Source organism: Sturnira hondurensis, unplaced genomic scaffold, assembly GCF_014824575.4.
Source record: "Sturnira hondurensis isolate 20B ecotype Veracruz unplaced genomic scaffold, ASM1482457v3 Scaffold0013299, whole genome shotgun sequence".
In the NCBI taxonomy this organism is placed as follows: domain Eukaryota; kingdom Metazoa; phylum Chordata; class Mammalia; order Chiroptera; family Phyllostomidae; genus Sturnira; species Sturnira hondurensis.
The window spans coordinates 8796100-8939173 of record NW_028085930.1 but is presented as its reverse complement, the minus strand read 5'-3'; the positions used below and the strand labels follow the sequence as shown (position 1 = coordinate 8939173).

Sequence of the window (143074 nt, the reverse complement as noted above, 5' to 3'; positions counted from 1 at the left end):
AGGACCAGTGTCCTTATGAGGAGAAGAGACACTGGAGGTGTGCATGCTGAGAAAAGGCCGTGTGAGGACACAGTGGGAAGGTGGCTGGCTGCAAGCCAGGAAGAGAGGTCTCGGGAGACACCACACTGCTGGCACCTTGATCTTGGACTTCAAGCCTCCAGACTGGGAGAAAATAAATGTCTGTTGTTTAAGCCTCCCAACCTGCGGTGCTTTGTTATGGCAGCCTGAGCAGATGAACGCACCTCCTCACCTGGGAGGGGAGGGGAACTCTGGCTTGTAGGCCGCCTATTTCTGCTTTAACAGAAGACTCAGGCCCCTCCCAGCTGGCGCTCAGTACCTTTCCACTGTTCCCGCTAGGTCTGGGGAAGAGAACCTCCTCTGGCCTGGGCATTTTTATGGGAAGACTGGAGACAAAGGGCTGAGCCAGATGGAATCCGAGATACCTCAGGGCTGCTGATTGTGACTGGGTGAGACGTATTGGAGTTCCAAGACTGACTTTCAGGTGCCGGGTTATTGCCTCACCACTTCCTTTTGGCAGCCGTACCTGGACATTGTCTGGCTACTGGGCCTCGTTCCTGCCTTTCCCCATCTCCTCTGTATCTCAGGGGCTGCAGCTTGGAAACTGCATTTCCCAAACTTCCTTGCCAGCTGGGTTCCTTGCTGGTGAGGTTCTGGTAGTGCAAAACACTCGTGTGAGGTTGGTGGGGAGGCGGAAGGAAGGAGAAGCCTAGTTTTTTGTGTGCTGGTTTGTTTTGTTTTTTCCTGTTTGCCACACCCACAGCAGCTGGGGTAAGCGATGGGCTCTGTCCTGGTGGGGTACCGGGGCAGGGGCTGCAGTGTGGCTGGGGTAGCTAAGGGCTGCAGCAGCTTGGATGGCAGGTGGAATGGCTGAAACAGGTAGGTTTTGGCTTTGACTTCAATGAGAGGCTGTGAATTTAATGGTGGCAGCAGCAGCCGCAACACCCGCCCCGCCCCCGCCCCCAGTGCATCAGTGGTGAGTGCATGCATGCTTATGGGCTCTGGGTGAAACTCCTCCCCCACTTCTGTCACCCTGTCCTTCCTTTTTAAGGCCAAATAATATTCCACTGTATGTACAGACCACATTTCGCTCATCCATCCATCTCTTGATGGAAACGTGGGTTGCTCCCATATTTTAGCGATTGTGCATAGTGCTGCTGTGAACATAGGTGTGCAAATACCTTTTTTAGACTCTGCTTTCAACTTGGGAGATGTACACCCAGAAGTGGAATTGCTGGATCATGTGGTAATTCTATTTTCAATGTTTCGAGGAATCCCAGGGGCTGTACCAACAGCATGAAAGTAAATACCAGATGCAAAACCAACACAAGCGTTCCAATCGTTGGTTCCTTAATAGCACAGCTTTGCCCTTGGGATCATGGGAAAAAGCTGTGCACACACAAAAGTGGTCTGAATGTATAGCAGGCCTGGGAGCCAAATGAACACTGCCTTGTTTACATTCGTGACCACTCCTGACTTGTTGAGTGGTAGGACTATGTTAAGGATATAGACAATACATCTTCCCTCCTGACTGGGTTCCTGGGTGCCCCCAGTTCTAATTCTAACCTTTCCACTACTCCTGGTCAAGTCACATTCTTCTCTGGGCCTCAGTTTCCCCACCTGCAAAATGAAGTCATTGAAGTACATAGTTGTTAAGCATAACGCAGTTCTGAAACTGTTTCTGAGACTGCCTCTTCAGTGACGTGTCATCACGGCGACAACTCAAAAGCCAGAGAAATGACTGAAGTAATTGGGGGCGGGGGGGTGGGTGGGTTGTCAGGGTTGGAAGCCCAAGGATCGGTCTCAGCCCACAGATAATTGGTTGGTTGGCTTAATATTTGTAAAAACTTTGGATTTGAATTGTTATAGGTACAAGAGAGTTTACTAATATGAGAGTACCTAATGTCACTCTATGGCAGTATATTGGAAAACCTAGAAAAACAGATTTCTTCAAAATGAAAAATATCAAAACTGACATAGGGAAAAATGAAATATTCAGATAAAGCAATGACTATAGAAGACATTATTAGAAAGATAATGAGCCCTGGTTGGTGTGGCTCAAGGGATTGAGGGCTGGCCTGTGAACCAAAGGATCACTGGTTTGATTCCCCGTCGGGGCGCATGGTAGGGGGTGCATGACAGGCAACCACACACTGACGTTTCTCTTCCTGTCTCCTTCCCCTCCCCTCTGCCTAAAAATAAATAAATAAAATCCTTAAAACAAGATAATGAGATTTGGTGTTGAGAAGGCACCGAGGTAAAAGGACTGCATGGCTGAACTTCTCTAACGTTTTAGATACAGGTAAGTACAACTTTATTCACATCCTTGCTACTCCAAGTGTGGCCATGGACCGGCAGCAGCAGCAGCAGCAGTAGCAGCAGCACTGGGCGCTTGTTGGAACTGCAGAACCTCAGGACCCCGCCCAGACCTACCAAATTAGACCTGAATTTTCACACGCTCCCTAAGCGGTTTGTATGCACCTGAACATTTAAGAAGCACTAGGCTGGGGCAGTGGCTCTCAGCCTTGGCTACACACTGGAATTATTCATGGTGTCTAAAAAATACCAGTATGTGAGTCCCGCCCAGAGCTCCTGGTGGTTGATCGGGTACAGAGCCTGAGCCTCTTCTTTGGGAAATACTCTCCAAATGGTTGAGAATCAAAAATTTAAAGTAGGCCATCAAAAAATACAAAAACCTTTGAGAAATGAAGCTGCCAAAGAATGTACCCTTCAAAAGAATAATGAAAACATGCTGCAGGGAGATCTTATTTATGATTAAAAATAAAATGTAGCCCTGGCTGGTATGGCTCAGTTGGTTGGAGTGTCATCCCATAGACTGAAAGGTCGTGAGTTTGATTCCTGGTCAGGGCTCAGATGGGGCTGTGGGTTTCATCCCCCGGCGGGGCATATATGAGAGGTAACCAACCAATTGATGTTTCTCTCTCTCACTCTGTCCTTTCCTCTCTCTCTAAAAGCAATGGAGAGAAATGCAAATCTAGTAATGCTAAAAAACAATACAGTAAGACCAAGCACAGTTAATTTCAGGAATACAAGCAGTAGTATGCTGCTGGCTTAACAAAAAAAGGTCTAATTTGCCTCGTTTGTCATTTCCTGTGGTGTAAATATTCCCACCACGACTAATTGTAAGCAGAGTTCATTTGCAGCAAATTAACTACCTGCTAAAGGTAGTTAACGACAAATTAACTTCTACCAAAGAATGGTGCTAGAAGCTACCAACACGACCTTAACCAGCTAGAAAATTCCTGAAAACTAAGCAGTTGGCTCCTACAAGCTGGGAAGAGCCGGCTGCCTCACCCTGTTAGATAGAGGTTGCTTCAAATTTAGGCTAGGCACCGATGAGTCCATTTCCTCCACACATTAAAGCAGAGAACCCACATGATCGTATCACAAATACCTTCAGGATGGACACCTTGTGATTTCTGCTCAGGCACAGGGAGCTTCCCCACAGCCTGTCCTGCCCCAGACGGCTTCCCACGTTCCCCGGGCCTGCTGGTCCCTGAAGGCGTCTGGGACACCTGCTCTGCTGGAGGCCCTGGCCCTGTGCAGACTTTCTGGGCCCACTTTGCCCTTTGGTGTTGGCCTAGGCGGGCGACGCCGATGTTACCGGCACCTCTTCGTTTTTCAACAAGTGGAACCGGCAGGGAAAGGGTGCTGCTTCCTTAATCCCTGGACATCCTGCTTCAGACAAGTTTGCTCTTTCTCAGCCCTCAAAGGAACGGAAGAGAGAAGGCAGGGGTCCACCTAACCTGCCTCGAAAACAGGATGGGTTTCCTGCCCCTGTGACGTTCTTGGCTTGCCTTCGGGTCCCCATCGTTCACCTTCTCTGCCCTGCATTTCCTTACTTCCTTGCCTTAATCATGCCAGTCCCCCTTCTTGGAACTGTGAGCTCTGGTAGCTTCCCAGTCGATTCCCATTTTGCTTAAATACTCACTGCCACAGCGCCATTCTGACCACCACCCGGCTCTTAACCAAGAGGGCTGATTACTATGGGGATGCAGATTGGTGTTTGTGTTAGCCGTGATGACAGAACATCGGATGAATTCATTTTCTGGGCCTTGTGCTAGGATTCTGGGGTAGTGACTTCATCTGCAGCTTCCAGGTTTGCCAGCTCTTCGGGGTTACCAGGTGGCTTCAGGGATCCCCAAAGAGCTGCTGAGCATAATTGTGTGTGTGAGTCATCACCTCTCCAAGGTCATGTTCCTGGGAGAGCTGTTGGCAGTCTGTATGCTCCCTCCTCCCGACACTGCTCTCTCCACTCACAGGAACAATGCCACCCCCATCTTCTAGCAAAGAATGCTGGGGAGTTGACAGAGATTCTGCTACATGAGCTTGTTTATTCTCAGTGGGACAGATTTTATTCACTTACTCACCTAACAACTAGGCATTGAACACCTTGTATGGCCACTTCATGCTGGGGGATAAAGCAGTGAATCAGATGGATATAAACCCCTGAGTCCTATAGCCCAACAGGGGAAGGAAAAATGGACAAAAGAGCCCTAAAACATGAACAAATACAGTGATTTTAGTTAGTCCTAAGTGACATGGAGAAAGCAAGAGTGGAGAGAAACAGAGAGGAAGAGAGAGAGCTCCTGCAGCTCCGAAAGTCAGGGAAGGACAATCCGGGGCGTGAAAGGATCTGAGAACTCAGTGAGGAGGAAGAGCCAGCCTTGTGAAGGGGGGTTGGGGTGGGGAGGTTTCCAGACAGACGGAGTGCTGAGTGCAAAGCCGTGTGTGTGGTGGGGGCAGAGGGAATGGCCCTGGGGTTCCTGGGGAGCCACAGGAGAGGGCTGGGCCTCCGGAGCACAGTGGGCACAGGTGATGGAGAGGCAGACAAGGGCTGGATCACGCAGCAGCTGGCACTGAGGCATTGCATTTTTATTCCAGTGGAGGTAGAAATGGGAAGGGTTAAGTAGGAAGGGTCATAAGACCTGACTCATGGTTTGGAAAAGTCACTGTGGCGGTGGTGTGGGGAAGGGACTGTGATGGAGCAACCAGGGACGCCCGAGACAGGCTGGGAGGCTGCCTCTGAGGCCAGAGAGAGGGATGGAGACCATCTGGTGATGCAAAGCCGAGCTTAGTCATCTGAAGTCATTCCTCTAAGACAGCTCCACAGTCACAACCTATTGCAGCAACCCAGAAACAAGGCAATTACTCTCCAGAATAGAAAACATGTATTTATGCTGAAACAACAATAATTACAGGGCAACTCCTCTCCACGCCTTCCCTGTTATCTCCTGGTTGCCCTAACAACTCTAGCAAGTGAGTGACTTGCTCCACCCACCTGCCCTCCTATCACGGGGTGCTTGAAGTTCTCAAGGCCTCAGCCGCCCTCTGTGCTCCCACCAAGCCGAGCGTGGTGGACTCCCATCACCCCCTTTTCACTGGACAGGGTCGGAGGTGTAGGGGTCAGTGATTTTCACAGCTGTTTCACATAGTACAAATGATCTGAGTACTTTGAAATAACTTATTCGTCTCAAACCCTTTATCATTCTGGAGGAAGGCATTCACTCGTTCCTTTGTCCTCTTATTCATGCGTCCAGTCACCGGCCATGTGTGGAATCCTTACCATGTGCCATGGCCCAAGCTGGGTAGGAGCTGGAGATACTGAGGCAAAAGGCACAGATCCTATTTTGGGGAGGGGCAGGGAGGGGCCACCTGCAGATTTCACTGTGACTGGCTTTTCGTTGATACACCAAGACCAACCTCGGTTTCCAGGCTCTCGTGGAGGAAGGAAGGAAACAAAAATCCACAGATATTGAGCATTCACCCTGTGCCCGATACTATGTAAGATCCTTCCCCGTACCCGACCCGTTTAGTTCTCACAAAATCCTGGGAAATGGGTAGGTTTGTTCGCATCTTTCCTGATGGGCATGTGGAGGCTGGGAGAGGTCACACCCTTTGCAACACGACTGGACAACCACTTAGTGGTCGAGGAGTGAGCTCGCCCTGACTCGGAGACCCACACTCTTGCCACCCCACCACAGTTGAACTTTGAAGAAGTAGATCAAACTCAAGTAGATGGGAGGGCTGGGGCACGTGCTGAGACCCCCTCGGCCAAAGGAGGGAAAGCGTGCCCTGTCAGGACGAGAAGGAAGCCACCTGTTGGGGTGAAAAGTGCCAGCCACAGCGAACGCACCCTGGAAACCATAACAAACACAAAAGGACATCGTGGAAAAACCCAACAAGCTGCTTCGCTTCGTAGAATGAATCATCCCCACAAAACCTCGGAGAAAGATTAGAAAATGGATAGGCTGTGAAATAATAACTTGTCTAAATGGTTTGCTGGGAGGCAGAGTCCTGCCTGATAGGGTGTATTTAGCATCCAGCTGCCCAGGGGGAGGGGGCAGGAGGGCCCTCCTGGGACTCGGAGTTCAAGGCAACCAGACGGTACCTTCAGCTTGGGGTCAGGAAGAGCGGCGGACCAGGCCCCGGTGTCTCCACCTGGGCGCCTGCGTCCACGTGAGTGTTGGCAGGCCAAAGGGCCCCCAAGTCACAGGCAAAAGAGGACAGATTCTTCTTTCTAGGACTGTCCGTTTTACTTCTAAAATGTGAGCAAAACTGAGAAATGACTTGGATAACAAATGTTAAGATATTATGGAAGAGATGGCCAGTTTCACATGAAATGTTAAGATAGTACAAGTCTTCGAGGAAGTCTCAGGGCTTTGGTGGGCTGCTTCCGGCTTTGCTCATAGACCCCCCAGGGATCTGTGACCTTTGGTGGGAAGTAGTTGAGCCAATGCAGGCAGGTTACCTCAGACTTGTGTCAGATGGACTAACCACCTCCCGTGCTCACATCCATTTTAACCATCAGTAACGGAACTCTCATCCCGGGCTGGGTATTCCGTGGAGTCCTGCTTAAGACTGATAAGGTATTGTTCGAGCAGTGGACCCTAACACGTGTCCATAAGGACTATAACCTAAGGTATTAACTATGGTACACAGAAGCATATGGAAAGAGGTCCTTGGAGAAGGAATGAGACTTGGGGAAGGAGTTTCAGCTGAGAAGGAAGGCCTCTGTCACAGGTGCTCGCTTACTCCAGGCAGAGGAAGCTGGGAGCGCTGGACAGGTGCGGCCCAGGCAGGGCAGCAGGAAGGCCGGGCATTTACTGTGGCTGGAGTGTGGAGGATGTGGGAGGCACTGGTCACTGGTTAGTATGGTAATTTATTGGGTTCAGGTCACACGGTGTCATCCTGGGCATCCTAGACTTGATTCTGGGGACACTGGAGGGCAGGCACTGGAAGGTGTAGAATTGGCGAGAAATGCAATCAAACCTGTGTTTTAGAAAGTTAATGAAGGAAAAGGGTGCCTTGGAGGGAAGAGGTCTTGTAGTTCAGTTTTTCTGAAGCAGCCAGCCATTGACGCCTATCCCGAAACCACCCAACCGTCTGGGCAGCTCGACCCGGTCCGGGCACCGTGTGACTGAGAGAGATTTGACGTGTGTATGAAGCCCATTCCAGTGGTAGTCGCCCCATCAGGTGAGAGTATATATTGCTGTAGCATGGTTTTTGATAATGTTTTTTAGAATACATTTCCATGTAATTGTTTTCCTATGTGTGGGTTTTTTTTTTTTTTAATGCACTTAAAAACATCATTTGGGGAAAGACTCCACGGATGTTGCCAGACCCCACGGAGGTTCACAGCTCAAAGTCTTGGAACATTTGAAGACATTTTGCAGATCATATTCTTTGCTCCTCTGCACGTGGTAACTGTGAAATCAAGCAAGGGTTGATCCAACACGAGTCACATGCTCAGGGCTGTGTCAGGGGCTCTGCTCAGAGAACCTGGACTGGCTGCCCGGGCTGGATTCCCGCCTCGGCCTTTTCTGGCTCGGGGGCCTCACGCCAATCACTTTAACCTCCCAGTATCCTCCTCTGTAAAATGAAGACAATAGTAGTGTTCACTTCGTGGGGTTCTTGTCAAGATGAAATCAGTGAAGGTGTGTAAAGTTTTTTGCACTGAGTCCAGGCCCTCTCCCCCAGCCCAGTACCCACGGTTCCCGTCACAGTGCATTGATACCGTAATCAGTGAGCCATGACAATTTCCGGGGGCGCCACCCCGAACAGATCCAGATTTGGTGTTTACAACTCTCATCATTTTGTTTTGTTTTTTTTCCCCTCTAGGTCTTTTTAAGAATGATCCAGAAATTTCTGCTACAAAGTAGTAATAAAATTTCTTTAAAGTCCATACTTATCTAAAAGCTTGGTAGATGTCTTCTTTGGGGCAAGTCATATATATTTGGGAAGTGACCCCCGGAAGCAAAGTGGGGAAGTGAGATGGGGAAGAGAGAAAAGCCAAAAAGGGTAAGTGATGAGCAGGTCCCCTCTGAAGGCAACTGGGCCTCAGTCCCACTGGGGACCCTCTGAGAGGCCGTGGAGAACACACCTCCAACTGTCCCACCAGGGGCCTTGGGGGCGGTGGACACGTCTGCTAGCCCCTCACCCTCATCTCTTGAGGGCTGTCCTGGGGGCCATCTTGTCTGTGCACACAGCTTGCCGCTGTGATGGAAAAAACCCTTGGGCATTGAGACAAATGTGCACAGAAGTGTCTTCTGAAGCCACAGGTGGGGCACTTACAATGTCGGCTTCGGTGAGGTGGGCAATTTAATACCTCTGTCTGTAAGAAGCAAAAGAGGCATGGAACAACCCTGGCTGCTGTGGCTCAGTGGATTGAGCGTGGGGGTGGATTGACCAAGGGGTCGCTAGTTCGATTCCCAGTCAGGACACACACACCTGGGTTGCAGGCCAGGTCCCTGGTACAGGGCACACGAGAGGCAACCACACATTGATGATCCTCTCCCTCTCCCTCTCCTCCTCTTCGCCTCTCTCTAAAAATGAATAAATAGAAAATCTTTTAAAAAAGAGAGAAATGGAACAGATTAGTTTTGACTTTATTTGATTAAAAATGTGACTGAAAGAGGTTTGAACATCCTGACTCTTTCAGCTTCTCCCCCCACATCCTAACCTGTCACAGTCTGTGGTTTTCGCAGGTGGTTCCTTTAGCAGCTTGGACATTACTTAGTCTTTAAGAGGGTGTTTACCAGAAATTCTAACCACCCACTCTTCAAAGGCCCCCTATTATTATGGGTAGACTTCTCAGTGATTTGGGGAGGAGTGTGTCAGAAGATATCTGTGATTTTGGTAACCGCTTATTAGAGAAAAAATTGAGTTCGCAGAGTACTTCTCAGTTGCTCTCGCCTGTTAATCAAACAAACACCGTAACTTACAATGCCAAGTCCTATGACCATGGGGTGTTAGACCCATCTGGTCGGATTTCAATATAAACAGAGCCCTAAGTGCTTGCACTTGGTTGAATAAACTGAATGGCTGTCACAGTGTTACATTCCATCAAAAGCAGTTGTATGTGTTTAATTTCCAGGTGAGAGGTTGTGGATGCTGGAGAGAAAACTCATCATCATTATTTTTAAAAGTACTCAAGCCCTGGCTGGTGTAGCTCAGTGGATTGAGCGCGGGCCTGCGAACCAGAGGATCGCGGTTCGATTCCCAGTCAGGGCACATGCCTGGGTTGTAGTCCAGTTCCCTGCAGGCCAACTCCCAGCAGGGGGCGCACAAAAAGGCAACCATACATTGATGTTTCTCTCCCTCTCTCCTTCCCCTCTAAAGATAAATAAATAAATAAAATCTTTAAAAAAAAAAAAGTACTCAATAGTAAAGGAAAGGAAATACAGGATAGCACATTTTAATCTGCACCGTGAGGACAGTAGTGTATAAAGTCTATGAGTTTAGCCCTGATGGGAGTGGCTCAGTTAGTTGGGCATCGTCCCTCAAAGCAAAAGTTCGCCCATTTGATTCCCAGCCAGGGCACCTGCCTGGCTTAACGGTATGGTCCCTGGTCGGGGTGTATGCGAGAGGCAACCAGATATTTCTCTCTCACATCATGTTTCTATTCTTCCCTTTCTTGCTTCCTTCCCCTCTCTCTAAAAATAAATAAATAAAAATAATCATAAAGTATGTAAGTTTGTAGAGAAGAACATGAAGGTAAATGGGGAAATGAATACTGTTTTATTCAATTTATTTTCCTTTTACAACAAAAGGAAAGACAGATTAGCAGTCTTCTGTAATCAAATCTTTTCAGTGTGCTTTTAGTTACTTACCATTGGCCCCCTTTCTAAGCTCAGACCAAGTTACTGAGGAATCTCCCCAAATTTCCTACCTCCCGTTTTTGTTTCCTGTAAGAGCAGGCTGAAAAACTGGGACGGGTTGGCTAAGCGCGATGATTGTGGATGGACCTTGGAAACAGTGCGCCTCGTGGAAGAAGCCGGCACAAAGTCCATGCATTGTGTGGTCCCAATTATAAGAAATTTCTTTTAAAAAAAAAGGCAAAACGACCCTGGCCAGGTGGATCAGTTGGTTGGAGTATCATCCTGTACACCAAAAGGCTGCGGGTTCGATCCCTGGTCAGTGCACATACCTAGGTTGCCAGTTTGATCTCTGGTCGGGGCACATGCAGGGAGGCAACCAATTAATGTTTCTCTCTCACATCAATATTTCTCTCTCTCTCTCTACCTCTCTGTCTCTCTAAAATCAATACATATCCTCAGGTGAGGGTAAAAAGAAAAAAAACAGCCCTCCCCAAAACTAAGAGGCAAAACTATAGATCTAGAAAGCATACCGAAGGTGTCCTAGTGGTTGCTGGGAACAGAGATGGAGTCTAAACAAGCATAAGGAAAATTCCTGGGTTGACGAAATTGTCCTAAAATTGGATTATAGTGGTAATTGCACAATTATGTAAATGTGGTAAAACCCACCAAACTATGAGTCTTTTTAAAAAATATATGTATTTTTAGACAGAGGGGAAGAGAAGGAGAGAGGGGGAGAAATATCAATGTGTGGTTGCCTCTCATGCATCCCCTGCTGGGACCTGGCCTGCAACCCAGGCATGTGCCCTGACTGGGAATCGAACCGTGATCCTTTGGTTCACAGTCCCACGCTCAATCCACTGAGCTACACCAACCAGGGCAAACTATGAGTCTTATAATAGGTAAATTATACAATAAGGCTATTTCACATAGAGACAGAGAAACCCTGGAAGTTGTACACTCCCCACCACTTCTGAAACGCAAGGAAATGTCAGAAGACCACTTCCAGTGGCCCTGGGATACAACAGCTCCCTGAGGCCGGGAGAGTTACAACTCCTCCCTCACAAGGTACCCCAGCAAACCCCGCAAATAAAGCTCCCCAAACACATGCTCTAGGGGAAAAACACATGCTCTTTACATGCTTTGTAAAGAAACCATGTGACAGGCCTCCTGAGCTCCTTCCTACCAGATCGCCCCCCAAACCCCTGCTGTGGATGACCAGCCACTGCACAGCACCGTCCAGTGGAAATACAGTGGGAGCCACACCTCCGTGCTTCTAGATTTTCTAGTAGATATATTAGAAACATAAAAAGAAACGGGTGAGAAAAAGTTTAGTAATGTGTTTTCTTTAACCCACTGTGTCCAAAGTATTCTCATTCCAGTATGCAACCAATGGAAAAAATTACCGATGAGCTGTTTTACATTTTTTTCATACTAAATGCTCAAAATCTCATTCATGTCTTATACTTATGGCACATTTCAATTCAGACTACCTGCATTTTCAAGTGCTCAGTAGCCACAGGCGGCTACTGTGTTGAATAGTAAAGGCCTGGAGCAGGGGTCCCCAACCTCTGGGCCTTGGACTGGGCTGCAGGCCAGCACTGGTCCAGGCCTGTTAGGAACGGGGCCACGTGGCAGGAGGTGAGCTTGAATCATCCCCAAACCATCCCACCACCCCAGTTCGTGAAAAAATTGTCTTCCACGAAACCGGTGCCTGGTGCCAAAAAGGCTGGGGACCCCTCACCTAGAGGTTTCCTGCTTGGTGGTGACAATCCAGGGAGAATGGTTTTCATGCAAATGTCTACTGCTAATTGAAACAAACAAGCCTATAAAGGTGTAAGTCAAGTTGTGTCCTATAAAAAACACTCATCTCTGTGATCCTTACTTTTTATAAACAAATAATTCTTCATGTGGTACTGGGGATTTTTAATGCACTCAGTGAGTTCCATTTTGGGGTCTTGGCAGTCTCGTCCCTATGGTCAGCACATCCAACAGCGTTTGGAATTAACATTGCAAAGGAGCCGCTGTGAGACTAGGAATTATGAAGCAAAGCTTTTAGTCAAGTGTTCGGGACCGTTCTGCCTGGTTTCAGGAATTGTAACTACCTCCCATGGCTAAGGATGAGCGAGTGACCTCCAGAATGTGAGCCACAGGAGACAGAGCTTGTCTCTGGTAGCAAATGCTGCCTCAGTTTCCTCTCCCTGCCCCCAAAGCTTGGTCTATGTTGTTGATGGGTAAGTCCCCTCATAGTGAGGGGCAACCTAAGCCAGACATGATCACTTGGGAGGCCATCATGGAAGGACCCGGGGTGGGGGGGCTGCAACAAAGAGCGAGCAATGGACTCTTGCCCCCTCCTCCCCCTGGCTATGTGACATAGCCCGAGTCCCCATGTTCTCTGAGAGAAGCGCTTCCTGGCTCTAATCCACTTAAGCCTGAATACCTGATGGGGAGGGGTGCAATTCCTTGCCTTGCCAGAGCAGATGCTGGGGGTGGGGGGCCAGTGTGAGGAGGGAAATCTGGCATCACAAAGACTTCCTGAAAAACCTGTGAAACCTGCTCTGCTAAGAGTGCTTTCATTCATATGTTAAGGGTTTGAGCAGGAAACCCTAAAACTCTGTTCCTGACAGACTCTGACTCACAGTAAGCCCTCAGATTTCTTTGAAATGTTATCTACTGCTTGATCCTTGCCGCCTGGTATTCCTGTGTATTACAACCCAATAAAAGCCCTTGGAGGAAGGGGCTCCAGGCCTTTTCCCCCTGAGAAACTGCCCACTGCTCACAGCCCTTCCCTTTCCAGGTATTGGCCACCTCTCCTCCCCAAGCAGATCATGTCTTATTTACTTTCATCCATGGCGGATGGGGGGACTTGCGGGAAAAGTCACCCCCACAGTCAAGATGAAAGGGTACGTCCTTTATCAGGAAACTGCATCCTGTCTTGGCAAAGGAACAGCTGTGATGATTGGCAGTAAGAGGTCTGATGATAATGACTATTGAACTAACGCTACCAGCAGCCTTCTAGAAATTACAGTGTTACAGGTGAAGACCTACAGTTTGGGAGGGTCTCAGCTGGACTTTTTGGTTTGGTTTCACTGGGGGTAGGAAGAGAGGAGGTCCAGTTTTGGACAGTACATCCATCTGAAGTACCATCAAGATTCTTTCTGTACAGATGCATTCGCAGGTTCTAATCTGCTCTCTCCGTTGCAGGAGAATCTGCTTTATTCTACAGTATTTGTTGTCCAACTTTAGTGATTGTAGCTGATCATCCAGGTTCCTTGCAGAACTATAATTGTTCTGCAGATTCAGCACCTGAAAAAATATTTTGTTCCCCAGATATACTATAACTGCATCTTCTCTGTCAAGCTACACATCCAAATAAGAATAATGTAGCCTCATAAAACTAGCAGGAAGGAAGGCAAGTGATTGTTTGATTTCTAGGTGACTGCTGATTGTTGGAAATCCCACTTTGCTAATGGCCTTTTGTTTCGCTCTTCCTTTCTGTGGGGGTAAAACTGCCCCTGGGGGACGGGCGCCCTTTTGGGGCCCAACTGCTTTGTATTCCTGCCTCTTTCTCTACATTGCCCTTTCTTTTCCTCCCATTCAAATCGACCCATGGCCAGGGAAGGTGTCATTAGGTCTACTGGGATTGTTGGGGGCATTGTTCTGTGGCAGGAGGCAGGCTCCTCACACAAACATTGTGGGGAAGGGATGGAAGCTTTGGCCTTGGCCTTCACTCTTGGTCCCTGCAGTTAATCTAGGCTGCCTCCGCTTCACAAGTCTGCCTTACCCACATCGTTCTTGGACTCTGTAAGCTCAGCTTAGCCTTCCCAGGCCTCTGTGATTTGTTTTGAGTCTTTGCCTCTGTCTCAACCACATCCTTTTTCCATTCACACATGTTGCCTCCAGCTCACAGCACGAGGTCTGGGAAGAAGAAATACTTCCACAGCCAGAGTCACTCACTGGGGCTATTCCAACCCCAGCCATCAACACACAGGTCCCGGTCTTCTCAACAGTCAGCCTGAGGGTTTGACTTTGTTTCCAGTGACCAGAACTGGGCTCCTCCTTCTTCAGCTATAGTGGCAGGTTCCCTTTTTGTCCTTGTTCACAAAGAAGCAACTTGATTTCTGAACGTGTAAAAAAAAAAAAAAAAGGAAAAGACCCCTCTCATCATGCTTGTCGATGTGTGTTCCAGTTTAGGCTTTCCCCAAAACAAAACCTCAGGTAGAGACTTGGATCTTAGGTACAGGTAGCCTTTTGGGGAGGGGAACCTGGAATGCAGGAAAGGGGTGAGGAAGGGGAGAAAAAAATCCAGTGAAAGATGTATTAATTCACTGATTCTTGTTTGGGCATGTGGGCTCACTCTGGCTGGGGACCCTCTGGGGAGTGGTGTCGAATGTCCCCCCTGAATTGGACCCCTGAAGAACCAGAGGCTGGAAGCCTACTCCACTGCTTTTCCGTCCCTCTAGTGGTTGAGGGCTGTCCCCGGAGAGTCAGCCTCCCCTCCCCCACCCGGTTCAGGCTGCATGCGGGAGGGCCTAACTCAGCAGTTTCCAACCGGGGTGCCGCTGGGGTTTTTAAAACCTGCAATACCTGACTGTTCAGTCAGGGGCACTGACTTCTTTCCCCTTAGACTGTCAAAAAGAAAAATAGAAACACACACACACACACACACAAAAGCCAACACAATCCTATCCTGTGTGAATGAATCAAAAGTATACCTATTTTTTGTCACATCAGCAAAACATATATTTTTGGGTGAGCCAAAGAATTTTAGTATTTAGTTCATGGGTGCCATGAGGTGGAACTGTTGGAAAACTTGAGGGTCTGCACAGGTGCTTGAGGCAGGTGGGGTCAGTGTGCGTGGGGGCAGCCCTTCCCGGCCACAGCTAAAACCCCAGACAAGCGGACGAGGTGTGGCAGAGAGCACAGAAAGCAACGGCTGCTCTCCACCAATGGTAATTAAAAGCTCTCCTCTTTACCCTCCTCGAAAAACAAAAACAAAGTATGTTTAAAAGAAAATATCCCCAAGGCCTGCTGGAACTCCTGCAGCTGTCTTTTCACGTCAAGAAGATGGAACACGCGAAGACAGCTGGCCTCAGCGCCGGTGGGTCAGGGCCTGTGCCAAGAAGCCTTCCCCGGAGCGCCCTGTCACCTCGGTCCTCTGTGTTCCTATTTGAGATATGCTTCCCTCGCTAACATCAGGCCAGGGAGATGGCCATCCCCGCGCTGTTCTCAGTCTTCATCCGAGTCCTTAAGGAAGCTGATCCAGATGCACGTGGGGCTTGGGGCTAGAACTTCTCCCCTCTGGTGTTCAGCTGAGGCTTCGGGAACATTCAAAGCCAAGGCGCAAAGTGGCCCAGACCAGACTGCAGTTACTTCCACAGCAGAGAAGTTCCCACGGTGATGTGAAAACTAGAGGCAAGGATAGACGTTCTTCCTCGTTGGCAAAACCAGAGAAGTCTCGATGATGGCTGAGACCTTTGAGACAGGGAGAGGAAATGTTGGGGGGCTTAGCAAGGAGCCCTTGGGGTGCCACTTATGGGAGATACTTCATGTCAACAGATGTCCTTCTAAATCCTGTGACTCTTGAAGCTATTTGCTTAAAATTACTGCCCACTATAGGATTCCCAAAGCACTGAGCTAGTTCTTAAAATAGACAGACAGACAGACAATCTGGACTACAGGATAGGGTAACTCAGGAGATCTTGGACCCTCCTTCACAGTTTGTGACACAGCGTGGCCTTTATAGTAAGGAGAGGGTCGACTCGAAGATATTGTCCTTCATGATAGTCACCACTTATTGTACTCAGAACACATACACAGACATTTACCTCCCTGAGCTTCTTTAATGCATAACTACAAATCAGATATGGTCTCAGTAGTCACCACATGAAGCAACCGTGGCTCACGGAGGCTGAGGACTTGCTCAGAGCCACATAGCTTTGTAAGGATGCAGACCTGGAGTTCCCAGCTGGCTCCCGGGCAAAGCCAGGAAGTGGCTTCGGTACAGTCACAGACACAGCATTTCATAGATCCAGGAAGATTGGCAACCTCACCGGTCAGCCTGCCCTCTCCGAAATAGCATGGTAAATGGTTCAGAGCTCAGACTTTGGAGTCAGATCATCTTTTTTGAAGAACCATAGAGAACGGAATTAGATTTAAAAAATGATCTCTGTGTCTTCCTTATGGTCTGGGATTCAATTTTAAAAGATAACTATAAGCAATCTGTGCATGAGTGTGAGTGTTTTGTCCCGGATATTTGTCAAGAGAAACTTAATCTTTTCTAGAAAAGAAAAACCCACAAAGATTTGAAAAAATATGTTACATTGTGGCCTTCTACAAGATGCATTTGTGTCCTGATTACAGAAATATGCTTATTCTTTGGGTTGCACATTTATATTTGACAGCAAATTCCAGAAGCTTGCATGGACAAGCTTTCTTGGGAAAGTGTAGAAGGAAGAGCTTGTGTGCACACACAGCAGAAACGAAACTGCTGGCTTGGTGGGTTTGCAGGTCTTCCTATTACACGGAGGAAACCCGTTTGGGCATCTACACTGGCCTCTTTGTGGCTGCAATCTTTCTTTCTCATTGCGTTTTTTTCTTGCAGTTGTTGGTATGGATTTCCATTGTGCTCCAACCAACTTCCCAATGAACCGTCAGGGAGAAATTTCTTATTGGCATTGCAGACAGGTAATGAGCTGAGACATCGCAGTGCTTCATGGAGTCCAAGTTTCTCAGGATTGAAAGAGATTTTATAGGCATGACCCTGCCATGGACTTTTTTGGTTTTCACCTGCCTATTTTGCAGCAAAACTACTCACAAGAGGTCTTTATAGATTTCCTCCCTCCATGTGCTCACATCCAGTGTTTTCCAGCCTACAGTCAGTCCTCGCTACTCACTGAAATTGCCCTGGTCACGATTTCAGAGAAATTTTGTATCACTGAATTTGGTGGTTACTTACCTGAATAGCGTTAAGCACAGTGGACCACTCCTTCCAGCTTGAAATATTCTTCTCAGGTTCTCCTGAAACCAGTTTCCCAGCTGCCGTCTCTCTGACCAGCCGCCCCTTCTGCAGCGTCTTTTACTGACTTCCCTGCCTCCGTGGCCTCCGGTTTTTGCCTAGCCTAGGGCCCTCTCCTCACCATCTCCCTGGAGATATTTCTTCCAGGCCTCTGACTTCAACACTGTTTATTTACTGAAGTTGAAGAAAAATGGCACAATAATCAATCTTATGGAAAGCAACCTCACAGGGTGATCGGATCACTCATTTCTAACTGGGCAGGTCATGGTGGGGAGTCACGCCCCAGATCCGCAACTTCCCTGGTGAAAGGTTATCTCTGCTGTAAGCAAGCCTTGTCCATTGTTTTGGTGCATCCAGGTTAACCCACTTTGGAAATGTCTCTTTTTCAGACCCCTTGGAAGCACATGATGTTAACTATCCTGTAACCTAATCCCTGCCTTGCCTTCTCCCACATTCGTGTAGTCTTCCATCCTTTCCTTCTCAATGCCAAGTGCATAAAAGAAACTGCAAACTCTCTGGGAAGCATTTTTCTCAGCCTGTTGAGATCTTGCCCCCAGGTGTATCATCTGTTTGGCTTAAATAAACTCTAATAAACTCTCATAAAATTTTTCTGTACCTTTGGACTTTCTTCCATCAACACTGATCATTCCCAGACTTATATACCCTGAGCTCCATCCAGTCTCAAGTCCCTCACTGCCGACTCGACTTTGATTCTTGGACGCCTGACAAACATCACAAACTTAGTCTGTGCAAGGCGGAACTCTTGCTGCTCTTTTCTCCTAACCTGCTGTTCCCTGGCTCTTTCTCTTTTCACTAACCATTAACCTAGTTGCTCAGGCCAAAATCTGAGACCTCATGCTGATTCCTCTTTTTCTCATCTCCATAACCAAGGCCTCAGCAAGTCCTGTGGGCTTCCTCTCCTCAGTACACGTGCCAAATGTCTCTACTTCTCCTAGTTGTCTTCTCTACCATCTCCTCTCTGGACGATTGCTGTAGCCTGCTACTGGTCCCCTGGCTTTGCTCTCGCTCTCCTGTAATCCATTCTTAGAGCAGATCATTTAAAAATGGAGGCTCATGGGTTTAAGACCCTTCCACAGCTTCCCAACACTTAGAATAAAATTGAAATCCCCCAACAAGACTTATCAAGCACCCCACGACTTAGCCCAAGGGTCAGCAAACTGTTCTGTAAAGGACCAGAAAGTAAGTACTTGACACTTTGTGAATCCAGGCGAGATGTTATGAGAAAACAAAAGCCACCCAGAGAGCCACGTGGAAGAGGAGAAGTTCTGGGTCAAGGTCTCAGAGCAGCCCCAGCCTGCAGCACTGGCTGCCAGGTATGTGAAGTGAGCCACGCTGGACGTTCCAGACTGCGGTCAGCTGGAACCACGTGGAACAGAGAACTGCCTGAGTCCAGTCTTTTCAGGAACCGGGAGAGATAAGGTGGTCATTATGTTCTGTTGCTGTGTTTACGGCAATAGACACTTGAACCACTGGAATTCTTTCTGTTTCTCAAGCCCCCTGAGCTCCTTCCTCTCTCAGCCCCAGCTGGTCTCTGCCTGGGCCACACCTCCCCCAGGTCTTCCCTTGGCTGGTTCTTTTTATCCTTCAGGTTGGCCTGGAGCCCCTCAGTTTTTTGTTTGTTTGTTTGGTTGGTTTTCTGCTTGTTTTGGGGGGAGTAGGGAGAAAGCCACCCTTTCTTCACTTCAACTCGTGTAGCTAAACCCCCACTCTTCACATCCCAACCTTATCTGGATTTCAGGACCAACTTATAACACAGGCCAAGCCAGTCAGTAATTCTACCCCCCCGCCCCCACCCCTCAGCCTCAGTTATTCTCAGTTCATCTCAGCCTTGGAGATGGACACCGACTCGTTCAATGAGTCAGTCCCAGGAACTACTGCTGAGGGGAGGCTCTTGGTTGGGGTTGTTAAGTTGGTTCACCCTGAGCCTGGAGCTGCTGGTGCCCAACTGTCTGCAACAAGGGGCAGCCCATCTGGAAATAGAGACACCACAGAGGGGAGTAGGGAGGAGGAATGGAGAGGGTGGGGCAGACTCCTGGGTATAGCCGTACTTGAAGCTAGGATTCTCTCGTACTTCTAAATTATATGAGCCAATACACCTCCCACTGCACTGCCGTTTCTCTCTTTCTTTGCTCACCCCTCTACCATTTCCACCAAATGTTAGGTTGAGCCACATGAAATTGCATACTTACAGCTCAGATATTACTAAACAGCAGTAATTTTGTGTGGCTAACTTATTCAAATGCTTCTAGAGACAGGGAACTTACTACCTATTGCAGCAGCCCAGTTAAAATTAGGACAGATTTAACCAACAGAAAGTTAGTTTTCTAAGTTGAAAATCTCCATCCCTGTTCCTTCTCAGTCCTGGATGCTGCCCTCTGAACACAGTTCATGTCCAGGGCAGCACCTCATGCCATACTGAGGAGGGGGGCCCTTAGGTGGAGAGAGGGAGATGATCACCTCTTGGTTCCAGGCACAGTTGTTTTTGTAATGCAGTTGGACATTTAATCGTTCTTAAAAATGTGACATTTTAAACTGTGCCTTCTGCATCTCATTCTAGTTTATTTCAAACTAGCAGGACATTATGTTTAACCTCCATGATTTTTACTATGTTCTATATGGCCCACTGACCTTCCCTCTAAAACCCAAGCTTCTTCCTTACCCATTGGGTCAAAATCTTTGTCAATTACTTTCTCTGTTGGTGTCACGATACAACAAGATAATGAAAATCCAATGCCAAGATCTTTCTGTATCCAGGGTACCCTTTCCAGCATCTTCTGCAAGTTCGAGAAACATGCTTTCTCTGTATTTCCCTGAGTCACTGTTACGAATGTTGAAAAGGGCAGAGCTGAGAATCAGGCCCAAAGAATGTGTGTGACTGGACAGTGATGCCTTGGCTTTTAGGTTTGCTCGTGCAGTCAGCCACCTCTTCTCTGTCTGGGGCTTGCAACCTCCCGTGCCTCTCAACTTGTGTATAGGAAGTCACAGGATACCGACTAAGCGTCTTGCTGAAATATGTCAGGGGCTCCTCACTACTGTACTCACTGCCCTGTTCCCGAAGTTAAGTACAGCAGTGCGTTAGTTAGGATGGACTAAGCCACAGTCACAAATAGACCCAAACGATTAATGGCTAATCACAGTGGAATTTTATTTGTAGCTTGGGCAACAATTCAGGGGACTCAGGTTAGCGGGTGCTCTTCTCCATGCAGCCACTCGGGGACCCAGGTTCCCTCTGCCTTGTGGATCTGCTTTGTTCGAGGGCCTCACTGTCATCTGTGTCCAGCCACAGAGGTAGAAAGAGCACAAAAGAGCACCTTGTGGGACGTATTTGTGGGACAGGCCTGAAAATGCTGTATCGCTGCCCACTTGGTGAGAGAACCACACCGAGCCAAATGGTAGGTAGCGAAATGCTGTTTAGCTAGGTGTTTAAAAAAGGGGAGAATGATTCAGCAAACAGCTAGTGGTCTGTCTCCACTACAGGCAAATAACATAATGATAACACAAAACTAAAATCACTAATAAACTGACCATACACACCTTTTTTTTTAAGATCAAATTTGTGTCCCTGGCTATTGAGTCAGAGACTTTGTTCATTATTTTCTCTAGAGTTGTCAGACTGCCACAACGTCATGCAAATACCGCACAAATAACAAAAATTGATGGCAAAGTGAAACCGTCACTCTTGCAAAATAGGCATGATTTCAAGGTTAGGAAAGCAGTTTGGAGGAACTGCCCTTGACACTGGCAAGGCCATTGACAAATGAGGAAATGGCAGCGTTAGACCAGAGAAAATCTATGAAGATAAGGACTGAAAAGACACTGCATATGGGGATGATGTTACCCTCAGAGGGGTAAGACGGACACCTGAAAAAATGAACAAATGTCTTAACTTTTTTTTGCCAAAGTTATACTGTTTATGATTATGCTATGAAAGTCAAATTATAATTGAGTAATTTCATATTATATGATCTCATAATTTTATCAGAAAAATACGCCAACAAAACCCCCAATGTGACAATGAATTGATCATTTTTGTTCCTATTTTATTTTTTAAAGATTTTATTTATTTATTTATTTATTTATTTATTTATAGAGAGGGGGAAGGGAGGGAGAAAGAGAAAGAGAAAAATCGATGTGAGAAAGAAATGTGGATCAGTTGCCTCTGGTACACACTCTGGCCCGGGACCAAAACGGTAATTGCCTAGCACATGCCCTGACCAGGAATTGAACTGGTAACCTTTTTCTTTGTGGGACACTGCTCAGCCAACTGAGCCACACCAGTCACAGCTCAAGCGCCATATTTGATGCCTCTGACCCCACCCACTCCCCACTTAGTGGAATAGCAAGTTTCACTGGGTGGATCTTCAAAACACACCCTGAATCGACTCCACTCCATCTCCCTCCTACCACTTAGGCCAAGTGCCCACCTCACGTGCTGGGGCCCCCTCACTGGTGTTCCTGCTCCCACTCTGCCCTCATGGCCGTCCCATTTCTACAGCGCGCCCACGGTCATCTCTCCAACGTGTCGATCTGGCTGTGTTACTCCTCAGCTTAAAGCCTTTCCATGACTCCTCGTCACATTTGTGAAAGTCCAACGGTCCCTTAGCACCACAGAATTTGATTTGCTCCCATCTCATTTCCACACCCAGTCTGTCCCCTTGCTCACTCTCTGGCTGTCACGTATGCTGTCCTGCTGGCTCCGCCTTCAGGGTCTCTGCTGTGCTGACCACACTCTCCTCCAGAGCTCGGCCGCCTGATTCCTTCTCACCATCAAATCTCAGCTTCTTCATAGAGGCCTCCTCCCTCTCTCAGCTAAAGCAGCAACCACCACCCACCCCCACCCCTGCACCCGCCAGCCTTTTAAAACATGATTATCCAACTTTTTTTCTTCAAAGCAATGATCAATATCACTAGCTACAATTATTTTGATTATTCACGTATTTAATTTTTTTTCTTGTGTTCCCTTTTACAGTCCCTTGACTGTAAACCCCAACGAGGGTGGGGATTTTGACTGATATGTCCCCACTGTAACTTCCTTGCCAGAGGCTTTTGCATAATAGATGCTCAGTAAATATTTACCAACTAAATAGTTTTTAAAGTACAATAAAAGTCATTTATTTTCCTAGTCTTCAGTTTGATTATTCGGGGTGAAGTCTAGTAAAAACTCCCCCCCCACTATTTTATATAAAATTTTGGGGTTTTTTTGTAAGTGGGCTTATTTATGTGGTCTTTCCTGCACCAGTGATCTCTGAACCGTGAAGACCTCCCGTTTCGGGTATTTCCTTCCCTGGCTAGACTAACACAGCCGTGGAATAAGGAAGTGAGGGCAAGGCAGAGAAGATTTGTGCTTGGTTAACCCAAGCACGGTCACGATGATCAGTCATTCTACTTTCTGCAGCAGGAAGGCCCTTTCTCCTTTAAAATCCACTCTAGAACCGTGCCTGCAATCTGTTCCGCTCACTGGAGTGTGGTGTATGGGATCCTCTCTATTCTTTTTCACGGAACACATTCCTTCCTGTCTCTAAGACTCTGGCACCATTTTCAATTCTGCGGGTCCTCCAAGACCACAGATCTCTTCTTTCCTGGGTTCTCTAAGTACTCGGACCTGTAATTCATCTGGGGCAAGAGAGTTAAGTTTAATTCAATTTAGGAGACAAATAAAGGTTCTCATTGGAGAGGAACAGCCAGAGCACAAGACAATTTGGCTACACACTGATGTCACTGAATCACAGAAGTAAACAGATGCCTCCTTAGGCGGAGGCCCTGATTGCTTTCAAGGAACTGGCTCCTGTAGCTCCTTGCATTCTGAGATCCAGCCACCTGGGGACAAAAGGTATCCTTGAAGGGTTTGAGGTCTACTTTAAAATTCTCTTCCATCTGGTTGCATGCCATGCTCCTTTGAAGTCGGTGGGAAGAGGAGGGAGGGTGAGAGGAAGGCAGAGGGAACCAGCTTGCCAGGTCTCCTCACCACGGGGTGCCGGGGTGCCGAGGGGAAGCTACTGTGCCTGGCCTGCTGATGTAAGTGCTTCTGTCCACAGGGCTCTGAGGTTACCTCAAAAGTGCACGTGCTTTCTAAAGGGTCAGCCACCCCTCTCAACTCCTCTGGACTTTTGCCAGGCAGAGAAGTCTGAATTTTCATGTCGTAATGCCTGAGTTTTAACTGCTGGCTCAAATTTCTGAAACCCCGGGTCACCCAGGCAGCACACGCCTTCATTGCTGATCCAGCCAGTAGTTCTTAGTCTGCAACTCCGGCCTGAGGCGCCATGTAAAGATTGCAGGTAGGCTGAGAGACCATGCTGATGGTTGGTTTCTTCAGCTACTGCTACCAGAATGTGGTGTGAAGGCAGATTCATTTCCTTCTTGGTCCGAGAAAGCAGTTTCTCTTTTCTAGGGGTCAACAAGCAGGTGCAAAGTTTTTTAAATTGGTGTTGCAGGAAATCTTCGTTTAAATGACCTTAAAGCTTGGCAGAAAGAGCCTTAACTTCACAATGAGGAACGCGTGTGGTTGTGGGCCTGAGGCACCATTTTTGTGGGGGCACACCTCCCCACGTAGGAAGGCACTATGGCTTTGTCATCTACATGTTTTGGGATCTCACGTTGGTACCTGGAATAGTGCCTGCATTCCAGGTGCCCCCAAAGGTATTAAATTAACATTGCTAGCCACTTTCAGCTTGCAAATTTCCCTTAAAAAACACCCCCAAACTCTTGTGTGAAATACCTGATTCCCTTAGGTTTAAGACATGGGGCAGAGGAAGACAAAGACAACAGAACCACCATGAACTAAGCTTTTGTTGTGTGTCAGTCATTCTACAAATATCACTTTATTTAACCTTCATGATGTCTCTGACTGGGAGCTGCTGGGGTTTCAATCCTTATTTTACGGGTGAGGGCACCGAGGTTCAGAGAGAATAAACAGCTGGTCCAAAGGCAGCTCACAGATAGTATAGCAGGGATTTAAACCCAGTGCAAATGTAATTCCTGTCACTGTATCCTTCTGGGAGCCCCACCAAAAGAAGACTTTCCCACTGTGTCTCAGTTCCCTAGAGGCCACCGAATGTCAGAAATAAAAATTACGTGACCCCCAAAGATCAGATGAATTGTCCCACACTTGCTAAGGCCTATCTTGTGGCAGCGAGAAAGGCCTTCCAAAGGGTTTTATTCAACCCTTGGGTTACCTGGATCACCATTTTCAAACACAGCAGGCAGTTGAGGTTTCAGGGTTTTCCACTTAACATCAATATATTCTAAAAAGGAATTTGTTATCTTCCCGACCAAAACCTCTATAGAGTAGACACTAATTCCTGGTATCATCCAGGCACTCACACTGGAAACTCTGGGCTCATCTTTGACCCTCCTCCTCCCTCCCTCCAGATCTTATTAGTCACCGCTTCCTCGAAGTCTCAAATTCATTCCCCTTGCTCTCCTCCTTGATTCAGGGATTCATTCTCGATTCCTGGAACTATTCTAACAACCCATCCGTCACCCCCTCATGCCTGCACTTCCCATTGGAACCACTTTAGATCCGATGGGCCATCTTGAAAATCATGAAAAGTAGAGAGTGGTCACCCTCTACTCTCCCACCCCCCTCCCTCATCGTTGTGAGACCTTGGCATAATCCCAGCCCGGGTTAAATCTCACCACCTGTACCCAGAAGCTGAGCATGGGTAGGAAAAACCACTGACACTTGCTCTCTGGTCTCACCTAGGAACTCAAACCCCAGGTGGGCCCTCCCAGGCTGTACAAGCACAGGCTGTAACTGCAGCCTGGCAATTACAGTATACCCCTCTGCTCAAGTCCCTTTCCGACTCCTCTGGACAGCTATGGGCACCGTCTCTCTCCTCTAACCTCCAGCGTTGCTCCAGTGCTCCTGGGGCCCCGCGACTCCCAGCTGATGGCCTTGCTCCTGATTTCACTACAAGAGAAGCAGCCAGAAGAGGTGTTCCCCATACCCCCAGCACTAGATTGCCAGCCGGACTGATCTCCTTGCGTCTCCCCTGCCCCCAGCTCCTCAGTGCCTTTTTGGTCAGGTTCCCACACTCTGGCCAGAGCGACTACATGATCACTCACTCAGATAAAACCCGAACTTCTCAGCGTGGTCTGCCCACCCTCAGGTCTCTGATTTCATCTCCCTTGCTCTCTCCCTTGCCCTTGCCGTCTGGGCCCTCCCCACTCTGATCTCGCTCTCTCTCCAACACTTGGAGCACATTCCCAGCTCAGAACCCTCAGACACTGCTTCTGTGGCTGGAAAAGGGCCTGTGGTTTGCTCTCATTCCTTTCAGGTCTTGGCTGAAAGTGCCCTTCCCGCGAGGCCTTCACCGTAGCCAGGAGAGCGCCTCAATGCCTGGTTGCTCTGTTCTTTCCCTGCTTGGTGTTCGCCCTCAGCACGGGTCGCCCTGACGTAATATACGTTTATTTCTTTATTGTCTCCTCCTGCTGGAATGGACGCTCCCTGAGAGCAGGGTGTCTGTGTCTCTTGTTCAGAGCGGCACCCCTGGCATCTGGTACAGTGTCTAAAACATGTTCAGTGCGCAGTAAATATTTGTCAGATGAGCCATGAGCAGACGAATGAGTGGCATCTCACTTTCTAGAGTCTGTGGTCCGGAGTTTTCAGCCTGGCATTCGAGGCCCTTGAGGAGCGGCTCCAAACCTCACGCTTTGCCTCTGCTCCCTGCGTGGGCCCCAAGTCCACATGATCGCCCTCCTTGTTCCCCACCCAGCCATCCCCTCTGTAACTTCCTCATGTTATTTCCCATCTGGGAAGCCCTTTCTTTGGCAAAAGCTTCCTTCCTTGCTTGAGAAAATTCTGTTGGTTAGTCAAGGCCCAGTATCAAGTCCTCTGTAAATGCATCCTGGCCCTTGAAGGCAGAAAGGGGGATGAATGACTTCCTGGCCCTTCTCAGCTGCCGGGACAGAGACTCCCGGTCCCTTCACCCACACGAATGGCCAGCACTGCCCCTCCTTCCGCCCTGAATTCAACCCAAGTGCCCTGAGGTCAGCAGATGGGCTCGCTTCCTCTCGTTTCACTCCTGGGATGTCACCCCTCTGGTTTTTCCTTTTNCAAGTCCTCTGTAAATGCATCCTGGCCCTTGAAGGCAGAAAGGGGGATGAATGACTTCCTGGACCTTCTCAGCTGCTGGGACAGAGACTCCCGGTCCCTTCACCCACACGAATGGCCAGCACTGCCCCTCCTTCCGCCCTGAATTCAACCCAAGTGCCCTGAGGTCAGCAGATGGGCTCGCTTCCTCTCGTTTCACTCCTGGGATGTCACCCCTCTGGTTTTTCCTTTTACAAAAAGACTGAGGGACTGGATTTTAGATCCCGTTGGAGAACCCTCTGTTCACCTGCCAACTTGAGCATGGCAGGGTTTTCTGGGAGTGTTTATTAAACAAATCCAAGTTTCTCTGAACACCTACCACTACCGAAATAGAAACACTCCCACGTGCTGGCCACTGCAACCTATAAGGACCCTATAAGGAGGGGGTGTCCCTTTGCTGGTGACCTGATCGCTTTTATAATTCAGGGAGGAGGAGGCTTGGGTAGTAGCGGTGAGACATCCGTGAGGAGGTGGGGGTTACAAAAAGAGAGTTCGATTTTAATCCCACGAAAGAAAACAGAGTAAGGCAAATAAGGGCCCATTTATAGAGAAATATGTAAACCTAGGCTCATTCTGCCATGTACCTTTCCCCTCCTGCTTTCCAAATTTCAGCCCCCCATTTTACACGGCGGCTGGGAAGCTGAGAGCCTGTGATTGTACCTCAGAAGACTCACTTACAACCTGAGGAAGTGGTGGGCAGGGAACAAACACGGTGTATTTCCCTCCAGCGTCAGGACTTACACAAACTGCAAAGAGGCAGTGAAAATAAATGAAACAGGAAGTGTGGTTTTCAAGCAAAGCAGTCCTCAAGGTTTTCGTGAAGATGTCAGCCACCCCCCACCTGCCCACACCGGACACCCTGTGATCAGCCCCCACCCACCCCCCAAGAAGTTGCAGCTTTGATACAGGTGTGTCCTGAACCGCTGGGACCCACCCAGAGCCTGGTCAGGCCGGGACGGCTGCTTGGAAACCACATCACAGACAAAGCGTTAGAAAGCTAACCATTTTCTCCAGAGTGACTTTGTCATTGGGTGGTGAATTCTTCATAGGAATTGACAAAACAAGGAGTCTAAGAGACGACTGAAGAGGTGCCATATGAGCAGCTCCTTATCTAAGCATCTCCTCAATCATTTAAATTCGTTAAATTACATTTAAAGTCTTTTAACATGGCCAAAAATGCATGGTGTCTGTAACACCCCACCAGTGGCCAACAGGGGTCTCAGATGGGTGTATGCATGTTTTGACAAGGGGGAAGTGGAATTTTAAATACAAATAAAAAAGGATAACAAACCTAAAGTACACATTTCCTCTCAATCAGTGGTTCTCAAACTTTTTTGTGCCTGTACACCTTTATATATTTTTTAAATGATTGGCAGTCTCAAAGAGCTGTTGTTTATGTGATTTTATGTCCTGGAGGTCACTATATAGAACTTAAAGCTGAAGTTTAAAAAAACATTTGTTATTAATTTATCTGAAATGAACAGCAATACATTTATTTATTGCTTGATGTTTATTGTTTGAGGTTAACATAAATATTATACTTTTATGCAAAAAGTGTCCAAAATGAAAATTAAAAGGTTTCAAGATAAAATGAATGAGAAGAGTGGCATTATTTTATATTTTTGCAAAACTCTTTGATGTGTGCCTTAAGAGACAGTGGCTGGATTCTTGTATATTCTGCATTCAATCTGTTGTGCTATCTTGAGCCTGCTTCTGGGAAACTCTAACCTATCTTCATGGGAGAATGAGAGCGAACAACGCAAAGATTCTGTAGCATCAGTATGGAAGTCGCTGTGATCTCATGGGCATCCTGAAAGGTCTCGGAGACCCCCGGGAGACGCCAGCCCATACCTTCAGAGCCACTGCTCTGGACCAGCAGTGGTCCGGAGCATCTGCTTGGCTTCTAAGCCACTGAGGCGGCTCTCCTTCTTCGCATGTGCGGCAGGCGGAACCACAGGACTGACCCGTTTCCTGCTCCCTGGTGTGCGCACTCCTGTGTAATTATGGGAACTTGTAATTATGATGGGATAGTTACTTCTGTGATTAGGTGATATATACAGTACGGTTGACTTTAAAAATGGGAGACTCTTCTGGTGGTACCTGACCAAATCATGCGAGCCCTTAAAAGGGACTGGGCTCTTCCTGGAGAATAGACTGAAGTGTGCAATTTCATTCTGTTGAACACAAGTGAGATTCTCTTGTTGTTGGCTTTGAAGGTGGGGGGAGCCGTATGGCAAGCAATGCAGGCAGCCCCCACAGCTGAGATGGACCCTTGGCTGAAGGTCAGCAAGGAAATGGGGACCTCAGTCCTACAACCACAGGGAACTGAATTAGGCCAACAACCTGAGTGACCTTCAAAGGGTTTTTTCCCTCAGAACCTGCAGAAAGGAATGCAACCTAGACCACGCCCTGATTCAGCCTGGGCTACCTGAAATGGAGAACCTAGTCACACTGTGCCTGAGCTTCAGACGTATAAAATTTTGTGATAGTGAGTATTGTTTTAAGCTGCTAAGTTTGTGGTAATGTTACACAGTGATGGAAAACTAATAACACATGTATTACTTTAAATTGCACCAGTATTTATAAATACATCTTCCTTGCAAAAGATGAAGATATTATTGAAAGATTAAAAGTTCCCTTTAAGCCTTGCTTGGCGTGTCTCAGTTGGTTGGAGCGCCATCCCGTACACCAAGGGGCTGCAGGTTCCATTCTCCATCAGGACACATACCTGGGCTGCAGGTTTCGACCCCTGTCCAGGTACATTTGGGAGGCAACCCACTGATGCTCCTCTCACATCAATGTTACTTTATCTGTATCTCCCTTTTCTCTCTCTGGAATCAATGGCTATTTTTTAAAAAGTCTGAAGGTGAGAATAAAAAAAGTTCCCTTTGACATACCACCCCCATCCTAGCCAATCTTGAGTTCCCTGACACCCTCTTTCCTAGGGGTGTGGTCTGGATACCCCCTTTCTTGGGTATGAATCCTTCCTTCCAGAACTTTCTCTATGCATTTATGTGCATATGTTTGTACCAACAGAAAATATATAGTACTGCTGTGGTTTGTTTACGTTTCTTACTTGAACTTCAGAACACTATTGCGGTTAGTGCTACAGCTGGCCCGAGTCTTCTAAACGTAAGACAAGAAGAGTCTGAGTTGATGTTACCTACGTCCCAGGCAGGTTTGAGTTACTCTATTGTGCTTAGATCTAAGTTTAGATAGAAATGCACTTTGGAGGTGGTTGTTTAGAATGGTGAGGATGGGGTTCCACCAGCTGAGAAGCATTTAGAGTCAGGGCTGACCTCACATTTCTGGTTTTCTACCTCTGTCTCTCAGATTATTCACAGCCAGGGGAAACCTGCTCAGTTATAGGCTTAATTCCAAGCCACCAGAGAATCAATGGTGGCCCTTGTATCCCAAAAAATCCCTTGATGGCCACCTGGTCCCTGCCTTCATCCAGCACTGGAAGATCAGGGAACTTCAGAATATCCTTCAAAGAATTGCTAACTCTGCATTGATTTAAAGAACAGTGAATAGGTGTGGCCTTTTCAGAAACAAACCTAGGGCACACACCTGTATCACCTCGGGGAGATAGCCTGAATCTTCCCTGACAGTGGACCACAGTGCCAGCCTGTGGAGGGCGGTATCTTGCCCAAGGAGTAACCTCCCAACTTAGCTTCTGATAAAACCATCAGAAGCAGGTTTTCCAAGGTGACTATAATGATAGTTTCTCAGAAAGAAGCTCCTTTCTCAAGCAAGTTTGTCCTCCAAACTCAGAGCCTATGGGCCACAAGCCTCTGTGTGAAAAGTATGCATGTTCTGCATTTTTGTAGCAAAGGACTCATTAGTAGTGGCCAGGGGCAATGTCCTTCTTGCTTTGGTAAGGTCATCTCATCTTGTCCTCCCCTGACATCACAGTGGTCCTGACATTTTATAACAGCACAGACATGCCTCTTCCATCTTTGGCCTTTTGTGATGTTGAGTTTGCCAGGGAAGCTCTGGCTGCCTGTTTGTTCTGGGTGGGCAGGAAGCCTTACCAGTTTGTATATCCTTGGACAGAGTGTGCCCTTTACCAGGGGTTACACTTACCTGGTCCTTGCAAAAGCTGTACCCACCCACACCCCTGACCCATGACTTTCCATGCTTCCTGGCTATCCAGGTAGGGCCACCCCACCACTATGAAAGCACAGTGTTTGGGGATGGAACTCTGCCCAGTGCAGGGCCACAGTCTTTGGACAAGGCATGGTGCATGGCGTAGCAGCTGACTCCTTTGTATTTATGTGCCTTTGTGAACATGTTTCTGTTCCCCTTTCTGGTAAAATCTTTGAGTAGATACAATTCCCAAGATTCACCCAAGGAGAGAAACGTTCTTTGGGCATATATAGACAGGGGTTTGAGTGAGTCTTGAAACTGATCCAGGGCCACTGGGGACAGGCTTCTAAAGGTGACTTCAGAGAGTGGAAATACCCCAAACTTTCCTTTCACACAATCAATTTGCCTTAGGCGAGGAGAAAGCAGCCCTGAAAGTAGGCGCTGAAAGTCCAGCGTTGGGTAGTTTGGGATACATTCGGGCTGCTAAGTCCAACGAGGGTGAGAGCTCCTCTGTTTCACCATGCTAGAGGTTTTCGGAGAGCTGGGGTTTTCGAGACGGTGACCTGGGTAAGCGGGACTGGAGAACAGAGTCAGAGCCTCGCAGAGGGCGGCCCGGCGGGCGAGGGCGGAGCGGGCGCTGCTGCGCTGACGGCCACGGCAGACAGGGGGCGGCCGCGCCCACTTCCTCCGCTCCGCCCGGGCCGGAGAGATCCGCATCGGCGAGCGGCGCCTCTCCAGTGTAGGCTGCGGCGGCTCCCGGACCGTGCTGGGCTGTGTGGAGACGGCTCCGGGCGAGCCTTCGGCGGTGGCAGCCGACGCCCCGAAGCTCGCAGCGCGGTCCGCGTTCCGGTTGCCTGCATGGACACCGCGTTGAAGCGGAGCCTCTCCGAGGAGCCGACTGAGCCCCTGCCGTCGGCCCGGGACTTGGAGGAGGAGGAGGAGGAGCAAGAGGGGATGGAGCAAGAGCTGGAGGAGGAAGAAGAGGTGGACCCTCGGATCCAGGTAGGGCGCACGGGGGGCGACCCGGATCCCAGCTCCGTGAGGGCCGCCGCGGAGGGCGGCATCTACACTTCCAACAGCCTCTCGGCCCCCAGTGCCTGCGGTCTGGGGGCAGCAAGAGAGGGTCTGAGTCCTCGGTTTCACCTGGTTCATGGGGAGACTGCAGTGCCCGCGTGGATGCGGCCTGACTGTATTGCGGGGGTGCCCCCGCAGACTTCGGGCAGGATCCCGGGGTCGCCGCAGCGTGCCCAGCGGTTCAGTGGATGTGCAACAAAGGGAAAAAGGGGGCGGGGGCGCCATGCGGGTATCGGGGGTACCCCGGCTATGCTCCCGGGGCCGCGGGCTTTGCACAGTCTCCAGGCCCTGGGAGGAGGGGTCTGCCGCGGGGTGGGCGTTGTCCGCCCTGCAGCGCGGGCTGGCACCGGTGCTCTGGGTTCCGAGTATTCACCTGGCGCAGGTGCCCGGCCTGAGCCATCTTCCTCCTCTGATTCATTGTTACCAAACTGAAGGGTTTATTGTCACCACTGGCTCAACCCTGCGCTTGGCCTCAAATGGTTTAAAACTCAGTGTTTCCTTGTTATGAGGTTGGGTATGAACAGAAATCGGGAGTAACTGATGCCCAAAGCTAACGCGGGGAGAAGGCGAGGGGATTGGCCTGGCTCTCCTTGCCTCCATTTCTAAGGGAGATGATTAAAAAACAATTTCCAAGCTGAGATCTAGTGGTGACAGCTTAACCTCTTCACCCTCCAAGCAAAAAGCACAGCAAATCCCTTTTCTAAGACCCATTTCCCTACCCTTTCCATAAATCGTTTAATATATATATATGATACATATAATACATGTAATATATATTATATATAATATATTGCTTTTAAGTATGTTTTGCCATTCCTGGAGTTCAAATTGGTTTTTCAGTGAGCAGATCAATTAAAAGCTCATTTAACTTAGTTGTTTCAATTTAAATGAATTGTTTTGGCAGATTAGCAAGATAAAGATCCGGTGGAAAATGTTTGCATTTGAAATTTTATTAAAATCATCAGTTTCAATGATTTACAGGAATTCTGTTAACAAGATCCTTTGTTTGCAGAGTGAAATGAGTTAACTTCATGTTGGGTACTTTTCACAGGATTTCATTTTGTAAATGTTTATTTAAAGGTGGGTTTTCCAAAAAGCTGTTTTAAAAATATCTACGGAGAATGAATAATTGGCAGTTTGAAAAGAAAAGATTTTCATCTTTACAGAAAAATACTCAACTACCAGTGAGTTAATACCAGAATTCTGCCCTTGAATTAAAACATTTCATTGGGTTTGTGCTTTTGGCTTGGGCTTGTTTATTTTCTTTTATTGTCTTTTCTGCAAAGTTCTTGCTATAAGGCAGAAGCTGTTGTTTTGATTCAACCCCTAAACCATTTATAACAGGTGGTTTTACCTGAAGGCACAAACCTGGAATAACTATTTGACCTTCTCAGAAAAGACAAATTCCTAGGACCTTTTGACATTTCAAATCAAGAAAAAGTTTTCAGAAATCTGGACATTCATTTGCTCTTCCAACCAAAGCTCGGCTGTTTTCCCTGAGAAGTAATACCGACTCGTCCCTCTCCCTACAGATTATGCTGGAGTACTTTTGCAGATAGTGGGGCTGAGTCACAGGGAAACAAAAGGCAATCCCTTAAATCTTTTTTTCTCCCTCTTTTCTTCGTTAGGGAGAATTGGAGAAGTTAAACCAGTCCACGGATGACATTAACAGACGGGAGACTGAACTGGAGGTACAGAAAGCTGGGTCCCTGTCCCTGTGGAAGCGGTGCCGCCCCACTGACCCCACAGTGGTTAATTTTGCTTTGGTAGCTGGAGGGAGATTGTTGGCGTCCCCGGCTCAAAGTTGAGCAACAGCCTGCTGACTGACAGAGTAAAGTGCACCACCGAGCTCAGCTTGTGGGTGGAACACATGTGGATCCAATTTCACAGGCTGTGTTTCATCATGGAAGCTCCGTGGGGCCCAAACCGAGCTTTACCCAAGTGAATGTGCCTGTGGAAGAGTTAAAGAGTCGAGGGGGAAATGAGCTGAACTCTTTAATGGAGAAGAATCAAGGCGCTCATAAAAAATCTCTTCAATATTTTGGGGCCCTTCTTTATATTGTGCTTGGAAATGTATGTTTTCTCAGGTTGAAACCTTTTTTTGACTTCCCTGCTCTGATAACTCACCCCCTTCTACTTCCCTGCTTGGTTCTTTAATGTCTGCTTGTGTGTAGAATATAATTATCCTAATGGTAAGGAAAAGCTGTTTGGACTGGGGAAGGGCTTTCCTGCTGGGAGAGAGGAGAGCTTGATTTGAATTTCATGAACATCTTCCAACGTGAGTGTAAACAGATTAGCGTTCTTTACAGCTACCAATTAGTCCCCATCCCTTTTCAGTGGTGGTTGGTTTTACCATCCATCAGCAGATCTGAACAACCCCCGCGTGTATCCGAGGGCCTGCGAATGACTGGCAGAGCTGAAGGAATGCAGGGCGCTGTCGGGAGGACCTGTTTGTGTAGCAGGGAAGGTCAGCAGAAAGGGCAGGAAACATCTGGTCCCTGAGAGTGAGGGTGCGGGAGACAGGAGTGTCATCTACTGCCTTCCACTGGCAGCCCTGATTTCTGACTGCCTACCGACCGTGTGGCGGCCCTGAAGGTACCAAATCTGGACGTGGGAGTGGGGAAGGAAAGCTTGTTTTGTGAGCTGCGTGTGAAGCGGTTAACTCCTCTGTTGCAATTATAGTTCTCTGTGAGCACTGGTTGCCCTTCTCCCCCAAGGGGAGTAAAACCTGAGCATTGACTTAAATTCCTTTTCGCTTAGGATGAATGGAGTCTCATTGTTGGGTAATTGAAATCTCTCAGCATCTTAGAGTTGTAATACCTTAAACAACAACAATAGCCCTACCATTTCTATAGGGGCTTGCAAAGTGTTTTACAAGATTTATCTCATTCTATCCTGTCACATAGGAGACAGCCTCAAGTCTCACTGTCCCCTATGGCCACTTGAATGTAAATTAACGTAATTATAATTAAATAAAATAAAAAATTTAGTTCCTCAGTCACAGAGCCACATTTTAAGAGCTCAATAGCTACTGTGTTGGACAGGGCAGAGAACACCTCCTGCATCATAGAAAGTTCTAGTGGATGGCACCAGCCTGGAAAGTAGGGAAGGTGATGACTACCTCTTCAGGTAAGGACACCAGAGGCACAGAGTCTTCACAGATCAGTGACACTGCAGAGCCAGGTCATTTTCCACTAGCTCTCATAGTCTGTCATCCTCCAGCTCTCATAGTCTGTCATCCCATGTACAAATGACAAGTTGGAAATAGTAGGGGTTTTTTACCCCCCGACAAAGGGCCCATTGATTTATTCATTCAACAAATATTTGTATGCCAGCCACTGCTCTCTGGTAGTGCATATTTAATTAACCTTCCGAGGGTAAAATTATTTCACCTGTTAAACCCTTTTCAGCCCTGATTTCCAAATCTGTTTTCCGAGCGCCCTAGCTGTGTGCGTGTCACAGGAAGCACGGGACAGGTGCTTCCTCCCCTGCTCTGGGATGCACTTGGCAGCAGCCAAGAGGGTTGGTCGGGCTGTCCTGTGTCGCTGGCTGACCTTTCCATGGTATTATTATTGTAAGTAAGATGAATCCAAATATAGTGCATGCTTGGTAAGCGATTAAAACTTCCCTAGTATAGCCACAGTAAAATGAAGCAAGTGGAAATCATTTCAACCTACTTCATTTAACCCAGAATGTTTGAGATCGTATAATGTTAGCATGGAATCGGTATTGAAAGTCCTTGAGATATTTTATAGGTATTTTAATGCGAACTCTTCAAACTCTTGCGCGTAGTTTACACAGCGATTACCAAGAGGCCTCAGGTGTTGGTGTGTGTCTGTGACAGGCTGTTATTCGTCAGTCAAGCTCTGGGCACCAACCTTGTGTCAGGAATTTCTTTTGGGGGGGTGCTACTGCAGACACGTAGGTGAACAAGGCGCATTTGCAGTTTGGTGGGGGGTGCACAGTGGAGAGGGGGCTGATAATTGCCTCTGGTAACGCCTGCCGTGAAGGAGGGACGGGATGGGCTGTGAGAGAGGACTCACCGGCATCTGAGCCGGAGCCTGCCGAGTGTGAGTCCGTGTGCAGAGGAGCAGATGGCGCGGGCAGTGGGGTTGTCCAGCGGGCAGTGTGCCAAAGATGTGGGAGAGGAAGCAGAGATTTGACACACGGTTGGTTCTCGCTCTTTGCGGTAGGTGTTTTCTCTAAATTGACTGTGAACGTGGAATTAGCGAGTCCTGAACCATGGCTCCCGGAGGGGAAATGTTGTGACCTGAGACCCTAACCCCGTGTCAGGGTCCTGCGAGCCTCTAGTCACCTTTTTGTCAACGGGTCCATACCTAACCTTGTTTCATGCGTGCTTCTGTGTAGACACCGTACTTAATGTATGTTATCGACTCACTAATGCGGAACTCACAGGCAGCAGCCCAGAGACTTGTGTCTGAACGAAGCCCGTGTAACACACCCGTGAGATCTCTGTAAGACCATTACAGCCTTCCCATTACAGCAGCGCCTCAGCACTGGGCCTGGAGGCCATTTGAAATGGCACCATCACCAAGAGAGAGCACAAATGGGCAAAAGCCGATGGCACTTAATGAGCCGTGTAAGGGGCACTTGTTTACAGTATGAGAGCTGACACCAGAAGGCAGGGGACATGTTCACTAGGTGACTCTTTCTCTGCCACTCCGTGTATGTCCACAGATGACTGTAGAAGCACCACAGGTATTGATTTGGAGTTATGAGTAAATTTTGGTTTGGAATTGGCAAACAATGAGGATTGACTGAAGTAATGTCAAAGCCTCCAGACAAGGGTCTCATGTGGTCCACATTCCTTTTTCCTGTGCTTTTTGATTATGCTCTGGAGGGCCCAGTGCTCCCTCCTGACTCCTCCTGGCTCTGATTACAGCGAACTGGTGCCCGGCTTTGTGATGGCTGCTACTTCGCTCGCAGAACGGGGCTTGGTCATCTCCGGGCAGCTGTAGGCCAAGGTGCAGGCCTGGGTTCGCCTCGATCTTCCCATTCTGCATCTCGGTTCTTTAGACTGGTGATCGCCAGGCGGCCTCTGGCTGTCAGCCGCCTGCATGTCGTCAGTTGGACATTTGCCTCTTTCTGCAACCTTGCTTTGCCTCTGACCTTGTTTGAACAGCGCTGTGTCCCCTTTGCGCTCTGATGGCTATCCGGAGGGCCAGCCTTTACAAGCTGTTGAAAGGAGCAACCTTTTAACCAGAGAGGCCCGGAAATAACCAGACATGTATTTCCTGGTTAAAAATACATTTTTTGACCAGGAAATAGATTTTCTTTCAAATTAAGGAAGCAAAGGTGTTTTCCGAGTGTTACTGAGCACCTACTGTGTGCTAAGGACAGTTTTAAGTAATGGGGAGAGAGCAGTGAAGAGTGTGGACAGAACTCACCCCTTATAGAGAGGGAGGGAATGCAATGAACACTGCCTGGCAGTCGAGACTTGGTGATGTGAGCTAACGTGGAAAACAAGTCAGGGAGGGGCCTTGGCCATGTGGTATTTGTGGGAGAGAGGAGGGAGGAGGGTAGGAAAGACTTCCCTGAAAGAAAGTCTGGAGAGAGTGAACCTCTGGGCCCTGGGTCGGGGGGAAGCATTGCACCCAGAGGGAAGGGCCCCGTGCTAAGCTGAAGGTGTGGCCTGGCTGAGGACCACGGAAGGCGGAACCAGTGGGGGTGGGGGCAGGGGTGAGTGATGGAGAGGAGAGGAGGAGAGGTTCAGAGAGAAATGGGGCATTCCGATGAGGCCACGCAAGGAAGTGTGCTGATGTAATTTTGCAATGCACATTATATCGAGCTCTCTTTTTTCACGTTTGTTAAAACAAGATGCAATACAGAGAATTTCAGAGTCTTGTCGTAATCCAACTTTGCAATATTCCGTGCCAATTCTGTTAACCACAATGCATAGTGTTTTTGTTATTTCCCTTGCTGGCTCTGAAGGCAGGCTATTCTAGGGATGCTGGAGAGGAGGAGGAGGAGGAGAAGGAAGAGGAGGAAGGACACAGCCTGGCCTAGTTACCCACATTCGGCTTTTCTGGCTCCCAGAAATCAGAAGCCACCTTTTGCAGCCTGCCCTTCCCCACGGAGGGAAAGCGGTTGTGGAGGTCTGTGCTCTGTCCCCACTGCTTGGGCGGGGCAGTTTCTGGGCAGACTTGTAGCGCAGTTGGAAAAAGCATTTGCTTCTGCACATCTGTGTTCTCCACACTTGCATAAAGCCCACACTCAGAATCTGCCTTTCCCCTCTCCAGAAACCAGCACGCATTATTTCCAAAAAGTAAATTTGAACTTGGAAACTCAGGAGTGGGAGAGGGGAGGTAGGGGCGAACTGGAAGCAGCCTGGCCGCTAATGAATCATTAACACAAGTCAGGGGAAGAGAGAACTTCTTTCCTGAAAGGATAGCATTGTCACGTCTTAGCACTCTGTCCTCGAAGACTCGTGTATGTGGTATGTGTGTTGTGAGCGAGTGGGTGTGCCCTGGGGGAAGGCCCTGTAGGACTTCAAGTTGTGTTTTGAAGAAAGTACTAGAAAATGTTTGACGTGATAAATGGATAAAGAGAAGTGAGGAATAATTGTTCCTGGAAACTGGCACCTAATTCCTGGCCTGGAGGCAGGCTACCCAGCTGGGCGGGGAGGGGCCCTGACCTCTTTGTCCTCAGGTGAGATCATCAAGTAAATACTGGCCTAGAAGCATTCATGTCACAGACAGAGCGCGTCCTGTGGGCTGAGCGGTCCCTCAACTAAACCTCAGACACAGCTCCTGCCCTGGAGGAGTGTGCCCACCCCTGGACGTGAGCCTGTAGTTATGAACTGAGAGGGATGTGCAGGGCCCTTTGGGGAGCCCGGGGGGTGGGGAATAGAGGGCATCAGAATTGAGGCTTGAGGACCCAAGTCATTTGAGGGGGTCTGTTCACATCCTGAGTAGCCCTGAAGTGGAGGAGGGAGAGAGCTGACAGTAGACACCTGCAGCTCGGTCAGTGTGGGGGCAGCAGGGGGACGGTGTTGCTGGGACCCCGGCCCTGACTGGTGGTGAAGACCAACACACTGGGTGCCTCTGGTGACCCGAGCTGGGCCTGCTGCTGCGGTCCCCACAGCTCTGACTTGAAGTTTGGTATCAGAAAGACAGGACTTGGGGCTTCCTGCTTCTGGGACAGCGCCCTTCGCAGCCCTGCTGGGTTGTTGGGGGACAGCAACTTCTGACCCAGCAATTGCACTTGGAAGAATTTATCCTAAGGGTGTACCTGGGCAAGGATAAAGGCCTGATTGTGTTCACTGCAGCAGTGTATAAAAATGGGGGGGATTATAAATCCAAATGACTTATCAGCAGGGGATTGGTTAAATATATGAATGCAATGCACACGCAGTGGTTGATAGAACTTGGGTCTTAAAAATGACGACACAGCCTGTTGTTACCGTAGGAAGACATCTAAATGGGAAAAAGCAGATTCTAGAAGAGCAAGTCATGTGTTGCTCCTCTTTAAAATATGTCCCTGTGCATAAAAACGCCTGGGGAAGATTACCTACCGGTTAATACCTGGGAGGTGAGATGAGTGATATTGATTGTCTGTTTTTCTATATTTTGTGAATTATTTGCATAGAGTTTGTACTACTCTGTAGTTAGGGGCAGGGAGGCAAAACCCAAAGCCCAAAGGGAAGGGGTGGGGTGGGTGGAGGGTCTTGGAATTGGGTGACATAGGTCAGAATCTGAAGTCTGCTGACTTAAAGGTACTCGGCCCCTTAGAGCCTGAGACTTGTCCCACTTGACAGGGGTGGTCGTGATTCTTGCCCCATCCCTGGGTGGCCTGGAGGACAAGAGGAGGTGCGGTGTGCAGGGGTGCTCTGCTAGTTGCAGGCCTGGGTGAAGGGGAGGGCTCCTTTTGGGGGGGCTGGCAGGGAGCACCTAGGCCTGCTGGGCGCCAGATGCAGGAAAGGCGCCGACGAGATGTCCACTGCAGCCTGGCCACTGTGACGTCTGGCGATGGCTCTGCTGTCCTACAGGCCCAGCCATGACTTTTTTTTTTATCAGTGACAGGCACTGGGCAAGGGGCCAGAGTGGGGGCCAGAGTGAGGGCCCGTGCAGCCAGTGTCGTGGGGACACAGACTTGACGGTCACCGGAGCAACAGGGCCTTGGTCTGTGGCTGGTCTGCTGGGATGTAGAAATTGGTTTGTTTCCAGGGAGCCCTGCTTTGTTAGGTCTGTCTTCTCCTGGGACTTGCCTGGCACATAATAGGTGCTCAACAGAGATCTGAGTGGGTGAAGAGTAGTAACACGTTTCCCCTTCCTGGCTGTGTGACCGCGGGTACTTTACTCCATGTCTCCGTACCTCAGCTTCTTCATCTCAATGGTAGTGTGTGATAAGCTGTCAACCGTTGTGGCCGTCACTGGGGCAGGGTGGTGAGGGCCGCAGCGTGGTGGGTGCTTGAGGAAGGGCTCTGTGTCCCTCCTGGGATGTCGTTCTGCCTGTTTTTGACTCCTGGCCGCCCTTCAGCAGTGGCGACCGCTGGTGGTGCTAGTGAGCGCCTACTGTGTACCAGGCTATTTTCCAAGCACTTTGCATGCAGAAACCCATCGAGTCTTTAGAACAACTTTATGAAATAAAGGTTTATGATCCCCACTATGCTGATAACACTGAGGCGTAGAGTTCAAGTGTCTTGTTCTAGAGAAGTTGCTCAACTTTAGCTCTTGGACACTGAGGGCCAGGTGATTCTTTGTTTTTTGGGGGGAGGGGGCTGTCCTGTGTAGCACAGGGAGTTTAGCAGCATCTGCTCCCTAGATGCCGATGACAGCACCGCCTCTCCCTGGTTGTGACGGTCCCGCATGTCTCCAGACTTGCAGGTGTCCCCGGGGTGCCAACGTTGCCCTGGTTGTGAATCACCAGTCCAGAGCAGTGCCCTGGAAGTGTGGTCCTTGCACCAGCAGCCTCAGGGTGATAGGAACTTGTTAGGATTACAGCAACCTGGGCCCCACCCAGACCTACTAAATCAGAATCTCTGGGGCTGGGGGCCCAGGGGCTGTCCCACCTGCCCCCGCTGCCCCCTGCACTTCCTAGCACCCTTACCCCCTCTAGTGTGTGTGTGTTCAGCAGGCTGTAGTCTGGTCCTCCGTTTACTTGTCTGATGCCCTCACAACATGTGGCCCCTGGAGGAAGGGGCTGGGCCTCCCCATCTTTTTGTTCCCGGCATCTCATGCAGCATCTGCACGCAGGGGTACGATGGATATCGGAGGGAATGGATGTGGGTTTTGCTTAGAGTCAAGGGCCCCTGTGGACTCTTGGCACTGGCACACACAGTGTCCTGAAAAACAGATGGGTCCCTCTTCTTTGGTGTCAGTTCTGAAAGTGCATTCGCCCCAGGCTGTTGTTAGGCAGGGCCACCCCTGGGCACAGTTGCCACATGCGGAAAGTACCACCTGTGTCCTTCCCCTCCCCAAAGTCCCCCAATTACAGAGGTCTCCGCTTACGAAGGTCCAAGATCTGCCCTGCTTGGAGAAGTCGGCATTTTGAGAGTGGCCTTTCACTTCAAAAAGGATGGTGTGTGTGAACATGGACGAATCGTTGTGATCTATTCAGTGGAAGAAAGGTTGGGAAATACAAGCACATGTAAAACTGTATGTAGAGTGTATATAAAACCAAAGAACAGGTACAAACGAGAGAAAAGTCTGAAGCAGCGATTCGTAGTGTGGTCCATACTACGCACCACTTGTCACCGATGCAGGTGAAGAAAATATGGAAATTGAAAGTTAGACTCTAGGAATTTAAAAGACAAATGACATTTCCCGCTGATCCAAGTGGCATTTCACTCTTCTGGTTTGTTTTTATTAAATTCTACAGAGGTGTTGATTCACAGTGGGCCGGGGGTGGGGAAGGGGCCCTGATTTCCACGTAGACTCTGAAGCTTGGCTCTAGAAAAATGTACCCTCCACTGTTACCAGTGGTTACTGCCAGCTGCTAAGAATGCTAATGGTTTTTATTGTTCATTTCTTGACATTTTTTGAATTATTTACAGTGACTATGTTTTATTTTTTTTTCACAGGGAGTAGGGGTGGAGAGAATGGAGCATTATTATAAAGAGATGTCTTTATGAGTCAAAGGCATGAATTTCTGTGAAAGGAATTTTAGGAACTATGAAGGCTGGTGGGAAAAAATGTTCAGATCCGTAGTCCCTGCCTTAACTGTACATGAAGCCTGGTGTTGGTGGGCTCACTGAGTGAATGACCGATTGTTCAGCTCTCATTGTGGTCATTCATGGAGGGGTGAGTGCCTTAAAGGCCTTTTAGGATTGTCTGCTGCCAAGAAACCCTCATTTATGAAATACAAAACATCACCCAGATGTAATAGTGCAAAGCATTTCAAGTATTAAGAGTATTTAGATATTCAAACTGAGCCACTGTGTGAGTTTGAGTATTTGTATCATTTCTAAGTGGATAGACTTGTGGGCACATACAGACCCCTCTTGCCCAATCTCATTCACTTGTAGCCGCATTATTAGTATGGGCTGTTGACGAGAACATGGAAATTGCTCTCTAATACCTAATATCGACTCTGTTGCCTTAAAAAAATCAGTGTGTCTTCCTTTTAAGCTATAAAGGCCCGTGAGAGAGCATTCTGACTTTCCTGGCCCCTCAGCTGGGACCTGTCACGGAGCATGGACGCTTGTGGTTATGATAAAGCAGCCTTCGGGGCAGTGACGTGACTGTGCCCCCAGGTTTATCCCAGACACCTTGCCTCCTGCTGAGGTGTCCTCGGGTGTCTGCACATCAGACCGCGGTTGGCTGTGGGGCTGGTGGGTTTGCCCCTATCCCAGGGGACGATTGCATCTTCAAATTTCCCAGGCAGCAGAGAGCAGTGGGCTCCGTGGACTGGAGCCTTTTCATATTGAGCTCTTCTTCTTTTTATTTTCTTTTTAAAAATTGTATTGAGTTCCTTGGGGTGAGATTGGTAATAAAATTATATAGGTTTCAGGTGTACACTTCTGTAATACGTCATCTGTACACTGTATTGTGTGTTCGCTGCCCGGAGTCAGGTCTCCTTCAGTCACCGTTTATCCCCCTTTACCCTCCTCTACCTCCCCCTCCCCCTTTCCCTCAGGTAATCACCATCCTGTTGTCTGTGTCTGTGGGGTTTTTCTTTCTTCTTTTGCTTAATCCGTTCACCTTTTTCACCCAGCCCCCAGCCTCCAACCCCCTTCCTTCTAAGAGCTGTCAGCCTGTTCTCGCTCTGAATCTGTTTCTATTTTGTTTGTTTTGTTCATTAGATTCCACATATGCGTGAAATCATATGGTACTTGTCTTTCTCTGATTGGCTTATTTCACTTAGCATAACCCTCTCCAGGTCCATGATTGCACTCAGCATCTCCATGCTGTTGCAACAGATAAGATTTCTTTTTTTTTTTTAACAAGCAAGTAGTATTCCATTGTGTAACTGTACCACAGTTTTTTTTATCACTCATCTACCAATGAGCACTTGGCACTGCTTGAGTTGTTATTTTTTTCCTTCTGAGCATTATTGTAGGGACCTTTAGTGTAGTTGTGTGTGTGTGTGTGTTGGTTGGCTGAATTAAACATCTGTTGAACCTCATCCTTCAGCAGGCCTCCCAGTTATCTATGCCCAGCCCCGCTCCTTGGAAGTTACTTAATCTGCCTATGGCCACATGGGTGTTCAGCAGTAAAGACTGTTGATTTTATGCAAAGCATCTTAACCAAGGGTCTCAGGATCGTTTGCAAAGCAGCTCTGAGAGAGCTCAGAGAAGCAGTCTCTTTCGTTTCCTTAAAGGAAGGTGGAAAAAAAATTCTGTTCTGTTCTTGCCTGATTTTTCCTTTGCAGTGTTTTGCTGGATTTTGTGAGAGACATTATTTATGTTTGCTGGGACAGAAAGAAACTGATGGCGGGGAGACAATGGGAGGAACATCCGCTGTTTATTGCAGCCACAGTCAAGCCCCCTCAGGACCATCACTGGCGATGTCTGTCACCAGACTCAGCTGGAGTCTGATGCGTGGGGTTTGGTTGTCTTCCTCCACCCACACTCTTGTTGCTGGCATTGCAGGAGGGTTCAGCTTCATCCCAATAGATCTGCAGTCTGCAGATCTGATATTTTCTTTCCTCCCCCGTTTTTGATTTTTAGTGGAAGAAGAGGTGAAATGGATGTTTTCCTTCCTCATTGTCCGGGTTACTATTTCTACTTAACAGATTACACCAAAATGTTATAGCTTAAAAGCGCTGCCTCATTTTGTCCGTGATTTATGGGGCACGAATTTGGAGAGGGCTCAGCTGGATGGTTCTTGCTCGAGGGGTCTCTGATGGGGTCAGGTGTCAGCTGGGGCTGCGGGCATCTGAAGCTTTGAGTGGACGGGACGTCTGAGGAGACCCATGTCAGCGTCTGGCAGTGGGCGCTGGCTCTTGGTTGCGAGCTCAGCCGGGGTTGTCAACCCAAGGTCTTACCTCTGATGTTTCCAGCGCGGTGGTCTCAGACATTCTGACCTCCTTATGGTGTCCGGCTTCCCCCACGGTGAACCTCCGAGATGACCAGGGCGCATCTCGGCCTTTTCAGTCTGAGCCCTGAAAGTCACGGGGGAGCACCTCTGTCATAGTCAGTTGGTCTGAGCCTCGAGCTCACCCAGATTTACGAGGAGGGGACACTGACTCCATCCCTCAATGGCAGTAATGCCAAAGCACTTTGAGCCACATTTGAGAACCGCCACACTCGGCGGTGATGCGGGCACGGTGCTTCATCCTGAGGCCTGCAGGACATCTGTTTTCATTCACTTTGTAAACCACCACATTGCACAGCGCCTTCTTGGGTTGCTTTAATGGTTAACCAGCCTGCAAAGCAAGGACTTTGGTTAGTGCCTCCGGTGACCCTTAAGCCAACAACAGTAAAAGTGAGAGGGAGCCATGTTGAGCAGAGCTGTGGGTCGTGGGATAGAAAATCCCTTGCCGCTTTGCCCACTTCTTAAAAAAATGTTGTCAGAAAATGCTGACATGGCTTTAACATATTAGAAGTTGGCAAAACCTAGAGCTGAAAATGCGGTACCCAGACGGAGACTTTATGGATTTGGGGGGAGGGGGGTGTTCTAAAGCTCTTTGGGCAGCTCTTGCCATGCTGCTTTCTCTGCCTGCCACTGGGTTTGCAAGCCTCTCCACTGGGGCAATAGCACCTTGGTATTGCATGCATTTGCTGGAAATTGGATCTACTCCCCAGGTTGGAACTTGTGAACGCAAACCAGACTTGAATGCTATGAAATGTGGGGTCAAAAAATAGGAAAGTGTGTTTTGGAGCCAATAGAGGCTTGCACTGCAAAGCATGTGATGTTAGAAATCACGGGCTTTGGAGTTGAGGAGAGATGGAGTTGACTTCTCCCCTGAGTCAGCTGTGCAGTCTTAGCAAGGAGCCTAGCTTTCCTGGGTTTTAATTTCTTTCTCTGTAAAATGGGGAGGGCAATCAGTATGTATCTTGCAGGGCCATTAAGGATTACATAAGGAGATGTTTGTAAATAAGGTACAGTACCTAGCATAGACTGTTCAACAGACGTTGGCTCTTTTCCTGACTGCCCTTTATTGAATAATGGCTTCTACATAAAATCACCACTTTGTATTGAAAGCTTCTTACCTGCTAAGCATTTTGCTAAGTTCTCACAACAGCTGTTGAGGACACTGACCGGCGTGGAGGCACTGAAAGATTGAGTCAGTTCTCCCAGGTCACATGACTAATGGGTGGGGAGCCAAGATTTGAATTCAGGATTCTGTGTCTGGAGCCCATGCCCTGAGGTAGTTTTGGGATGCGTGCCCCTTCAGAGGTCGCCTCCGAGGCTGGTGAGCTGGAATAATGCTGGTCTAGGACTTGGGGGACCAGGTTTTCAATCTTTGGCCTGACACTCCCCAGGTATACATTCTTGGGAGAGGAGCTTCACCTCCCTGAGGTTTCAGTTACCTGCTCTGTGGAATGGGAACATCTGAGCTAAGTGAGGGGCAAAGTCGTTTCCAACCCTGATATTGTGCAACTGAGATTTTGATTTTAATCCAGCCACACGCTGAATGAACTATGAATCACCCTCAGTCTTGACGATATGGAAAATACAAAAGGTCGTTGGTCAATCTGTGCTGCAGTGACTTAAAATTTTATTTTCAGTGAAGCAATCCTTGCCCATAGTCTTTTTGGGGGGAAGCCTGGGAGAAGTTTTAATGAAAAAGGAAAGTTGTCTGCCTAATTTCTTCCCATCCGCAGTTTTACTCTGGGAAGCAGCCACTTTCAATGTTTTTGGCTGTTCCTTCTGGTCGTTTTCTTTCTTGTTTCTAGACTTTTAGCAGTGGATTTTGACTTGGGCTCTTTTGCATCCTGGGCCCTCCTTTCTTTCCATTCCGCTTAGCTGCAGTCAGGAAGCAGGTTATCCAAAAGCCAGAGGAAACCAGGCAGCTGGCTTGCCCGGAATCCTGTGGGTGGGTGTGTGCTTCCAGCAGAGGCTGCTCCAAGTGATCCTTGGACCTTTCCAGGGCATCTCTGGAGCTTTCCAAGGCTGGGTCGCATTCACCATGGTGCCTCGGTTCAGAACTGTGCATCGAGTGTGAAATGGACTTTGGATTGCGGAACAGCCAGGGTGGGGGTTGAGACACTACCCTGATAAATGTGCGAACCAACTGTGGAATCCATTTAAAGTATAATGTTTAGGAATTGGGGGGGAAAAGAGGGTCTTGGAGTTGAGGAAATATGTTATGCTTCTTGGTGTAAACATGGAAATTGTTTGCTGGTGGTGGAACTCAGTAAAAAGCCCTGGTTTCAGCAGTTTTGCCTACTCTTACCCAAAGAATCCTGTGGCTTTAAAACCATGTGTGACCATGAATGAGAAAGCATTGGGTCCCCTCAGTCTTTCTAGCTGTGTGTGTGTGTGTGTGTGTGTGTGTGTGTTTACATAACTATACTCCTTCCTCCAGGGCCTCTTAGGATGGACCCTTGTGCCTGAAGGTTTTAAGGGTTTATGGGCCTTTTCTTTGTGGTGCTTTGGACCTTTTTGTACTTAAAAAAATATTATATATAGCTATACATTGGTTAAATTCCATGCTGGTGGCTTATTCTTATGTAACATCAACAACAACAACAACAACCAACAATTGAGAATGAGGCTTTTCCAATTTGACAGGCATTGTACAAAATAACTGGCTCATATTATTCAAAAGTGTCAAGGCCACGAAAGACAAACCGGGACTAAAGACCTGCCTGCTCCCGGGGAGATGAGAAAAGGATGACAGCCAAATGCGAGGCGCAGATCCTGGGTGGGATGCCTGGGCAATTTTCCCCCCTTTATTAAAACAGACACTAGTGGGAGAGTTGATCATTTGAATAAAGTCATAGCTCAGATTGATAGCCTTGTATCTGTGTTAATGGATCTTGATCCTTGTCATGGGGAGGAGGCCATCTTTGGGAAATGTGTGCTGAAGTATTTCAGGGTAAGAGGGCATCGTATTTGCATCTTAACCCACATTTTCCCCCCCAAGTCTGAAATTATTTTAAATTAAAAAATTCAAAGTCTTTTTCCCATTCCTAGATCTGCCCACCTCCTTAACTTAGCCTCCAAATGGCTGTGCCTGCCCTTGGTTATGGAATTTTGGCCTTGGCCTTTGTGTCAGAGGAGGCGGTGCGGTCCAGCCTGGCAGGACAGCTGTGGCGGGCTGTGATGTTCTGGGGGACAGGGCTGGGTGTGCTCATGGTTGTTTGGGAACAGTCTACAGCCCGATCAGTGTTCTACACCAGAGAGCCCTTCTGCCTAGGAGGAACTCAGTTCCACTTAGGCCTAAGGGAAAAAAAGGTCCACGACCTTTGTTAACCCCAGAAGAGGGAGATTTATGGCAGGAAACACTGTCGACTGCCATCTTCTCCTGCTTTCCTTTTTCCCTCCTGTTGGAAGGAACCCCTTTGTGGGTCCCAGCTGAGCTGGGGGTCGGGGTGAGCGGGTGATGGTGCTGTGGATAAAGAAAAGAGGGTCCGGCGTTGGTACCAAGGCTGTTGAGCTGCACAGGGCCAGCTCCTGGGTCTGCAGCTGGGGTTGGAACCCCCAGTACTTTGCCCACCCCCCACTGAAACAGTTTAACTAAAAGCAGGGATTTTCTGAGAGGTTAGGGGAGGCTTTCGTGGAACCCAAGGGGAGGGAAGCATCGCTGGGCCTTAAGCATAAGGGGACCACACATCCCAGGTGCCGTGACAGTCTTGGTTTAAGTCTGTCGTCCCAGCATAATTATTAATAGGGCCCATCTTCACTCTTGAAAGTGCTTTGGTTTGATTGATAAATTATATGGCTGTGTAATTTCAGGATCAGAGTCAGAAACCCAGATAATCTCCCCTCCTCTGCTGCCTCCTGGTGTTCTCTCCTTTGCTGGCGTCTCACTCTCTGTCGTCCCCGTCTCTGTCACCTGCTCCCTGGGGTTCCGCAGTTCTGTTCCCTGATAGTGTTTTGTATCAGACCCATGGCTGCGAGGTTCTGCCTGACATGTGGAGGGTGGGCCCCACAGAAGGAAGGGGAGGAAGCGGTGTCTTTGGTGAACACCGCAAGAGGCCTCTGTTACTGGACTTGGGGCTTGAGGCAGAAAAACAGGAGTCGGGATGGAGGGGACGTAGGCGCCTGGTCTCCAGCCATGATCCTGACTCTCCTACCTTGAAGGGCCTGGTATTTCCCCCCTTTTTTTCTTTTCCATAAATATTTCCAGACCTTCGGGGCGGTTTGAACCAGGGTCTTCTGGCTGGGTGAAAGTTGCTGACGTGGCACGGGGCTGGCAGTGGTCGGGCGTGGAGGGGTGCTCTGGGGGCTGGCTCCAGCCTCCCTGGGGTCTCCTGTCCTGCCCTTCTCGCCTCTGCTTCCGCCTGGCGCCGCTGCTCTGGCTCGGCTCACTGGCCCTGGCTCTAACCTGGCACATTCTTTCCCCTTCTGCCTCTGCTGCAAAATTCCTGAAGGTGAAAATGAATCGGCCTGGCTCCCCTTCGCACAGGCTGGGAAAGGCACGCAGTGGGAGCGGGGACTGAGGGGGAGGAAACCCCGGGCAGAGGCGAGGAGAGAAGGCAGCTGGAGGCCCCGAGGGCCAGTGAGTGACCTCGGTGTGGAGAAGCAAAGTGAAATCCGGGGCCTGGGAACGAGAACTGTGCAGTCTAACACGGCAATGACTAGCCATATGTGGCTATTTCAGTTTAATTTAAAAAACTAAAATTCAATAGAAAATTTTGTTCCTTGCATTAGCCACTTGCCAAGTTTTCCCGTAACCACCATGGCTGGTGGCCTCTGTGTCAGGCAGCCACCGGGGGAGAGCACCTGTGTTCTCGCAGCAAGGTCTGGCACACCGAACCGGAGGCCCTCATTGCCTTCTCACCCAGCACTGTTGAAGGTGGTTTCTTTGTGCGTTCTAGAAGCTACTGCAAGTGCCTTTAAGGAGTAAACTGGATGGGTGAGAAGAAAACATGATTTGTAGAAACTTCAAAACACTGCAGGTACTCTGTAACAGGCCAGGAAGTTAGACTGTTTCCTCCAGCGGTGCCTTTGATCATATAATTCTAGAATGTTCCTCTCTCAGGCTTTACAGTTCCAACTAGTTACTGTCCTGCTGCTGTCGTAATTTTTGCCTTATCCTGGCTTTCTGTGTGTCCTATTTATTCTGTATTTTCCTTTCAATGGGCTAACATTGTTACTTCAGTGTGAAAAGAATTCGTCACAGTAAGTGGAAAACCATGAAAGGGAAGTACATTTTTGAAGCAAGAGTTTTATTGAAGGTGTGTATGAATGGAAGTGCCCAACGCATCACGGTGCAGTTTAGTGCCCATTGAAGCAATGCTGTTGGTTTCCTGTGGATTTTTTGTTTTGCTTATCAAGTTGTAGCGGTTCCCTCCTCTGTGGAAGGCTCTGAGGCTGGACTAGCCGTCCGCCCCCTTCTTAAAAGGGAGATGAACAAAGCAAATGCCAAGACGTGTGGGAAGTGCTAGGAAGACAAGGTAGCCCCACTGCAGGCGTCAGAGAAAGACTTGCCTGAGAAGGAACAATCACCATTATTGTACACGTGTAGGCGCTCCTCGTCTGAGAAGGGGCTTTGTAGGGCGGGGGTCCCCCGGTGCCAGCCAGCAGAGGTGATGCTTTTTGGCCTCAGGTCCCCTTTCCCACCCTTGTCCTCATTGAGCACCTCCGAGAGCTTTTGCTTTTGTGGGCAATACCTATAATATTTGCCACGTTAGAAATTAAGAAGCTTTAAAAACTCGTATTCATTAAACTATCTAAACCTATGACGTGTTAACATAAATCATTTATTTCATCAAAATAACCATTTCCTCAAACGAAAAAAGTCCGTGACAAGAACGTCATTGTGATTTTTGCACGTCCTTCCCTCTGGCCGCTAGAAGAGGCGAATTGTCATGGCTGCCCGGGTCCCATCACTTATGATGTTCCGTGTCAAGTAGTCTCCGGAAAAGTCCCCTGGACGAGTGCAAGAGAAGGAAGGGGGAGAAAAAAGCAAATAAGTCTGACTTGACTATGAAAACAGACTCCCAGAGAAGGTCTCAGGGACCACCCCCACTCCGTCGTCCCTGGACCACACTTTGAGAACCAGCAGGGAGGCCACAGACGCCTAGAGGTCTGCACGTTTGCCCGAGGGCTGACATTTGCGTGTGGCTTCAGGCCAAGTCGCTCTTCTCCCCCAGGCTCCAGCTCTCTGTGCAGACCAGGTGGAAGGGAAGGGTCATTCCTGCTGAGCTGGTCCTGCAGGTTGTGGGGAGGCTCAGGTAATGCCCAGGAGATCTGGCCCCACCCACTGAAAGTGGTGTGTTTATAAATGGCATTACTCAGGGTCTTCTGAAGTATGGCGTCATCTTTAATTTGTAGGACAGTTATTTTTAAAAACTGGCATCCGTCTTAATCGCACTTGGTTCTTGGGGACGCTTTTGTGAAGTGGAAAGGCTGCCATTTTCTGCTTAAGGGTGAGATAATTGAGGCTTCCGTGAGTGGGTTGGCCAGAAAACAAGGTCTCTGTCCTGCGTGTGGTGACACTTGGCACCCTGTATCCAAGGCGCACTGGTGCTGGCTGGCTCGGATGAGCTGCAGTTCTTATCTGACCCGAGGCTATATTTGGTGACACACTGACACATTCATACTGGGAGGCTGTGCCACCCTCAGCAGTTCTTGGCTTGGAGACATCGCCCTCCCCTCCGTCTGAGTCACCTAATGGAGGTGACAAGGTTTTCAGATTTGAAGATCTGAGTCCTCATGCAAACAAAGGGAACCCGTTTAGAGCTCTTCAAATGCTGATCTAAAAAACAAAAGCCCTGCAGTAAACAGCCCTGGAGACTCAATGGCTTGTTTTTCTTGACTGGTAAGGTCTGCTGGTTCTCGGAGATGAGCAGGCCTTCCAACTCCTCCCCCGCCCCTCACAGATCCTTCACCGGAGGGAAAACAGGCAGCTTCCTCTCCTCCCTGGACATTCCTCTGCCGCCCCTCTGGGCTTGGGAGACACGCTTGCACACGAAGGGCCACGGTCAAGCCCTTTCTCGAACTGGGGAATAAGGCAAAAAGCACAAGTTCTGTGGAGGCAAAGTGACACTGAGCTAGATTTAAAGAAAAGTTTTGTACAAGTTAGATGGAATTAAATCTCCCAGGTCCTGCTCTTTGTAAACATGGCTTTATCTGAGGGCAGACCTTAACCCTGTGTAAGTGCAGTGCTTTGCCGTGGCCCAGACTGTGGGCTGAGGCTCCCCTCCCTGTTTGTATAAATATGACTACCCTACGGCCTGTTTTTAAGTCATTTCTTTTAAGACTTAATTTGATTGCATGTGACAGAAATACAATTTCAGCCGGCTTAAACATGACATAAAGCAGTGGTGACAGTTGCGGATGTATGTGCTAGGTTGGCTCTGGGGAAGGTGGTGTGCAAGGGTTAGACTGTAAAGCATTATTAGGTCCAGAAGCTCAAAGTGTCATTAGGACTTGCTGCCTCCTGCCCTCAGGCTCTCCCCTCATGGTGCCAAAGTGGTTGCCATCTGCTGCAGGCTTTTGTTCCAGTCCACTCAGCCTTCTGGGGGGGGGGGAGTGGTGGGAGGCAGTTTCTGTTTCTGACCATTTTAGGAAAGTCCCAAAATGCAGTCTCCTTGGTACTGATGGATAATTGGTTCTAATGCCCTTTTTCGGCAATCACCGAGGCTAGAGTATCCACCACTGATTGGCCAGGCCTGGGTCACATGACCACTCCTGGGACCAGGGGGAGGCCCAGAGAAATCAGGGCTGTTATGCCGGACAGGCAGGAAAGGTTTCGGTTTGTGGGTTCCCAAACCCCAGTATTTGTGGAGAATTGTTATGCAATTGTAGCTCTGAGCCTCTATGGAATGGTAAAAAAAAGGATCTGGATCCACTCTACCTCATCAGGGAGAAGCTGGCTTAGTGTTTAGCTTTCAACACATCTTGGATGAATACGTTTGGTGGTGATTGGATGTCAGCCAGTCATGCATCATTGTCCTAGGCGACACAGCCTGTTCTCAGAGGGAAACGCTGATCGCCAGTCAAGTCTCTTGGGTTCAATACCCTCTGATGGTAACACACTTGACCGGCCTGGTGGTCCCTGAATATGCCCACCAGAATATGGAATATGCCCATCATCTGAAGATCCTGGTTCACACTTTTGTAGAACTCAGATCTGATCAGATCATGCCTCTGCTTAAAAATCCACCGTGGTATTTTGCCACAACAACAAACAATAACAAAAAAAAGGCAGACAGACAAAGAATTCCACTAGTTTTCCATCCTCCCACCCCGGCCCCATTTTCTTCTCCTTTAGAGGCAGTTCTGTAGATTAACACATTTTAGCTGTCCCCTTTCTCCCAGGGGAATTATCGTGTAGCCAGCGCCCGGTGTTTGCGTGATTGCAGCTACGTGCGCGCTGTTGGCACCGGGCTGTCTGGTAAAGTGCGGCCACTCTTACTGTTTGTGGTAGCATGGACTCTTCCGTCATTTCTGCCAAAGGTACATGGAAAGTAAGTGGACACTTGCTTTAAAAGGCCTACTCTGTTTCCCCATTGTGCACGGGATGAAGTTCAGGTGCTTTAATGGCACGCATGCCCTTCCTTGTTCATACACCACCAAACCTCCCACCTGCTGTTCTTTGTTCGTGTGCGTCCCTCCGCTGCTTTGGCCCCTCCTTCCCCACCGAGTGAAATCCCCCTTTCTTCAAGGTCTGACTTAGATGACACTTTCGTGGGTGACCCACCCAGTTGTGTGTGTCTGTTGCACGGGGCACGTACCGAGGTCTTCGGGCTTATCACACTACATGGTGCTTATTTATTACTGCTTGAGTTTAGATCTTGGCTCTGCCGTTTCCCAGCTGTGTGACTTCGGGCAAGTTACCCGCCCTCTCTGTGCCTCAGTTTCCCTCTTTGTAAAACGAGAGTGCCAACAATGGCACCTGCCTGATAAGGTTGTTAGTGATTATGCAAATTGATGGAATTGGGCATTTATAATGGCGTCTGTCACTTAGTAAATTGTCCATCTGTGCTGCGCATCCCTCTATCTCACGAAGGCAGAGTTGGTGGGTTATGTGCATCAGAATAGCTCTTGGCAAATCAACAGTCTCCAGGAGCTGGCAGGGAACCTGAGTGAGTGAAGCAGCCCAGGTGTGACTCAGGCACAGGTGGGGACTGGAAAGGGCAGTCTCTCCCCAAGGGGGGCATCTTCTCCTCCGCTTCCAGCCAGTGCTTGCGAGGTAGGAATTGGGGCCCAATGTTCCCAGATGACTTGATTTTGTTAATGAGAAATTTAAGAATTCACAGTTTAAAAAAATGTGGATTTCCCGGACATTTGGTACCCAGCACACGGGCCAGAGGCCCGTAAACCCGGAGTGATGGTGTGACCTGCCCTGGGTCCCACACTGACTGTTCGGGCGCTCAGTTTTCTCACTCGTGGTCTGGATGTGGGTAGCATTGCAGCTGATTCCCAGCAGGGCGGTGACAGCTAGGACTCAGTCAGGCATGTGAGCACATTTGCAAAGCAGCTGCCTACGCAGGGTATCAGGTCACTGGGTCTCTATGTCAGCCACCCCTGCCCCAGCGAGGCCCCCTTGGTGTTCTTTAATAGGATCGTGGGTCTCTTTCATGCTGGGGAGAAATTGTGTACATTTATGGAATACCTACTGCGTGCCCAGGAACTGTTAGGTGTTTTACACCTGCCTTCTCCTTTATTCCTTCTATCAGCCCTCGCTATGGCGTGGAAAGTAACTATTTTATCAGCAGTAAAAATGATATGTAAAGAACGTAACTGATTAGGGCTGCAAAGAAAGAGGTCTAGCCGGAATTGGATGCATCCGATAAATATCCCAGGCATTAGGCAACATGCTCCCTCCCACGTACCGGACTGAGGTCAAGTACAACAGAACCTCAGGGGGCTTTGCTGGCCCTCGGGCTGCCCTCGTGCATTGCCAGCGCTTCCTCAGGGGCACAAGCCTCGTCTTGTTCCCTGTCTTCAGAAAAGCTGTAGTAGGTGACTGCAGGCCTGGTCGGAGAGAGAGGCAGGGAAAACCATGGCAATGACCCAGGACAGGGAGAAGGGACCAGGGTCTGTGTCCGGTGTCTAGTGTGACAGGACTGAGGGGAATGAAATGCGAAGTGATTGGAGCTTCTTTTACCACCGTGAGCCACCCATTGGCCCAAGAGACCTTACTCTGATGTTTAGAAATAACTTTCAGATGGTTACTTGCAAGACAGGCACTTTGCTGCCAATGGAACCTCATGTAAAATCTTACCAGCAGAGTGGCTGTGTGGTTTTGGGACAGCCCCATGGCTGTTGATCACAGCCCCTGCCTGTTCCTCCTTTTTAAACTCTCTTTGTTTCTCTTTTTTATATTCTCACCTGAGGGTAAGTGTATTGTTTTTAGAGAGAGAGATGGGGCACTGGGGGGAGGGAGAGAGAAACATAGATCAGAGGCTTCCCATATGTGCCCTGACTGGGCATCAAACCCTCCACTTGTTGGAGTTCGGGACAGCGCTCCAACCAGCTGGGCCACCTGGGCAGCCTGCTCCCGTGGAAACTCTTATCTAGGCCCAGGTTGATAGTGGCTGTCTCCAGGACGGGTGGCCACCCTTATCTCTTGCCATTCTGCACATTCCAGACTTCAGCTTCCTTCCCTCCCCTTGAAAACACCACGTTCTCCCTCTCCCCTCTGGCTGCTGCTGGCTGTGCTATCTGCTTGGGACTCAGTAGTATTCCTCCCCGCCACCAAGTGCCCATTCATACTTCAGGCTTCTGTGTAGATGTTCCCACTCCGGAAGTTTTCTAAGAATCTCCCGATCGACTGCTGTCTCACCTGGCCTAGGGATGCTCTTCACTGCCGGGTCCCTGGCACCCGCATCGTGACCATCCCGGCAAGGACCTTTCTGGGACAGGCTATGAATGCCTGACCTACCCCCAGACTGGAAGTGCCCTGAAGGCAGGGACCAAGCCCAAGGCCCAGCACAGGGTCTGGCATGTGGGAAATTTGCACCTAGTGTTTCCTGGTGACCACGTCCCATGGTTGAGGACTTAATGGGGGTGGGGAGGGGGTAGGAAGTGGTGCCATCATTATGGACTGGAGCTGCTGGGGTGGCCCAGCTGGACATCTTCCCTGGAGGATCCGGACAGAGCTTTATAATCTAACCTGCACTGTCCAATAGAGTAGGCACCAGCCACGTTTATTGTTAAAATTTTAATATATTCAATTAAAATGAAGTAAAGCTCACATTCTCAGCCTCACTAGCCAGTTTCAAGGGCTCAGTGCCTGTGTGTGGCTAGTGGCTGCTGTACGGGACAGGGCCAGTGCTAGAGCTTCCAGCGACGAGGGAGGGACCTTCACGTGGGTGGTGCTGCTGTAGACACTGCCTGGTGCAGATACTGACTGAGGGGCTTGTGGGTTGTGTGAAGTCCACCCTTGGTGTTTCTGGTTAGGTCAGGCAGATTTCCACAGACTCCTTCCTAAGCCTGAACTGTGTTTCCTCGCTATCCTCTGGCTGCAGGATGCACGTCAGAAGTTCCGCTCTGTTCTGGTGGAAGCCACGGTGAAACTGGACGAACTGGTGAAAAAGATCGGCAAAGCTGTGGAAGACTCGAAGCCCTACTGGGAGGCGCGGAGGGTGGCGAGGCAGGTAAGATAGCCCTGCAGGTGTCTCCTGGCCTTTGCCCCCCCATCCCCGCAGGTGTTTGGGTGCACCTTCTGACTTCTCTGTCTCCCCCCAAGGTTAGAAGTGCGAGTCCTGTGTGATGGAGAAAGGCCATGACTTTGTAAACCCCTGCATTCGGAGTCGGCCTCTTATTCCCCCACCCCCACAGTCTGCCTTCATTCCAGCTCTTGGTACTCTCCCAGAGGGTGGGAGCTGGCATTTGGATGGCCCTGTGAGTGGGCGCCGCTTCGCCACTGGAGTTGGCACTGGGTCCACTTCCCAGGCAGCTGGGCCAGCCCAGGCGGATGAGAGGATGTGTCCTGAACACCAGGCTTATTTCTCTGCCCCTCCTAATGATTGCCTGTCAGGCAGCAAGAGTACTCCATCCCTCTCATTCTCCTCCCTAGTGTGGGAGGAATTAGCCATTTGCTTCTCTTGAAACATTGGCTTTTTCTCCTAAGAGCCCAAATAGGCAACTTGAGGCACAGAGACCAGAAAAGAGGCGGCAGAGGGGGGCTGCGGTCAGGCTAGTGCTGGAGTCACATGGAAGCCGATCTTCCTTGATGGCCACTGCTGTGTGCCTGTGTCACCTCTCGGCTTCCATGGTCAGGCACGTGAAAGGGGAAGGAACAGGGTCCTGGCACTTACTGGTCTGAGCCTGCTGCCCTTCCTCTCATCCCTTGTCTTTGTTAGTGAGCACAGCGATTATGACAGTTACTGAGTCCCTGGGCAAGCCACTGAGTCATCAGGTCTAATCAGATGACGCCCAGACCCTTGGGGGCCTGTGGCTGACTCACTGTCAACTGGCAGAGCTCAGGATGAACGCGGAGGGACTCCTGCCTGGCTTTGTGCCTGCAAACCCTCTCCTTAAACTCCTGCCTTTTTGCAGGTGGAGCAGGAAAAAGGGCAGAGAAGGCTCAGAGTGATCCCTGCCCCTCAACCCCAAGGGACCTTGTTGGTCCATAGCCCAGGAACTGGGAAGATGCTCAAAGGCTGAGGTTGGGCTGGATGTCACCTTTCATCTCTGTGGATGGGGGCTGTCTGGGCTCGGGCCAGGTGGCCGAGCGTGTCTCTGCACCAGCATCCTCTGACCTTCCTGATGGTGAAGGGGTGGGGCCCACCGGCAGCTGCTGCCAAGTGGGGCTTCCTGTTTTCTTCCTCTGGCCTTACTCCACCCCCTTCCTTTCTGTATTTACAAACCCCTCTGACTGTATAGATAGAGCAGGGGTGGTCTCTGAGGGGTGCCTTCAAAGCATCTCTTTCAAGGGTGTATCGTGGGCACTGCGTTCCCAGAGCCTCCGCATCCTTGTCCGTGAAATGTGTACAGTCTTGGACCAGCCAGGGCACTTGCGTGAGGTCCTCTGTAGGACCTAATTGAGATTGTGTTTGACCATGGAATCCCTGCATGAGCTTAGGCTTTGGCTTCATTTAAAAAAAATTGTAGGAAATAACCGAAAACAGACAATAAGAAGAAAAGTCTCATACTTCTGATTATGTTGTAGTGGTGTTTTAGTATATGTCTGGAATGGCCATGTCTATCCATCCAAAGGTTCAGTGGAACAGTGGAGATTTAACCAAGGGTAAAACTTCTACAGCTTGGTTTTCCATAGAGTTTATAAAGATTTGTAGTTGTCTGGCCTGTGGGAATTCTGTCTGTCCCTCAGAATTTGCATTAACTTTATTGTTCCTGGTGTCAACTCATTTTCACACTAAGTCAGATCCAAACCTGGGATTTTGAAAACCCAGTCCAAATTCTGCCCCATGGAGTGGAAGATGCCTGCCTTTTCTTTTCTGGGTGAAGGTGGGGACAGGGAACTGGCTTTGATTTATTTGAGGGTTTTTTCCTTGAGCCGGAGCTTGTTTTTAAGGTGGCTTTGATGCATCTGTCAGCCCTTCTGGCCTTCAGGGCTGGCGGGGACATTCTGACGAGGGGGTGGAGCCGTGTGACTCTGGAAACCTCAGGTGGAGTGTTTGTTGTTTGTTTTGCTCCCCGAGTTCTGTCTGGCCTAACGGTGGCCCTGGGCCTGTCCTTTTGTCACTTCCAGTCCCTACCCTTGTAATGTTTTCTTAAGAAATTTGTGGTAAACTATATGTAAGGTTTACCCTTCTTAAGTGTACAGTTCAGCGGTACTAAGGGTGTTCACACTGTCATGTAGCCCTCACCACCATCCATCTCCAGAGTTTCTTCACCTTCCCTGATTGATACTCTGTGTGAATGTCACCACCATTCTACCCTCTGTCTCCGGGGTTGGTGACAGTGGGCTCCCCGTACAAGTGGGCTCGTGCACTGCTAGTATTTTCCTGACTGGCTTGTTTTACTTAGCATCATGTCTTCAAGGTTTAGACATGTTGACACGTATGTTAGAATTTCACTCATTCTTCAGGCCGAATAATAATAGCCTGCTGGATCTATTGGCTGTGTTTCTTTTTTTTTTTAAGATTTTATTTATTTATCTTTAGAGGGGAAGAGAAGGAGAGAAATATCAATGTATGGTTGCCTCTCATGTGCCCCCTGCTAGGAACTGGCCTGCAACCCAGGCATGTGCCCTGACTGGGAATCGAACCGTGGTTGTTTGGTTCGCAGGCCTGCGCTCAATCCACTGAGCCACAGCAGTCAGGGCTATTCATTCATCTTTAAATAGACACTGGGCCAACCCTGGCTATTTTTAAATGGTTGGATGTGTAAGAAGAGAGCAGAGTGCTTTGCAAACCTGGAGGGCAGCATGAATGCAAAATAATGAGGGTTATTCCGTGCTGAAAGTCACCTGTTTGGTGTGTATGGGCCATGTGAGTTCACGTCCTCTACTTAACCTCCCTTGGGGGGAAGTGAGGGGTGGGGAAACATCGGAAACTTGTAGACGACAAGTGGGACAACCAACAAAGCTTCACCTCTGGAGGCAGATTGCCTGTCTGTCTGTGAATTCTGATTCACCACTTCATAGCTGTGGACCTCAGCAGGTTGCTTAATCTCTCTGCCTCAATTTCTTTACCTATCAAGGGGAGCTGTGTGTNTCTGTGCTGAAAGTCACCTGTTTGGTTATTCCGTGCTGAAAGTCACCATGTGAGTTCACGTTCTCTACTTAACCTCCCTTGGGGGGAAGTGAGGGGTGGGGAAACATCGGAAACTTGTAGACGACAAGTGGGACAACCAACAAAGCTTCACCTCTGGAGGCAGATTGCCTGTCTGTCTGTGAATTCTGATTCACCACTTCATAGCTGTGGACCTCAGCAGGTTGCTTAATCTCTCTGCCTCAATTTCTTTACCTATCAAGGGGAGCTGTGTGTCAGTTCTAGCTTCTGCTATGAAACAAACCACTCCAAACTTAGGGGCTTAAAGCACTTAGTTAGCTCATTCTTTTGTCAGGCAGTTTTCTTGATCTCAGGCATGGCTGAGCTCACCAACATACAATCAGTTGCTGTGTTGGCTGGAGGCTGGCTGATCTTGGATGGTTTTATCCACTGGGTAAAGGCTGGCACTTGGCTGGTTGTCAGCTCACGTGTGCCTCACCCCGAAGGCTAGCATGGCTTCTTCACATGGTGTTGGGATTCCAGGAACAAAAGGGCAGGCGCTTTCCAAGGACTCTGCTTGCATCACATTTGTCCTGTTGGTAGAGTAAGTCACACGGCCAGTCCAAATTCAAGAGATGGGAAATAATAAGCTCCGCCTGCGAAGTATTGTCGCCATTTTTACAGCCCATCATAGTACTAAAGTAGTACATGTAAAGCATTTGGATCAAAGAAAAAGGATGTACGTTATTATTCCAGATGTGTTTCCTGTCACGTATTGTGTCTCTGTGGTGAGTCTGCTGTGTTAAAGAGAAATAGCACAATAAAAGCCCCGGGGGTGGAAGAAACAGACCTCTGCTGGCTGGGAGGGGCTTGGGAAGACGTGGAGCCTGTGAGGACAGAAAGGTGACCCCAGGCAGGTTGAGTACGGACGGAGTTTCTTGTGAGCATAAAATGTGCCCGAGGATCGGAAGTGAGGAGGAGGAGGAGGTAACCGGCCAATCAGAAGCATCTGAAACCCGAACAGGTCATGCCTCGAGGTCCGCCAGTGGATGGGGAGTCATGCTTCCCATGACACGAAACAGGTCAAGTGCATCAGATGACCCCCCGGATTCTTATGTTAATCATAGAGGAAGAGAGTCTTGTAGCCGTCCTTCATTGGGAAATTCTAGACATCGATTTTGTTTGCAGACAACCCTCTGTAAGTGGAGAAATGACAGGGCCAGGTTCTGCAAAGGTGAGTTTTACTCTCTTGTCTAGGGTTTTTTTTTTTTTTTTCCTTCTGATTTATTTTCTTTCATTCAACAAGTATTTACTGGGTTCCTATTAATGGTCAGTCCCAGTTTTAGTCGCTTGTCAAGAACAGGACCAAGACCCCGATTCTGCGGAGGTGACGTTCCCCTCTCACCAGTCCTTTTTAAAAAAAATATTTTATTTATTTTTAGAGAGAGGAGACAGGAAGGAGAGAGAGTAGGAGAGAAACATCAATGCGTGGTTGCCTGTCATGTGTCCCCTACCAGGGACCTGGCCCGCAACCCAGGCATCTGCCCTGACTGGGAACCAAACTGGCGACCTTCTGCTTCACAGGCCTGTGCTCAATCCACTGAGCTACACCAGCCAGGGCCCACTAGTCTTACAAAAGTGTGTGGGGTGAGGTGTCGTGGGCAAATGTAGAATCTTTGTGACTGATCTGGATTGCAGGGTGGGTTTTTTCCTGCCTCCCTGAGAAATGGAGTGAGACTGTGGGAGGGGTACAGCGCCTTAGGGATTGGCAAACACAAGTGCCTGTCCGTGCATTTCCTGAGCATCGCCCGCATTGTGGATGAAAGTGACATCTACACACATAAACAAGGCGGCTTTAGGGTAAATACCGTCCATGGTCATTATTCATTGATAGTCTCTGAGGTCCCTGCCAGCACTGAATGAGAGAGGCGTGCCTCCGAGAGAGGCATTGCTCGAGAATAGAGGGTCGGGGTCCTGGGAGACTCTGGTCACACTTTCATCAACCCAGCAACACATAACCTAGTTTTAGGTAGGTCTCTTTAAAGAACACCTTATTTAATATATATTTCGTATAAATAATTTACGACAAATCAGGAGCCAAAAAGGGTCAAACATTTTCCTGACCCTGGGTGATGTGCCCGTAAATTTCTGTGGCTTTTGGCTTCACACAGTGATGTCCCCTGCACTTTTGTAATTGGTCGTGACCTCTTGGGCGTCGACGCCAAATGGAGTCCGCAGATTTAGCCACTTTTCCATAGTTTCATCATGTACTGTAGACTTCATTGTAGCCTTTACCGGAGCGGCCTCCAGTACGGATTTGCAGATTTCCTCTTGCTTTTCCTGGATGCACCATGTTGTTGATTCATTAACATTGAATTTGAGGCCAACAGCACTGTGACTCACGCCTGAGTGGAGTTTATCCAAAACTCGTATTTTCTCTTTAAGGCACACCGCAGCCTTCTCGGGCTTGGGAACACTAGCCAGCACTTCAGCACTCGGCTTGGGGGCCAGTTTAAGTGTCTGCTCACCAACAGAAAGCACACAAGTGTGGAAAGTGGGGCAGCGGGTGGACTGTGAGGTGGCCAGCTGTTGGCAGTGTGTGACAGCCAGAGGAAGGAGGCGGTGTCACCCACGAGACCTCTGCCGGGAACCTGCACGTTTGGGTGCCTCAAAGATTTTGCTACTCTTCATGGGCCCAGAAATGACCCTGAATGCGCCATAAATACTGAGTTTGGGGTTATGAATAAATTTTAGCAAGTAGGCAAATTTGCAAATATGGACTTCAATCTGTGAGCAATGAGGGCTGATGTCCAAGAGCCCAGTGGGAAGGCTCATTTGTTAGAGAACTGGACCACGTGGCGTGAGTGTAGACGGGTGCAGGTGTAGACGGTGTAGGAAGAAGCCAGTGGAGTGAGCCCACTGTGTCTGTGTGTGCGTGTGTTGGGGGGGGTGTAAAGCCTGGGGATGAGCATTACACCTGAGCCCCGGAGCACAGGGCAGCGTCTGGGTACGAAGGGCAGAAGAGCGGAGATCTGAGGGAGAAGCCGCTGTGAGTGTAGCCCAGGGTGAGAACGTCAGCTTCAGGGCTGTGGAAGGGGAGCCTTGGTGGCCTGAGGGACCACATGGGAAGGAGTCATGTGGCCTGATGCCGCAGCACCTGACAGCATTGTCCTGGCCTCAGGCTGGGCAGAGAAGCTGTGAGACAGCTATGGTGAGCTCTGGCATGGGGGCTCCTGTGGTGTTGGCGAAGCTGATGGGGCACTGATGACCAATGTCACATCCCAGCATTAACAGTGGAGCCATCTTTTGAGATCTCTGTGTTAGGCAGCATGGGTATGGCTCTGAGTAGGGGATGTCATTTATCTTCCCCCTTGGTCCCCATACTGATGAGGTAACTAGTCTAGGAGCCCAGGGGCCATTGCTTGGGTCTGTACGCAAACCCTTCTGGGGTGTGGGCTCATCTGAGACAACAGGGAGACTTGGGCAGATTTAGTCGTTAGCCAGCTGCCAAGAAGGACTCATGGGGAACACCAGGGTTTGGTTGTTTTTTAATCCTCACCTGAAGATATACTTTTGTTGATTTTAGAGAGAGATAAAGGGGGAGAGAAACATCTATGGGGTGCCTCTCATGTGTGCCCTGATGGGGGATTGAACCCTCATCCCCGGTCCATGCCCTGACCGTGGACTGAACCCACAGCCTTTCAGAGTAGGGGCGATGCTCCATGGCCCTGAGCCCCCAGCCAGGGCCACCCCATGGGTTTTTGACCTGAGGAGTCAAAACCCTCCTCCCTGAGGAAACTGAAAGAGGGTGGGCGTCTCACTTTGGGAGGAGGTGGTGAGTTTGCTCTCCCGAAAGTTAAAATAGTGACCAGGTGCCTGAGTGGGCATTTCGGGGCAAGCTGGAGGTGAGGAGCTGGGAGTCGGTATTGCAGAGGTGGCGGGTTGCTGGAAGAGAGTGTGTGGGGAGAGCTGCATCCGAGATTACGGAGGGGAGGGGGAAGGGGGAAAAGGAGAATCATTTCAACACTCTGTGTACCAGGCACTTTTCCAAATGCTTTACCTGCAGGAGGGAAATGCTCCTCCCCCCCAGCAGAAGAGGAAACTGTAACTTAGAGAAGATGAGGTGTTCAAGGTGCTCCCCACATCCTCTATTGAGGACCTACTTGGTTCCCGGGCCTGTAGTAGTAGGTCTCTTACATATATTGTCTTATCTCGTCCCCACACCATCGGGGTGAGGTGGCATTACTGTCACACAGAGGGGATAATGCCCAAGGCCCACGGGGGTGAAGTAATATGCTTGCATCACAGACCTCGAGAGGAGAGGGGCAAAGGTTTGAACCTGCGTCTGCCTGATCCTGGCTGCTGCCTGGTGCGCGGCCCGTGGGAGGCATTTAGTGACTGTTGCAGAGCCTGAACCACACGCTGACACCTCTTAGGGGAACAGTAGGAGAAATAATTGACTACTTGGCTATAGGGGAATTTTGAGCTTGTCTGTGCAGTTAGTCCCCGCCTCTTCTGCCCTGGGGTAACTGGGTGGCTCTTGTTCCAAGTACTTTGGGGCCCTTTGAAACTTCTTCCCGTCAGGAACCTCTGCCTTAGTTCTTCTGGATCAGCGTGACATCATCATGCCTCCCTCCTTCCCGGTCACTTTCATTTCTGCTGAGCTACTTTCCTGCCTGGGTGGCGGCTCTCACTGTGGGACTTGGGTCAGGAGGGTGGGTCAGTGACGTCCATCCTGGTGACCCTGGTCATGTTCCCACTGGGTGGCCACAGGCCAGTTCCTGGGAACTGCATCATCGTAGCTGCCCGTGGTAAGGTCAGACAGCTGAGTGATGGGGCACCTCTCCCAAGGCAGAGTGCTTGGTGATTTACAGCAAGAAGGGAGAATGGACCCTCAACTCTCCCTCACTCTCGAGACCACGTGCGTCCTGCTTTGCAGGCTTGGTTGAGATTCTGGGGAGGGAGCAGCTGCATTTTGGGGGCCTAGCATCTTGACTCAAGAGTGGGGGCAATGCTGAGCGTGGCAGCTTCTGACCCAGGCCGCAGGCTTCTGGCGCAGGGTGGGTTTTGAGGATTTGGTCAGAAGGGCCACCCCTCTTTGGGAGTCACTGCACTTCCTGCCTGGCTGGCTCTGCCTCTGAGTCCTCTGCTGGGGCGGCAGCCAGGAGCCTTGCTGCCCTCGAGGGTTTCCCTCTTGGTGGTGCTGTGGACCATTTGCCCCCTACCTGGCTGGCAGGCAGCAGAAAGCCAGGCACGAGGGACTGGCCACACACAGCTCCATACAGCCAGGCTGCACTGAGCTGGAGATGCTACCCAGTATCACCTGGTCAGGTGGGAGCTTTGTCAGGGACAGCTCCCTGTTTCTGGTCTGCTGCTTGGTGGGCAACACTGGAGATTCCTTGGTTATTGTTTTTTAATTTCCCCTCCCCCGACCTGTCCTCAGTAAATTGATTGTGTTGACCAAGATCACCCTTTTTTCCCCTCCCACCTTTGTAAACCACGGGTATTCCCAGGAAAGGTGTGGCAGGGTGACTGATTTCTCAGTTAAAGTCAGAGTAGGGGATGTGTTTTTGCTACCAGTTTTGTTAACATAGGTAGGGTTTTGATGTTGCCGGGTAGCACTTTTGGGTCCCTGGTCAAATGGGGATGTTTCTCTTGGGCGCTTTTGGCTAACGTTCCATTCCCTTTCCTCGCCTTGGGGATCCCCTCTGCCCACCCCAATTTCCTTCTTTTCTCCTCCACTCTCCCTCCCCAGCCGCACCCCCCCCCCACATGACTTTGTATTTTCCCTCTTCCTGTCTGAAAATCTGCCCTAAACAACCTGATGGACTTGTTCACACTGAGAGGTAGCTGACTGCTCAGAGATGTACCATCTCTCGGAACGTTCAAGTACTCAGGCTTTAAAAACCTTCCCGTGGCTTGGGATACTCTGTTTCCATCCTGGTGGGACCACTCACTTCTAGCTCCTGTTTTTTCCCACGGTTGGTGCCTTGATGCGTGTGAAGGAACCACCCCCACTGCACCGAGGGGCCGATTCCTCGAGGTCTCAGCCATCGACAGTTTTCACTTCTGTGTGGTAGAACGTTCTCGTGGAGTTTAAACCAGAGGTAGGGCCTGCAGACAGAGTACAGACCACCCAGTCAAATTTGCATTTCAGGTAGTTTTATTTTTAGTGTAGCGCTCTCTTGTGCAATATTTGGGACATGCTGAACTAAAAGGAAAAGGTGTTGTTTATGTGGATTCAGAGTTCACTAGGAGTCCTGTGTTTTTACCTGCTCAGTCTGGTAGCCCGGCAAAGGCAGGGTGCTGTGGCGCTGAGCCATCAGCCAGATGGAGAAAGTCGTTTTGGAGTCAGCCGGCCCTTCTCGGGGGTCTCGAACTCATGGCCAGCGGAGCTGTGGATTCTGGCCCCCGCATTGCCCTCCTCAGGCCTGCAGCCTTGGGCAGGTGCAGGAGAATGCACACGCGGGCGTGTCCAGTGAGCATAAGAGGACTCAGTGTGCCCACACAGCTGTTGCAGGTACGCCTGCGCCTGGCCTTTCTAGGGAGAAACGGGGTTTCTAAGGCAAGTGGCTGAGTCAGAGTTTTTCTGGTCCTCCTCCCCCCTCCCGCCCCGTCCCTAGCTTGATTGCCGAGAACCGGTCAGCTCCAGGCAGAATTCTGGAAGGCTCCCTGGGAGGTCATGTCAAGGGGGCCTCTTCTCAAGAAGAGGAATGTGCGTTCCTCAGCTATTTTTCCACTGACTTCTCTAGACGTTGCCTGGCGTCTGCCTCCTTCTAGCCTTCTCCTCTGATACCGCATTCTTGGGTGCCTTTCTCCATTAATGAGACTGTGTGTTTGTTTATTCCTCTTTCCATTTAAAACTTTCCCAGGCACCAGGGAACTTACAGTGAGGCCTCTTGGCTTCAGCGTAGGCAACCATGGGCTTTGTTTAGGAAACCACGCTTTGTACGTTGCCCTTTGAAGAAGTGGTTTAAATGGACGTAGGAAAAAGATACCACGGATACGTCAACCCGTGTCCTGCCTCCAGAGCATCTCCTATCCCTTCGGCAGAGCACTGCACCGCAGGGAAGGTGCTGGGCCTTGCATCATTTCTAACCACCGTGGCATATTGAAATCTTCTGAGATGGTCTGATACTTTGGATTTAAGGCTCTTAATCTCAGGCTCAGGCCAGCTGCGCAAAGCTTCTCTTTATACAGAGAATACTGGAAGGCCTGTTTTCACAGTGACCTGGGCACTCCAGCTGGTGGGCGGAGGCATCTCTAGTGGGCACTTTGAGAGCCCTGGTTGGAAGGCAATACTGAGACAGAAAGCACGGTGCTAGCTTCTGTATGTTCCTTTTCCATTTGTCTTCTCCCAACATGCAAGGCCCTAAGAAAATATACAAATGAAGTTTTACAGCCCAAAGTTCTGAAATTCATGTTGCCGGGTGCACAGAATAATGTCTCCATCTCGTATCAGCCAGGAATTGCATTTGGTTACGTAACAGAGGACTCTACAACAGTGGTCTAAATACACCGAGGATTCCCTCTCTTGTCTTTGAAAAAAAAGACCTGAATTGGGCCGTCTAGGTTTGCGCTGGGACTCCGTGGTCATCTAGGACCCGATGGCCTCTACTGCTCCAGGCTGGTATTTGAGTCCCATCCTCAATGTCACGCATGGTCCAGGGTAGCTCCTGGGGCTCCAGCCCTCACACCTGCATTTCAGGGGAAGAGGAAGGGGAAGGGACGTACACTTCTTCGATTTTAAGGAGTCCGTGTGAAATCCGTGTGGAAGTCCCTGCTTCTGTTTCATTGCCAGAATCTAGTCACACAGTCACAGATAACTTTGAGGGAGGCTTGGCTTGTTTTCCCTTCCCTTCCCCCCTTCCCTCCCTCCCTTCCCTCCCTCCCTCCCTTCCTTTTCTTTCCTTTTTTTTTTTTTTTTGGTAGCCAGTGGGATAAAGGGGAGAGTGGATGTTGCGACTTAGCCACGCCTGTAGTGGGCTTTGTCTGTCTTCTAGAGAGACTCTGGGTTGGAGAGAGGGGTGGGCGTTCGTGCCCCACAGAGCGGACATAGGACATCTTGGAGAGGAGAAACAGTGGCCCCCAAATCTCTCTGCTGCACTTCCCTTTTTTTATGGGCTGTGGAAACTTCCTTTCCTACATACTGGGCTGACGAACTGTGAGGAAATGCTGGCCTCCCATAAAGATGTCAGTGTGTGTGTTCATCACACAATCCACTCCTACTTTCTTTTAACAAATGCTAGTTAAATACCTATTTCCCATTGCCACTTCTTCCAAGCAAACCTTCACGTCTTGCCTGGATTATTGCAATAGGCTTTCAGGTGGTACTCCTGTTTTCTAGTGCCGCCTCCCTATCTCTCCCCGCTGCCTCCCAGCTGAGTCTTGTGAAAGGCAGTCTCATCAGTAGTCTTGCTTGAAAACTGTAGTCCATGTTTTTGTGGTCAACTGGCTGGGCCACACTGGCCAGGTATGTGGTCAAACAGTGTTCCGAAGGTTTCTGTGAGGGTGTTTATTGGAGGAGGTTCACCTTTGGTGGGTTCGTGTAAAGCAGATTGCCCCCCATAGTGTGGGTGGGACTCCTCCAGTCAGTGGAAGGCCGGAATAGACCAAAAGACTGACCTCCCCTGCGTAAGAGGGAATTCTGCCCTACACAGCCTTTGGACGTGAACTGTAGCTTTAATGCTTTTCTAGGTCTCTAGCCTGCTGACCTCTGCCCCCTGCAGATTTTAGACTTAACCTCAATAATCATGTGAGCTGATTTCTTAAAATTATTAGTTCTGTTTCTCTGGAGAACCCTGACCAACACAGCACGTGTTCTGTCTCCAGTGTCAAGTTCAGTCTAACCAGCCCCCTCTCCTTCTTTGGCATCTGCATGTCTCCGTGTCTCACTCCAGTGCACACCCTCCCCCCATCCCCACCACACTCAGCATTGCTGGGTACATCTTGCTCCTGCACTCTCCTCTGAGTACATCATGGGGTGTTCTGCACCACTGAATATTCTGTTCTCTTTGTGAGGTTTCTCTCCCCAGACTGACTAGCTCTGTGATGTTCAGAACTGGAGCCGTCAGTCACGTGTGGCTGCTGGAATATAAATTGACACAGTTAAATAAAACTCAAAGTTCCATTCTTCAGTATCACCAGCCACATTTCACATGCTCGGTGGCCACATGGGGCTGATTTGGGGATGGCACCCGCAGAGGACATGTCTGTCCTTGCCCAAAGTGCTGTCGGACAGCACTACGTAGCTGCCACCCTTGGCCCGATTGAAATGAAGACACAGGTTAGCGTAACTTCTACTGCAGACTCTCTCTGCCATCCCCCTCCCTCACTGAGCTTTGCTTCGGTTTCGCTTCTTTGAGAAGTTGAACGCAATTATGGATATCGTCCTCTGAAAACACACACACATGCATAGGGGCGCGTAAATTACAATCACGATTTCAAGTTGTTCATCAACTCCCCTTAAAGGTCACCCAGGTCCTGGGGGTCAATAGCCACAAGCTCATACGGTACAACGCTTGCTTCTCTAGCAGCTGGCCCTTCTGCTTACTGCATGCCTGTTTTAAGCCCTTGACCTGTGCTTACTCCTCAAAGCAACCCCTTGAGATAGCATCTGTTATTCTCTTCATTTTGAAGTAAAATAAAGTGCTCGGGTCACCCAGCTACGGAGGGACCTGGCCAGCATTTGTCCCAGGCAGCCCAGGTCTGTGTTCTGCCCTCTCCACCGGGGGCTGAGGAGCCCTGGTGCAGTCTGAGCTCCTGACAACAGAAGTCACATGTTCTCCTTCGCCAACCTTCACGTGCATGGTGTGCAGTAAAAGTGAAATAAATGCTTGAGGAAAGGAGGAAGGCTCAGAATTGAGGGAGTTATACACAGGCTCACAGTGTAATTGTCTCAGCCCTGGGATGTTTGGGTTCTTCCACGTGGCTCTCTTATCCTTCTTTTTTCTTAGTTCTGTTGGCTGCCATTTGTTCTTGACCCCTTAGAGCAGGGAGAGGCCCGAGGTCTCAGGCCTCCTTTGCTTGGCAGTACCAGGTGGGAAGAAGGGGATTCGCCAAGAGCTCTGGCTCCCATGGACAGCCCTTGCCACAGCAACTAGAACCAACTTTGCCTTTCCAGGCTGGGGGCCCAGCTGCTGCCTGGGCTTTGTCACATGGCCATTCCTGTCTTTTTCAGAGATGCCTTGGTGGCTCTAAGTGGCACCGGCTCCAGTAGTTGCAGGGGCCCTGGATGTGTATGCCCTTGGGCCCTGTTACTCTCAGGCCAGAGTCTGCTGGCGTCAGCCTTGTCGACATCTTTGCATTTGCCTTGCCCTGGGGCCCTGAGCTTTTTCATACACTGTGCCAGCCAGGAGGCATGCTATGCTGACTCTGTTTCTATGGAGCCTTCATTTTCCTCTGTGTCCCCCTGACTTTAAATTCTTTTGGAGATCTTGCAGGTGATAGTTAAAATTAAGCCAAGCGAAGTTGACCTCGAAGGGGAAGATGAGTCGGGGGTGGGGGTGGCATCTCAGTGAATCAGTTGCTCCTTTGGCTGTGTGTGAGCGAACCGCGTGACGAGTGATGGGAAAGGGGCAGCCAGGACCCTGGCTGAGGTCGGGCTTGGAGTAACATGTTTCCAGATGCAGATTCCTCGCTATCCTGGTGGTGGAGGCATGCAGGTGTACTGCCTGGTGCATGCAGGCATGCAATGTGGCCGGCCACTTCATGCCACATTGGAGCCACTGCCTCCAAGGAGTTTGCGTCATGTGGAGAAGACCAAGTGGACAAGAAAATAATTCGAGAGACGTGTCATCAGTGCGTTGCCACGTTGGGCAGTTTTCAAGGTGTTTTCCGCACGTACTGTCGTACAACATGGCAGACAGCAGAAATGAGCCCTCAGTCCTGTGAGTTCAGAGAGGGTGCGTTTTTACCCGGGAGTGAATTTCCCAAAGGCCCCTGGGGACCTGGGTTATGTATCGCTCAGCACGGAGGAGGTGAGGGAGTGTGGAAGGGGGATTATTCCGATCTGGAAAGAATGGCATTCACACCACACGATCTAGTGTAATAAAATTGGGTCATTATTCAGGTGAGTTTTCACATCACATAAATGGGCATTTCCGAGGACAAATGCACCCAGAGAGACATTTCTCTGCTGTGAGCCACAGAAAAAAAATTAACGAGGTACATTAAAATAATTGACCACGGGGAGTTGTTTGTGGCTTATCTTTTGTACTCTAGCTGTATCTTAATTAAACACATATTTCTTTGACACCTGCAGCATACCTACTGGCCGCTAGGAGAGGTTTTGGGAATTAAAATTTCGGTAGCACAGTCCCTGCTCTTAGAAGACTCCCAAGGTCGCTAGGAGTGATGCTGCTTTAAAAAGATCGTAGAGGCCTGGCCAGGTGCTCAGGTGGTTGCAGCATCGAACCTATACGCTGGTTCGATCCCCGGTCAGGGCACATACCTAGGTTGTGTTCGGTCCCATGTCGGGGTGCGTGCAGAAGGCAACCAACCAATGTTTCTCTTTCTCCCTTCCCCACCCCCTCTCCATTTCTCCCTCTCTCTCCCTTCTTTGTCTAAAATCAATGAACATAGCCTCAGGTGAGGATTAAAAAGGAAAAGATTATGGAAACTCCCTGCACTGTGCAGAAGGGAGAGGCTGTGGGTACTGGGCCTTCCTTGCTGTAGCATTGAGTTGGAAGGTCCTGGGCTGCGTGGGGACCTGACCCGATATCTCTTGTCATCTGGCACCTGTTGGTGGCCCTGTTGGCCCTATTGTTCCTTCTCCTCCTCTGTCTCTCTTCACCCCCGCCCCCTTGTGGGGGCTCCCAGGCTCCCAGGCCACAGGTAGAAAGCCTTGAGAACTCTTCCCAGCCATCCCGTCCATGAGGCAGAATGAGGTAGTGAAACTGCATTTTGTCTAGGTCGGCTGCGTGCTCTGCCGCTGGTAATGGCAGCCTCTCGGGAGTGCCGCCGAGCAGCTGTGCGAGGCGCTGGCTGGCGGAGACCAGTCCCAGCCAGTCTAAGGAAGCTCTCCGATGGAGCAGCTCCTTCTGTGGACCCCAGCCTGGCGGGACCACTGACAGATACGCCCTGCCATCATTTCTCCTGCTATTGCTTGTCTCAGAGGCATGAGGAATGTTAGTGACTTTGAACCCACTTGTTTTAATCATGGAGGCCAGCAGAGCCTAGGATTAGCTCCTGCAAGTTTGGCACGAGGCATGTCCCGCTGAGTGGGCAGGTGGGGAGAACGAATGGGTGCTCCAGCTGCCCCCTCTGACAACGGTTGTCCTCATAACCCTAGATGAGCTTCGTAATGCTCTGAGTGGGGTTTGAAGGAGTTGCGGCCATTGCTGTTGAGGCAGTGCTGATTGGCTCGTGGCCCCACCACCTGTAGACTGTTCATCAGTCTTCCTGTGTCAGCAGAGCATGCTCGGGGCCGTTCTTAGCAAAATGGTGTGTAGGAGCCAGGGATGGAGAAGGTAACCAAGTGCCTGGGAGCGTGGCTTTTATTGGGGGGGAGGGGTGTTCATCTGTGTGCCAGGTGTCGTGGGTGAGAAAGTATAAACTGCAGTTCCTGCCCTTAAGAAGCTTTTGTTCTGCAGCCTCTCTGGTGCCCAACTGCTGTTGGGCAGTGTAAGTGCTGGGAAGTGTGTCGGTGCAAGTTCAGAAAAGGGGGAAGCCTGTAAGCCCAAGAAGCACAGGAGTGTTCATGCCAAAGAAGAGGCTGAGGGGTGACGAGAACTTATTTCTTGGCCTATGAGGTGTCATAAGAAAGAAGGTATGATCGTTCAACAGTGGAGTCCAACATGCTGTGTAGAAAAAGAGTTTGGGGTATTTGAGAAGGGTTTGCAAGGCTGAGTAGGAGTTCGCCAGGGGGAGAGGAGGAAGAAGCGCGTGAGTTGCCGGCAGAGGGAATGGTACATGCAAGGGTGAGGAAGGTTGAAGGGATGGTGTGTGGGAAGTGTGAGCCTGGGCTGCGGCTGTTTTGTTGGGGACAGAGGAAGTGTTAGGTAGAGGAGTGACATCCTAACTGAACCTTAGGAAGATTACCAGGTATCCCAAATGCAATCGTGTGAGACTGAATTATGCCACATGGAGTTTAAATTGGCCACGTGAGTTTGGCAGCTGAGAGACCAGTTAGAAAGCTTTTCAAATAGTTCAGGTTAGAACTGATGCTGGAAAATCTGCCGAGGTTTCCTTGCAGGTTGGGGGTGTGGACAGGTTGGGCAGGGCTTGTTAAGCCTTTGAATGTTGTGCAGGGAGAATGTCTTGGCCAGAGTTCTTGGCTAAGTGGGTGCGGGGAGGGGAAGAGCTCACCTGGGGGCCTACAGTTTGGTTTGTGCCCTCCTGAAAAGTGCTTTGTGGTGATAACAATGTGCTTTGTCACTGTGAGCGGGTGTATGTTTTCTCTCTGTCTGTCAGGGACGGGAGAAAGATCTGAGGGCTTTAAATCATAGCAGAAGAGACAGAGGTCACAGAGGAGAACTTGTGGACAGCTGCAGTGGTCTGGCCACAAACAGGGTGTAGGGGCCAGTGTCAGACACCCCACATTTTGGATGCGTCTTGTTAAAGATGGCATGCGGACAAGGTAGGCTTTGGGGGCAGGGGGCCCTGGCAGGCTTGTAAATGTGTCTCTTGCCTGGCTAATATTTGACTCGTTAATTCCACTTTATTTCCTCTCAAGGTCAGGACTACAGGTTTCAGTCTGGTTTTGAGTGATTTCTTTAGTGAGTTAAAATTTTGCCTTTAGGGAGGGCCACCTGTGACCAGTATCTCTGGTCTCCTTCATCTCATAGTGAGTGGCATTTTCTTGAGAGTTTTGGGTTTATGGGGCAGGTAACTAGCAAGAATGATACCATAAACCAAAGGTGTTTGTTTACCACTTTTTAAGGTGGAATGTTTCAAGGACACACAAAGGTACAGAGAGGAATCAGTGAGCCCATCACCAGCGTCAGCAGTTGCTAACATGCTGTCAATCATGTTTTATCTAAACTGTCTTCCTTGCCCCCCTCCACCCTATTGTTTTGTTATTTTAAAGCTATTCCCTGATGTCATGTCACTTCACCCATAAATACTTAAGTATTTCTCTCTAACCGATAAGAACCTTTAAAAGGTCACATTTTCATGAATAACAAAATTACTAGTTCTTTTAATATCCTCTAGTAACCAGCCTTTTCTCCAATTTCTCCAGTTGTTTTAAAAAAAAACAACGTGTTTTCTTATGATTGGTTTAAAGCATTTGATTGGAAACTGCTGTTCTATTTTGAGTTGCTAAACAGTGCTCCCCTCATCCCTCCTAATGTGCGGTCGGTTGCTCAGCCCAGTGACATCGTTTAAGGAAACAGCTATGTGATAGATAAATAGCAAAGGGACAGCTGATTAAGAAGCGCACCAAGAAGGCATTTTGTAAGCTTTCAGTATGGGAACTTTGCAGACATATCCAACAGTAAAGATGATAGCGAAAGCAGTGATCTTTATGGATGGACCCTTTGCACACACTGAAGCTGGACACTGCCTTGCAGGATGTGGCCCTGTGAGACCTGCTGTAATTATCTGCCTTCCTGCTGGAGCCGAGGCTTCCTGGGGGTTGACAGAGGCCTCGGCATTCCAGTCTGAGCAGTCCAGTGACTTAGTCGAAGGTGCAGATCTGAGTCAGTGGTCGTTGTTGGCGCCAGGAATACACCCAGTCCTTCGGGTGCGGTGTGCTGCCTCCCAGTGGCTAGCTGTCCTGGTCAGTCGATGCTGGCTCTGTGTAGGGCACTGGACGGCCTCTTCTGTTGGCTCTATGGTGTGTGAAGAGCTAGGGTCCTTGATTGTCCATATGGTCCTGGTGGGGCCATCTCTCTGGAAATGTGGGCAGCTCTGCTCATAATCCCCAGGTGCCCACAGAGCCAGGGCCAGGGTAAGGGCCATCTGGGCACCTGGCTCCGCCCCTAGAGAGAAGGGAGAGAAGTGGGCAGTAGGAGCAGGGGGGTCCCAGCTTCGCCAGGGGCATCGTGTGCCTTCAGGTCCTTGACTGCCCAGCTGAGGCTGGGAGGGAGGAGATGCTATTTCCAGCTCTGGCACCCCAGTTTTTTATACAACCACCTCTCTGCTCCTGTGTTCCATCCTTCCTGTGGGAAACCAGCAGCTACGCATTAGCTGCGAGGCTGTCAGGAGGCAGGTTACAGAGCACGTGGATTCTTCCCACTCTCTTCCCTGCCCTAGTGCCCCTCTCTGTTCCCTAAAATGTCAGGTCATTGTGGGGCCACCCCTCATGACCAAGGTCTGTGTTGCATACCTCAGGGAAGGATGAAATGGCTTCTCCAATTGAAGATGGGGGGGATGGTGTGTGTGTGTGTGTGTGTGTCTTTCAGACCTTGAGACAGGGAGACGCTGACCTTCTGCACCCTGGGAATGACACTGTGGGGCGATGGAGGCAATGGGAATCGGTGTGAACGGGCTTGCAGAGGGGAAGGTGCAGCTCTGCTGGATTGAGAGGAGTGCATGGCGTGTGTTGGGGACAGAGAGAATGAGGGCTCTGCTGCTGGGGTGGGATGTGTGGCCCCCAGGGCATAAGGGAAAGTGGCCTGGATTGGGGTTGGTTGGTAGCCAGGCTTCTCCCGTTAGCAGGCCGTTTGGCTTGTTAGGCTCTAGAATTTTCATCTGCACAATAAGATGCTTGGTTTACATTGTTTGCATCTCCTTGAGCCCTGCTACTCTGTGATTTGATTCTGTGGGACTTGACCTTGGCTGCTGCTCTGAGCCCGGCCAGCCTGAGTGTGAGAGCGGGAGGGAGCCCACAGAGGAATGTGGATGCTGCCCTTCCGGCCCAGGTGGGTGGGAGAAGGCTGGGCATCTGCTGTGTCCCTGCAGCAACAGGAAGGATTAGACTTGGGGGCCCCATGGGATGTGCTGCTCCCAGAAACACCCTTGTGTGCCTGTCAGGCTGCGTAAGCCTCCAGTAATTGTGAAGGGTGTAGCACCAACCTTGACTTATGTTTTTTTTTTTTAATATTTTATTTATTTATCTTTAGAGGGGAAGGGAAGGAGAGAGGAAGAGAAACATCAATGTATGATTGCTTCTCGTAAATCCCCTGCTGGGAACTGGCCTGCAGCCCAGGAATGTGCCCTGACTGGGAATCGAACCGCGATCCTCTGGTTCCCAGGCCCGAGCTCAGTCCACTGAGCTACACCAGCCAGGGCCTGACTTATGTTGATTTGGGCTGAGTAGCCCTCGGTGCCCTGGGCAAGTGCAAGGCCCAGGACCCCCACTCACCAGCACCTTTTGGCTGAATGAGGAGGGAGACAAATGTAGGGAGACAAATGGTACCAACCGTGGCAGAGGGACGAGTGCCATGGATAGAACGGGAAGCCCTTTGGTGTGGTGGGAAGTACATGCTTGTGTCCAGAGGTGAGCTGCAGGCCAGTGGCTGGCACAAAGGAGCAGCAGAGGTGGACTTGACCCTAGAGGAACTGCCCCCCGGAAGTCCCCAGTTGAAGCCCTCGAGTCACCCACCGCTGGTTAGGCTGAAGCCCTGGATGACCAGGGGGACTGAGGATCATCCTGTCAGAAGCCAGGTCACGTGCCCTGTTGGGTAGCCACACCCAAGGTCTCATTACGTGGTACCTTCCAGGCCCCTCTATGTGGGCTTTTAAAAGTAGGGCTGCGTGTGATATAAAGCAGGAACGAGGGTGCTGCTCTGATGCACACAGATTACGGATAACGGTGGAGACCTGTCAGCAGCCTGCGTGTCAGTGTTGGTGGCACGATACCCAGGTCAGCCGTGTCCCGCAGAACTTCCCGTGGGTTTGGGTGTTTCGTATCTGCCTGGTAGGGGAGCCGCCAGCCGCGTGTGGCTGTGGAGCACTTGGCATGTTGAGCACATTCTGGTGTGACTGAGACACTGAATTTTAACTTATTTAATTCTAATTAATTTAAATGTGAGTCACTGTGTATACAGAACGAATACAGAGTCACGGCCACTGTATTCAATGGTGCCATCCTGGAGAATCATAAAAAGGTAATGGCAAATGATCATAGTTTTTTCTTGTTTTACTTTTTATTAGAAAGCATTTACAATTTCTATAAAACAGAGTATAAAACAGAGAGGATGTATAATGGAGCCCCACGTCCCCCGTGTCCAGCCTCTACACGTACCCACCCTGGGCCAGTCTTAGCAACTCCATCCTCCTCCTGCCCCCCTGACCTGCTCCCCTTTCTCACTGTGCCTGTATGCTTTGGAAGCAGAAAGCAGATAGTAGCTTTTAATTTTTGTTTTTGAACAGCTCATCTTCCACCCCAGGACAGAGCAAAACTATTTGACCTTGACCTTGTCTCCCTCCCCCCCCAATCCCTGGAGGCTCTTTTGACATTATAATACATTAAAGAACTTTGTGGCCTGTCAACTAAAACAGCTTGAGTCTCTGTATTGTATCTGGTAGAATTGCTCAGAGTTTTCTCATATTTCTCTAAGGAGGACTACCCACCATGGATCTTTTATTTAATATTTTATATCATTTAGTATGTCCTACATTATACAGTTTAATATTAACTGCTAATGGCTCGAACTGTGCATGGAAACATTTGGGACTGACTAAAAATTGATGTCCCATCTGTTCAACAGTCTTTAGATCTGTGAAAAATTGATCCAGGAAAATTGAGTTTAATAGACATAATTAAAAAACGCCATGGCACAAGCTCTGATTAGTAAAGTTTGATGTGGACAAAACTGTTTAGTGGCTCAAACTGATTTGGAGTAGAGAAGAACTGATCCTCATGAAAATCATTTTGACTAATTAAAACGGGAAAAATACGAGGACCCCTGGACAGGAAGCATGACCGAGGAACTGAGTGGGCTCAGTGGAACCTGCTCTAGGAAATGCTTCTGATGCAAGTATTTGTGTTGCCCACATCCTCAGGGGCAAATGGCCAGCACCTCTCTGTGGCGCCCCCTTTTGTTAACTGCACTTCGCAGTTCGAAGGGGACGTGGAATAAGAAGCCGTCTGTAGTACTGAATGTCTCAGACTCCGTGGCAACTGCTGGTCCCGAGGGTTGTTCTGAACACAGGCAGAAAATGGAGCTGGACCGAAACCGGGAACAGCTGCCCTGGGTGGTGTTCACTTTGATGTTCATCCTGGACGTCCATCCCTCCCTCACCGAGGCCAGCAGGGGTTTTTGATCCTGCTTTCAAAGGTTTTTGATCTCCCGGTGGCTTGGGAAGGAATCTGGGACTCTGCTCCCTGAGCTGCTGGCTGGGGGAGGGGTTCTGCACAGCAGCACAGGCACCATTCGCCGTAAAGAGGCAAGGACAGAATTGCATCTTTTTTTTTTTAATAAACCAAGGATGGGGGCTTCCCATGCATGGCCGCCCCATGCAGCGGGGATCATGTCCTGTCTCCGTGGGGACGGGGACATCCCAGCCAGAGCTCTTAACCTACTGGAGGAACCAGGCCTTCGTGTTTTCAAGAATCTCCCTTTTCCTCGGTGCTGCGCTGCCCCACGTGGGGTGAACGTGGACAGAAGGGCCATGCTGACTATACTTGGGGCACCCACCCCCCGCCAGGCTGGTGACTTCCAGGCTTCTTCACAAGGAGTGGGGTATTCCGCCTTCCATTTCATGATCGAGTGTCCAGGGGCTTCCGGAAGCCTCTTCTGGCCCCATACGGTTCCCATCACACACTGGGAGGTGCGTGCATATTGAGCCCACTCATTCCTAAGTCAGCCAGAGCCATGACTGTGAGTTGCAGGTGCCGACGGCAGTTAGAAGGGAGTGGGGAAAGCCATCGTCGGGGCTGTGCCCTGAATGGGTGTGTGGTTTTGACAGCTGGAGGAACTTTGCCCCTTGCTTCCCTGTGTGTCATCCAGCCTCCTCACCCGCTGTGAGGAGGGCCCCCTGATCCCAAGAGCAGGTAGGAAACAGTGTTGGGGTGCAGGAGAGGTTATGCTCGGAGCATTCAGGATCAGCTTCTGGACCCCTCTCTGTGGTCCCCTGGCTCCTGACCTAGTGAGCCCAGCTGTCAGGGCAGCCCCTGTCCCCTGTGCTCTGTGGAGGGAGCCCTGTGCTGTCCTTGGTGGCTTATTTAGCAGTGGCCAGTGTGGCCTTTGTCAGGCCAAGTGAGACCTGACATAGCTTGACTCCTCTTTGTCAGGAGTTTGTCGCCCCAGTAATTACCCCCGGTGGTAATTAATAGAAGTTTAGCATCAAAGCTCTGGGTCAGGGATTGACTATTGGCCCCACCCTTGGTAGCTGTGTGATCTTGGGCAATGTATTTAACCTTTCGGAGCCTTGGTCTCCCTTGTAAAGTAGGGATGATAATTGGGCTGACCTCATAGGGTCATTTTGAGATTTAAATGAGGTACCATGCTTAGAACACCTTATATACGTTATCTGACTCAGCATAAATACATGCTCAAGCAGTAATTCTTGTCATTGTCTTCATAGAATCATCTGTAGCCACATGTACCGGTTGGTGGGCAGTCCGGCACTAAATCTGGCTTGTCTCGTGGGCTTTCTCCGGGCCTTGGGGCCACCTCAGCTAGAGCAGGGCTTTGTGCAGTCAAGTGACAGGACCCCTTCTCAGTTTCGGCAGCTAACTGGCTGCTGTGTTAGTGGCCCTGTGTGCGGCTTAGGTGACACCTCCATGAGTCTCAGGTGGCAGGCTGCAGTCCTGTACACAGTTTGAGTCCTCATCTTGTCTGTGGCCCCATGGCTGCTCCCGTGCTATGTGTGAGTGATGGGTAGACTGTCCACTGTCCTCCGATTATGTCATTGCCAGAGCTACCCAGCTTGGCTGACACTGTGTGGTAGAGTAGAAGCAGCCCCACCAGGGGTCGGGCTCTGGTTTCCTGGCTCTGGTCAGTCACACATAGCTGTGTGACATCCAGCAAGTTGCCTTGCTTCGTTAGGTCCTCCTTTAAACAATGAAGGAATTGAACTAGATGGTGTGTAGACCTCCTTCTACGTTGAACCTTTGTTGCAACCAACACAAATGTCCAGGTGCTCTTGTCCCTTCCTGAGACCGATTGTGGGGAGGAGTGGAAGTTGAGTCATGGCCGTGACTGCGTCCAGTCCCATCTGGCAGCCTGGACAAAGGCAGACCTCTCTACCCACCCCCGCACCCCCGTTGACGACACTGTGGAACACCCACGTGTTTCCAAGTGCTTCTCAGCCACAGCTGGTCCAGGCCAGTGTCTAGTAAAGGTCAGTTATCAAATTCATTCATAAGGAGCCTCTTAAAATTCTCTCCATAGAGCTGTTTCCATGAAAGCCATTTGCATCCATGAGTCAGGAAGATATTTGACATTTTTCCTCGGTTGCATCTTACAGCACAGAGCTCTGTGGGTCACTTCTAAGCAGAGCCTCCACGTTGCTAACTGGGTTTCTCTGCTGTGAGTGAATTAATTGCCAGGGCACCTGTGAGTGTAGGCCCTTATTCAAATAATGTGTTGTTGCTAGGGCCTGAGTCCTTTGTTAAAGTTTGAAGGTGCAATCTCATTGGTTGCACCAAAGGTTTCTAGGTGACATCTTTCACATGATGGGGAGAACCCGAGTGCCAGCTCTCTTTTACAGATGGCGGAGTTGGCTTCTGATTTCCAAGGTTGTGTGTCCTATTACGACCCTGGGAGGTGATCCGGGGGTTGAGCCCTCTCAGTCGGATGTGTGTGTAAACTCTTGGATGCCGCCTGAGTTTCTGTGGCTGAGCCTGATGGCACCACTGGGCAGCCTCTGACTCGCTGACACTTCTCCTTTGAGGAATCTTCCCTAGGAAAGCTTCGATGTCACTCCGTCTCCCTTACATTCCCACAGCGCTTTCCACCTGTCGCTTGGCACCATGGGTCTTGTGTAGGAGTTTGTAATGAATGTGTCTGTTTTGCCAACTCAATTGGACCCCTGATTTTGGTGTGAGCCTCTCCCCACTGGAGTTCAGCCTCCAGAAGGTACCTCACTGGTGCTGGGCCGACTATGTCTGGCGAGCAAGGGTGTGATAAATGCTGCCTCCTTGTGTGCACCTGCCTGGTTCCTCCTCATGTATGTAGTTTTAGAAAATGTTTTACAAAATGCCTTACAACAAGGCCATGAGCTTTGGGGTTCTTAGGAAACCCGCAAAGTTTTATTCCTTGGGCTTAATGATAGTAAAATAGGCTGTGAACAGTCAGAACAAACATTCATTAGTCAAGGGCAGTTTGGCCAGTCTACATTGGCTACTATTGTCACTCCCGTCAGATTTGTAGAATAGCCCAGCTGTGTGGAGGGAACGATGTGTTATCATTTAGGTTTAAATTTGGCTTCATATGACAGAAACTCCCCCAAACTGCACTGTCTCAAACATGAAACAATTTTTTCTGTCATGTAGAAAGTCAGGAGGTAGGCAGTCCAGGGCAAAGACCTAACTGTTTTTCATCCTCAAGAGAGTTACCTCATGATCCAAAATAGCTGTTGAAGCACCAGCCATTGTATTCATATCCTCAATGGAAAGACCTCCTGGAACTCCCACTCAATGTCCATTCATATCTCAGTAGCTGAAAGGAACGGGGGCGCTAGCTATAGTGACAGCTGGCAATAGGGTCTTTATGTCTCAGTCTGAGACATAAAGGCTCCATCACCAAGGACGATGGAGAGAATAGACAGTGGTGTAGGAACAGATGCCTAATGCTTGCTTGAACGAATAAATATAGAAGGATGGAGATGCCATCTGGTTTCTGTGGGTTAAGTGTAGAACAAACCCTCATGTTAGTAGTATAAGGATATGACAAGGCAAGCACAGTTCTTTTTTTTTTATTGCCATTCGAGGACATGCTTATTGATCTTCGAGGGAGGGGAAGAGAGGGAGCGAGAGAAACATCGCTGTGAGAAACATCCATGGTTGCCTCTCATATCTGCCCTGACAGGGGACTGAACCCGCAACCCAGGCATGTGACCTGATGGGAATGAAACCCATGATCTTGCCGTTTGTAGGATGACACCCAACCAGCTGAGCCACGCTGGCCGGGGCCAAGCACATTCTGATACCACCATGTAGGAGGGGAGGAACCTTCCAAAACTCAGCAGGAATTTGACAGAGTGCTTGTTCTGCAAGGCCCCTTTAGCTGGGCCCCTTGTTTGTAGAGACGAGGCTGCTGGGGGGGCGGGGGTGGGGGGGAGGCGCTGGCCTGGGTGCTGGGATAGCCCACAGAAGCCCTGGCTCCAAAGGGCTGNGGAGACCCCGGGAAGAGAGTCTACTGTTAAACGTTGCTGAACTGAAATACTAAAATTTCCTTAAAAACATGCAGAACCCTTCTTAGAAAACGTTAGAATCCTTTGGGATTCATGATTGTGGGCTGGGGTTGGTTGAGGCCTGTAAGTGGCCTGTGGTGGCCCTAGTGCAGGGTGGGGGCAGCTTTTCAGTGACCCAGTCCGAGCTTCCTCCCTCCCCTACATCTCACCTAGGTGGGTGGAGAGTCCCAGGTGGGCTACCCTCGCGTGGGAGAGTCTGGCGTGGTGAGTTGTGTTGCTGAGAGCACGTTGTGCTGTCTTGTCACCTCTCAGAGGGTTGGCCAGTTCTGTGGGGGCAGGCCTCCACACCCCCCACCCCCCACCCCCCACCCCCACCCCCACCCCACCCCGTGTAGCTGAGACACGCCCTTGGGGGCACACGGTTGTCCACGGCAGCCAGGTCCCTGCAATGGTTGAAGCTGCAATGGTTGAAGCTTTATCTTGGCATTCTTTCAAGGCTGACATTTTTTTTTTTTTAAAGACAGTATTATATTTTCAGTTGATATGGTTATATACTTTTTTTTAAAGATTTTATTTATTTATTTATCTTTAGAGGGGAAGGAGAGAGGGAGAGAAACATCAATGTATGGTTGCCTTTCGTGCGTCCCCTGCTGGGAGTTGGCCTGCAGGGAACTGGCCTGCAACCCGGGCATGTGCCCTGACTGGGAATCGAACCGCGATCCTCTTGTTCGCAGGCCCGCGCTCAATCCACTGAGCTACACCAGCCAGGGCCTCAAGGCTGACACTCTTGATTGTGTTTTGAGGTGGGTCTTTTCAAATCTCCTGCAGATGCTGTATTTCATAACACTGTTCCCTGCTGCCTCCTCCCCATTTTCAGATCATACTCATCTTTAGTTCCCTGTTCAGGACCCTCCTCCTGTAAGAAGCTGCCTTCCAGTCCCTCTGCTGGAGATGATTGTTCCTTCACGCCCCCTCCTGCGCGTGCTCCCTCTCTCCTGTGCCGCTGTCGTTTGGGCTCGTATTCCCGACCTCAGGATGTCCCTTCCAGGCCCGTATCAGCTTCCTGACTGTGCAGTTATGGGGTGGGGGGCACGGGGAGGGCGTAGTGCCCAGTCCACACTCACTGAAGGATGGAGAGCAGCACAGAGCTGTCCTTGGGATGATGGGCTCCAAGTTCGATTTGGTTCCTGTCTTTGAAAAGTTTCTTCCACCCGTGCTTTCTGAGGACTTCCTCTGAGTCATGTGAGATGCGCTTTGGGGACAAGCAGGGGCAGGTTGTTCCCCTCCCTCGTCCCAGGGGCTGCCCCATGCATGTCCCCGAGTTTGTGTGACCAACATGAGGATCTGGTTCACCAAGTGGCTGGCATGTGGCAGTGGCTTGCCTGTGCTCAGGCAGGGTTCACGGTGGGCCCTCAAGTGTGGTGACCAAGGGCTTTGTCATTGGTTTCTGATGCAGTCACGTGGTCCACCCTTGAAAGAGGTGTGTCTACAGAAGAAGCAGAATGCGCCTCACTCATGTCATTGTAGACTTTCTAGTGCCCCCGGAAAACAGTAAAAAGAGACAAGTAAAATTCATCTTTATTTTATTTAACCTGGTATGTTCAAAACATGGCCATTTCATGATGTAATCTGTACAGCCATTATTAAGGCAATAGTTATTCTTTTTTTTTTATTTTCACTAAATCTTGAAAATTTGGTGTGTTTTATGCTCAGTTTGGATTAATGACATTTCAAATGCCCGAGAACCACACATGGCTGGTGGTAGTCGAACGTGGTCAGCTTTGTGTTTGTTGGTTCTCCCACTCGAGTTCCCTGAGGGTGAGTGGGGGTTGAGTGGGCAGCACTGGGGTGGGACTCACAGGGCCTGGAGACTGGGCACCGCTCTGCTTCTCACCAGCTGTGTGACTTGGGGAAGGCGCAGGCCTCCCACCCACAGTTCCCGCCTGTGAGCCATTGCAGTGTGACCCCTGGGGCCTTTCTGCTCCTGACATGCTACTAACTGAGCCACAGCTCTGGGCAGGGATGGTGTTGGGGACCACTGTGTCCACCTTGGCATCATTATCGAATGAGAACTACTCTCTGAACGGCCGCGGTTGGCCATACCTGCCACACAAGGAGCTGATTTGCCGTCTCTGACTCTGACTGAAAGGTGGTGGTGAGTTTATCTGGTCTGCTGGGCTCGGGGCTGTGAAAATTGTCCCTTCGCCTACTCATCCAGCCTTTACGAGGGCCTGCAGGTGCCAGGGCTCTTCCCCGAGTGGACAGGGCATGTCCCGGCCCTTGGGACACTCTTCTTTTGGAGGGTGGGGTGGGTCATCAGCAGGAGCCCCTGCCATTTCTGGAGGCCTCACTCTTGTCTTTCTCATGCAGGCTCAACTGGAAGCTCAGAAGGCCACGCAGGACTTCCAGAGGGCCACGGAGGTGCTCCGTGCTGCCAAGGAAACCATCTCCCTGGCCGAGCAGCGGCTGCTGGAGGACGACAAACGGCAGTTCGACTCCGCCTGGCAGGAGATGCTGAATCACGCCACCCAGAGGGTATGAGTCATCGTTGTGTGTGTGTGTGGGAGGGCACAGCTGGGTGTGCGCACCCGCATTTTGTCTGCCGGTGTCTGTGCGTGTGGCTATCCACGCGGGGGAGCCTGCACGCCCGTGGGTGGGTGGGAGCGACCCTGAAACCGGCTCTTGTCAGTCTGACCTAGACTGCCCCTGGTTCTGGTGAGCTCTGAGGGCGCTGTTTTTCCTGAGCAGAGGGCGCAGGCTCCCAGGCATGTGGCCTAGAATCGCTCTCTGAAAGTCATAGGGCAGGAATAGAAGAGTCAGGAGTTCATGCCAGCAGCCTCTCCCTTTTTAATGTCACTTGTCACCGTGGTTCAAGACCTGGGGGACCTGGTAATTAATGATGGCCTTGTGCTTCCTTAAATAGAAAGCCTGGCACACGATGATTTGACTTAGGAGTCACATCGGCTGGGCTATTGACTCTGAACTACCGCCTGCTGCCCCTGAAACCCAGGCTCTTGGCTGGGCTTGTGTGACCTTGGGCCTCCTGCCCCCTAGTGGACACGATGCCCAGAAGCCAGCTCGGGCTGGAACAGCAGCTGATGAAAACACAAGGCAGCAGTTAGAAGTCTTGGGAAATTACCAGCCGCACAGGCTGAAAGACGTGAAAAGGACATACACGCGCGTGCACATTTAGAGTAGGTCCTTCCAAGAAACCAGCTGAAGGTCGCCTTTCCTTTTTGTCCTCCCTTCACCCCAAACAAAGATCCAAACTAGCCAGCAAGAAACCATTTGATATGCTTTTTGAAAAAGAACAAACCATTTTTCTATATTTCTGCCTGTTTTTATCCTCTCTGGAGGAAATGCGTATTGATTTTAGAGAGAGGGGATTTCCAGGGTAATCAGTGATCAAATGCACCTCCACTGGAATGCGATTCATCTTCCTTTCTAGGACTCAGAGTCTTTTGTATGACTCTCAGCTTTCTGCAACTTACAGGCTGTGAAATAGCTCTGGGACAACGAGAGCCGGAGATGACCCGGGAGGACAGGCTAGACAGGATGCCCAATTTCGGTCTTCTGTAATTTTCCCTGACACTTAAAAAAAGGCCTTACTGTACATAAGTGTGTGAACTACCCATGCAGGGCTGGCTGACTGTGGCTGCCGATGGGAGGGACCCTGGGACACGGCGGGCCTGTTTTAGCCTTGAGTTAAGGGCATGGTGGTGCCTTCCTACAGCTGTCCCGCTGGGGTTGAGAGGGTGGACCGGTGACCCGAGGGCCCCCTGGGCTCCTCTCTGTTGCTCTTCAGGGAGAACAAACAGCAGCCCCCTAACCTCACTCCCGTCTGTCCAGTTCCTTGTGTGATACTTCTGTGAGGTATAAGAAGATGGGAAAGAAATTTTGAGCTGCTCCTGTGGTTGGAACTGTATATATTCCCTTGTCGTCTCTCCTCAAGGCTGGCTTTGTTCTAAAGCTTTTCTTTAGGCCAGGGGAGAGGACCCGCATTGTCCATGTGCCCGGAATGTGCCTTTGAGCTGCCATGCTTTTGGCTGTTGAGGGCTTGTGACCTTTTTTAAGTGTTTTTTTCTTTAAAGATTTTATGTATTTTATTTTTAGAAAGGGGGGAGAAGTAGAGAGGGAGAGAAACATTTGTGGTTGCCTCTTGCACACCCCTCACACTGGGGACCCAGTCTGCAACCCAGCCATGTGCCCTGACTGGGAATTTGGACTGGCGACCTCTTGGGTTCGCAGCTGGAGCTCAATCCAGTGAGCTACACCAGCTACACCAGCCAGGGCAGTTTTTCTTTTTTTCAAAAACTCATTTTAATCGATAGGCTTAACAGAATGTTCCCACCACAATTTCCCATCAGCATGCCCACTGGTTTCCTGGTCATACATCTTTGTGAACCTCAAAATCTGATATGAGTGATTTGATGCTGTTTAAATATAAAGTTAGTCCTTTCTAGATCTTGGATTCTTGTGTGTCCACTGGGTAATCCAGGGTATTTGGGAAAGAAAAGAAGGGGCCAAACTGCAGAGATCGATGGCCTGATTGTCCCAATGCCAGCATGGTTTTGCTCGGTGTCCCCGATCCCCGATGTCCGAGTCCCCATGGTGCTGTTTGTCCATCGCCTGCCCATCAGTCCCTGCCCTGGGGTGGAAGCAGGAGGAGCCCAAGGTGGCTACTCAGAGCCAGGAGGCCTGAGCCAAAGAAAGTGACTGTGTCAGAGAGTGCTTCATATTTTTCTCTGATTTTGGTTTTTCTTGGTTTTCTTCCCTGGTCACTGCCATAGCCAATTTGGCTATTTAGTCCTATCTGACAAAATTTTTCCAAAACAGAAAAATAGGAAGAAGTAATCCTAGTCTACATGGAAAGTTTAGGTTAGTGTAGGTTAGTTTAATCTTAGTTAATTAACTTGCTGATTTACTCAAAGGATATTTAAAAAAATAATACAAGTTCTGGGCTTGGCTGGGTTGACCTCTGCTGTCATTTGAAGGTCATGGAGGCAGAGCAGACCAAGACGAGGAGTGAGCTGGTGCACAAGGAGACGGCGGCCAGGTACAACGCGGCCATGGGCCGCATGCGGCAGCTGGAGAAGAAACTCAAGAGAGCCATCAACAAATCCAAGTGAGTCTGGGTGTGAGGGCCCTGTGGTCCTTCTCTTCAGAATCTTCTCCGTCTTTTATGTGCCTTGTACTCAGCGGCCTGCCTCTCCAGAGACCCCTGCCTGGGCTTCCCCCTCCCTCAATATTCTCTACCCTAGAGGGACAAGGGGCTGAGTGGTAGGGTGACTCCTGGGAAAGAGAATGCGGAATTTCAGAAGCAAACCATCCTGTGGCCCGTTGGTGGGGCCTGTTTACCTGTCAGTAGTGAAGATGAGCTGTGTGCACAGAACATGTTCTCTGTGGACCAAGAGCTGATGAAACGGTGCAAGACTGGTTTTAATGGAGGTTTTCCCCGAGCTCTTCTCACTACCACTCCTATGCATTTTTATGCAATAATGACTTGCAGAAAATGCTTACTCTTGTTATTTCTTCTGTCTTTCACAGGCCTTATTTTGAACTCAAGGGAAAGTACTATGTGCAGCTTGAGGTAGGTGAGGCCTTTGGCTCCGTTGCTTATGGGACTTTTCTGCCAAGCCCCACTTTTTGTGATAGACTTTCCTAGAGCACATTTGCTGTGAGAGGAGAGCAGAGAGACATTCTTTGTTGAGTTTTCAGGCCTCAAGATGGTCTTGGCTGGGTCTTGAGTGGTCCCTGAAGCGCTCTGTCATCAGTCACTTTCTCGATTGTCCTGGGCTGTGGTTCTCAGTGTGCTGCGAGCCTCAGCAGCATCAGCATTGCCTGGGAACTGGTTAGAGGCGCACGTTCCTGGGGCCCCAACGCTAGAGCCACTGAATCAGAAACTAGGTGGAGTCTAGCCCTCTGAGCCTTAACAAGAGCTCCAGGTGGTTCTGATGTAAGCTCAAGTGTGAGAACCGCAATGTTGGGGACCAAATGGATAGAATGTGGGACTTCTGTGTGCTTGACACCCATTGTTTCATCCCTGGTGGGGTTGATTCTGCCAGTGGTAGTTTTTGGATGATAGAGCTTTAGTTTGTCACCCCGATGGGAGTGGAGGGTGGTGGTGGCTGCTTTTGTATCTGGCGCAGCTTTGATAAAAGTCATTGGGTCCTCAGTCATGAGTGAGAGTCTTTGGAGTCGAGTGATGGGCAGAAAACATGCTTGAACTTGTCAATCAAAAGCATCACACAGCCAGTAGGGGCAGCCTTCACTTACTGGGCTTCCCGTTCTCTTGACCAGCAACTGAAGAAGACCGTAGACGACCTACAGGCCAAGCTGGCCCTGGCGAAAGGCGAGTACAAGACGGCCCTGAAGAACCTGGAGATGATCTCAGACGAGATCCACGAGCGGCGGCGCAGCAGCGCCATGGGGCCTCGGGGCTGCGGCGTTGGGGCCGAGGGCAGCAGCACGTCTGCGGAAGACCTGTCAGGGGGCAAACCCGAGCCAGATGCCGTTTCCGGTGAGTGAGGGGCTCATGTACAGCGAGGAGATGACACAGTTTGTGTGACTTGTGCCCAGGGCTGTCTCACCATCACAGAAGGGCCTCAGAGTTGGGTGGGACTGAGGGCTGTTTCTGGCAGCTTCCCACATTTTGTGGGACACTGTGCTCATCAATATGTTATGTGTTCCTCAAAATCGGGATTCTGTAGTCAACTAAGTTTAGAAAACGAAGTACGCTTGCTCCTCTCTGAGGTGTGCATTAGAACAGACAGGGGTCTGAGAAGTACTGCAGGAAGGAAGGGTGGTCTAGGAGCAGAGGCATTGGAATTAGCTTTGACTCAGATCCTGGCCTTCCCATCATTACTAGTCCATCACGCAGGCAAGAGCTTAACTCACGTCTTCGTTGCTTCACCTGCACAATGGGGAGTGTGATAGCACCTACCGTCTACTGTAGCCTGGTGGTTCGGACGGAATGAAATAATGCTGGCTCCCAGGAAGTACTCCACAAAGGTGGTCTCGCTGGCGTCTGGCCACGGGGAGCCTTTCTCCGGGGCCACCTCCTGGGAAACCGGTGACAGAGTTTGGTGCAGCTCCCTGTGCGTTAACCAAGAGAACCCAGCCAGCACTGGCCTGGCACACCTCCTCCTGCAGTAGTCCCCGTTGGCTCTTTCCCAGGCTCCCTTCTCAGGTGTTCTTTAATTCAGTTGGCAAGCATTTCAGTGCCAGGCCCAAGGTCAAGGAAGAGGAAACTGTATTTTGAGCAACAATGTGAGGACTTCCATATCTATATACATCGTCTCATAAACACTGTATGCAGAGGAACATGAAGCTCGGAGAGGCTAAGCAACTTGTAGTGGAAGTAGGACTGGAATTCAGCTGAGCCCCTCTTCTGTTCCCAGCATTTCAGTATTTCTTATTCATGGCCGTCCTCTAGGGGATGCTACAGGGCTGTTTTTACAGGTGAGGGAGGAAGAAAGGGGAGAAGAGGAAACGTCTAATAAGCAGGGTTATGTCCAGGCAGAGGGGGAAACAGATAACGGCTGGAGCAGCTTTCAAAGCACGAGAATGGCCTGTCTCCGGGCCTTGGTTACTCTGGTCTACAAAGCAAGCGAGGCCCAAGTTACAGAGCCCTGGAAAGTAGTTTTCTTTTGCAGCAGGTCATGACGTAGGTAGGTTCTGAGCATGTCTTTGAGGTCAGAAGATGCCTGGAAGTTACCAAAGGTCCCAACAGGTGTTCTGTGCAGGGCTGTTTCTCCCAGCCACTCCTGCTTTCGTTTGCAGTGGAAGAAAGGCCTGGTGTCCGACCAGCTTAGCTGGGGATCTGTTACTGAGAGCCAGCCCTCTTCCTGTGCACCTGCAGCTCTTTGGAGACTGGGGCAGAGAAAAGCCCGTGGTCTGTGGCTGAATTCACCTTCTGCCTTTAGGCCATGTCTACTGACACTGACTTCTAGGATGCACACTGGCTAGGAAGTTACTGTAAGGATGCTGACTGTCCCTGGGATCCAGCCGCTCCCCTTCGAGCTGCATTGCCGTGTGGGCATCTGTGCGCAGGGGGTCACGTTCCCTTTCTGATAGGCACCCACGGTGGCAGGGATCCTAGCTGTCTGCCAGCAACAAACACTTCTGAAGGTGTCTAAGGACCTAGGCTGCTGTCTGCCAGACCCTCTGTGACTGCTGTTCCCTCTCGTCCTAGTGGCTTCCGAGGCCTTTGAAGATGACAACTGCAGCAACTTCCTGTCTGAGGACGACTCAGAAACCCAGTCCCTGTCCAGCTTCAGTTCGGGACCAATGAGCCCATCTGAGCCGGCTGACCAGTTCTCTGCAGTTGTGAGGCCCGGCAGCCTGGACCTGCCCAGCCCCGTGTCCCTGTCAGAGTTTGGGATGATGTTCCCGGTGTTGGGCCCTCGCAGCGAATGCAGCGGGGCCTCCTCCCCGGAGTGTGAGGTGGAGCGAGGTGAGTTGCAGCGCTCACTAGTAGTGCCGTCCCGGGTGCCTCACTCACTGCCGTGGCGGCCAGACCTCTGCACCACTGGGCTAGACCTTGGCCAGGTCCTGGAGCCCCCAGTGCGGTGGCGGTGGGTCTGTGTGTGTGTGTGCTGTCGGGCCCAGCACCGAGATAGTCTCCAAGTCTTGGCACCCACCACAGCTTGAGTTCTGTGTCTCTCACAGCTGTAGTTCTCTGGACACGCACATGCGAGGGAGGTTTGTGTCTCCCAGCTATTAAATACGTGTGACAACTTTCACCTCTGAAGATACGTTGAGTGTGTAAAACGCCTTGAGAATAAAAGCAGCAGGCAGTTATGTGGAGAACCCTGTCACATGCACAGTTGGGCAACGCTGGGAGAGTCTGGAGGGCCGAGGTGGCCGGTTGGTGGGGCCTAAGTGACTCTTGGAATTGCCGTTACTCACTTTCTCTCTAACATTCCTATAGGAGACAGAGCAGAAGGGGCGGAGAATAAAACAAGCGACAAAGCCAACAACAGCCGGGGCCTTCGCCACAGCAGCAGTGATGGCGGCAAGAGCCAGAGCAGCCCCTCGCCCGAGGGCCAGGCCTTGGCGAACCGCATGAAGCAGCTCTCCCTCCACTGCGCCAAGCGGGGAGAGGGGCTCATCGCCGGCATAAAAGTGGTGCAGATCGGCTGATCCACCCAGGCTCCCGGCCCCAGTGCGCATCACTATTTATACATGAACACTGTACGGAGAACGTTGTGCCAACACTCATTGAACACATGCCAAATCGTAAGCGTTTACTCTGAACCGCACTAACGGAGGTTCGGTGTCCTCGAGGGCGGAAGAGTTTTCTTCTGGGGAAGAGCTCGGGCGCTGGTGGGCGTGTTTCCCGGAGCGGGGCTGCTGCAGGAGCCCCGGGGGCGGCACACGGTCTTGGTGGGGCGGTCGCTGTGACGGTGTTACGGAAGCAATAAGTAGTCCCTACACAAGAACCCGAGCCAGGAAAGGGGCCTGCGAGCCGAGCCCTGCCGCAGTCAGCAGCTTGCTTCTTTCCCTTCTCTCGTCCTCAGTTTGGGAAAATAGAGATGTTCTCCTGTGTATCTTAGGGGATCTAAATGGAAACCAGTGAATGCAAGACAAAACTCAAACATTCAGAACGTACCTTTTTGACCCAGTGAAGGCTTCAACAGTCCAAGAACATAATTCATTTTATCACCTCTGGTGTTCAGAAGGGGCTTTAAAGAAAGTGTATGTTGGGACACCCATTAAACCCATTTTCTATAAAGGTTACTAGGAACTGCACTTTTGGGGGCGGGAAAGGGGAATGCCAGTGGGGGGGGGGGGCGGGGCGGGGGAGAACTAGGGAGGCAAGGCCGCGTCACAGAATGGGGTTTGCGGCCGTGGGGGAGAAGGTGCTGCAGCGTCCAGCCTTCTCCCACCAGCTGCGGGGACGTCCTCTAGGAGAAGTGCATGTGAAGAATGGTTGCCATTGTTATTCTAGACTGACAAGGTGTTCATTTCTCTGTAGGCTGTAGCTTTAAAAATAAACATTTAAGGGTTATGCTACTAGTATTCCTTAGGGGAAACTGTTTCTTAAAGCTAGGAAAGGGAGCAGGCATGTGTTGGCAATGGCTGTTACACAGATGCAATGGAATCTGTCCTAATACTAATAGTAGTATGTGTTACGACTGCTTTTCTTTAATGTCTTCATGGTTACACATATTTAAAAGCACTGTATTTTATTTGTTAAAACCTGGCATTTCTAAAAGGGAAAAAGCAACCCCATTTCAAGTTGTTAATTCTGTCAAAACTTGTATATTTTAGTCATTTGTAAATCTCTTCATACTGCAGTGTTTTCTCCTTTTTTAATGATCCAGTATCTTAATTATGAGGTTATTTTGTACTTGTCTTAATACCTTGAGTGTAATAAAAACCACTTAAAATGTCTACCTTTCTATTAGTTCACAAGAGAAATCCTGACGTTGCCTAAATCTTCTCTGTTCTAGCAACTCTCTTGCCACAGGCAGAGTGTGGGATGCAGTGGAAGTCGTGGTCCTAAAAATTTAGGCCCTGACGACCAAGGTTTGAATCAGAATTCTACTTTCGTGGCTACAAAGCTAAGCAATAAGGAGACGGTGGCGGGAGAATGAAGACTAGGTGGTTACACTGAAGACTGGTTCTCAACATCTGCTGCGCAGCGGGGTCTCCTGGGAAGCTTAAAAAGTGCTGTTCTCGGCTTGGAGGCCTGGAGGCCGATTTAATTGATTTGGGATATGCTTGGGCATTGGCCTTTTAAAAGCTCCACAGCCGATTTTATTCTCTTTCCATAGTGGCCTAGCCAAAATAACTTCCCTTCTGTGTACGTCTGTGGCACTGTGTCTGGAGTTGTACTGTAGAACCCAACGTCACGATACATGAAATCGCTCAGGCACAGGTCTCCTCCGTTAAATTTCTGAGGGCAGGGTTAGCCCTCAATTCAGTTTGCTGTAAAAAGATCTTGAACACGGGGGTTCAAGTCATATGTGTTTGTGATAAGTGTAACTCTTATGGCTTTAGATTTTCCTTTAAAGGGCCAAAGATAGTTAATCTACCTAAAATTAGTTTCTAAATTTGAAAGCACTAAATATTTACCCAAGTGAAATCTCACCAGTATAATAATCTACCACTATCCTGAATATTAAAGAATAGACTTTTCTCAAGTGTGAATTTACAAGCCAATAATGAGTTCTTCTCTTTTAGATGGAAGATACGAGATGATTCCTTTAAGAATGAATTTTTCTAGGTTAAACTATGCAGTTTCCATTAAGTATAAACATTTTATTTCAATTCAAGGTAGCATAAATACAAAAGTTTTGATTATAAATTATAAAGTAGAGATGATGAAAAATACCACCTGTTTTCAGATCTTTAAAATCTTGAGCATTATTCTGCTTTGAGAGACTCTTATGTAAACATCTGGGAATTTACACACAACAGTAGTACCTTTGCAAGTTTTCCAATTGCAGCTTCAGTTACAATGTATTAAACTCTCCACTATATTTCCTTCCCAGTGCTGTTACTGGGAGAGCACTGCACTGAAAACAGAGTAACTGAAAACAGAATGCACCAACTGAACGGTGGTGTCTTCAGTGTCGCAGACTACCATCTGCATCGCCCTGGTGACAGATGACAGCACAGTGAGTGCACCTCAGCCCTCTTCACGTGAGTCAGTGGCAGACAGGCGTCTAGCTTCGAGAACCTTCGCTCTTGAGCATCTCCATGCTAAGTCACTGGTATTAAAACTTTATTCTTTCAGAACATCTGGGCAACAAACATTTAAAGTCACGAATGATGCAGACTTAAACTCTGTTATGTGATGTCATTCATTTGGTAACTGGTTACCCCAGATGTACAGCAGAGTCGTAACACAGCAGGTTCACTACAACACGCTCTGTCAGGAAGACCACGTACATTTTTCAGAGTACCATCTCAGCCTCCCATTCCACTGAGTCCACGTCCCTCATCTGGTCTCAGTCCCCTCTTAGCAAAGGCATATCACAGTGCTGAGGGTAAACTTGAACCATCTGTACTTTTTTTGCAAGCCCACAGTGCAAGCCAATTCCACATATACACACAATCATGTAAATGGTACCTCTAAAGTAATTTAGGGTAATTTTGACTATGTACAATTCTCACTAAACATCCTGACTCCTGACTTGAGCACCAGATTCCACTGTAACTTTTTTTTTGATAATTCTGTTCTGATCATTATGTCTACTGTCCTAGAGATTTGCGTCCTCATTTGAAGAGCTGACTCCTAAGTTTAAACTCCAGTAATCGCTGAGATTTCCCATCACTGAAGCTGTGTTGTTTTGATGGGGATAATGCTATTGAAGTCCAAGAAAAAAGGTCCTTCTTGTTTAGGCAAAAAAGTACTAGGAATGATATTGTAAATCCCAGCAGGTATGTTTTCTAATTCCAGGTAGCAAAACCCACACCTGTATTCAGGGAAGATAAAAACAAGGTTTAGAGACGACAGCGCCACAAAAAGCAAAATATACATCAGACATAATCAAAATGCCAACCTTACCTGTAGTCACCACTAGATTTCCTCTGAAAGCCATGGGGCCCGGGGTCCCCCACCACAGACACTGCTACAACTTCAAAGCCAACGCTGTATTGCCTAAGAGTAAAGAGGAACAGAATTACTGCTAGTCTCAGATCCGCGCGGTCCTAGGAGGAAGTGTCCCTAAAGTGCCAGGTGTACTATTAAAACCAAGTGCCTGCCTTCTAAATGCTTCAGCAGAAGAAACAGCCCTCTGGAACACACACACTATTTCTGCTCTGAATCCTTAAAAGCACCACACCCTGTATGTATTTAAATTGGAGACATAAAGATTAATACTAAACTTCTTCTAGAAGAGACTATGTTTTTACTATAGGCTCCCAGATAACGTTAGATTTAAATGACAAAATATTGCCACTGTATTAGGCAGAGAAAGTGGGACAGAAGCTAAAACCCTGAGAAAACCAGAAGAAAGCACTGACACGTGGCTGACGCAGCAGTCCCAATCCGTAGGGACAGGAGGGGTTATTTAGGTGGTAGGTGGCAAAAACTTGGGGAAAATGGTTAAACTGTATCTCACACCAAATGTAAAAATATATTCCATATGGAGTAAAACGTAGAATGTGAAAAAAATGAAAACATAAAAGAAGTAGGAGAAAATATGGTGAAAATTTATTTACTGTTGGGGTGATAGCCCCTGCCCACAGCAACGTAAAGCAGAAAAGACTGACTACTTTAAATGATGATGGGGACGATGTTTTAGAAATATGTGAAGGAGTCATATTCTTAAAGGCATACCCTTATTCATACTTATAATTGTGAAAAACATGACAACGCCAACAGAAGAATGAGCAAAAGACATGAATTGGGCAACACAGGAAAAAATACACATTGCCAAGTGCTTTCACGTGTTCAATCTATCTAGAAATTAAATACAAAAGGGCAATGAGATTCCTTGTGTTACCTAGCAGACTGGTGAAGCTTTTAAAAATGACAAACAGTAGCTTAGTCATATCTGAATGAGGATTATTAGTTTCTTTTGAAGCAGTTTGTAAGGCAGACATAATGAAGCTTAGTTTTCTTACTAAGGAAACATATGTAAAAGTCTTTTTATAGTAATCCACCAGGAACTGACTTTGAGATTTGATATGAGATGGGGTCTTAGTTACTTTTTTGGTACATGGATACTCAATTATTCCAACACTATTTACTGAACAGACTGCCCTTTTCCTGCTACTACGCAATACCATCTTTTTCATAAATCGAGCATCCCATATACGCACAGGTGTGTTTCAAAACCCCATTCTGTTCCACTAAGCTAATTTTTAATACAACATTATTAATTTAAGAAAGTTCCTCATCACAAACCTTGGTCCTCTTAGCTCAATCAGTAGCGGCCCAGTCTTTTCTATATGGAATTGGTAGATGGGATTGTTTTTATGAGTCTCTTGGAAATTTCCGCATCCTCCAGCACTCTGACCACTCCACTTTCCATTAATCTATTAAGACAAAGCTCCTCTGTTAACAAAACTTCACATTCTCCAATTGTATGGTAAAAACAAAACTTTCTAATCCCAGCCCCCAGAGAAGGCAACTCCCCACTGCTGCTCTGCCCTCTCTCCAGTTCTATTTGCCTTGGACGGTCAGTCCCTCTAACCCTCCGCTTCAGCCAGGATACTGTGCTGTACACTGAGCCTAGCTCCATCTCTCAGCCTCGCATCCAGTCGTTTTCCCTGCCAACAATTCTCTCGCAAATCCTCTACACGTGTGGCCCACCCGGCAAAGTCAACCTCAAATACCACAAGAGGTTCATCCCCACAGCATTCCCCGATGACCGGGGTCTCCATGATCTTTCTCTGAATTTATTTCTGCCCAGAGTCACCTAGTGCTGCTCATTGAGTCTTGTTACATTTCTCTTTTTCAACTCCACAGTATTTTGTTTTGTAAAAAATTGTTAAATGTGTAGAATGAAAAGAGAAAAGGAGAAAAAGGAAAGGGAATGCTAGGATTTCTCTGAGATTATGACCCAGAGGCAGAATTTTCTTACCTGTTTTGATACGGTGTATGGTGAAGGAATCTTTGAAAAGGTAAAGCTGCACACTGAATATACCTGGATTAAAAAAATATTGTACTGATAAAGCCTATACTTATAAAAACACCAAAGTGATCAAAGAATGTATTGGAAGGCTGAACATTAGCCGGCATGTATAAAAGCCACCGCGCTGTAGGCAGCCTGGTGTCAAGTCAGGTGTGATGAACCCAGGGACTGGGGTTTGCTTTCTCTGCACCGTGCGCGACTCGGGACAAAGCCCGACCTCCGTAGGCCGTGGCTTCTGCAGCTGAAGACCGACGGTGTGAAGGCAGCTCCCAAGGTCCCTTTCACCCCAAAAACCTATTCAAACTTAACCTCTGTACCGACCTGAGGCAAACAGGTCTACGCAGAACAAAACTACGGTGGCCCTCCCAACTCGGGAGAGCGACGTTTCTGGGCAATCGGTACCCTTTCCCCAAGGTCAGAGCCTTCTTTTTCAAGTTAACAAAGAAAGTATTATGTAGGCTGAAGAAACTGTTACTGCTTGCTCTGTGCACGTATTGGCCCAACATACCACATTACCTCAGGACTAAACTATACTCTAAAAACAAACGCTCATTAAAAATGTTATTCAAAATAGATTACTTTTCAAAGGCACTGTTTTCTGCAGGAAGCACCCTAATAATTTAATATTGAACTGATACAGAAATAAACACATACACATAAAAATACACAGATAGTTTTCAGAAATAAACACTTGCTGTAGATAACCCCACTGACAAAGCAGAGCCCGCAGCGCTCCTCCTTAGAAAACCCGTGTTGGTTTACTTACCCGGACCGTGTAATGGATTGTATTCTGCTTCTCATACTGAGAAACCACCAGCGTAAAAGTATGGGTCCCAGGTGTGGTCAGCTTTATCTTCGTCAAATAATGAGGGCTGTTAATTCGAATCCCATCAATGTATGGGAGCGGGTCAGCTGCAAATGAACCAGGAGAAGATTTTAGTTTTTGAATGGAAGTTTCATGATTGATGGTAGGAAAAATAATTAAATGGACATCCCTTTAATTTACTGTATCTTTAAATAGAATGTCACTATAGAATTACAACTTAAATGATAAACTTTACAATTAAAAATTTTAAAACTTTAAATAGTTTCTAATAAGCAAAAGCTTTTATAATCTTTCAGAATGCATTCAATGAGGTACAGGATAATCCCTGCTATTTGCCCTATGTTGCCTTTTGCTCCAGAAGATTTTAAAGTCAAGATTAGATTCTTTTTTTCTTTTGAGAAAGCTTCTAAAAAGACAGAGTAATGAAAGATATATCTAATTTTTTAATATAAAAATTACTCAATTTTTTGGGGGGGACTTTATTAGCTTCTTTATAAAACAAAGTCCCTCTAAACCGTCACCCGCAGCCTCGCTGCATCCCACTCTGACGACCTCTACGGGCGTCTCGTCAGACTTGGGCACACACATCCCGGAAGAAGACGAAGGGGTAAATGTTGCCCCTGTGAGCATACATCTAAAAAAGGATTACATATGTCTTGTTTCATATCATTCATTTTTCACTCAACGTGTTTTTGAAATCCAACTTGTTCTACATAGATACGATTTATTCTTTTTAAAACTGCCTATATGATATTTTATTGTATGAATGTAACATTTTGTCTATACTCCATCTAGTCATCCAATCTAAACTTTCAGATTATTGCCAATATTTTGCCATTATAAACATGCTGCCTGATATATACTGTCAGTCTCGTCAATCAAAGCTGACATAAAGTCATTTCCTGTACATGAACCACCATGGCATTTTAGGTCAGTGCTATGTCACCTGGTTCACTGAGGAATACTTATTATTTATAATGTAATCTATTAAAAACCTAAATATTTAAGAATCTCAAACAGGTAATAAATCTCTAACACCTCTAGGCACACCTCTGAGTGTGTGATCTAGAGTTCGGAGAAAGAGAATGAGCATGTTTGTGGAAGGTTTCTAACCTTTCTATTGGGTTGGCCAAAGTCCGTTTAGATTTTTCTGTACACAATTTTCATTTTTACCAATAACTTTATTGATTTGGATATTTTGAGTATGTTGGCTTACTCCCACTATTGGCTTCTAGTGGGTAGAGGCCAGGGGTGCTGCTAAACATCTTCCAATGCATAAGACAGCCCCACAGCAAAGATTTATTTGGCCAAAACATCAATAGTACCAAGAAACTTCACAAACCACTTTTGACACATTTGCTCAGTCTCAGAACCCTCTGCATACACTGCACAAATCTTTTTTTTAAATATTTTATTTATTTATCTTTCGAGGGGAAGGGAAGAAGAGAGGGAGAGAAACATCAATGTATGGTTGCTTTTCGTGCGTCCCCTGCTGGGAGTTGGCCTGCAGGGAACTGGACTACAACCCAGGCATGTGCCCTGACTGGGAATCGAACCGCGATCGTCTGGTTCACAGGTCCGCACTCAATCCACTGAGCTACACCAGCCAGGGCCTGCACAAATCTTTTTATTTTGTTGCATTTCAGTTGGGTGTTTACTTTTCTTGAAATAATAAAGCATAATACACAGAAAATGGTGCATATTTTCTTCCAGCCTCAGCATTAAAATGGCTGCACAAAAGTCACTGATTTTAAAGAATGCACACTGATATATGACGACGGTCGCAATACAATCCAACAAAATTATTTTGAATGAAGTTAAAGGCAACTAATTATCCTAGAGCTATAGTGTGGAACAAATGAAATGAACTTTTTGGCCAACCCAATACATCTCAGTTTACTTTTCTCTCAAATGGGGAGTAAGACCTGTCCTAGTTGTCTCAGAGTGCTTTGGTGAAAGTAACACTACAAACCAGAAAGTACCTCGCAAAGGCAAAAATCACTACGGGTTAAAGAGGGAGGATAGTTAGAAAAAGATCCAAATGAAAAGGGTGACGCATATCTGAATTTGAAAGCTGTGTAACATCTTACCACTAGGAATATGCGAGCATTCACAACGCCCGTGCCGTTCTGGTTGTGTGATGGCCAGCAAGTGTGAAAACCGGCAAGTCCGGTTGTGTGGAATGGGCAGCCACATGGAGAATGTGGCTGCTTTAACCAGACATTTACTGCTGGGCCCGTTACGTTTCCACGCCCACGGCAGAATCTCTAGGGATACCGACCGCTAATATCAGTGTTGGCCCTCAACACTGTGTGATGGGGAAGATGCCGTGTTGTCCTACGATTAAGCCAAACAAAACTCAACAAAACCGCTTTTGATCCCATCTCCCCTTAACTGCCTATTTCTTGGAGCAGCCTTCTTGAAATAACTGCTTCGCAGTCTCCGCTCACACCATCCAGCTGGGCTCCGAGCCCACTCTCCTCCCGCCGTGTCCCTGCCAGGATCAACAGTGACTGCCGGATGCTAAGTCCAGTGGCCTCTTCTCTAACCCAATTTCACTTCGCCTCTAAAATAGCAACTGATGTAGTCGTCCGCTCTGTCCCTCGTGAAATATTTTCTTCTCTTGGGTTATATGAAATCTTACTACTCCATCAGGTTCACTGCTCACATTCTTTTCCGGTAACTTTTCCTCTGCTTAACCTTCGGAGGTCAAAGTTCAACGGTCAGGTCCTGGGTGTTCACCTAACTACAGCTCCACAGGTGGTTTTCTACAGCGCGCTCTTCCAATGCCACCTGTGACCGCTGCTGCTCAATCTGTCCCTACAGTCCTAACCTCATCCCAGAACTCCACGCAGCACTCCCACCGCCTGCTCCTTCCCAGCCACCAGCACCCAACCACCTCAGTAACTGTGACGTTGCTGTACTGCTCAGGCCAACAAAAATAAGAAGCAACCTTGATGACTCTGTCTCTGCAGTGAGTCAAGCTCTGACAATCCTACTGAAACACAAATCTGTCCACTCCTCCTACCACCCCAAGTTCCGACCATCATTTCCCACTCAATCGCCTAACTGGTTTTTCTACTTCTATTTTTTGTCTCTGCCAATATACTCTAGAAAGAATGTTCTTTTAAAAAAGTCACCTTGGAACCATATCTAAACCATGTGCTGTGGCTTACAGCAAAGGCTCACTTTGCCGGGCAGATGGCTATCAAAGAGGAAACGACGTATCAGCTGGGTCTCAACTGGGTTCACGATGCAGAATAGGGAGCGAGGATGTCTGAGGGCAGAGGGCTGGGGAGAGAGATTCTCGGCTGGAGGAAGTGTGAGAGAAGACGGGCAACGGGGTGCGAGGTGCTCAGGAGCGGTCGGTGCCTCTCTGAGCGCGCTGTGAGGAGAGGCCGTGTCAGGAAGAGGGGCAGGAAGGCTATGGCCAGAATTACATGCCACGGTAAAGAGCTTGGATTTTCACCAAGAGCTCATGGGAAAGCATAGAATGTTGGATGAGGGGAAAAGATATGACTTAAATTTTAGAAATAAAACTCAAGGTGAACTCCTAAATTCCTGAGGATTTTATTAAAAACAAATCAAAACACAAGTACCATAAATACCCACCCATCTTCTTTGTGTGGTTTCCATTAGTCTATAAGCATAATTATTAATTTCTGCATGTTCTCTACATAAAAACCTATCATTTTACACTTAATTATATAAATACAATTTTAATGTTTGGTTTGAATGTTTGCCTACTAAACATACCTGGGTAATACACCTTTTTCCCGTCGGTCTTATAGACAACCATTGTGATAAATTCTCGATTATTTGCAAAGTCATCCTAAAAGCACAAAGAATCCAATGTGGTTAAGAAAATGGGCTCAAAATGCTCTTAAGTGGGGAAAAAAGAACAATTCTAATTTTAAGAGAATTTATTTCAGCTCCTCAGTGCTATTAATAACATTGCTTTTCTGGATTAAACTGTCATTTCAATAGGTTACCATATTGTATAAAAATGTATTTAAAAAAAGACTCTGAAGCTATTAAAATGATGGTTACCCTTTACAGAATCAAGCCTAATGAATCAAAATTTCCAACTGCCCCTTTAACATATTTTAATGTTAACATTCTTAAGACCTAAATTAGTTTATATAATCAACACAAAAACCTCCCTAAAAGTATAAACTCCCTCATGTTTTTTTATCAGAGATGACTTTTGACTAAAACTTATAAGAGTATGATTACAAATTACAAATTTCCTTAGAGGAAAATATTCATTTATTTAAGAAAATGCCATTTTTAAGGCAATATAAATAAAACAGGCTGATGATCAGATTACATGTACTGTCCACAAGAGTTTAATTATATTTTAAAAAATTCCTGTACCGAATGTCATAAGGGTACCAGTACCTTGTCTGTTATGTGTCTACTGAGCAAAACCCAAACTGCAGCGCCCCCTTGTGGACACTGCACCTCCAATTTGTACTGGGGATTGTTGGCCAGACTATAGGCATCTTTCACAGGTCCTTGCTTAGCATCCCAAGTACTAAAACATGAAGTCAACAAGGAAGGAATTAAAATTGTTATATAGCTAAAAATTATTAAAGTGTTATAATTAAGTTATAATTAAAATATAATTAAGTTACCAGGTATAATTAAGTTACCAGATTTTCTTGTTTTTACAATTTTTGGCATGATCAAGAAGCATATAAAGAAAATACCTATTACATGGTACTGGTATAAGAACAGGCACATAGACCAATGGAACAGAACAGAGAGTCCAGAAATAAACCCATGTCAATATGGGTAATTAATATTCAACAAAGGGGGCAGGAGCATAAAATGGAGTAAAACTAGTCTCTTCAACAAATGGTGTTGGGAGAACTGGACAGCTACGTGCAAAAAAATGAAACTTGAGCACCAACTTATACCATATACAAAAATAAATTCAAGGTGGATAAAAGACTTAAATGTAAGTCGTGACACCATAAAAGTGGAGGAGGAGAACTTAGGCAGGAAAGTCTCAGGTATTCCACTCAGCACTATTTTCACCGATACGTCCCCTAGAGCAAGGGACATAAAGGAAAGAATAAACAAATGGGACCTCATTAAAATAAAAAGCTTTTGCATGGCTAAAGAAAACATCAGCAAAATGAAAAGGGAACCAACAATATGGGAAAATGTATTTGCCAATAATACCTCGGACAAGGGTTTGAATTCCAAAATATATAAAGAACTCATACGACTCCACTCCAGGAAGACAAACAATCCAATTAAAAAATGGGCAAAGGACCTGAACAGACACTTCTCCAAGGAGGACATACAGAGGATCCAGAGACACATGAAAAGATGCTCAATATCGCTAGCTATCAGAGAGATGCAAATTAAAACCACAATGAGATACCTCTTCGGACTGGTCAGAATGGCCATCATTTTATTAATGATTATTATTAATCAACAAACAAGTGTTGGAGAGGATAAGGAGAAAAGGGAACCCTAGTGCACTGTTGGTGGGATTGCAGACTGATGCAGCCACTGTGGAAAACAGTATGGAATTTCCTCAAAAAACTAAAAATGGATCTGCCTTTTGACCCAGCAATTCCACTACTGGGATTATGCCCTAAGAATCCTCAAACACCAATTTAAAAGAACCTATGCACCCTAATGTTCATAGCAGCATTATTTAGAGTAGCCAAGTGCTGGAAACAGCCTAAGTGCCCATCAGTAAATAAGTGGATCAAAAAACTGTGGTACATTTACACAGTGGAATACTACACAGCAGAAAGAAAGAACTCCTACCCTTCACAACAGCATGGATGGAGCTGGAAACTATTGTGGTAAGTGAAGTGAGCAAGGCAGTGAAAGATAAATACCATATGATCTCACCTGTAAGTGGAACCTAATCAACAAAACAACCGAGCTGAACAGAACCAGACATGGAAATAAAGAACAAACTGACAGTAACCAGAGGAGATAAGGGAGGGGGTAGCGGGGGAAAGAAGGGGAAGGGTCAAGTCAAGGAACATGTATAAAGGACCCCTGGGCAGAGACAACGGGGAAGGACTGATGCGAGAGGTGGGGATGGTTAGGGCAGGGGAGACAAAAGGGGGAAAAATGGGACAATGGTAATGGAACAACAATTTAAAAAATAAAAAAAAAACTATTACATGAATCATCTGTAGACATGACAAAAAGAGAAAACACTAGTGTTCCTAAATTACTCATTTCATTTTAAACAGAGAAAGTGGAGACTACTATAAAGCATATTCTGAAATATGCAAAGAAGTTACCTGTGAATACACGTTGACTCTTTAAAAAGACCTGGATTCCAACTCAAATAAATCACATCATAATATTGGCAGAGATCATCCCATGAAATCCAAAATATTCCTAAAAATTAGATATCTTTATCAATTTAAAAAAATGTCTTAATGCTAAGTGACTTAGGTCAGTCACACACATTTCATGTTGCTAAAGCATGCTATTTATTTAAAGATCAAATAGTATTAAAATTACAAAAAGATATATTTACCATTGTCTATTTTTTGAGCTGTTCGAGGGTCAAAGTTTAAGTATTTCTGCAACTCTGGGGTCCAGTTTTTTACATCATTTTCACTGTACCTTCCCTTCCAACGTAAATGACTCCAAGGATTTTTCAACTGAATAAATCTCAGCCCCTAGTCAAAACAAACAGGAGATAACAAAGTTGCCAAACAGTTTATTTTGGCATATTTTTATTAGTTATATCATTCTTTAAGGCAGGATGCACTTTGAATACTTACATTTTTCTCTCCAAACCAATTTGCAATGATTATTCTTTAATTCACACTTTCACCACATCACACATCTGATCGAAAACTGTAAATGGCTCTCAATCACTAGATCTACACTGTTCATACGGCTGTCACTAACCACGTGGTCAATTAAAATAAAACGGAACAGAATCTAAAAATCAGTTCTTTAGTAACATGAGGCACATTTCAAGTATTCAAAGACCACGAGCAGCCGGCAGCTAATGAGTTGAGAGCCTAAAGGACGTTTCCATAATGGCAGGAAGTTCGCAGCCCACTCATCTCTGGCCCTAGCATAGTCCTTCCTCTCAGAAGCCCATCAATATTTCCTATTCGATTCCACCTCTGAGGCATTTGTTCATACTGTCTGCCTTTCCTGGAAGGCCTTCTCAGATCCCTCTTAGCGATCCTTGCTTTCAGATCCTCTTTAGCTTCTTCCTCCCTCATCTCTCTCTGTGATGCTGAAACAGTGAGAAGGAGAGGACGTAACTCTGGAGTCAGAATGATGCGGGGCCAAACCCCAGCGTGACCACCCACCAGCCCTAGGGGTCTTGCTTTGGTCGCACACCCTCTTTGACACGTGTTTCCTCCTATGTCGTAAAATGAGGATGAAAATATCTCCTAGAAGGCTGTTGTGAAGATCGGATGAAGTAATATATGCAAAATACCTAGCACTTAAGTTCCTTCTTTTGATAGCTACCTCTCCTCTATCAACTTCATAGCACTAACAACCTGTATTACATTAATTTAAAACAAATAATATCCTATCCTAATATTATTTCCTACTGGTGAAAATGTAGCAGTCTTCTCTCTCCAATGAGATGGTAAACTCCTTGAAACAGTAACATGATTACTTTTTCCTAAGTCTCCCCTGAACATGAGTGTTTAAGTTTATTGTAAGTGCTTAACAAATACTGGGTGTGTCTATAGAACTGATAACACTGACTCAGAAAAACAAGAGCTTATAAATCTAAGAGTATTTACCTCATTTCAAGCAGTCAACTTAAGAAATTGTATTCTTTTTCTTAGTGACATCATAAATATAACTGTTTGGGGAACTTAAAAAAAAAACCCCACACATTCCTTTGCTATTTTAAATGTGGCAAATTGTGGCCTAGGAGAGATGTGAATTCTGGACATAAGCAAGACTCACTTGTCTTGGGCTATATTCCCTAGAATATACAATTAATTAATACAATTTCTTTTCTCAATTTATTCTATATCACTTGTGCCTCACCCCTACACCTGCCACACATCAGCTAACAGATACTGTACTCGAATTCTTTCTTTTCATAAAACCTAGTTCTACACGAGTAGGGAATCTGCCCTATTTCAGGACTCTATCCCTTCTTTAAAAAGGACATGAAATGACTGCTATGCTTTTCAGAGGCAGGTCCTGGGCATCACTGACATTCAGGGACACGAAGATTTGGCTGTAGGTTTTGTCTGGATGGAGAACCAGCAATTCAGACAGACTTGAATAGGAAAACATGTGCTAGAAAATGAAAAGAATCTGGTCTATTATGAAACATCCCATTCCCAAAGTCATTTCCAAGTGCCAGTAAAGGAAAAGTCCAGGGGAGGTTCAGAAATCCACTGTTAAGCCATGCCTGGTCTTGCAACTGAGATATACCTTCACCATAGACTACGGAACATCACCTCAAGGAGGAGGCAAAAAATAAATGACCCAAAGGAGGATCGTGAAGACTAAAATATGCAAAAGATTAGAAGCAAAGAGGAGACTTCCGGCCAAGATGAAGGCACAGGCAGATAAGCTTTGCCTCCTTCCACAACCAAAAGGACAACAACAAATTAAAAAAAAACAACAACCAGAAATGCCAGAAACAGAACTTTATGGAAGTCTGACAACCAAGGAATTAAAGAAGAAACATTCATTCAGACCGGGAGGATGGGCGGAGAAGGGCGGCCAGGGCAGAGAACACTCGTGGCGACGTGGTTGGAACACACAGCAGGCAAGGTGGCAGTGGGTGGTCCCACATTTGTATGCAGATAAACTGGGAGGAACGACTGGGGAGCGAGACAGACTGCACAATCCAGGGTTCCAACGTGGGGAAATAAAACTTCAAACGCCTCTGACTGAAAAAACCTGTGGGGGCTGAAAAACTCCTAGCTTCACAGGAAAGTTTGCTGGAGGGGCCCATGGGGTATTAGCACGTACACAAACCCACCCACCAGGAATCAGCACTGAAAGGGCCCAATTTACTTGTGGGGAGTGACTGAAAGCCAGCTGGGAGCTGAGCGAGTGGCACTGTTCCCTCTCTGACCCCTCCCTGACATGCAGTGCCACAACGCAGCAACGTGGGTTGCCCTGCCCTGGAGAGTAAGGTCCCACCCCTTACAACACACAGGTGCCCCGAAACAAAGAAATATGGCTCAAATTAAAGAACAGATCAAAACTCCAGAAAAAGAACTAAGTACCAAGGAAATAGCCAACCTATCAGATACAGAGTTCAAAACACTGGTAATTATGGTGCTCACAGAAATGACTGAGTATGGTCACAAAATAGAGGAAAAAGTTAAGAGTATGCAAATAAAGGAATATGAGAAATAAAGAAAAATCGACAGGGAACCAACAGTAAAAGGAAGGAAACCAGGACTCAAATCAATGGTTTAGAGCAGAAGGAAGAAAGAAACATTCAACCAGAACAGAATGAAGAAACAAGAATTCAGAAAAATGAGGAGAGGCTTAGGAAACTCTAGGACAACTCTAAACATTCCAACATCTGAATCATAGGGGGGCCAGAAGGAGAAGAGGAAGAGCAAGGAATTAAAAACTTATTTGAAAAAATAACGGAGACCTTCCCCAATCTGGCAAAAAAAAAAAAAAAAAGACTTCAAGGAAGTCCAGGAAGCTCAGAGAGTCCCAAAGAAGTTGAACTCAAGGAAGCACACACCAAGGCACGTCATAATGACATTACTCAAGATTAAAGATAAGGAGTGAATCTTAAAAGCAACAAGAGAAAAGGAGACAAGTCACCTACAAAGGAGTTCCCAAAAGACTATCAGCTGCTTTCTCAAAAGGAACCTTGCAGGCAAGAAGAGGCAGGAAAGAAGTATTTCAAGTCATGAAAGGCAAGGACCTACATCCAAGATTACTTTATTGAGCAAAGTCATAATTTAGAATGGAAGAGCAGAAAAAGTGATTCCCAGATAAGGTCAAGTTAAAGGAGCTCATCATCACCCAGCTCTTATGTGACATGTTAAAGGGACTTACCTAGGAAAAAGAATATCAAAACCATGAACAGTAAAATGACAATAAACTCACAACTATCAACAACTGGACCTAAAACAAAAACAAACTAAGCAAACAACTAGAACAGGAACAGAACCACAGAAATTGAGATCACATGGAGGGTTATCAGCAGGGAAGGGGAGAATGGGAGAAAAGGTACAAGGAATAAGCAGCATAAATGGTAGGTACAAAATAGACAAGGAGAGGTTAAAGACAGTACAAGAAAAGGAGAAGCCAAAGAAGTTATATGTACGACCCATGGACATAAACTGGGTTGGGGGGTGCAGAATGTTGATTGGAGGCGTTGCAGGGCAGAGGGGAATAAAGGGGAGAAAAAATGGGACAACTGCAATAGCACAATCAATAAAATATACTTAAAAGCAAACAGGAAAATACTTCCACTCAAGTATCAATGAAATCTTGTAAGTGAGGAAAGTGATGGACGACTGAGGGTTGGGAGCAGCCGCAGTCAACGATGAGTCCTACCTTCACACCAGAGGTTCTAGAGATCAGTGCCTGAATGAGATCACTGTGGACACACTTTTAAATGGGAGTCAGAGCTAAGGAAGTATCTCAGACAAGAAAAACAACATAAAACTACTGAATATAATATACCCAACCAAAGATATTGGAGAAAACTCCCATAAATGTTAACACACATGAAGAAGCCTTTTGGTAAAGATCGACTATGACTACAAAGAGTTCACATAAACAAAAGGAAACTATGGTCAACTTCGCTCTGGGAGCTGTCTGCTCTGGCCGGGTAGCTTTCACAGAACTGCATGTGCACCTGAGAGTGTCATCACAGGGAGGAAAGCTGTCGCCAGGCCACAGCTTACCCCACCCACATAGGGTCTAAAGTACCTACTCTTTACAGAATAATGTCCATGTGTAAACAAAGACCACTGAATTTAACTAATAAGCCTGTTAGCTGAAATTCTTACTTTTGGGCAATCAGCAATTTTTAATGCTTTATTTTCAAGTTAAACCAGGGGTGCTTATTTTTCTCATAAACACGTTATTTGTCTAGTTTCCTTTGGTCATTCAGAGTAAACAGTCTTATTATTCAAAGTAAATGATATATCACAGAACTTTCCTCAAACTTGTTTACTTTCAAACAGCCTTTTCATCATTTAAATTTAAAACTTTTGCCACTACTTCAATATCGGTCTCTGATTACACCTATGTCAAAGAATGTTCTAACAATAATATATTCATAGTACTAAGTAATAGTGACTTTTATTTCCAATGTTTTGTTTATGGCAAATTACATTCTAAAACAAACCTCCCAGCTTACTGAATTCACATAAACTTCTATATTTTTTGCTTTACATGAATGTTTATGCCAATTTTAAAGGGAGATACAATTCCACACAGTGTGGTTGAAGGAGCCACAATGACTTGCTCATTTAGAAAGCCTGAGACTATAAACTTTTAAATGTTGCAGTAGGTCCCTGCTGTCTTCAAAATTCATATAATTACATGTGTTACATAAGAAAATTAGTCCAATTAATACACAGTGGTACACTGTTACTATGACTGAGCACTGATTCTGTCTATAAATATGGGCAGTGGAAACTGAAAGTTCAACTTCCCAGTGACGAGGCAGCTTAGGTACCACACCATCAGGGGAAAAGAGTCCTTCCGTAACAATCTTCGCACTTTCTAATCCTGAGAGGTAGGAAGTCAATCACTCCAACACCTTGGCACAGACAAAGGGTCCGGAAGGCCCGAGTGTGCAAGGGCCACCAGGAAGAGGAGCACGTGCAAACCCCCTGGCACGTCTCCCATCCTCCGTATCTAACTTTCTGTGTCCTTTCACGAGTGTGTACTCAAGTCACGCCTGGGAATGTCTCCTGTGCTCCAGAGTCTAACACTGCGACTGACTCCGACACCAACACGCTGCCCAGAACCTCGAAAGTTGTCTATTCACCTCAACTCTGCTGCTTTTATGGAAAAGAGAGAGAGGCACAGAGCATTTCCGTTCTGCCATTGGTGTCTATGCTGTCACTGTCATTACATTTCCCGTCTTTTTATTTCATGATTGCCAATAACAGGCCAAGCTATTTACTGTCACAGGTGGAATGATTTTAAAACTTCACCTAAACCATGATTTGTCAGTATTCACAAGTCTAACGTACTTTGTGATTCCTTGTAATGTCTTATTAACACACACACACACACACACAAAACCAAGAGAAAAGGAATTTCAGGTAAAACCTTGAATTCTCTGATATCCAAAACAGCATATGCATGAGTGGGAACCAGCCCCCACTTGTCCCCTTCGGCTTCCGTCATCACCCCAGTTGACGCAGTGATGAGGACGTCCCCCTTGTGGAACCTGCGATCCCCCAACAGACAAAGAATCGAAGTAAAGCACACTTACAATCTCAGACCACACCATCTTTCCCCTAGTCTAAGGGTTCACACGAAAATTTCCACAAATTTGAAATCTTTTAAAAAATACACTATTCCTAATACCCCGTGAAGGACTCTAGCCAAGAATTACATTTCTGTTTCACAGCATATCAAATAAACTCACAACCCCCACACTATTGGTTTTACACAACTTAATTCTTCGGTGGAAACATATCAATAAAGGAAGGAAGCAAATGCTAAATTTTCAAATGATTTACAAATAAAGATGCCATGAAGTGCCAAATGCACTTCCTTCAAAATGATATTATTCATCAAACCGTTGAGTTTCCTAGTTTCACTAAGGAGAATTATTATATAGACAATTTTCCAGTCTCTATATGTTAAAAACACTTTTCTGCAGTAAAGGCGGCTGTATCCACTGGTCGCTCTAGAATCTGTGAAACGCACTGTGAACAACAGCCATCCCCCACGTGTACGGGAACCATCCGTAAGCTACCTTCCCCTTTGTTTTCAGCTTCTCTTCCCATCATCCCTCAAATTGGTACGTACTAAGGAAGTACAAAATAACTCTCCCATATTAGTTATTCCAAATTCAAATGTTTTACATGACCAATAATTTGGATTAACTGTACCTCCTGTATATCTATCAGTGAGGATAACTGAGGGTGGGCTGTAGCAAGTACAGAAAGTAAAGTCTTTCAAAACCACACTTTCCCTACTAACGGAAAATGGCAGCCTGTGGAATATCTATTCTAAATAAGGCATGAAGTTTCCACACAGCCCCTTTCACTATGAAAGCAGAAGAGAACAACGTCCACCTTTGATAAAGCATCCGGAAACAACTGTCCTTGCTGAAAGCCTGGCTGTCGGAGTGCATGGCGATCCTCTCCGGTACCCACCCCGTCAGCGCATGGAGGTCGATGTTCTGCAACAGGAGCACATTTCAGGACGGTCAGCGATGCTTTCAAGCTCTAAGTCTATCCCCAGGGTGGCTGTCACATTTCACTGACTTGATGTAATGATTTTGATAGGAATAAACAAGCACACAGTAAGTTTTTTTTCTGTAAGTAGTAAGTTTCTTATTGAACTCCAATTCCTACCTGGATTTAAGCACAAGCTTATCTTTTCCCTATACTTTTTGCTGCTTTTCCTGAATACGTAATATGAAGACTCAAAACATGTAACAAACATTTAATAATAATGATGATAATCACTATTTAGTAAGTTCTTACAATAGTATAGTTACTCTTCTAATGTTTTATGTAATTTTTGTTCTCTCTCTAAGCTGCACTGGGTAAATTAACAGGTAATGCATTAGAAAGCTAAACTAAGAATATCTGAAGGATAGAGCACTTGACTGTGTAGGTAGGGAAGGAATTTTAATAGCCTTCTGCATTTACCTATGACCTACGCATTCTTTGACTAGCATTATAAGAACCAGAAGAATGGAGGGGGCTGGGTACTAGGTGAAGAAATTATCTAAGTACAGATGATGGGTGCTGTGCACACACTTTAACATTCAATCTTTACAACTCTGAGAGGTGGGCATTATTCTCACATTACAGACAAGAAAAGGTTAGGAAAGATTAAATACATTTTCTAAGGCTACAGGCTGGTTAGTGTTATAATTCAACGTCATGCTAATCTAGTTTCTGGCGCAAGCCCAGCAGTTTGCCTTGCACAGCTAAAGAACGCTGGCACAAACCTCAATTTCACATGCTGTGTTAAGGTTGGAAGAAACTAACAAGTAAAACACTCCTTGAACCTTTTTATGAATTTACAAATCGAAAAAATATCTATCAGGACGACACTGTGGCACATCCCTCTGATCTGAGGTGGCACGTCGAAAATGCACTGTATTTCATGGGCCCTGCATCCCAGCGTAATGGCAGACACTTGCATTCAGGCTTTCCTGAATACTCAATCTGCACAGCAGCCCCCTGAATAATGCCCTTCTGGAATAATGTTCATGAGCTGATGCAGGAACCTGACTCTTGTTTCTATCAGTCTACGATAAAACTGGTTTCATTACATATCCTTCTGCTTGAAGCTACATAACTTAGGGACGACACTGAGTACTTACTGCACAATGCGCTAACCTTACAAAAGAAACTATGTACTCCCATAACAAGGTGACTGATCAGCATGTTTCACAGGCTGATAATCTGTTTCGTCCCCTTTCAACAAAAATAGCAGCTACACGCTCTCAGATTTCTTACATAAGATGGCAGAAGTCTGTGCCCGGACCATCTCATCACTTACGGAGTTGGATCCTGGGAAATCGTATCCCCCCATGACTTTCATATACGCTTTCTCAATGAGAGACACCCACAGTTCACTTTTGTTGTTGGAGTAAGAACAGAGCAATTCTCCCTTATGATCGACAGGTAACTGATCATCGATTATCACCTGGGGAAAGATAACATTAATTTCCTTAGTTGGTAAAAATATCTTAAAATCTTTTCTATGAAAAAACTATCTTTCATATTGATAAGCTAAAAGGCACAATGGTAAATCTATTATTAAGGTATTGACAGTTTCCTACTTCTACAATCTGATCAGTTTTAAAATGTTATATATAATGTCTTTATTCAAGTTTACAAGCTAACATCCTCGTCAGGTATAACCTTTAGCCACTTAGATGTTAAATGTTATGAATCCACCAACAAAATTACTAGGGATTCTAGAAATGTACATATCTAAAATAATTACTTTCTGAAATTTTCTATAAAATTTTCCAAAATCATTAAAAACCTTTATACTTGCCATGCTTTTACATTTTTATTAATAATTTTTTAAATTTTATTTTTATTTTTTAGAGAGAGAGGAAAGAAGAGAGGAGAGGGAGAGAAATACTGATGTGAGAAATATCAATTGGTTGCCTCCTGTATTGACACATGATCTGACTGGGGACTGGACCTGCAACACAGGCATGTGCCCTGACTGGGAATCAAACTAGCGACCTGTCCCTTTAAGGGATGATGCCCAAGCAACTGAGCCACACCAGTCATGGCATGATTTTTATTTTCAATTATTAACGTATGTTACTGATAGACCCATGTATAATATCACAGATTCAAAATCAGTGAAATGTTCAAATGTTTACATGCTTTTAAAATGTGTACATAAGTAACACTTCTTTTTTTTTTTAAGATTTTATTTATTTGTCTTTAGAGAGGAAGGGAAGGAGAGAAGGAGAGAAACATCAATGTATGGTTGCTTCCCAGTTTCCTGCTGGGAACTGGCCTGCAACCCAGGCATGTGTCCTGACTGGGAATCGAACTGCGATCGTGTGCTTCGCAGGCCCGTGCTCAATCCACTGAGCTACACCAGCCAGGCCATAAGTAACGTTTCTTAATGATTATAGTCAATATTCAAAGGTGGGAAAGGGAGAGACAGAGGGGTTGAGTTGGAGAGACATTACTCACCTTTCTTGGGACACCATTGAGGTGAAGTTTTACCATGTATTTTCCACACGGATTGTACTCTGGCTCCCCATCCTTATTCTGGGGGTAAATTATGCTTTTGTAAGGAAAATAAATATTGAAATAGCAACATTAACATTCAATATAACTATTATGCAGAACATTATACTTAGAGATGCTGTTGTCTCAGCAATTTAATAAAAATAAGCATGGAAATCTTTATAGTAGGCCTAGAAAAAATTTCACTGTAATCAAAGTGCTTTTTTAATGTAAATAAATACATAAAGTATCTTATGAGATCATTAGCATGGCATAAATTTCACAGTATTATGAAAAATGCTCAGTGCTACATTAAATGGGTATGTTTTAGGCCAATTAAAACAATCTAGTGTTGGCCCCGAGAAGTAAAGAGAAGACCATTTCAATCGACCACAACTAAGGCAGAGAGATAAAGTTCAAACAAGTCTGATAAAAGTCACATAACATTACCCAATACGATACTTGTAAAAACAATTGCTAGCAATTTTCTTTCACACACTGCATATGATTTACTTATGTGATTTTTATCCAAGATGGTGAACAGCTTGAAACTACGGTCTGTGGGTAATTCGCCTTTGCACTTTCAGGACTTAACACACAAAAACCACTCAGGGAAAGCTGTATGAAAATATTATGAGGCTTAACTTTTGTAATGAATGATTTTAAGCTAATAAAACTTTTAAAAACTCAAAGAAAAACAATTTCAGTAACATTTCTGTACCTCCTAAAGCAGTTCCAGCCAGAAGAAATGTTATTTCATATTACATATATTTTATATTTTTATATTAAAAGTTAAAGGTGAGATTAAATTTAATATATTTTATTTAACCCAACATCTCCCAAATATTATGGTTTTATGGTATAAAGATTTGAGATATTTTGCCAATGTCACATTTTTGTGTGTGTGAAGTGCTCAGAATCTGGAACACTCTCCACCCACAACCCATCTCAGTTCAGATCAGCCCTTGGGTGCTCAGCACCCATGCACGGCTAGTGGCCACCATGCAGTGCACTGCAACGATCAAAATGACATAATTTTACTCAGACTAATTTCATTTATTCCAAGGAATATTATTCTACATATATTATATAAACTGCATGTATGTATGTTCTTACACTGTGTCAGCAAATCTGTTCCCATTCGCAAATCCTCTGTGGAACGCACAAGGGCCACAACATTCTGAGTGGCACGCTCTTCACTTTCTGCACCAGCAAGGCCTAACTTCTAAAATTCTAGTTAAGAACAAATATAAAATCTTACCTGGTAATCAACTTCTTATTAAATCGTCTCTCATAAGCTGCACTAATGGCCAGTGATGCAACAAAGGAACAATCGGACACTATCGTCTGTTAATGAGAACGTGTTAATATATTTCATTCATTCATGTAATTTCAACATTTCCACAATACTTAAGCATTGCACTTAGCACCTGACTTTTTATACTAAATATCTTGACTAATTCTTGAGTATGAAATAAATAGAAATGCCATACTACCAACTCACACATATTTTGTTCAAATCTTGAAAAACCAAAGTATTTCACTAAAGTTAATTTAGAATAACTAAATATGGATGATTCAGTCCTTACATGAATACAAGCATACTTACTGAATCACACTGTTTTTAACAACACAAAAATTAAAGGCATTTTTAAAGTTGGCTTATGACCAATTAAAATGAATATGCATATGAAAAGATTCTTGAATCACAGTATTTCAGGACCATTATTTTACACAGATGTGGAAGACACCTGTGACTTCAGTGCAAAACTTAACTGAAGTTTACAATAAAGCCATAATGTTTAAACACTGAAGTGTTTTAAATAAGCTCAATTTCCTTCTACCTTCTATATCTATTGATACCAAAGGTGAAATTCACATTGTCAACTTTCTCATCTGCAAGCATGGATTGATAATTAGGGTCTATATAGAAACCTGTGATTGCTCAAAACAGTTATTCATGCTTTTATTACTTCAGTGTGTCTAAGCCCAAGGGTCGCGCATCTGAATATATAGTAGAAATCAAAGGGAAAAAGTCAAATCTATATGCAAATTATTTTTAAAATGTTAGCTTTCAGATGAAATTACAGAAAATAAACGTTCACCTGCTTGATGCTGAAACTGGACACAGTGTAGATCATCGTGGGGTTGTTGGTGAGCTCCTCTGGGCGCACCCACTTGGCAAACATAGCTTTCTGTTTAGGTGACAGCGGTAGCTTGCCCAATCTATCGCTGAGGTAGTAACAATAAAATTAATCTTAAATGACTCAAAAGCAAAATTAAATTTTCTTTTTTTTTTGGTATAGTAATCATAGCTATATTTATGTCACCTGAAAACAATCATCTGGTCAAATCTGGCTCTTTACACTGAACCACAAATCCAGTCAATCTGATCATCTTCCCCAATTAAAAAAAAAACAACAAACCCACTAACCAGGTAACTGAAAACAGAACAGCAACTTAAATTCATTAATACTTTTTTTAAAATATAATTTTTAAAAAGATTTTATTTATTTTTAGAGAGAGGGGAAGGGAAGGAGACAGGGAAAGAAACATCAATGTGTGGTTGCCTCCCACACACCCCTCACTGGGGACCTGACCCTCAGCCCCAGCATGTGCCCTGACTGGGAATCGAACCAGTGACCCTCTGCTTCACAGGCAGGTGCTCAATCCACTGGGCCACACCAGCCAGGGCTAAAAATATAATTTTAAAGTTTAATATAACATGGTTATATTGAAGCAATTCAGTTTTGATAAAATGGAGTTATTAACAATATAAGATGGTTCATTCAAATGACCTAGGAAGCTACAGTTCTTTATGTTGGTTCTTGATAAACTCTTTTCTGCAAGGCTAATAATGAGAGTAGCTGAGTTAATAGTGATACATGGTTATTAACTGATATACCAGTTAATACTGGTATACGGTTGTTACTGAGTTAATAGCCATATACCAGGCATTAGGCTAAGGTATTTTATATACATTATCCGTGGAATCCTCAAAACAATTCTATTCAAGTGTATTTTTGAAAAAGGCTTAGTGTGATTAAATAACTTGCCAAGGTCAAACAGCTCAGAAGTAGCAGAACTGGTGTTTGAACCCAGGTCTCTAGTACCAAATCCACCGTTCTTATCTGTGGAGGATGGTGGAGGCTGGCGTCAAAGCACAGGTTAAGTGTTGGGCAAAGCCACACTTGACCGCTGGCATCTGCAAAGTGGAGCAAGCCAGCAGCTGATGACAGCCAGAACCCGCAGGGGTAGAGAAGGAAACAGATGACCGTAAGCTTCAGCTGAATGCGACTGTAACCTTTGCAGAAGACATAGTTATCGTTCAGATAGCCTGGGAACAGAACAATGTTTGCCTGCAGCATCTCCCTAAGTCGGCAAAAATTCCTTGAGCTTTATGTAACCAACCCTATAAGATAAATATGGAGACTATGTTCAGGGTCATTGTCTCTCCATCCGAGGACAGTGCTCTACCTGGCCCTGCTTTTCCTTAACCCGTGTTTTTCCCAATCTCCCGTCATTCCCACTCAGGGACCTCCACCCCGCGCTGGTCACAGCACTTACCCATTACCCTCTACTCACCGTGTGTGCTGGCAAAATATGTTGTGTATTGTTTCTCTAAAACTGATGTACAGGGCAAAACTGAAAACATCTGCCCTTCCCTCAATCCTCTTCTAGAGTGAGGGCAACAAATCTTTGGGTTTCAAAATATTTGTAGGATAGTAGAAAGTATATGATGTGCAAATTAGAACTGTAACATTCTTTTTTTAAAAAGAACTTTCACAGATATGACGAGGAGGTTTTGTGGTTAGCGGAGATCTGCAAACTCCTACTGAAGTGTTGGTTTTTGCACTTGGAAGACACCTCTAAACTTTTAAGAAGCCAATGTTTATTGTAAATCTCTTAAAGTACAATAGAGTATGGTACATAATATTTCTCAAACTTTTCTGATAATCATCTTATATATCTTATAGAACCGTTGGTGGTCTGGGTAACATTCTGGTACCTGTGTAGTATCAAAAGGTGATTGCAAATAGAAAGTGAGCTGAGGGGGTGGGATTTGATGGGAGTAATAGACAGAAAACTGTACTTGAAAAATAATTAAATAAAAAATTTTGGGGAAAAAAAAAGAAAGTAAGCTGAGTGAATTTAGAAGAATTTAAAGACAGCCACCACAAAGTTCTGAGGGAAAAGAATAAGGCTAACTTAAATGTATAACCTAGTTACTTGTCATTACTATTCTGCCATGTGAACCATAATACAGAGTAAATGCAATGCTGCTCAATATTTGTTTTCAAAAGTCACCACTAAATACCAAATTAAATGTTTTTTCTTATAAATTTAAAGATATAAAAATATTTTATAGACAGTTTTTTGTAATACATGATCAGAACTGAAAATAAAAAAAGATCAATGGTTCTACCAAAGATTCATAAATTGTGAAGTCTTTTCTCATCACTGTTATCTTTTGAATTTAAAAATGTTTATGTTGCTTTTTTTCTGCTTAATCTCACCAAAATAATGGAGAAAATGAGAAAGGAAAAGATCTTGCCAGTTAGGGGAGTCAATTTTAGTATTTATTCTTGATTTCCCTCCAAGTTTAATTACTTCAGTAAGAATTTACCGAGAATCTACAATACTATATGCCAGGCCTTGTGTTAGGCACAGAGTGCATCTTAATTAAAATAGACATGTTTTCTGTCCTTAACACAGCTAATTACAATCTACTGTGAATTACAGGCATAGAGCAAGTAATCACACACAAAAATGTGACAAGGGCTATGACTAAATTAGGGGAGTTTGTACGGTACTACATTTTACTATTTCAATTACACTGTAAGCACTTTCCCATGCTATTTGATTCTTGGAAACATGTTTGTTTGTGGCTGTATAATATTCTCCTTATGGCTACTCTGTCATATGGGCACTAAAAATATAACAATTACCTTGACTGACTGCACAAAGACTGGCATTACACGTTTACATGTAACTATTCAAGAACACAGTATCTTCTGCCCACTCTCTACCTGCCACATTTCAAGAGTTCCAGTTTAACCCCGATTAAATTCAGTTAGACTTCAGAATATGGAGAGAGTACTGAAAAATTAAAATCTTAGAAGGAAAAACTATAATAGTGCTTGCTTACCAGAAAGGCATTGGATAGGCAAAGCGCTCTCTCAGGTCAATATTCATGAAAGGAACATATTCTATACCATTTATTTTTGATGTTGTCCTATAAAACGCAAGAAAAAATTTAAAGTAAGTGTTCAAATTCCCAAACTCATTAAATCCTTAGAAATTTAAATGATGATGCATGGTACTGTTATAAAATTAAACAATCTCATGTCGATATATTTATTTGGACAAAATTTTCACAAAACAGCTAAATACTAGGAAATTACTGAGTCGATTCGATTCAGGAGAGTTATTTCTTAAGACTAATATCCCTCACAACAAAACAAGTCTCAGGCCAGGCCAGAAGCGCTGAAAGTGTCCTCGCCACCAGGGCACAGCACGTGTTCTGTCCGAAACCACAGGGACAAAACAACAGGGACTTGTTCTGAGACTTAAAACCATGACATTTATAATTCTCAAAATATGCTCTTCATATTTTCTGGATATCAGAATACGGAATGGACAGCGGTGAAAGGAAGTGTCATAAATAACATCGATAGCCTCTAGATAAGTTAAAGAAACATGGTTTGTAGTAGCTTTGCATATTTTCCTGTTTTGCATATTGTCTATTTGCAAATATTAACTATTTTCTTCTTCTGTTTCTTTTTCTCATTTTATTCAGAAGTAAGTGCAGGGTAACCTCACATCTTAGTCTCCAGATACCAATACTCGGGGAGACTGACTGAATTTAAGAAACAATCAAATTCAATGGGTACAATGACTGTGTGTATACTTATTTTGAAAGGATGAGAGCTTTTTACCTGCATGAAGGATACCTGCGTTCTGTTAGGCAGAAAAATAGACTTGTTTTATTGTAGAATGGCATGTCATCTGTGTACAGAGAGCTTTTGGGTGCTGAGTAGCCTGAGTGTTGGACTGTTATTAATTTATTGTCTCTCAATTCCTGAACCAGCCTTTTGTTACCTTTCTCTGTGTTGTGCTGGTTCATATGCAATTTGCTGCCCAAAGAGAGCCAGACTAGAAGGAGTAGAGTTAAAATTTACAACAGGAAAAAAAAGAAAAATGCCCTCAGGAAGCTGCTGGATATAAAGGAGCCCTTTCAGCTCAATTGTAGGAAGTTAACAATGAGCTTCACTTCCACAACGCTACGTAGGCTGGGTCCTACAGCCACACTGGCTCAGTGACTTACTTACGTTAGCTCAGAGTGCAATCAAGAATCTCCACATCACTGTTGTTTTGCATTTTTAACACCCTGCAGGGGTGTCCAACCTTTTGGTGTCTCTGGGCCACATGGGAAGAAGAGTTCTCTTGGGCCACACATTAAATACACAAATACCAATGAAAACAAAAACATCTCATAATGTTTTAAGTAAATTTATGATATTTTGTTGGGCCGCGTTCAGAGCCACCCTGGGCCATGGCTGGGACACCCCTGCCCGAAAAGGCTCTTACAGACACTGAGCTGGCTTCCCAGATCAGGGGCTGGCACACGTTTTCTGTAAAGGACCAGACAGAACATGGTTTTGGCTTTGTGATGAGGCCTCTGTCACAGTTTTCTGGTTTTTTTTTCTTCAGTTTTTTTTTTTTTGCAGCTCTTTAAAGAAATACAAAAACCATTCACAACTTAAGGCTGCTGAACCCCCAGCCTAGACTGCTATTTCAAGGTAACATTTCTCTCCCATTAGGGCTCTAGTTACAAAGCTGCACAGATGACTGACTGGTCTGCCATAGCTTTATTTTGCTCCCTAACCTTTAGTGCTCAATTTTGAAGAATGCAGGATTTTCAGGAAAACATGTCTAGTAGAAATATTAACACTAAAATACATTAGAACAGATTTTAAGTCTTTCAGGTTATGACTATATGACAACATAATTTATAATCATATAATAATAGCATTATATACCACAGTAAAGACATGACTATGACTCAGCAAACCTAATGAGAATAAAATTACCCGTGCTGATTATGCTGACGAAACTGGCCACTACAATGAACCAGGAGCTAATTTACCTGAGCACTTCTATTTCTTCTGCTGTGTATCTCTGTCCGTGTGCATCACAGGGCTGTGGACTTATAAATGGCTGAGGTCTTTCAAGGAAGGGATTAGTTCCTAGTGGAAAATGTGTTCTTGATGGAGGTGGCTTTGGTTTACTGTTGGTTGACTTGGCTTTGCACAACGGCTTCGTTAAAGGCTCACTCAATGCTTCTGCTCTATAATAGAAAGGAACAGAAAAACCGTTCTAGTTTTTCTTCTCACACTGCTTTCCAGAAAACAAAATTTACTTCAAGAACCACTCATGCATTCCTAATGTAAAATTAGTACATAAAATTCTTACATGCTAATCAAAGGTTCACTACTAAAGCTACTCCTAAAGGTATCTTCGCAAACGATATTCTATTAACATTGAGTACTTATTGCATGTCAGATACTATGCAAGGAGGACACAAGAGTGTGTCAAATAGCCCTGACTGGTGTGGCTCAGTGGATTGAGTATTGATCTGTGAACCAAAAGGTCACCAGTTCAATTCCCAGTCAGGGCACATGCCTGGGTTGCAGGCCAGCTCCCTGCTGGGGGGCATGCAAGAGGCAACCACACACTGATGTTTCTCTTTCTCCCTCCCTCCCCCTCTGCCTAAAATTAATTAAATAAATTAATTTAGAAAAATAATGTATCAAATACAACCCCTACTTTTTAAGGTGCCCATAGTTTTGTGGGGAAAGAAAGAAAACTATATCAAAAGTGATAGATGCTAAGATAAAGTATTACAGGCAAGTGAATGCACAGCAGAAGGTATTAATGAACTGAGGAGAGGGGTAAATCGGGGAATGTTCTTTCTGAATTGATGTCTGAGCTGCAGAGGTCCACGTGGGGGGTGAGGAAGCATTGTAAGTAGAGAGAACAGCATATGCAAATGTGTAGAAGTATGAAACAACATAGTGAGTTAAAGTAATTTCAAAGGAGTGGATGCAATCTCTGTGAATAGTTCAAATGAAAGGCAGCAAGAGATGAGACCAGTGGCAGGGGCTGGACTACAGGCCTCACATGATATTCAACGAAGTTTTGACTTTGTTCTGTCAAAGAACTAACAAGTTAGAAAGTAAAAGCTCTTAACTTGAGGTTCACAGATGAGCCTCAGGGGTCTTGTGAATTCTCCGAAATTATATGCCAAAACACGGTATGTACGTTGTTCTCAGAGAATGGATCCATCATTTTGAAGAGACCCTCAGAGGTGCCCATGACTGGCCCACCCCACCACACATGGGAAGCACTCAGAGATACTAGATGGGTTATCTCCACGGGTCATAAAAGCCATCTACGACTCCGACTGATGACAGAAGTCAAAACGGAGACGATAACGACAGGTCAAGCAGCCTATCTTCAAGAATTAGGAGAAACAAACTAAAGGCTTGGCGGTAGTTAATGAAAAGATGACTGTTTTACATCAACAACAAAAGAAGGGTGGGGGTGCCACCTGGGCAGAGCCTCAAAAGGAGGTAATTTTATGCACTACAGCTAAAGAGCAATTTCTACCCCTTTCCTTTGTCAAGAGGTCTAATTCTATTGTGCAAATCCATTCACTCTCCTAACAAATGCCTACTGAGCACGTACTGTATGTCCAGAACTCTGCTATGTGCTTGGTTATAACAATGAACAAAACGTACAAAATTTTCTGTACTCACAGAGCTTGCGTTGAGGTGATGAGGGTTGGAAGGGATGCACACATTAATAACACATATGATAAATGGTCAATTTTGTATGTCTTAGAAAGTGGTAAGAGTTATGGAAAAGAATATTAGAATTGAGCAAGCAGAATAAAACTACTGAAGGAGGTTCAATTTTATATTTTTAGGGCAAGCTTCATTAAGAGGTGACATTCAGAGCAAAGAGCCGAACGAGCGGCCCACATTGGCGTATGTGTATGGCTGTAAACCGGGTCACTCTCAATTTCCCATCTTCAGTATTAGCTCTGGAAGGCTCTCTGGAAGTTCTCCTCTTTGGGATTCTTGTCTCATAAAACAGAAGGGAAGCCTTCCATGTACAAATGTCACAATCATTTTGTTCCACACGCAGAAAAAGCTGAAGAAAACATTTCTTGATGTTATTTTCTGATTTAAAGCAGGGAACTAGAGAGAAATACATTTGCTAAGAGAAAGAAGGAGACTTGCCCTACATCTCTGGTAAGAGACGGAGATGTGTTACAGGCCCTTAACACATGTAGACAAATCTGTCACATCTCAGTGACACAATATACTGCCATCCACGGGTAAGAACTCGAGTGACCAGAACTCACCTATCTAGTGCCTGCCGAGCCAACTGTTTCAGTTTATTTTGCAGAGTTTTATCAGCAGTTTCAGAGGACTTAAGAGAAAGAGAGACAGACATTCTGAAGCGTAATTATTTTTTAATTCCCTTCATCCATATTTCTAAGCAAAAAAATTAACCATGCATATTATACTTCTTGAAATTATGAGAGGATAAACCAAGACATTTTCATCCTTAAAGGTATCACTTAAAACAGTGTTGAAAACTTGTCACTGAGGTAAGCTTTAAGGCCACTCAATGTGGATGGGTGGTTACATGGAACACAGCCATGTGACCACAGTGCCACAGAAGGCTGAGCGCAGGGACCTCAGAAGACTGGCACTTACATCCTGTCTCAGGTATCCAGAGAAATCAGGCTAGATGGCTGTCCTGAATAAAGCACCCTGGACAAAAAGCCAGAGCTTCACACAATACTGTGACCACTCTCTACCACTTTAGTGCACCCTCCTGTCGGATACCCTGCTTTTATGCACTAGACGCCCCTTAAAGCGAACAGTCCCACCCCGGGCTCCTCAGAGAGCAGTACAAATCACTCAGCACAGAGATCTTATCATTGCAAGTCAATAAAGCACTCCCAAACCCCTACCTTAGTTTTTAGTGTATGAAATTGAAAATCAAAAAAGGAGGGGAACTTTATTCTAAATTTGTGATGGTAGATTCTTCCTGTTAATATGTTAATTTGAGTTATATGTAAAATGGTTAAAAAAAGAGTACACGTAATTTAGAAAACAACTGCCTAAAAACTCAATCCTAATGCTGCTAAAATTTTAACAAGATGTTAGAACCCATTATTAATTTTCTGCTCTTCATAATCTTTTCATGAACAACTTACATTTATAATGACAGCAACTTTTTCTTCAAGAAATTAAGTAAAATTCACTAGTAAAGAGAGAAATTTCTTAGCACAATTCCACCAAACTGAACTTGCAGCTATACATACAGTTTTCAGACAGAGGTCTACAGCTTCTGTGTACAATTCTATAGCATCTTCGACATTCCCCTTCTCATCTTCGTCAAAGGCTTGTGTCACAAGGAAATGGGCACGCTCCAAATCCAACTGATGTTTTGATTTCAAAGGACCAGCACTCTTTGACTGAACTAGGACAGAAAAAAGCCACAGAAGAAATATTACCTATATATCCATCCAGGAAACAACATACCAGTTTAATACATTTAAGACATTCTTGCCTAAAACTCTGTAATCTTTCATTTAAATAAACTTTTATAAGGTAGAGTTGTGCTAAAGCCACTGAACTATATACTATCAAAAAGTGAATTTCATGGTATGTGAATTTATTGGTGTAGAATCAATATGTGTTATTTTTTTTTTAAAAAGCTTTACGTTTTGTTTGTCTCTTAAAGGTACATGATGATTTTTAAAACTTTAACTCTCAGTAATACTTCTCTGAAGTATGTATTAGTCTCATTTATAAAATGAAGATACAAAAGCTAAAAATGTAAAACCTCTAGCTTAGGATTTCTCTGCCTTGGCACCACTGACATTTTCCACTGGTAATATTTTGCTGTGGACTGTCCTGTGCATGGTAGGATTTTTCACAATATCCCTGGCCTCTACCAAACTAGATGACAGAAGCATATTCTCCACCTCCTCCTAGTGTAAAACCCCCAAATCTCTCTAGACATTGCCAAATGTCTCCTGAGAGGCAAAATTCCTCCTACCTGAGAAGGGCTGATCTAGACTTAGGTTTCATACCTACAAGTGAAGGGCAGAGCCTGAACTTAGATTATTTAATTATTAATGTCTAATGATGCCTGAACTTTTTATTGGCCTCCTGCCTACCAAGGGGTGCCCCACTTTTGCTGCCCTAACACCGCAGAACTTTGGTGTCACTGACATCAGACACCACTCTGTTGTCCACAATCCTGTAGGTGATGGTTTTTTGGATGGACTGCATGGCCTTGTTATTGTCAGAGCATCACAAAGATCAAAGTCCTCCCCTTCTTTTAGCAGGTAGCAATCTCAGCCTCTAGCTTGGCCTTGATGTCCAGCAGGGCCTTGTATACTCTTGGATCTGGCACAGCCCCTCTGCCCAGGTCTGAGCCAGCTCTGACTCCAGGCATAGCAGAATCCTGTTGGGCTGTTCCATCTGCATGGCATAGTGAGTCTCCACCTTCCTCAGGCTATTCTCCAAACAGGCCTTCTGATTTCTCATCGAATCCAGAGGACTGTATGCCTCAGCTCTATGAATGTCATCTCAGAAGTGCCTATCTCAGTGGCCTGAGAGGTGACCACTGCGGTGCTCTGTTTAATCTGCTGGGACCAGTACCTGTTTAGCTCCTCTCCATTCTCCTGAGCCAGCTCGCCATACTGGGCCCAGATGCCTACCCGCCATGATCTTGGCTGAGATTTGGGGGCAACCAACTCCACAGTCAACCCAGAGTTGGAGCTACGGTTCTGTAGACCATTTACTACCTCCCTCCTTGTGGTTCTTCTTCAAGAAGAGCAGTTCCTTCTTGAGAGCTTGATCCTCGTCTCCAGCTATAGCTGGGTATTATCAGCATCATCAATGACCTTTTGGAGCTCACTGACGCCACTCTCCACAGACTGGTACATGGCCAGCTCTGTTTCATACTTGACTCTGACGTCAAGCAGCAAGATAGTCATTATCAATATGCAGGACAATGCGGGCACCGTCCTCAGAGCTTGCAAAGATCTGAACCCTTGAGTCCTCGATGGTCTTGAAGGAATGCCCCGTCTCTGACCTGAGGTCCCCCTTTCTCCAGGTCTTCCTGGATTTTGCTCTCTAGTCTCTGACTACCAGCCTTCAGGCTCTTCGCCCTCTTCAGGTAAGAGGCCAGGCAATCATTCGGGCACTGCATAGTGTCCTCCTTGCTCTGGACACCCCCTGTGCTAGCCAGACTCCTGGCCATCCCTGCAGCCAGGCCTCTGGACCACCCATAGCCCAATCCCCCAGTGTCTGCACAGATGCTGGCCATGCTGCTGGCTGGCTGGACCTGGTGGCTGGGCGACTGCACAGAGCCCAGGGTATGATAGTTGGTGGAGAAGATGGAGTGAGTGCTAAAGCTCACATTGTTTGGAAAGGAAGTGGAGAGGCCAAGAACCAGGTTCAAGTTGCCTCAACTCAGATCTTTAATTCCAAGTCTGAAGCTCTTTATTCTACACTGGTGAATTTCCCACCCAAAAAGCAACTCATCTCTCAAAAGTCTCTTCACTATCAGCAGATTTTATGTGTTTTAAAAACTGGGTTTCTGAACAAGATTTTTATTTGATAATTAACTCTTCTGTTTAAAATAATTAAGAAAGCCATTTAATTCTCTACAGACTACATTTCTTTTGTCAAATAAAATGGGTCAAAAGCTGACAAAAGAATTAAGGTACACTATGCTTTAAAAACCCTTTTGAACTTTACGTGTTTCCCTGGCAAATCTTTATTCTTTCAGGAGATAAGGGTTGTCTCATTCTGTGCCTGATTGTCACAGTTACAAACTTAAGAACTTCATTTACTTGGTTGGGAAAATAAAGTTCCTTTGATTCATGTCAATGTACCTTTTTATCAAGTGGGGCCCTGATGCACAGGAAGTCCGTATTTTAATAGATACAATTTCTGGGACCTGTCCTAAAGTAAACCACCTGTCTTTAAGGGGACTGTCATAACAGGAAATCCAATCATCAAAACTAGTTTATCCTAACTCTGTGCTTGTAACCACTGCTCCTATATATTCAGAATGCATGGTTTTGGAATGTGGTACAAAGTCTATCAGGTAATGCTGAACAAGTAAAGATTCCTCTAAGCCAGTGACTTTCAACTGGTGTGCTGCAAGAATTTTTATGACAGGAAATACCTATCGAGTTAAGGGCACTGCCCTCTTTTCCCTTAGACTGTCAAATAAAAAAAATGACAATAGGCAACACAAAAACAGCCATCTGGTATGAATGAATCAAAATTGTACCTATTTTGGGGGAACAAAAATATATTTTTGTGCGTGCCACAGAATTTTAGTAATGAGCTTATGTGTGCCATGAGAGGAAATAGGTTGAAAATTGCTTCTCTAAGTTGCTTGTGGCTTTATTATACAGCCACAGTAAAAAGGGTTAAAAAGATGAATGACTTTCTGAAACAAAATGTCAGTAGGTGATTACTTTCCTTCCTACCCACGAGAACAGCAGATTTTGCAGAAACCCTTCACCTCCAATAAAACTGCGGTCACTAAGCCTATGTGTACTTGTTTTACAGCATCTGCCATGCTGTTTATGCACAAAAATACAAGCCATGCCAGGTCTCTGCTTATATGTCACTTTTCCAGGGTATGGTTTAAAAAAAGAATGTAGCTAAGGTCTTGAGGTTGATGCTACTGACGTATAATAGAAGAGACTGTGAACTTCCTGCTGAAGACTAAACCCTAAGGAGGAAGAGTCATTTAATTTCAGTATTAGAAGAGGGAATGTGGCAGATTTTAAAGCAGATTTTAACAGAGTCCTAATCCTGACAACGATACAGTCAGAATGTAAATAATTCACCACCTCGATAACTCTGGAAAATGAAGAGACTGGACTGTATTATCTCTGAGATTCTTCTTCACAGATACGTCCCTTATTCACACATTGTGACTTTTAAAGCTGTGACTCCCCAAAGAGGAATGAGCAGCAAGAGATTGAGGATCAAGAGCCAATCACAAAAAGGAAAGAGAAACATAGAGGGCAAGTAAGGTGTGCTGGGAGAGAAGAAAAAATACGGTGACAAGTGTAGTCGTCTTTTACTAACCTGCTGAATGTAGGGCCTGAACTCTTTCCAGATATTCATTTATTTTTTCTTGAATGCGTTCTAGGCTTGATCCTGCCATCTCAGCATAAATTAATGCTTGTGCAGCTTCCTAAAAATAAGAATTCAAAGGGATTTAACAGATAAGTTACAATTTAAATTTTTTTACCACTTTCTAACTCACTATTGATTTCTATGAATGACAAAACAAGAATGTCCTTAGGATATCAGTAATTTTTTCATAAAGTAAATGAGTCATATAATTTTCCAATACTTTCCAATGCTCCAAACTTTCTCATACTGTTGAAAATTCACAAACTCAAACAGGAGAGACAGATCATAAACCTTTTCTTAGAATAGCTGTGCTTTATGTTTTCTATTTTCCTTTTCCTTTATGCAATAGGCCAGACTTAAAATATTGTCAAAGGGTGACAAACTTAAAAGTAGACTTCAGTTATATGAAGTCAACTTATTTTAATTTAGAAAACCTGGATTCATCTTCCAGTTATTCATTCTATAACTTCCACAACCAGCTATGCTGTGGCTGGTGAGAAAGAGCCTCCATTCTCAACATCATTCCAGGAAGGTTCCCCATCGATGGTACCACCATGAAATAGACTAGCACGTGGTTTCTCCAAATAGCAACACCTTCTTTGCAGTAACCTAGGCAGGTACACTTCACGAAGACTCATGGCTAATTTGTCTGGATCCAAAGAACATCACTTTTTTAATCATGTTCTTGGAGCAGGAGTTGTTTCATTGTACCTAACAAAATCAATAACAAGAGTGCAGTTTTCATCCAAGTGGATATTCAGTCTAAAGGGTATGTGGGTAGAGAAGCTGTGATTTCCTTACATTCTGTGAATCAGATATTTCAGGGGAGGAAAAAGAGTATAACTTTACATGTAAATCTTAAACATTGTATCTTACATACCATCATTATCTAAATGCATTATAGCTACACTTAATTTCAATAAACATAATACATATATGTGTAAATGTATATTTCACCCTTTTAATTATCTTGCATGTTAATACTGATATTCAAATTATTTTGCTTAAAGGAAAGCCAATTTTTAAAACTGCTGGTACCAATTTTGCTTTACTTGTTTCTATTTGAGAGTGACTAGTAACTAAGGAATGCCTGATAGAATAGTATTAAGACAGTAAATACTAAATATTTCATAAAGTTTATATAAATAGTCCCTAGAAGCAAAGCATTTCTGACTTTCTCAAGGATAAAAAATTCGTCTCAAGGATAAAAAATTATAATGGCATGCATATAATTCAATAGCAAAACAAGAGGCACCACTGCACAGTAATTTCTTTTGCTTTAGAAAAAGCTATTTTATATGGTTTATTATTTTAACCTATGAATATTTACTAGTTACTTTATGAAATTAAGACACAGAACTGTACTTTTAAAGAAATATCACCTTCATGAAATTCTCCAAAACAAGTCCAAAAGAAATGGTTCTCCAACAAACTGTATATAAGTCTCTAAATATGGGTTATAAAGTGAAGGCAATAAAATATTAATCTGATAAAAGCAAACCACACATTACTGACAGCGTATCTGTTCTTGAAAAAAACCCACTACTATTTGTATTATCAAAGGCTGACATTCTTTCTAAAACAAAAGTGACAATATGATAAAGATACCACTACCTCCACCCCAGCTGGAGGGGTGGATTGGAGAGCAGAGGGTGAATTATGGAAGTTCAAACTCTGATTTGATAATTCTGCCCTGAGTAATTTATACAAAAGAAATATCAAAGATATGTGTAAAGCATTAGTCACACGGATATTAATCAAACCATTACTTATGATGCTAAAAAAACAGAATGAACCTAAATGTCCAACAGAGTTTGTATATAAATTTCAATACATTCACATAATGGAATGCTATGCATCTATTATTAAGATATTGCAGAAGTAAATTTAATGATTTGAAAAAGTTCAAGTGAAAAGAACAGGTTATGAATGGTATAAACAGTACGATCTAAGTTTGTTCTCAAAGATGGGGTACACAAACATGCGTAAAAACACAAGCACAAAGATACACATTAAATGCTAGGACAAAAGAAGTTTTCTCCGTTTTTAAATTTACTTTTTATTTTCTTCAACGAACGTGTATTATTTGAGCGAGGATTACAGACCACTTCCCAGTAGCTAGCTAATTCTGTCACCCAGAACCAAGTGACAGGATTAGTTAGCTACTAACTACCGATACCTAACTACTGCCGCCATAAGCAGTTCAATGTAGCATTGTGAGTCAAGACTGCAACCAGAGAAGTGGTCATTCCAAAGCTACGACCAGACCTCCCACTAGTGCCAGAAGCCCGGGTGGGCGTGGGAGTGCCTAGCCTGGTCTCTACACCCGGTCGCCTCTCCCCTGAAAAGGAAAGTAGGGAGAAGGATAAAAGCAAAGTCCAGTGGGCCTGGACGTCTCGGAAACTGGACCCCCTCCCCTTGGACGGAATCCGTGCTTCCGGCTTACCTTGTAGTAAAACACTGCCTCGGAATAGCGACCTTCGTGGTCGCGCTGCACCGCCAGCCGGGCAAACTGCACCGCGTCCCGCTCCAGCGCCGACGAGTCCATGGTGCCGAGGCCCCGCACCGAGGGAGCAAAGACCTACAGCAGAGGGTACTCGCCCACCCGCTGCGCCCCAGCAAGGCGAGGCAAGGACTTCTGATCGCCTTGGAAGGGCCCTCGAAGTTTACTTTCCACAGCCGAGAAAGAAGAGTGAGCCTTCCCAGCAAGGGCCGCAGCAAACGCTGTGCCACCAAAGTGAGACTCTGACACCAGCCAGTGGGGCGGCCCCCGCTTCGGGAGTCTCCGTGACTCCCGCCCCGCCCACCGGCCTCACCGCGCAAGCGCACTCTCACCCTTGGGAGGTTCTATGGGGTTGGGGCGGTGGAACCCAGACTCCTCGCGGGATTACGGAGGAGGTGGGCACGGCCGGGCCAGTTCGGGTTTGCACGAATGTGACATGTGACCGTCACAGCGCCGGGGATTGGGCAGGTGAAAGCAGGACTACTTCCGAGTCTCGGTCATCTACGCCATCTGCTCCGAGGTGGCACTGTCGACAGAGGCTGTTGCTGGCGACAAGGTGGCAGAGGCATGCACGCTTCTTACAAACCCTTGTTTTATCTACTGAAGGGAACGTTGAAACAGCCAACAAGAAGCACTTCCCAACACATCTGAACTGATATTTTAAATATTAGGAAAGTAAAAAAGGACATTCCTAGGACATCTAGGGTTCGTTTAGGCTACCCTTAATAACGTTTATTTTCCACAAACTCAATCATGATCAAATATAGAGCACCCCCAGTGTATACCGTAAGTATTGATTGAATTGTCAACAATATCTTCACTCGTACTTATCCTTAGATTAATTTAAAGTTGTTATAATACAACAATTAGGTAATTTTTTTATTGTCTTGTCTCCCTTAAAAGTCTGAATTTAGCAATAATAAAAATGAACCAGTGGTAGGTGCTACAATATGGATGAAACCCAAAATTTGTGCTGAGTCAAAGAAGCAAGATGCAAGACTACCTACTGCGTGGTTCCGTTGATAAGAAATAAGTGCAATCAATGAGGCTAGAAATCAGATCGATTGGGAAGGGAACATTTGGGGTGATGGAACTACCTCGATGGCGGGGTGCCAGAATGTATACATTTGTCAAAACTCACCACACTATACATTTTAATATGTGCTTTTAATTTTTTCTTCATTATACCTCAGTAGATTTTAGTTGGTCTGTGTAAAAAAGGAATTAATTTCTTAATATTTTTACTCTTCGTATTCAGAGAAATCAATAATAATGACTATTTAATCATCCTCTTGTAAAGAAGACAGGTGGAGAGAATGTGCCTGTGCCTGGCACAAAGATGGTTCTCAGCCAACAGTTTTAATAACAAACTGAAGCAGGGATGTTTTCTGGCCTTACCAATTTTGTCTCAGTGTTGAGCATCAACCTTAGTCCAGAGAAGATGCTCAATAAATATTTTAAAATATTGAGTCAGTGAACTCCCTACTGAATATGTTCAATACACCCTCCCCCATCTTGATTCTGAAGAATAAAATAGAAATTCCTTGTTCTGGGCAGGAGGCTCAGTTGGAAAGAGAATCGGCTTGTGCACCAAAAATCTGTGGGTTCCATCCCGGTCAGGGTACACGCCTAGGTTACTGGCTTGATCCTCCACTGGGGAGATAGGGGAGGCAACTGATCGGTTTCTTTCTCTGTAAAATCAATAAACACATCCTCAGGTGAGGATTAAAAAAGTAAAATATAAATTCCTTAGCACAGAGTAGAAGGTCCTTTAGAACATGTGTTCAGACCACATTCTCAGGGTGTTTGCAGTTAGTCTTGAGCAAATTGACCCCCAAATTACAGCCGATGAATGCAGTTTCACTCACTCAAAACTCGACTTCTACGTCTAATGCTCCTTCTCTAGTCACAGCTTAGAACTGCTAGCACTCCCAGATAACTGTAATTCCCTCCTTGAACTTAGTTATTACTTATACATTTAATCTTTATTCTTTGTTCATTTATTCAGTGAACACAACACCTACATTGTACTGGGCACACAGCTATACACCCAAGACACAAAGACGTAAGAGAGTGAGATAAAGCAAGTTAAAAGCAACTTGAAGCTTCAAAATGTTTGTCTTAAAACTGAGTCTTCTAATCCATGGACACTGTAAACCTCTTCATTTATCCAAGACTTCTTTAACTTCTCAGCAATGTTTTATAGTGCACAAGTCTTACACATCTGAAAATTTTTATCTCCAAACACTTCATATTTTTAATGCTATTTTAAATGGTACTGCTTATTTAGTTTCAATTGCCAGTTGTTTTTGTTAGCATACAGAAAAAAGAATTGTGTGTGTGTGTGTCTGTGTATATATATAAATTGTATTCTGAAGTCATGAATTATCCAGAAAACCCTGAGGCTTTGCTGGTGCCATCGCCCACCGCCTCTGTGGAATGTCTACCAGGATGTCCAACAGCACCTCCACCTTAGTCAGGTCTGTGACATTGACCACAGTGGACAGAACTCGTCCAGTGTTAAGGACTCAGTGCTGCTTGGTCACAGTGCCCTCATCCTGCAGTGGGGAGCCCACCCACAGCGAGAGCTGGGAGAGACCCAAGAGAGAGGTGACCTTGAGAAGACACTGGTCAGCACACAGGCCCAGCTTGGGAACCCCATGCTGTTGACTGTTGATTCCTTGGTTCATTTCTACATACAGCTTCAGAGTCAGAAGCAGCAAAACCAAGTTTTGAAATTCAGACTCCTAAGGGGCTTATAGAAGTGACATTGTTCTGGGACTTTCTAGGTAGAAAAGAGAGTGTTGTTAGTAGTAGCAGTATTACTCTTTTTAAAGCTGCCAGCCCAGTATGGTCACTTATTATATCTGTCATCATATTAAGAAGTCTGAAGAACTGGAAAGAATGAAGAAAGGCAGAATAAGAGCAAAGCAGAGAGGGAGGGAGGAATGCTTCAGGCCCTGCTGCAGGCAGGAGCAATGGGCCCAGTGGATTGGCAGGATTGGCATTCATTGAGTCTGGCTGTGGGAAAGCAAAGGAATGAGAGTTTAGAGGGGAGCTTCTCACACGTTGGCTGAACCAGGATCACGTGGGCTGGTTCACACCTTGCCTGCTGGGCTCCACCCCCAAGGTTTCTGATTCAGTAGGTCTGGGTGGGGTCCTGGCATTTCCACTCTGATAGGTTTCCAGGTGATGCTGAGGCTACTGGTGCGGACCCTCTCCCTGCTTTTTCTTTTACATTTCTAACTCTGAAATTTATTTTTCATCTAATATAACTTTAATGGCTTTTTAAAGTATGATATACATGAATAAGAAAATACTAAAGATAATCTGATTGTCACAAAGCAAAAAACAAAACACATGCAAATACTTTCTGGATGAAAAACTAGAACATTATCCACTCTCCAGAGGCCCCCTCATGCCCATTCCATTTACTATTTCCACTTTGCTTCCTAAAAGTAATTTCTACTCAGATCTCTAAAACCAGAGTTCTTTACCTGATTTGGAACTCTACATACATTGAATCATGCAGTATGTAATCTTTCCATTTAACTTGTTTATGAGGACCCCTTCTAAAGGAGCCACACCCCCCATTCCATTACTGAGTAAATTTGAAGAACCAATTGGTTTTATTAGGTGATTCGTGAATCAGCACCCCACTTAGCAGTTTGAAGGGGGATCTGGGACTGAAGGTATGGCCCACCCTGATTCTAGGAGACCACGAACAGTTCCACCTTTGTGCTCTAGGAGGACTGCAAGCTGTCGAGATGGTATGTGAGCCGTTGTGCTCCAGGGTGAGATGCACCACCCAGGACACAGATAAAGAATCACTGGTCAACAGAGGAGAGAATGCTGCAGCTTCTTGTCTGACTAACCTTTCCCCTGAATTCTATACCTCTTAGCTACTCTCTCCTTCTCTTTGTGAAAAAGGTCGGTTGGAAATGGAACACAAGATGGTTTATTAGGGTACATAACTCACCATCTTCTCAGATTGCTGGCCATCTGAATAAAGGGCCCCTAAAGATTAAAAAAAACTTGTTTATGAGATTTATCTAGGATAGTAATCTAATTATTAATATATTATGTACAATTTATCGATCTATTTTACTACTGAGGAATATTTGGGAATTTTTATGTGGCTTTATTGTTAATGCAGAGACCGCATTTTGAGAACCACTGCTCTAGAGAAAAACAGAGGCCTGGGAAGCTCAAGGCCTGTTCCCAGCTGACTCTTGACTGGCTCTGTGGCCTTGAAATTCTAGCTCTCAGGGAGAGAGTACATCGTGCTAAAGGCACCAACACAGACCGAGTGAGTCTGTGTTCTGGGACTGTCCTGTCCTTTCTTCCCTCCCTCCCTTCCTCCCTCCCTCCCTTTTTTCCTAACTGTTTCTACTATGACCCTTCAGGACACTTTGCTTTTCATCCTGCACTGCTTTCCTAGACTCCACCATCTCACATGTCTTCTAAGGAGACAAAGTTTTGTGGGTTATCTGCATGCACCCAGATAACCCATAAAGGAATGGGTTATCTGCATACACCTTCTCCCTCCAGACTCCAGTCCTGATGCTTCAGTCCCTGGCTTCGTACAGAAACAGCCAACTTCCAGTGACCCCCTTTCCACCCCCCGTGATGAGAAAATGGAATAATTTTGTTCCCTGCAAACACCACCCTGTGACTTCCCTCACAGAAAGAGCAGAAGTAGCTGTTAGTCCTTGGTTTCTTGGTTATCTTGGGCCATTTATTCTGACAAGAGACCAAATTTTCAGGTGATTGAAAGATGGAGGGTGGATTATCCACATAGGAATAATGTCATCTGTAGTTCTGCCTGGTGACAGGTAGAAATGGGGAGGACAACAAGGTGTCAAGTTCCATCTCTTCACGAATTTGAGCACACCAACTAAAATTTGGAATATGATAATGATGAAAAGGAGGGTGTTATATCTTTTGTAAAATTTATTTATGTATTAGTTTTTAGAGACGTAAGGAGGGAGAAAGAGAGGGAGAAAAACATCGATGTGAGAAAGAAACACCTGTTGAGTGAGAAACATCGGTCGGTTGCCTCTTGTATTTACCAAGCCCACAACTCAGGCATGTGCCCCTGCTGGGAATCAAACTGGCAACCTTTCACTTTGCAGGACAGTGGCCAACCAACTTAGCCACACCTGTCAGGGCAGGAGGGTATAATATGTTACATGTTTTATTACATGTTAATAAAAAAGCCAAAAAGAGAAGGGCTGGTTTGGTGCAGCTACCTCATCACTACCTCACAAGGAGACAGCCAATGTATTAATTGTATGAATTCATGCTATATATTGAAATGCAATTTCTGTCCTTTGTCCACAACACTCCTTAGTTTCTCTGTTTTTAGCAGCCCTCCCTCTCCTCTTTGGAAGCCCTTGAAATGTGGCTGGCCCAAATTGAGATGCGCTGTAAGTATAAAATTTATACCAGATCCCATAGTCTTAGTACAAAAGAGAATGTAAAATATATCATTATTTTTATATTCATTGCACATCAAAATAATACTATTTGAAATTTATCCTCTTAAGTAAAATGTATTTTTAAACAAGTTTCACCTGTCTTGTTTCCTTGTTTACGTGTTTACTGGAAAGTTCAGAATTACGCATCTGGCTAACATTCTATTTCTTTTGGCTGCATTTTTCTTAGACATTCCATCGGGTCACTTCAGGACGTAACATGTGCTTTTCAAGCAACATCTTCCTGGTATTCTAGTCACGTGGCACATGTTGGTGAATCAGAGGCTGAGCTGGATCAAGAGGAGTCTCGTTGGGAACATTTGTGAAAGAAAATGGGAGGCAAAAAGATTGGCCAGGGGAACTGTCAGCCTGCCACACAGACCTGACAGAGCCTCTTCCGGTGGAATGGGGCGCTCCAGAGCAAATACTGGTCTTTTGAGGTGCCCTCTTTCTGTACAGATACGCAGGCCCTTGCGCGGCTGCTTTGCTCAGTCATTGGCCGGGGGTTTTCCAAGAAGAGCGTACCTTCCACTGAAAACTGAAGCTGACATGACTGGCAGCTAAGCAAACCCTTCTCAGCTGGGCAGGGAGTTCTTTGTGGAAGGGGGTCCTGAGTAGAACAGAGCCCGTAGATGTGCAGAGTTGGCTCATGATATTTAGAAATAATTACTAGAATTAGTTGTCATTGAAAAATCAGATTTTCATACCCACACTTGAACTTTTGGCTTCTCTTGGAGAAAAAGTGCTAGGCCCACATGACTTTCTTGGAGCGACTGTCTCGGGCTGAGCCGCGGCCGCCGGAGTGTGTGGGACAGAACTCTCCAGCTCACTTCCCCAATCCAGCCTGCTTCACACACTGACAGTGTTTGGCTGGAGGAGAGCTTTCATGCGCCGGGAGGTGTCCCAGAGAATCTTCAGACTGGAAACACCGAGCTCTGAATCTCTCCTGGCACAAGGTTTATAGCAGGTGTGACGTAAATGTTTATTACGGGGATAAAAGAGTGACGAAGTCCCTTCTAAGGCAACACAATACTCACATGTAGTTCTCCAACAAGACACAAGGTGGGGGTGTGCACTCAGCAATCCACCTACATTCACACGCACCCACAAAAGACAAATATTCTAATTTCCTTGCCATCGGGATGTATAATACAGCATGGGGAATATAGTCAATAATGTTGTAATAATTCTGCATGATGTCATACGGGTACCAGACTTATCAGGGTGATCACTTCATAAATTATATTGATGTCTAATCATTATGTCAGGTGTTTTGTTGTACATCTGAAATGAATATAATGTATGTCAGCTGTGATTGAAAAATGAAAAATCCTGATTTTATTTTATTTATTTTTTAAATCCTGGTTTTATTTGCAGGTGTAACTTTGTTGGATGTGAATGTGCATAAGTAATTTCTAATATATTGTACACATATCCTAGTGAGTATATCTATCTATACACACACAGGTATAATAAAATATTTAAACTTAGAAGATACATAATTAGGACATATAAATATAACACAAAATTAGGATATATGATATGGATAAATAGAATTACAATATATAAGAGAATCTATATGTATATATAGTTATATATATTTAAATTTAGATATATAATTAAGGTGTACATATGTAGTTAATGCATAACAAAATATATATACAATTAGAATATATATGAAATTAGGGTAAATAATCAAATATAACATTTATAAACAAGTAGGATGTATATGATTATATTGAACCATGTAAAATGATGATTATTACCTTCAAAAACAGCAATTTTATGTAGTTAAACTGACGTTTCAGTTGGGCCATGTTATATTATACCTGTTCAGAAATAAAGCTTATCTTGTGTTCTCTCTCACTAGAAACTTCTGTTCTCAGATTCTAATGCTAATGCCCCCAATCTGTCAATGACATGAAAACTTGGTCCCTTAGGGTAAGTGAGCCAGTGTAACTGAGAAACCAAGGACCAACCGTTATTTTTGTTCTTCCTGTGAGGGAAGTCACAGGGTGGTGTTTGTGGGGAGGGAAATTATTCCATTTTCCCACCATGGAGGATGGAAAGGGAGTCACTGGAAGTCGGCTGGTTCTGTAAGAAGCCAGAGAGTGAAGTGTCAGGGATGGAGTCTGGAGGGGGTGTGGGTGCATGTCAGGACCATCCACCTGCACGCAGATAACCCACAAATCTTTGTCTCCTTATAAGACGTGTGAGATGGTGGAGGCTAGGAAAGCAGTGCAGGATGAAAATGCAAAGTGTCCTGAAGGGTCATAGAAGAAACAATTAGAAGGAAGGAAGGAAGCAAGGAAGGAAGATTTGAGAACGTGGACCCACACAGCAGCAATGGGACCACAGGGAGGGAACTCACTCACCCTGTGTTGGCGTCTTTACCACGATGCTCTTTCCCTGAGCGCTGGAATTTCAAGGCCAGGAATATGTGGTCAAGAGTCTTGGCTGGGAACAGGCCTTGAGGTTCCCAGAGCTCTTTTCATTTAGAACAGTGGTTCTCAGAATGTGGTCCCTGCACCAGCAGCATCAGCATCACCTGGAAACCTGTCAGAGTGGAAATGCCAGGGCCCCACCCAGACCTACTGAATCAGAAACCTTGGGGGTGGAGCCCAGCAGGCAAGGTGTGAACCAGCCCACGTGATCCTGGTTCAGCCAACCTGTGAGAAGCTCCCCTCTAAACTCTCATTCCTTCGCTTTCCCACAGCCAGACTCAATGAATGCCAATCCTGCCAATCCACTCGGCCCATTGCTCCTGCCTGCAGCAGGGCCTGAAGCATTCCTCTCTCCCTCTCTGCTTCGCTCTTATTCTGCCTTTGGGACTCAATTCAAGTGTTCCTTCCTCTGGGACAAGGTGTGAGGTTTTCCGGGATGACTTAGATGCTGCCTCTCTGGCCCCCCAGCCCCTGACTTACTCGTCACTTAGCAAATATCAAACGGTGTCTGAACTAGGGGTGTGAGTCTTTCTCTTTTACAAGGTGAACTCCTTTGTTCATTTTGTTTTAACTCCCAGTGCCTGGTCTGTGGAATTTAAAACATTTGTTGAATGAAATAATGAATGACCATCGCTTGGCTGGAAGCTTTACAAAGAGGAATAATAATCAGTCTTGGTCTGTGTGGCTGATTTGGTTGAAGTCTTGTCTGGTACACCAGAAGGTTGGGGGTTCAATTCCTGGTCAGGGCACATGCCTAGGTTGTGGGTTTGATCCCCCCTCGGAGAATGTGTGGGAGGCAACCAATGAATGTTTCTCTCTCACAGTGATGTTTCTTTCTCTCTCTCTCTTTTCCTTTCCCTTCCTCTCTCTCTAACATCAATAAGCATATTAAAAATAATAAAAAGAGTAATAATAATCACAATAATATGAATAAGAAGTATTTACTCAGTTCTTTTTTTACAAATTAAAAACAGCCTTATTTAGGCACAAGGTACAGGTAACAAAATGCACTTTCTGAGTGTACCGTTTCGTGGCGTTTTGCCAAGCGCACACACGCCATGTAAACACTCTCACGGCAGAACTTTCTCCATGCCCCTTTTCAACCAGTCTCCAGACCACCACTGGCCTGCTTGCTGTGATTAGGTCTTAGTTTTGTCTTTCCTAGAGTTCTAGAGGCACGGAGTCCAACTATGTTCCTCTGTGCCTGACTTCCTTTGTTCAGGGGGCTATGTTCGAGATCCATCTGTGTTGTTGTGTCTGTCGGTGATAGATTCTACTTTTACCAACGAGTAGCATCTGTTGCATGGATCTAGCATGGTTTGTTTATCCCTTCACTTGTTTTTCGGCATCATTTCCGGGTTCAGCCTTTGAGAATGAAGCTGCTGAAACGAATATAGTACTGTATGTCAGCTGTATTTGGAAAAAAATTACTTAAAAAAAAAGAACAAAGCTGCTATGAACTTTGCGACCAGGGTTTGGGTAGAAACCACCCGAGGTTTTTAGATCGTTTCACTCATGTATTCTCTGAGCTTCACAAAATGTGGGAGATCTGTCAGGTCGGAGTGTGGCACATGTGAATCTCAACTGTTCCATGGATGGATAAATATCCAAATGTATCGTGACCCATTTGAAAGATGAGAATATGTCACCAATCAGTACTCGCCAGTTCGGTGGCTTGTTCAGACCACATGGTGAGTGTGTGGTGGGTCTTCTAAGACTAGGGACTCAGGGGACAGTATGGTAAGATGGAATGTGCCATGCATGTGCATTTTGACCTTGGTATTCACGGCGAGGTCCCTGGACCAGCAGCACCGCAGAGCTTGTTGGAAATGCAAACTTGTTGGCCCCACCCAGGCCTACTGAATCACAGTCAGCTTTTAACAAGAACTCCAGGTGATTCTCATACATACAGTATGACAGGAAACGTGCTTCCTGGAGTTGTGCAAGGTGTGGTCCTGGTCCCTAAATGCAGGGACGATGGGGATGGGACCAGGCTTATTTTCTTTCTGGTCCTGTCACGTCACTCCTCAGAATGAATGACGCCTGTGTGTGTGTTGTGTATGCATTCATGTGTGTGTGATCTGTGCACACAGCTTGAACTTCCCTACATTTCACAAGTGTTTAGGAAAAGCATGGCTTGGGAGCCCCATACTCTGGTGGAGGCTGAGAGGCTGAAATGACACGGGGGTTGAGGAGGGGGGTAGCCTGAGGCTCTCCCTCCCGTCTATCAGGGAGGATTCCCCAAGTAGTGGTATTTCCATAAGCCCCTTGCAAGCCTGGATTTCAACACTTGGTTTTGCTGCTTCTGATTATGAAGCCATGTGTAGAAAGGAACCAAGGAATCCACAGTCAACAGCATGGGGTTCCCGAGCTGGGCCTGCGTGCTGACCAGTGTCTTCTCAAGGTCACCTCTCTCTTGGGTCTCTCCCAGCTCTCCCTGTGGGTGGGCTCCCCACTGCAGGATGAGGGCACCATGACCAGGCAGCACTGAGTCCTTAACCCTGGACGAGTTCTGTCCACTGTGGTCAGTGTTACAGACCTGGCAACATTCCACAGAGATGGCCTGTCCTGGGGCTGCACCAGCCGAGCCTCAGGGTTTTACAGAGAATTCACAAATCAGTGAGTCCGTGGTTTTTTTGTGCCTGGTCAGAATGCCTGCCCTGGCTCTGCTGCCAGCTGACAGCTACCAGCTAAAATATCCGCCTGCAAATGTGCAAATAAAATCCACCGCAGATTCTGGAGTCTCTCCATATTTTATAGGTTGTATTTTTGCTTTTGTTTCTTTACTCATTTTACCAACTGACTTGCTAATATACAAATAGGATTTACATGTGAAACAACTAAATAGCATGCACAATCACTATATGTATGAATTATTTTTTGACATATTTAAGTGCCCTTGGAAGACATCCAAGATATATTGCTAAGTAAAAATAAAACAAAACACTCAGGGTAATGCTAATAGTATGATTTAATATATGTAAATTTAAAAATAGATGTTTATGTATATATAAACATTTGTATGAATGTGTATGCACAAGTATGCATGTATATACATGGGTGCACACAGAGGAGACTGGAAGGACACGTACAAACTATCCGGAATGGCTAATCCTGGGGAGGGTGTGGGGAAGTGCGGGGAGTGTTTATGGAGGACAACTTTCCCCGTAGTGCTCAGTCCCCCCAATGCTGTCTGAACGAGTGTCTTAGTCTCCGTGGACGGGAGGCAGGCTCCGACGCTGTGAGGAAGGGCCGGAGGGCGTCCTGTACAAAGTCGCTATTGAATTGGCTGTTTTGTTTAATGTCCTGAGACCCCTCGTCAGGAACTGTCCAAACTGCTTAGTCTCGGGGCTGCCCCAGGTGGTGGAGAAATCCGGGCCAGAACTTCTTCTCCCTCCCACTGATCTCTGGGGAGTTGGTTCTTCTGGAACTTCTGGCTGCCTGAGTGAGGGTGCCGAGTAGGTTTCTGGGCTGGAGTCACAGGAAGCCAGGGCAGCAGGGAGGAGGTGTGTAGCCCGGGCTGGAGGAGAGACACTGTGGATCATGCCGGTGTGCGGGGTCCAAATCCACCGGGGACTGGGCAGCAGCTGCACTGAGAGACTAGCGAGGCCACCAGGGCCTGGAGCAGCGCCTAGGAGTTGTTCGCTACATTGTACAATGAGGGGGTATTTGTGTCTTCCATACATATGTAAAAACACTGAAAAGTTAATTTTGCAAAGGATAAACATGTTGAAAATGTGGTCTGTGGAAGATACCTGAACTTCCCGCTTCTCCGGTAAACTCAGGGACGCACCACTTGCCATTACTCTGCCTCGCCTTGGTCGTACTGCACCAGGTAGAGCGTCTTCACTGCAAAGTGGAGTTAGCAGTGCCCCCTACCTCACGAGATCACAGTGAAGATTAAGTTAGAATAACGAAGTACAGAGAGCAGTGCCAGCATGTAGTGCACCTCAAATGTGTGTGCAAGCTGTTGCTCTCTGATTGTGCTACACAACAGACCGCCTTTTTGTTACACTCACGGAGTCTGTGGGTGGGGAATTCGGAAAGGGCACAGCAGGAGCAGCTAGTCCGTGCTGCACTGCGTCTGGGGCCTCAGCAGAGGAGGCCCGAAGGCTGGGGGCCCGACAGCGAGGGGCAGACTCATCCGAGGCTTGTTTTCCCACATGGATGGTGCAGTGCTGGGGGGTCTCCAAGAGCAAGGTCACCTACAGGAGCCCCCACACCTAGCGTGTCCCTGTGATTCGGCCTCCTCAGCCCGGCGGCTGAGGGCAGGCTTGTTACATGGTGGCCTAGGGCTCCAGGTGCCAATGCCCAGAGCAAAGGCAGAAGCCATGGAGCCTGTTGTGATCCAGCCGTGGGAGTCCCACGGTGGTGCTTCCTCACATTCTACTATTTGTAAGTTAAAGGGGAGGGATGTGGACGCTACCCCTTAACAGGGGAGAGGCAGGGGAGAAGAGCATGTGAGGAGGACCCGTGGCTGCGGCCCTCTTTGCAAAATCAAATCTACCCACACTATTATTCTCGTTCATTCTTACAGGGGAGCGAAACTCGTAAATTTCCCGAAGACCAATCTATTTAGGTGTTTTCTCTTTTTCCTTTTTTCTTTTTTTTTGGGTGACTAGCATCTTCCGGGAAACTAGCTTCCAATAAACCATTTCAGACACTTCATTCCAGGAAAGGATGACATATTTCACCTTGCAGAGAATTGATTTTGTGTTCGCTTTGTACTAAAGAGTCACTTACAAAAAGAAAAAAAACTATATATATCGGCATCAGGGGATCCCAGGAGAGCTCGAGTCCTTTGTATTTTCCAGTTTCTCTTTTTCTGATTACTGAGTGGCATATCTATTTTTTAACTTTCTTTTCATCTTGTCCTGTTTATCCAAAGAAGAAAAAGGGAAAGGGAAAGATTCAGGAGAGTATTTTTTAAAATTTACTCCTTTGAGCAAGTCATTCCTATGCGGGTGGAAGAGGTTAAAAATTACAGGGGTTTTCAGTTAGTGTAGACACGCTGAAACATTTAATGACCAAATACAGTCGTGCGTACTTTGACATCGTTTGTTAGTGAGTTAACTCAGTCTGTTTAGCACCCATTTATCGAGTGTTTATCTTACTCCACAGCGCCCCCTAGCCCCTTGCACACTGGATTGCAGCCGTGGCCAGTCCTGGGAAGCCATATATTTGGTCACTTCTTGGTCACTGCAAGTCATGCACTGGATTAAACACGGTGGACTCAGAGGGAAGGCACCTCTCTTGCATGTAAGGCGCCTTCACTTGGGTGGCCAGTGGCACACAGGTTCGCCGTGGAGATTGTCCCGAGTGGTTCATTCTTGGAGACGCTGGTTGGGTTTAGGTTTAGTGGCACTGCTTTCCTTATCATATGACAAGATTGGAGCTTATGAGCCGGGATATTCATCTAGGAGGCAGCAGTGACTGAGGGTCTGGCTTTTTTGGCTTGGGGTGTGGGGAGGAGGAAGGTTGTTAAGAAGCATTAGGCGGATGCAGGATTCCCACGCATGCCTGCCCATGTATGAGGCTGACTTCAACGTGCATCACCAAAAGCTATGTGGGAAGTGGCGATACACCCCTCAAACCTCACACTCTCTCTTTAAATGCTTGGTGGAAAAGTCTGCCAGTGAACGAGATGCTAATAAAACATTTCTCCTTTTGTGAAGAAGCATTGATCTGGTTTGGGCTAGCTTTGCTCTGAGGCTATCTTCTCAGGGAAGAGAAGGTTTTCAGGAGCTCCCATTTATGTAGGAAAGCTCGAGTCTCAAACCGATAATACGGCATGCACTTCCCCTGTGATCTTATCCCAGCTTGTTTATCTTACTCCACAGCGCCCCCTAGCCCCTTGCACACTGGATTGCAGCCGTGGCCAGTCCTGGGAAGCCATATATTTGGTCACTTCTGGGACTTTACCCATGCTGTCCCTACTACTGAAGTGCTTGTTGTAGCCTCTTCCCAATTACACGTGGCTAACTGCTCTTTCTTTGGGCCACCTCCTTCAGGAAGTCTTCCTTGAGCGCTCCCCATCTCTGAATGGATCAGACTCTCCTCACCTTCTCTAGTTATGGAACTGATTACCTTTCCTTGTAATTTCCTCTCGGCCTCTCAGTCTCCCCCACCACGCAGGACATTTTCAGAGAGAAAAGCCTGCAATCTTATTTGCCATTATTTCCCCAGGGCCTGGTAGTTCTTGCCACATAGGAGTACTAAAGTACCTATTGGATGAAAGAAGAAAATTATTTGTAAGGTCTTTATAGTTTAGTCATTGTTTTTATAATTTATTACTAACATACTTAGAGGTAAAACCCAGTTTGTCT

General features: G+C 46.6%; 2 protein-coding genes across 5 annotated transcripts; one reads left to right on the top strand and one right to left on the bottom strand.

Moving 5' to 3' along the window:
• The first annotated feature begins 31030 nt into the window (after positions 1-31030).
• On the top strand, positions 31031-91163 carry SH3BP5 (SH3 domain binding protein 5). Of its 3 annotated transcripts, XM_037061319.1 has the most exons (9): positions 31033-31357; positions 33058-33120; positions 55425-55553; positions 83136-83300; positions 85760-85890; positions 86313-86355; positions 87066-87285; positions 88960-89220; positions 89698-91163. In XM_037061319.1, the coding sequence occupies exons 1-9, from the start codon at positions 31214-31216 to the stop codon at positions 89907-89909; spliced, it is 1368 nt and encodes a 455-aa protein (XP_036917214.1). In that variant the 5' UTR covers positions 31033-31213; the 3' UTR covers positions 89910-91163. The 3 variants fall into 3 exon arrangements, with proteins under 3 accessions (XP_036917215.1, XP_036917214.1, XP_036917216.1); XM_037061320.1 differs by lacking the exon at positions 55425-55553 and having other exon boundaries at positions 31031-31357; XM_037061321.1 differs by lacking the exons at positions 31033-31357; positions 33058-33120; positions 55425-55553 and adding an exon at positions 71024-71047.
• Positions 91164-92012: 849 nt separating this feature from the next.
• CAPN7 (calpain 7) lies at positions 92013-129236 on the bottom strand. Of its 2 annotated transcripts, XM_037061317.1 has the most exons (21): positions 128771-129234; positions 126274-126382; positions 122469-122626; positions 121497-121564; positions 119214-119414; positions 117213-117299; positions 114169-114295; positions 113325-113410; positions 112028-112121; positions 110862-111008; positions 109418-109524; positions 108441-108561; positions 102709-102853; positions 102467-102566; positions 100587-100722; positions 99942-100017; positions 96126-96271; positions 95309-95371; positions 94630-94760; positions 93286-93378; positions 92013-93193 (listed from the first exon to the last, which is right to left on the bottom strand). In XM_037061317.1, the coding sequence occupies exons 1-21, from the start codon at positions 128870-128872 to the stop codon at positions 93049-93051; spliced, it is 2442 nt and encodes an 813-aa protein (XP_036917212.1). In that variant the 5' UTR covers positions 128873-129234; the 3' UTR covers positions 92013-93048. The 2 variants fall into 2 exon arrangements, with proteins under 2 accessions (XP_036917212.1, XP_036917213.1); XM_037061318.1 differs by lacking the exons at positions 96126-96271; positions 100587-100722 and having other exon boundaries at positions 128771-129236.
• Between the last annotated feature and the right edge of the window lie 13838 nt (positions 129237-143074).

What these genes read in the sequence shown, in the direction of transcription:
- CAPN7 (XM_037061317.1), bottom strand. Translation starts at nt 128,872, where the DNA reads ATGGACTCGTCGGCGCTGGAGCGGGACGCGGTGCAGTTTGCCCGGCTG. An exon ending in GCCTATCCAATGCCTTTCTG is followed by an intron (nt 114,296 to 117,212) that starts GTAAGCAAGCAC and finishes TTACTACCTCAG; the next exon opens with CGATAGATTGGGCAAGCTAC. An exon ending in GAAAAAGGTGTATTACCCAG is followed by an intron (nt 96,272 to 99,941) that starts GTATGTTTAGTA and finishes GTTCATTTGCAG; the next exon opens with CTGACCCGCTCCCATACATT.
- SH3BP5 (XM_037061319.1), top strand. Translation starts at nt 31,214, where the DNA reads ATGGACACCGCGTTGAAGCGGAGCCTCTCCGAGGAGCCGACTGAGCCC. An exon ending in GACGGGAGACTGAACTGGAG is followed by an intron (nt 33,121 to 55,424) that starts GTACAGAAAGCT and finishes CTCTGGCTGCAG; the next exon opens with GATGCACGTCAGAAGTTCCG. An exon ending in TGAATCACGCCACCCAGAGG is followed by an intron (nt 83,301 to 85,759) that starts GTATGAGTCATC and finishes TGTCATTTGAAG; the next exon opens with GTCATGGAGGCAGAGCAGAC.